This window comes from Alternaria hordeiaustralica, assembly GCF_023758085.1.
Source record: "Alternaria hordeiaustralica strain BMP 2776 chromosome Unknown scaffold_14, whole genome shotgun sequence".
NCBI lineage: Eukaryota > Fungi > Ascomycota > Dothideomycetes > Pleosporales > Pleosporaceae > Alternaria > Alternaria hordeiaustralica.
Genome location: NW_026056786.1, coordinates 708,586 through 824,211, shown reverse-complemented (window position 1 = coordinate 824,211; position 115,626 = coordinate 708,586). Strand labels below are relative to the sequence as shown.

Genomic DNA, 115,626 nt, shown 5'->3' with positions numbered 1-115,626 from the left:
AGTAGTAGAGTAGTATTAGGCACGTTAGTTATAATAGTATTAGTTTAGCTAACACTAGCGCTAGTCTTAGCTTTAATTAAGAGCGTAGTCTTAGGTAGAGTAGGTAGAGTAGGTTTAGCTAATAGCTATTTAGGCGCACGCAAAGGTTAGAACAATAGCGTAGTATTATTACTAGTACTCTTAGTTATAGGCTAAGCAGTAATAGTAGTAGAATTATCTATAGCCTTAGACTTAATAGTTATTTTATTAGTAGAAGTTAGCTTAGAAAGCGCAAGCGCGCGCGTAGTAATAGTAGCAGCTTACTTAGCTATAGTAGGCTTAAGAGTAGGTATAGTAGTAGAGATAGTAGAGCTATTATTAGCCTTAGATATAATAGCTAGCTTAGCAGCAAGCTCTTAAGTGTAGAGAGTAGATATAGTAACTAGTATAATATCTGTAGTAGCTAACTTGCCCTTAGAGCGCTTAGGTAAAGCTATAGTAGAGAAAGAAAGTTAAGGTAGAGTAGAGTAGAAGAAGAGAAGAAGATAGAGAGAGAATAGTAGAAGGCTACGCGCGTAAAGGTAGAGTTAAGAGTAGTAATTACTATACGCAAGAAGAAAAGTTACAATATTATTATTTTAATAGCCTAGTTACTAAGCGCTAAAGAGCTCTTAGGTAAAAAAGTAGAGCAACTAGTGTATAGATTCTAATAGTAGTGTAGTATATGCAAACCTTCTAAAATATCTCTATAGATACACTAGTAATGCACTAGAGATAATAGAATATCTATTAGAGAAAAGGCTAATATTATAGAGGGTTAAGCGCTAGACAGGTAAGCGCTATAGAAAAGTAAAGATTAAATCTAAAAAAGACATAGATCTAAGCCTAAGAGATTATTAGCTACTAATATTAAAAGTAATTAAGACAAGGTTTAGAATATACTAGAGAAATAGAGAAAGAGGCTACAGGCTAGTAGAAGAGATTAAATTAAAATAAAAAGAGTAATAAAGAGAGATATACTAGAATAGAAATAGCCTAAAGAGATTTTATATTTAGATTTCTAGGCAGAAGTTTAGCGTATAGTATATTTAGATTAAGTAGATAGAATCTAGCAATATAATAGGTAGAAGAGAATGTCTAAGAGCTATTCTCTTATTTGTGCTTAAGAAGAAGAGAAGGCCTTCTTTTTAAGTGTAGAAGAGATGTAGTAGTAAAACTAGTAATATAATAATAAGCTAAATAGCTATTAGGCTTAAGAGTTAGTGCGCTAGGCAAAGCTAGGTCTAAACAGCGTTTAGACAAGAACAACAACTATATAGATACAATACAATTAACTATATTAAGCACCTATTCTAATAGAGATACTTCTAATCTCTCTACTATAATAGTAATAAGTATAATTTAAATCTAAAGGTAAAAAAAATAGTAACTTTATATATAAGAAATCGCCTACCTAGTAGTTAAGCTAGGTATCTTAGTTAAGAGCTAGAGATTACTAGACTAGTAAAGAACTAATATACTAAATAGTAGTACTATATTAGGCTATTATTAATAGAGAATACCTAGATTTAAAGCTCTATATAGTATGTAAGTATAAGAAGCTAGTAGAAATATAGAGTTATAATAAGTAGAGACACTATATTAATAGCTATAACACTAGCTTTACTAGTATAGTAATATAGTATATAGGTGTAAGAGGTAGGTAATTAATAAAAAGTAAGAAGTAAAAAGTAATAAGTAATAAGTAATAAATATACTATTTTTTAAGACTATAATCTTACTTATAGCTATTAAGACTTTAGTCTATAGTAATTTTATACTATATAATACTTTCTATATTAATAATAATAGTAGTAACTACTTTAAAATATCTACTCTTAACTCTCTTCTATTTAGCCTTCTATTTAGTACTTTACGCGCTATACTTTTAGTACTACTACTATAGTTTATTACATAGTAGTAATAGTAGTACTAGTAGTAGAATAAGCTCTACTAGAGTAAGTTAAGGTCTAGTATAGTTAAAGAGCGTAGGTAAGCATAGCACTACTATAGAGTTAGTAACTATATACTAATAGTAATATAGCCTACCTTAAGACTATACTTAGTATACTTAGTATCTAGTAGCTATACTACTATTAATAATTACGCTTACGCCTACGCCTATACCTATTATTTCTACTTCTACCTCTTCTACGCCTTTAGCGTATAATAATAATAATAATAATAATAAGAAGATAGATATTACACTAAGCTAGATAGAGATTTTAGTTACTTTTATATATAACGTTATATAGTAGTAGTAAGAGTATAGTAGATAGGTAATAATAGATATAGAATAGCTTACTCTTTTCTCTTCTTTATAAGGTATAAGTAAGTAGTGTCTTTATAGTACTACTACTATAATATATAAATATTTACTAGCCTTAGAGCGTTAGCTTCTATATTCTATTCTAGCTATTTAGAGTACTACTAAGAGAAATAACCTAGGTATTAGGTTAGAGCAGGCGTTATAGGTTAGAGTTTAAATACTAGCTATAGTAAGAGAGTAGAGTTTAGTTAGTTAGAATTAAAGTTATTACTATATACTTCTCTTTATATATATTGCTATATACTTATATAGGTAGTAACACTAGTTCTAGTAGTCTATATCTTCTTACTAGTAGACTTACGCTATAAGTAGTATATCTACACTAAAATCTATCTCTTATAGCGTTAACGCTTTATATAGTATAGTTATATTACTTATAATATAAGTATAAGAGGTAGATTTATAAGTAGAAAAGGCTAGTAAGAGTGTATTATAAGTAAGAGATTATCTAGACTAGTTATAGCTTATTTAGATTATATAGAGAAAGATTATATTAAAAGTTAATATAAGATATAGCTATAAGGTTATCTATATCTATTTATAAGGCTACTTTATAGAGGTCTAGTCTAGCTAATAGCTTACTAGATTAAAGAGTAAAAGTAGAGAAGAGAAAGAGAAACTTATAGCTAGTTAAGAAAGAGTATAAGATAATTAACTTCTATAGTAATAATAAAAAAAAAAAGAAGCTTATAGCTAGTTAAGAAAGAGTATAAGATTATTAACTTAATTAGTAATAATAAAGAGTAGAAGCCTATTACTAATTACTAGTGTATAGTTAAAAATAAATAGATACTAGTAAAATTACTTAGAAAGTAGAAGCTATAAGTAGATTAGAGGCTAAATAATATTTCTATAGCTAGAAAGTCTATAGTAGTATTAAAGAGAGTATAAGTAGAGTTAGATTTATAAGTAGCGCTTACGTTACCTTAATAGACTCTAGAGTAGTAGATAAAGTTAAGGCTAGAAGAGTTTTAATAGCCTTAGAGAGAGTAGAGAACGCTAACTTAGTACTTTATAGATACTTAGTATAACTTAGAAAGTTACTACTAGAAAGTCTAAATAATATATTACTAGTAAACTTTCTAGTATTAAAGCTATAGTTAAAGTTAGAAGCAACGTTGTTACTCTAGAAAAGAACTCTAGTAATAATAAGCTTCTTCTCTAGCGTTAAAGCTATAGTTAAAGTTAGAAGTAATATTATTACTCTAGAGAAGAACTCTAGTAATAATAAGCTTCTTCTCTAGTGTTAAAGCTATAGTTAAATTTAAGAGTAATGTTATTACTAGAGTTTTTAATAGATAGTAGAGAGAGGTTATATATATACTTAATAATAAAGTACTTAATCTAGTAGGTATTCTAGCGCTAGAGAGTTAGTTAGAGTTAAAGTACTATTATTAAAAAGGTAGTTAGAGATAAACTTAGAGCTAGAGCTATCTTCTACGCCTAAGACTACTACTACTCTCTACTTCTCTTACTATAAGTATTATAGTATCTTATCTCTAACTAAATAGTTAGTCTATATAACTTAATTACTATACCTACTAGAAGTATCTTCTTAAGTAGCTATAGACTTAAAAGACGCCTAAAGGCTTATAACTAGTGTACTTAATAATAGCTTTATATAGTTTATAGTTATTCTTAGAATACTACTTATAGTAAATATATATAGTAAGGTTAATAATTATAAAAGAGTTAGTAATAAAGAAAAGATAGTTAATAATAGCTTTAGTAGCGCAGTGTATAGGCTTAAGAGGCCTAGAGGCTTATAGCTAGTGTTATTAATAATAATAACTATAAGAGAGTTAGTAATAAAAGAGAAGTAGTTAATAATAGCTTTAGTAGCGCTAGTGTTAAGAAGATAGTAAAAAGTATTATAACTAGTAACTTAATTACAGCCTATAAAGAGAGGCCTAGATATTAAAAAGAGTAAAGACCTTAATACTATTACTAGTATACTCTAGCTTATTAGACTTATCTCTAACTATAATAGTTAGATTATCTATAAAGGCGCGTTCTTACTATACTTTTTTAGAGAGCTAGAGTACTTTAGCTTATTAGGCTTATCTCTAACTATAGTAGTTAGATTATCTATAAAGGCGTATTCTTACTACGCTTTTCTAAAGAGCTAAAGTGCTCTAGCTTATTAGACTTATCTCTAACTATAGTAGTTAGGTTACTTATAAAAGACGTATTCTTACTATACTCTCTTAGAGAGCTAGAGTACTCTAGCTTATTAAGCTTATCTCTAACTATAGTAGTTAGGTTACTTATAAAAGGCGCGTTCTTACTATACTTTTCTAGAGAACTAAGGTTAGAGATAATATCTATAGTAGAGAGCTAAACACTAGTATTATTACGCTAGCGCTATAGATTAGTAAGGTTATTAAATATTATAACTTACTTACGCTAGGTCTTATAACGTAGATAAGCTCTTCTATATAGCTTAAAGATATACTATATATATTATATAGCTACGCTATATTTATAGAGGTTATTTTTCTTCTTAAAGTTAATATACTCTTTAAGTATCTTCTTCTACTTAGTGTAAGAGAGTTAGCAAGAAGCTTAAACTAGCTAGAGATATACTAAGTAAACTTAGAATTAGCCTTAAAGTTATTATTATTAGTAGTAATAAACGCTACGTAATTAGCTATATTTAAATCTAGTTAGAAGTATTACTAGTACTACTATTATATCTTGTGTAGAGTAACGTTATTAAGTAGACGCCTAGTAAATAGAAAAGTAACTAGTATAGCTATATAGTTTTTATTTATATATTAAGTTACGTAGTTATACTTTATTAAATATACTTAGAGTAAGTAGCTTAATAGTTAAAGTCTTTTATATAGAAGTACCTAGCTATAGAAAAGAAAAGATCTACTAGCTAGCTAGTATAGCGCCTACTAAGCCTACTAGTAGAAAATAGAAAGTATTTCTATAGAGAGAGATCTAGGTTTAAGTTATAGTTTATCTATTTTTTTCTATTTTTTTTTATTCTATAGCTAGAACGCAAAACTTCTTAAAACTTATAAGCTAACTAGTAATATTTTATAAACTCTTTAAAACTTATAAGCTAACTAGTAATATTCTATAAACTTCTTAAAACTTATAGACTAACTAGTAATATTCTATAAACTTCTTAAGACTTATAAACTAATTATCTAGTAGTTCTTATAGAGGTTATAGATAAGAGATTTACACTTTTAGTAGTAACTACTATATTAATTTAGTAATTAGCGTGTAGGTAAAGCGTCTATAAAGCTAGAGCTAAAGAAGGTAGCGCTATATATACTTAATAATAAGGTATCTAGTTAGTTAGATATAGCTTTATCTTAGTGCTTTAGTTACTTAGGTAGTTAGTTAGCTATAATAGCGTATTAGTAAGGCGTCTATAAAGCTAGAGCTAAAGAAGATAGTACTATATATACTTAATAATAAAGTGTCTAGTTAGTTAGATATAGCCTTATCTTAGTACTCTAGTTACTTAGGTAGTTAGTTAGCTATAATAGTAATATATAGTCTTCTAGCCTTCTCTAGCTCTATAAGTAATATTCTTACTCTAATAGCGTAAAGTAGAAAAAAATAGCGCACTAGCCTAAGATAGTAGACTACTAGAAAAAAGAGGTAGAAAAAAAATAGTAAGTAATAGTAAGAATAGAGACATGTGCGCTATACCTCTAGTAATATTATCTACTCTTCTAGTAATGTTATAGAATAGTTCTAGTTTAACTAAAAGAGAGGTATATTTAGTAGCTAACGTAGTAGGCTTCTACTTAATAGAGTTTCTTTAGTAGCTAACATAATAGACTTCTACGTAATAGAGGTTTCTTTAGTAGCTAATATAATAAGCTTCTACTAATAAATAGTTATTTAGTAGCTAATAATATTTATATAGGCTAAATAAGTTAAAATAAATTAAGTATAACTTCTTATTCTCTTATATACCTAGAATAATTAGTAATACTAGTAATCTTATAAAAACTTCTAAACTAATTCTTTTTAATAAGTGTAACACTAGTAATCTTATAGAAAGTTCTAAGCTAATTACGCTAGTAAGACTTATATATAGCCTCTACTAGCCTTAATATTAATTCTACCTTAACGTAGTCTTAACTACATAGTAAGTAGATAGTAACTTTATTAATACTATAAACTTATATATACTACTATATATTTCTATAAACTTCTATAAACTTATAGAGTATATTATATATAGCTACACTAACTAGAGGCTTATATAAAATTAAGCTAATTAATACTAGTTAATAGATATTTATTAGTAGTAGTATCTACTTAGCTATTATAGCTGCTATAAGTAAGGTTAGCGTACTTACTAATATTAATAAACCTATTATAACTATTACTAGGTATTACTACTAATATACTATAAGGTAGAGATATTAGAGTATAAATATACTAAGTATTAAAAGTATTAACGTTAGCCTTAAGACTATTTATACTATTCTATTAGATATCTACAGAATTATATATTCTACTACTAGCGTTAATAGAAGCGTAATAGCTAGTATACTTATCTAAGAATAGGTTCTAACTAAGAAAGAATATATTATAAATAGCCTTATTACTTATATACTTGCCTAATATAGATTCTCTATACTAACACTTAAGTTTAGTATAAAGTTTACCTAGATACGCGTTACAAAGAGCTTACTACTAGAATATAATATTAAAGTTATATATAGAGTTCTTTTAGTTATAGAGGTTAAGCTTATAACTATAGTTAAGGTACTTAAGGTATAAATTAATAGCTTTAAAGGTAAACTACTACCTATACTAGTTTATAAGACTTAATAATAATATTAACTACTAAAGAATAGGCGTATTTATAAAGAATAGATACTATTAATAATATAATATTTCTCTACTATAGTTATACTACTTTACTCTTAAGAATATAATAATAAGAGAATCTACTAAGCGCTGTAGTATACTAATATTACTATACTTAACTATATAGTATAGTATTAAGAATAGCTTAACTTTCTATAGAAGCTAATATATAGTATAGAAGTTAATGTCTAGGCTAGAAGACATCTAAGCTAATAAAGTAAAGGTAGTAGATTAGATATTTTTAATAAGCTCTATAAATTATAGCACTAATAGATAGAATATAGTATTTCTAACTATCTTACGCTAGAGATTCTACTTAGTATTAACTAGTAGTAGTCTATAGTCTCTTATAGCTACGTAAAAGAGTGCTTTAACTTATAAAGTAAACTTCTAAGTAATAACTAGCTTTATTAAGTAGTACTTTACGTTATTTCTAGTACTATATAAATAGTTCTAACGCGTTATATTAGTAATAAGAGAGTATATAGTATAAAAACTAGAATTAGCTACCTAATAGGTATAGATAATAGTAGCTAATAAGTTTATCTAGACGTAGAACTAAGTAGAAAGTAGTTAAATCTACTACTATCTATTATATAGTAGCTCTACGCAACGCTACTTCTATAAAGTAGACTATATATAGTTAGTAGTAAGCTAGTCTCTATAATATAATATAAGGTAATAAGTAAAGTTATTAACTTTATCTAGCTTATTAGTAGCCTTTAAACCTAACTAGCGTAAGAATATATCTTTATATATAGTATACGTGCTCTTAATAGTACTCTTATTCTATAGAATACTAGTAAATTACTAGTACTAAGTAATATAAGGTAGTAGCTATTTAATAATAGAAAAAGCTAAATAGAAAGAGTTACTATTATAATTAAATACTACCTTTATACTCTTTAGATATAAGCGTTAGACTATATTAGTAATAAGTAAGCTAAATATATAACGCCTAATATTGTTAACTCTAGTTAACGCTAGACTAGTTATAATATTATAGAGAGAAAGAGGTATAGATAGATTATATATATCTTAGATAAGTCTATTAGTAGGTAACTTATTATATATAATAAAAGCTATATTAGTAAAAGCTTAATAGCTTACTATATAACTAGTATTCTTGTATTATTTATAATTTATAAAGTTAATGTTATTATATATAATAACTATATAGAGATTGTATACCTACACCTATAATTAACTCTACTACTAGAGTTAATAAATAATATATAAATAGAAGGTTCTAGAAGATTATAGAAGTTTTAATAATATTATAGAAGTTTATATACTAGAAGTAGTTATATAAAAAGAGTGCTTTACTTATATAAGTTAACTAATCTTATCTATTTTACTATTAATATAATAGTATATATAGTATATACTAAAGCTAGTAAGAATCTTAATAATATATTAGTGTACGCTAGATCTCTATAAATAGAGACTAATATAGGTAGGTAGTATATTTAACTTCTTTTTTGCGCAAAAGAAGTACACTATACTAGTAATAAAGTAGAGTTACTACTATAGCGCCTTATAGTTTTTTAAAGTTCTCTCTTACTTTTTATTTTCTAAATAGTAAAGAATAAACGCGTACTAGATAGATACGCGTTTCTTAATAGCTTATATAGTAGTATAGTAATTAACTACGTTAATACTTATACTAGCTTTAAATATACTAAATACTTTCTCTTTTATAAGTTATAATAACTTATACTTATAAGCTAATAGTATATTCTTACTATAAATACTATAGTCTAACTATAGAGTATACACTACTTTAAGTAGTATTTATTATTATCTCTTATAACTACTAGCTCTTATACTATTTATTATATACTACTTTATTATTTATATATAGATAAAGTTTTAGAATAACTATTTATATTATTAAAGAATCTTAACTACTTAAGTTAACTTACGCTGTATAGATACTTACTATATATATAGGCGCTAGGTATAATAAGTTTATTTACTAGTATTATTTTTTATTATAGTCTCTTTAGTAGTATTTATTAACTTATTATTACTACGCTTATTATAGGCTTTATTTTACTTATACCTTAGATATAGCGTAGGCGTATATATTTAACTAAGATATTATAAGCTTAGAGACTAGAGAAAGAATAGTAGTAATAATATAAGTATTAATAGAGAAAGTAATACGTAAGTAGGTAAACTAGATATAGTAATAATAGATATTTTAAATATAGTTAAAAGAGTATAGTAAGCGCTATTAAATAGTGTATCTAATATAATAAAGTAATATTATAATATAGATAAAGTATAGAGTTAAAGTAATAATAGTATATTATTATAATACTAAAATTTATATTACTAATATTAGCGCTATTTTTTCTTAGATACTTTATAGAAATTTGCGTTTAAGCCTACTTATTAGTTTAGAAGTTTTATAGTATTTAATACTTTTATTTCTTAGGCTATAATTAGCTTAGTAGCTTTAAAAAGTTTTTAGCGCTACGCTAGCGCGTTAGCGCAGCGCTAGCGTAAGAGTTAAACGCACAGAATCTTAGAGGAGCGTATAATTTATGAGATAACGCGAGGCATCCCTGCCTGCCTTACCTCTTTCCATCTACAGTCATCGCAGCTTCATCTCCAAACGCCACGTCTACGATGCGCGATACCTACACGGATGTTGCCTCATCATGCCGTTCACTCTGATCGTCGACGAGCTCGGCTCGCGGCCCCGAGAATCCTCGTTCACAGCTTTTCAGCCCCTACGATAGCCTGAGACTATCTGCATTGCTCACCCCAGTCTCTCAGCAGTACTGCGTCCTACTATTTGTGAACACGGTGCGCCCTGCAGTCGTCGATCTACCGCGATACTTCGGGAACGGATGACAGTCTGTCTGCACCTAGCGACCTCCCTGGATGGAGTCTAAGACCTCAACGGACGTCGGCACTTCAGTCTGGTGCGGTCGGTTTCTCAGATCTTCTCCGTTTCTTACTGGAAGTCGGTCCTTCGGAGCTACTTTTCCTCTTCTCTCCAGACATGGCTTCACCGGCAATCGAAGTATTGGCCGCCTTCCCAGGATCGACAGCTGATTTGGACGTTTTCGGCCGGGCTTTGAAGAAATAAGCAATCGACTTCTTGCCTCCGCGTGGCGAAACTCTGACAAGCGGAACGGGGTTGACTGTATCTTTGTTATCGTTCGCATCTGGTGCCTTTTCCGGTGGTCGCGAAAACATGATACCATTCGAGGGCTTCCAAAGATTGACTTCCGGGCCATCGTCTTCTCTGGCTCTCGATTCTGGGGTGGGCCCCGAGTCTGACTTCAGCTTCTTGTTGGCGTCTTTCGACAGGTCTCTTGATGCATCAGTGTCTACAGAACTTTCCGTACGACCTGCCGAACTGGCCGAGCTCAACCGATCCGGACTGTCTTCGACAATAACCTGCTGCGGTAATGGATCCGCAGTAGTCAACGTACGCCAAGCTCTTATACGGCTGACGAGCTTGTGTTGATCGTCTCCGGTGGCCCTGCGGTTCACAGCATCTTTCTCCATGATGATACCGGTATCACAGCTCTGCAGATCGATAGACTCTACGAAGTCAATGCAATTCTTGGGAATTCCGAGTTTGCGAGCTTGCTCATGAGCAGCTAGGTAGTCGGTTCTGGCGGCCTGCAAGCTTTTCTTGTCAAGTATCACGTCTCTGAGAAATCCCTTGTTGAACTCTTCCCGGATGCTGTTGGAGGACCTCGAACCATTTGAGTTTTGTACGGCCTTGAGGTACCTGGCTCCTTCTCGATCGTAATTATGGCAATAGTTCTCGCATCGATCCCGGGCCCGGATAAGATCTTTATGACGACGTGAAAGTCTCGCTAGAGCACTGAGAACTTCACTACGCGGATCAACAAGTTTTCTCTTGTCAAAGGGCGTCTCTATTTCTGCTCGATGAGCACTAGGCCGGTCATTGCGCTGTTCCGGCCTCTCTTTCCCAACCTCCCGTTGGCTTATTCGGCCTGCCATCTCCTCCCGATTATCCTGGTTCTGGCGAGATAAGCTTCGGGTTCTTTGCCTCGGTAATGCTCGGGCTATCTTTCGTAGAGGCATATGTGCATCTGCCCACACTTGCTTGAACAACTTCTCTACGTCCAGCCAGCGAGCTTTCATTTCAAAATCATTACCGCTCCACTGACCCTCTATTAGCCTGATCGTTCCTTGGGCGCTATTCCGAGCCTCGAGTGCGCGTCGACGATGTGATTCCAAATCTCTGTACTCAGCCTGGTCCTCATCTTCAACTTGTCCTTCCCTTCTCAAATTGGCAAGGCGCCTTTCGATTCTAGCCACAGCTTCGGTGTGATCGACTTCTAATATCTTGGCTCGCTCATGTCGCTCCTGCCCTGCCAAGTAGGTCTTATGCCATATTTCAGCGAATTGAAGCGCGCGTTCTAGCGACGTTGCAAGCTCAGGTGACAATCGGATAGCCAATTTCGATTCTTCCCCCTCTTTGATCGGTATAATAGCGGCGGGTCTACTGGAAATGAGTCTCTCTGGGTCATAATCACCTTTTAGCTGCCAGGGGCTTGCCTCAGCTTGAAGTGGTGAGGCGTTGTCACCAGTTTGGGGTCTTCCAGCAGCGCTTGATGATGGTTCGCTACCTCTGGCTTTCGAACTCACACTCGTGTTGCTATCGCCTCCATATCTGAGACCTGCTCTCCGTGGGGTTGAAGCAGTTGGGTTGCGACGTACCCGCGATTCGTCACTATTGTAATAGTGATTGGTTATGTTATAGACGTTCATATTGCGTCTGGACTTGTATATATCGCCCTTTTCCCTCCTTCTGGCGGGATGGAAGTCGGCGGTTGAGTTTTTCTTTCGGCCATGACGCGAACTGGTCCTAGCCATGACTAACGTAACGTCTGTGTTTAATGATTGAGTGGCTGGGGCGATCTTTTGAGACACCTAAAGGCTTATTACGAGGGGCAGGTGTCAAGATGACAGTGGGGTGAGGCTTGCTAACATATTTACAGACAACACTGGACTTGCCGAACGAACAAAGGGCCGTTCCTTTGTTCAATTCTCCAAAATTGTCCACGTAGCCGGGACCACTAACAGAGCCATTGTTACAAGTTCAGTCATGACGATGCTTGGCTATGATGTACTTAACTGTTGACTTCAGGAAGTGGTTGCTTTCACGGTAGTCTGTGAATAGAGATGCCCCACGAAATACGGGCGCATCGAGATATATGGTCTGCCATGGAGACCTCGGTCCATATCGCGATGTAATCTTACGTATCAATTGACATATTAAGCAGGGTCTTCTCATCGAGTTCATGTCGTCCTGCACGCGTACGCTAGCTGGATCTTTCTCTGCCTGTCCGCTAGCGTGGAGCGAGCCTTTCGGGTCGTAAGTGGTCGTGCACCCACTCATAGACTCTGCACGCATCAACGCCCAAGATCAATTGCAAACTGCTAACGGAAGCTTCTCGGCGCGGACACTGCGTCTCCGGAGCGATGCTCAGTGGTAAGTAGATCACTTCGCTGTAAGCGGCTGTTGCTTTGTTCACATGCTGATGTCCGTGTTGGCGTAGACGAACCGCATCAGTCAGGAGCTATGGCTGACTCCGCTGGTTCTGGTATCTCGCATGTCGCGGATAGTCCCAAACGCGACGCCTTACGGCAGCCCGCACAGCCACGGCAGCAAGATCGCGAGGCACTGTCGACTCCGAACGAAACTCCATCGATCAGTTCATCACGCGACATTCCCGATTCGGCAAGGAAAACAGTAGGCGTCGTGGATTCCACCGGAGCTACTGGCGCGCGGCCTGCGGCTTCCACGAAATGGACGAACGACCAACTTTTCTACGACGACGAAGGCGGAGATATCGGGCTGCCATACGACGAAGATGCTGGTCTGATTAGCAGTGATCTCGTTAATACATATAGCGACAACGATACATTCGCGTATATGACTAACGACACGAAAGCTGCATATAGGGCAGCCACGAAGACGGAACCACGTTCCTACGTGGTGGAGGATTACATGTGGGAGGTCAACCCCCCAATGTCTGCACGAAATCGTCGAAACGTTCGCCCTGGGGACATCATCTTGGCACCCGACCCACAACAAGCATACAATCCACGAACCGCAAGTGGTGTACCGACACACGAAGGCCTGGTGTCTAACAAGCTTCGTCCCATGACCGTCATGAAAACTCACGAAGACGATGACAATTTACCAGAATCTGCGACTTGTCTACGCCATTATACGTACCAAAAGAAAGGTCCCTCTAATTTGATGTCAGTATCTGAACTCAACAAGCTATTCAAATTACTCGAACGAGGTAGTTACGAGGAAACAAGTCTCACCGGGAACCGGCCTGTCTATGGATCGTTGTTCGATAGTACCATCGATCCTCAAGCTTACATCCATGGTGGCCAGTTGGTGCTAGTACGTCTGACAAACAAAGTTCGCATCATTGGCGAAATCAATATTCCCGATTGGGCGAGGCTAGACATCTTCTCCAAACAGCAAGGTGAGCGCTCAGTAGACGCAGTATATGCCCAATACCCGAAACTACGTGAGCAGGCTGAACAGAAGGTCCGCGAGACTTCCATTCGCGCTCGCGAGCTTCAGGGTGATCATCACAACACTCGAGCTGCTCACAGCCGGGAAAGCACTGAAGGTATGAACATAATACTCCACCAGAAAGCCATCAGCGACGGGCTATGTGTAAGCTGTACTAACTCTTGTTATCTACAGATACCGATCGATGGGATTATACGTCATCAACTGACAGGCACCGTCGCCATGATACTCGAAGTCGATCTCCCTCCCCATATCGACATCCGTCCAACCGCCCAGAGTACACAACACGCATGCGATCGCCACGTCGAGACCCTCGCGACGAACAGAACTGGGAGGCCAGGCAAGACAATCGTTATGAGAGCTCTCGTGAACGCTCGAACTACCATATCCAGGGACCTGCAGTCACTGATCCCTATCTCCAGTCGCAGGGAAACACCACACTCGCAACTTCTAGACAAGGTACAACCAGCCGCCAGAGTCGTAGTCGAGATTCAGACCGTGTAGACCGGACCGGGGCTTTGAATCGAGGCCACGGGACCCGCGAACTGAACGTGGGGATGGACGAGATCGGCGTTCGCGAAAGGAGAAGAGGCGCAAAGGTAGTCGTCGGCGCTAGGGAAATGGTTTGCAAGGAAAACCGAAGCGGCCGTAAAGAGGCTTTGATGATGGGTACAACATGCTGACGATTTGATGGACACGATCTGACTAGTTAATTTTGATGCGAGATATGGGTGTTTCATTGGTATACGCTCCACTACGGAGTGTTGGCGCGAAATATGGGGCTTTTCACGGGCATGTGGCTCAATGTTCAGCGATAGTCTGAGCATCTTGTGTTTGACGGAGTATCTGGCAGATTTGCGATACATCATGATAAAAATGGGAACAACGAAATTCATTGTCTGTACATCTGCAACGAGGCTAAGCCTACCGAGACGTCTTCTTCTACCTAGTTATGCTCTCGTTCCTTGGGAAGTAGCTACCACTACTACATCGATCAAGGTATCGCATACTTGAACCAGGACCTTCCTAATCCCAGAAACGCTCCACAATATCTTTAGGCAGTGCGCCAATTCTCTCCTTCGTCTCATACACCTTGATATCGTCACTTCCCATCGCTACTAAAACTGCGGACTGATGCTCAGTATCCTCCCTGACGGTCTTCCGCAACAGCTGGAGTAGTGTCACAACCTTTTGCAACACCTCTTGGTTGCCCTTCTCCCACTTCTCGAAACCCTTGAAGCTGTCTGACTTGCTTCCAGCTTGGGTAACTTCCTTTATCCGGATATCCTTTTGCCTATATGTTCCGTCAAATTGGGCGTTATGCTTCCCGCCGAGACAGCAAGTAGGAGTTCTGCCAAACCACATCTGATCAATAGGGCGTGAACTTGCATTGCTCTTCAGCTCCAGGATCTGGTGTTGAGGCACCACCTTGCCATGGACAAGGACGGCCGTCTTCTGTGGGCCTTCATGTTGAATGGTTCCGACCGCGTGCTTACCAGGAGCAAACGTAGGAAGAGTACTCGGTGGCGCATCGGGGTCTCGCGGCGACTCGATAGTGGGATCGTATGCGTCGGCCTCATGGCGTACGACCATGGTGAGGCTACCAAGCTTGTATTTGATGAAGCGATGGTGGCCTGTTGCGCCGTCGATCTCGGATTCTGTGAGGGCGCTTTCGAAGTTACGACCGTAGGTATTGGTAGCGGACCTGACCTTTGCGTTGCGCACTTTCCTTCCGATGAAAAGAGTGTTCTTCTCGAAGTCGAGATCAAGATGAAACGCTTGGAAGGAAGCGTTTTTGACGCACTTCATCAGATTCAACATTGTAGTGCGGTTGGTCACGACATCCACGTCGTTGAAGCGGATATCAGGGTTCATCGTCGCGATGGCCTGAAAAGCGGGCTCGTATTGTTGTTGCGGAGCGCGTTCCGCATGTTCGTCGCTAAAATGGTGGCCAGAGTCGGGCGCAATCTTCAGAGGGAAGTCTTGAGGGGTTGGCCTTTTGAACACTGGCGGCGACCCAGGGACAGAGATCGTGGACTTTGCTTCGTCCATGAAGCTGTAGCTGCAGAGAAGTGCGTACCCCTCAGTCGAGGAAACGTCCTCTGAGCTGGGATAGATATCCTCGTAGGTGCCCTGCCATACAATCTTGTCTGCGTTGACGTTGGCGTACATGTGGGAGTACCATTCTTCGCCCTTGGGCTTCGAAAATGTCTTCAGGTTTAAGTCTATATATACGCGTTTGCCGCTAGTCCTGTCGATAAAGTGCGTTCCATGGACTGATGATGTAGAATACACGGGCGTTGAAGAAGCTCGAGGGCGTCCAAACGCAGCTGGCCGAGCGGCAGTGTCCATATCTGTGAGAAAAGCGCATTGGTCCATTTCTCGGGTGGGGGTCGATTGGAGTAGTTGGGTGAGTAGGTGGCTCACTCGCTGGATTATGAGAGACTAGGTAGATCACAAGATTTCTTGTAGTATATAAAGACCATGAGCGAGAACTTAGCGCCCAGGCACCAGAAAAGTTGAGTGGCCATCGCGTTGGCACGGACACATCCACCTGGGCAGTGAATGCAAGACTCATACGGAAGCTTCCTGGTGGGACCAGCCGGCAGGAAGAGCGCAAGAGCCCCATAATATGTACACCAGATGACCAAGCGATTGCGACAACTGTCGTGGCTGTACGTCAGCAAGCGATTAGACTTGATATCATTGTGAAGTACTCAAGGATGTTGCAATAAATAACCCGGAGATGTCTGAACGCGTGCCCAAAGCACCACTGCAGTCTTGAGTGACAGGTGGATAGTCTAATTTTGATCCCTATGATCTCCGCTTAGAGGTCTTGAAGAAGTCCGTGACCGGGCGTCGCTCATGTTTGGCAACTGTCTCATGCCCTTCGTGGCGGCTAACTATAAGAGAGCGCTCTGGAACACCTTGTCGTCGTAATCTCCTGGCAGATTGATTCTCTCCAGATGGCGAAACAGATACTATTTTGTTGTTTCGAGTGTACATGCGATGTCGTGAAACTGCGGGGCGGTTTTGGACGAGATGTGGACTCCTAGCCTTGCCATCTTTATTCATTGTGCCAGCACCATTCATTCTCCGTGTCTTTTTGCTTCGTTTACGTTTAATAAGTGGGTCTTCTTGCTCCGAGTGAGGACTACCTGGTGCCTTGCTTTTGCTTTCCCACGGCTGTAATTCTTCTTCAATTCCTCTTTCCTCGGCTGGGTACAGAGGCGTTTCAGATGGAGAGCGGTTAATGTTCTGGCGTCTCCAAGCCTCCAGCGCGTTCATGGGCACTTCTTTCATAAACATCGCATCTTCCTCGTCCAACAAGAGTGTTTCGTTGCTTCTCAACTCATCACCACAACCTATATCTAGCTCTGCATCGGGAATTCCTCCACGCCAGGCTCGACCTAAGGCCCCCTCGTAAGCATTTCTGGCGTCTACAAACTTCATTCTTTCATCTTGTAACATGTCCAGAAATGCTGGTTTTACAAAGTGGTCCCTGAAATCGGCAGCTACACCATCCTCCTATGGTGCCCAGCTCATGTAGTGGTGACACATGTGCTCAAACCGAGCAGACGCCTTTCGCAAGGCGTCGGCAGACTCTTTTACGTCATCACGAAGATGACGAAGGCTTTTGGGTGGCTCACAGTCGATTCGTCGGGTTATACCTCTCTCGTCTCCTTTGGGAAGTCTTGTTTCATCGGTTGAATCAGACTCTATAACACCCGCTCGCAGCCAGGCTGGTAGCAGTGACGCTCCGACGTCCTCCCATGCGTCTCTGCAAGCTTGCTCAGCCAAGTTGCAATCTCCCCATAACTGAGTTTCTGCATCTAACAGTCGATTTAGATCTACGCGAGTAAGATAAGCTCGGGTAACAAGCGTTCTCCGTTCCTCAAATTGCTCTGGTGTAGGTGCACTCGATAATGCTTCCATCGCTGTATCGAACTTCGCCAGTTCTTCGTCAGATCGTTGCGCATCCTTCACCGCTCGCGCCTTCTTCTCTCCTGTATCAGCTCCATTCTCATCGATTTTTGTCCAAAGACCTTTATAGTGGCGTTCTGCGCGAAATGCTCTACTGATGCACTCGCCTAACTCTTGCGACACTGTGATTGCGGGCGTGACATTCTTGCCATCGTTAATGGATACCAGGTGATATTTGCTCGAGGGAAACAGCCTGGCTATATCTCGTTCGCCCTTTGTCGACCAATCCCGGACGGCGAAAATTGTACCGGTTTCTACTGCTCCCTTCCCGCGTTCCTTCGCAGCATCATTTCCACCGCACCCTGTAGCTCTTGCGTCTAGTTCATCACGTAATATGTTGTCTCTCGAACTGGGACGGAAAGCTTCGCCGGGACTCGTAGTGACTGCTTGATGAACTTGCTGAGCTGGCACAGTTGTCGAAAGTCTACCACCCTGCGTACCAATATCTCCGTATGAGTGCTGGCTCGCTCCAGATTGATGCCTTCTTGTGCCAGTGCCAGTTGCGGTATCATGGTAATGATGATGATGCGTATTGTAGATGATGATGTCATGTTTTGCGACATAGCTGTGGATTTGCTCGCCAGTTGGAATGGGCTGTTCAGATGCGGCTGACGTACGGTTCTCCATGCCGCATGTATACCCTGCCACTCGATGAAGTAAAACCCACGACAAATCTCCTCCAGTGTCGCGGGTTCTAGACATGTAGCCAACAAGGGCTGGATACATGGCCCGACACAAACACACAATACTGCTCTTGATGTCTTTGTCCGCTCAATCCTCTTTGTCTATGTAAGCATAGTGACGCCACTTTGACACCAAGCCTGCGAAGAAGCCTACGTCAATTAGGCTTCCTCAGTCTGTTAAGCAAGTAGTTTGAGATGCGACGGCTTTACATATCTTATCTATTGCATAGCGGAGTTAATCATCCCAGGGCTAGATTCTGTGTCTGTGCATGGGACAACACCGCAACCACGTCGGCGCAGTAGATCCCCAAGTGCAGAGCTTCATCCATTTCGTGAGCGCGATGACCGTCATGGAGGTAGTGACCAGCCACGCTACCAACCTCGCACCTATGAGGACGAGCGTACCATACGTGCGCAAGGAGGGCACTGGCCAGACAGCCGTGACAGAGGGGAGCGTCACACGGTACGGGAGTCAAGATATGGCGAACGGGACCATTGATCTGACCGTGATACGGACCCTATGCCTCTAAACAGATACTATGCGGACAGTGAGGACCGTAGAAGCGATCGCCGGTATGATCCGCCGGATGATAGGGAACAAGGACGTGGCGCAGGCCTGGCGCTTGGGGACGTGGTACACAGATGGGTGGAGGCCGGGGAGGAAGAGGAGGAGGAGAAAGAGGGGGATGAGCTCACTACCGCCAATACGTCGTAAAGGACTTGGCATGTGCATGTGTCATCAAAAACGAGTAGATACATGAGATACGCGTCGAATTGCGCGACGGACTTCTTGGGTCGTCCGAATGTCAAAAACGTAAAACTACACCTTCTCGATTTTGTATTGTCCTCATGTACTGGGGTAACAAAGCGGCTTTGGATGAAGGCGTTGCACTGAGATGGAGCACGAACAAAGGACGGCGGCGCGACGCGTCATAGATTGAAGAACGCGCTATGCTCAAAACGGGATGATACTGCCCAGACCTCGACGCAACCTCTCAAAGCACTCCAGGGCTATGAGCCGACCTGGATACATCCATCTCTGGAGCATTGCAACAGTTCTATAGCGATGGCTATGGACATTTCGTATAGTTTGCTGAGTTCCTGAGACATTGTGGTGTTGGAGGCTGACGCGCTCTGGAGCTTTACCGTGTAAAGCTAAGCTGCGGCGCTTGGGCCACATCCTATGGTTACTGCTGTGAACTCGGGAGCTCATGGGCGCCAACCGTCAAGCCAACCTTGGAACACTCCAGCTTTTGCCGCATCCCATCTCCAACCAGCCGCATCTATGCAGAACAGAAATGTCTACATCCGTGTCTGCTAAATCTCAGCATGGACAGCGTTATGAGTATTGCTCGTCCCAACCGCAGCCCCTAATGCAGGCATCACATTCGGAAAGCGTGTTTGTCACGAGGTACCATCACAAGAGACCCGCACGTTGACACTTTATGCTAATAAATAAACAGATCACATTAGGTATCGCTCGTGTACGCCACGAGGTGCCTATTGAACCAAGTCAACAGCTGTCTCGTAAACGCCTTCGCAGAGCATCGTTACCTATTCACGTTCAACTCGGATACCCCGACGCACGCGTCCCATTCGCTCGCCGAACGCCCATGAATGATATCAGCCTCTTCGATACATCCCGATACCCCCCCTACCACCCTTGTGGTGTCTTTGCAATATGATGCCAGCGGCTTCTCCTTCTCGTCCTCCAGCATCCTGCTCGATGAACGATTTGTTACCACGACGCTTACTACTAAGAGCACTTGCTGCGAGTCCCGACTTGTTCTTCGTCGCTGTCACTGAACATAGCGAAGACGGAGCGCTACGATGGCCTGACGCTGTGACAATTTCATGACCACATGGACATTCCCACCCCGGATCGGGCGGTTGTAATTGCGATGAGCATGCTCAACAATCACCGCCTCGAACCTTGTTACCCCACTCATCAATGCGTCTCCGCTTGCGTCCGTAGGCGCGCTCGCTGTCGGTGATGAGTATGTCGCGGTTGCTGAGCAAGTAATCCTGATTTCTCTTCTTAGAAGTTGGGGGCGGCTCGATGTTGTACTTCGCCATGTATTCCTCAAGATCCATCTTCCACTTCCAACCCGTCTCCTCGTTGTCCTTCTTTTCTCGCGGCTCCACCACGACCGCCTCCTCTACCGCGGCCCTTTTACGTTTTGATGACGTCTTGGCCACCTTCGCGGGATCTCCGGCGATTGCATCCGTCAGAACAGGTTGATGGTGTCTCTCTATCTTGTCGCCGTAGTCTGCCTTCTCAATGATCATGCGCGTCGCGTTGCTCATGCTTGACCCAAGCCCGCCCCTAGTTCTCTCTTCTGCCAGTCTTGTCGTTACTCCGTCGGACTGAGAGTGTGCGGCCGACACATCAGTCGTATTTGCACTGTTGTTGATGCGTTCAATCGCATCATGTCCACTGGCAATAATGCTCTGGTCTTTATTCTCTGCTGGTGTCTGAAAAGCTCTGTCGACGGAGGTGCCGATGTCGCTTCGTTGCGCCCTGCTACCTAAGCCTTTCTCGGGGTGTATAGGTGTCAAATCAAGACCCGTTCTTTCGGGTGTTTCTTTCCGGTCTTCCGTGTGCGACGCAGGGTTTCGCTCAACCATGGATTCCAGTGAGCGCTTTGGAGTCTGCGAGCACAAGGGCGAAGTTTCCCTTGTCGCCTCCGCTAGAGATGCTTGACCACCTGCACCGAAAAGGATTCCATTCGGGGTGAGATTACTACCTCCGTTCGTTTTCCGCTGGTTGTCTTTCATGGCAGCTTCGCCTTCTGCTCTTTGTCCTACTAGGCCGGGCCCATTCGCTTGCTGGCTAGTCGGCTCACTGGCACGACTTAGAGTCCTCTGGACGTCGGTGAGAATCTGTTCGATCTTCTGTATTGAAGTAGGCGTTTCCTCTGGGGCACAAAGAGCTGGCGGGGCCATCGTGGACTCAACTCTGATGGCAGAAAGCTCGCCTGGGGGCATCTTGGGAGCTGTAGCTGCGGCCACATCCAGGTCATCCGCCGCGAACTGTCCCGGCCCATGCGCCTTGGCCTGCCTTTCCAGCTCGGCTTCGTCCTTCCCAGCAGGCTGCTCTGGTCCATAGACACCAGCGGCAACACCAGCATGCCATCTCTCAATGTGACCACGGTCGAGCTGTTTTATCGACACTTGGTCCCACAAGTCTATGTCGTATGCAATGGTGGGGTCATCATCGTCCTCAGGATCATAAATCGTGACATCAGCAGCTCGAGCTTCTTCCATCACTTTGACATATGCCTTCTCAGCTTCGTCGAGGCCACGGATAAGAGGGCGCCAACCTTCAAGCCAGTGTCGAGAGAACTCTGCTTGGAAGTCGACGACTGGGCGGTTCACTTGCTGACTGATGTATTGTTCTAGCATGCGCCTGTATTCTTTGCGATGGTCCTCATGCTTCTCGTGGGCTGCTTGCCATGCACGTCGTTTAGACCGCTCTTTCATCTCGATTCGTGCGCGTGTGAGCTCACGGTGGTTGCGTGTTGGTGCTGGTGCGGTTTTCAAACAGCTTCTGTCCGTCTTAGGTACCGAGAGCGGCCATTGGGCATGATTGGGGTTGAGTGATGGTTGGTTGGGCTTCTCAGGATTGATCTTCCAAGGCGGCTGGATCTTTCCCTCTGACTCTGGCAGAAGATTGGATCTCGTAAGGATATCTTCCTCCATGGCCTCTGTTTGTCGCACAAGATCAAGCCATATATGTCTGAAGTTTTGCAAGTATTCAGGCAAATAATCTCGCTGAGCTTTCAGATCATCCTGCACTTGGCAAGCGGTTCTGATATCTGCTGAAAGTGCCCGAACTTCCAGCATTTCGTCTTGAGTGGGTTTTCGGCCGTTCCGTTTAACAACTGCAAGCATCTCCACAAGCTTCTCTTGCTGCTCACCTTCGAGCTCCTTGAGACGACTTTCTTCATTTGACAAGTCCTCCGCGCGTTGAGCCACTGCGTCGGTCAAAGCGCGCAAATGACGGCCTGCTTCGACCTTCTCCTTCATCCTTTCAGCGAATTCATACGACAGCTTCAAGCAAAGACCGCCCTTGTCCCCATTGCTGCACTCTCGCTGGAATATCCGCGGGGCCCCTCGTGTGTACAGGTCTTCAGAGTTCAGCCCGTCTGGAGACTCCCAGTTATCGACTACAGAATCTGCTCTCATAACCGCGCCGACTGGGGAGCCTTTCGAAAGCTCTGAAGGATTTTCAGAATTGTGTTCACTCGTCTCGATTTCGCGTCGAATGAGATTCGGTACCGACGCAGAACTGTCGCGGGCGCGTGTATCGCCTTCTAGTTCCCGGGGATCTGCCTTTGAGCACTCACCGCCGTTAGCCAGAGACGAGGCTGCCGTCGTGCCAATTGGCAATGTTGATATGGGTGCGGCCATGTCTCCGTATGTCGATGGTCCTGGCGCTGTTTGTGCAGCGACTTCGTTCACAGGTAGCTCACTGTATAGGCTGGAAAGTATTGCCACGTATCGAATTTGGCCAACGCTCGTGTGTAGGAAGCTGCAACAAAGGTAGGATGCCGTGCGTGGTCGCAGTTTGTCCGCACGTATCAGTGACGACTGTGCGGTACTAGCGGGCTCTAGCTTACTGGCCTCACTATTACTCTACGTATTTGTTCCAATTTTCTTATTCGCTGTCGCGCCAAGAGACCGGTGTCTTTGTCTGGACTTTGCAACTGTCGCCGTAGTTCCTATTGTTGCGTGTATAGATCGTCTTTTCAGATTCAAACGGATGTCGGCCTCACCAGCTTGCGATACGATCTCTAGGTCTCATTCACGTCCGCTTTCTTGGAGTGAAGGAATGTCATGAGTACACATATTCTCGTCAGTGGGGGATTGTCATCCAGACCCAGCAGATTTGCGATACTCACAATGACCATCCGGGCTTTGTTGCCGTTTCATTACGGCTCTGCGAGGCATAGTGAATGCTCTACTCGTCTCCCAATTGGGCTTAAGCCGCAAACGCTCTGCTGAGTGTTTCCTAATCGGTCTAGTAAGCATTCTCGTGATCTGTGAGCCTACCCGTGGTTACTCTCCAATTGATCTGACAGCTTCCTCCAGAGTCACGCAAGCTCCCCCACAGCACCGCCATCCAAACGACACCTCCACAACGCGCAAGCTTGAACTTGCAGTACGATCCATCGTCGCTGACTGCGGTCATTGCGGTCGCGGCTGATATATCATTACTGCAAGACAAGGCGCTTCCCGACCCCGCCGTGTCCTACACAAACGCCATCAACCATCGAATATCGGGCCTACATCATGGCGAACAAGTCTGGAACTTCCAGTGGTATTATACTCGACCCTTTATCGAGCGACAAACAAGCTGACCTGCAAGCCGACCGTGTCTCTCCACGACCCGTCGCAGTCTCTCCACAAGCCTCGCGCGTTAACGCCGACAACTCCCCCTCTTCAAAACTAGCAGCTTCGAGTAATATCACCATCAATTTCTCCGGTACTAATACAGCCAACGGCGTTCAGGCAAGCGTCGATGTTGACCAGAAGAACACTGTTCGCAGCTCGTCATCAGAACCGCCTCATACTGGTATGTTTACCGTGGACCAGACTCCTCGATAGTCTGTCCTATTCCTATCGGCTTACGTGTCCGGTCGTAGCTTTACATCAACTAACGCCGTGAAGGTCCGTATGCCAAGATCAATGTTGCAACGTCTGAATCCACTCGGCCTTCGGACAGACGTGTCGACACAGTCGCCGAGCGGGATCATTCCAGCGCCGTTGCGTCAGCCAACAACGACACCGCGCAAGAAGCACGTCATCCTTCGCAAAAGACTTCTCGATCATTGTCTTCCACTTCAGGATCGAGCGCTCAATCTCTCACAGAGAACAACGATTGTTATCGGCCTGATTACCCTCCCCGATCTGATGGATGGGTCCCAGTTGACCTGCCTCAAAACCCTCCGCTTCCCGACAGGCATGAGAGGCTTAGGTACGAGGTCAATCACTTTTTATCAAGAGCTGGTCAAAATAGCTGGGAATCGATGCTTCAGCAAGTGAACTCAGACGAAGTCATCGTGGGTGTCACACCAGTTACGGATCGAATGAATCGTCCAGCTAGACCGCGTGATCGCAAAGAGTACGAAGTTGGTCAGGTACGCTGGACATACATCGTCGAGACTAGTTCTGATCCCGGCCTGATCAACAACGGCGGTGATCAGGCAATCCGGACTAGCGAGGGCCTGATGCTAGGAAAATGGCGCCCCACAGTGGTCGTTCGTGTAGACAAACAATACTGTGTAGTCGCAGAGCTGGGTCGTCGACGTCGCCAGTATCTTGACGGACTCTCACTGAGTGACCTTCTGGGCCGCTGTGGCGTCGCTCTGGACCTCAACTACAGCCACGACTACGATACTCTTTCCGAAGATCATCTCTTGTTCCGCTCTGTCGCAAAACCGCTCGAAATTGGTGGCTACGAGGATGACGACTTCCAACTATCAGGGTGGAGTGTAGTACAGCCAGGTCGTCTCCATACCCTAGGATTCGACGACCATTCCCTTCCATGCGGCTGGCTAAAGGCGGAATCGACAGAGCAGTTGTTGGCAATGCAGGCACAGATGTCTAGATTGCGAGCGATTGTAGAATCGCGATACGACCGAAAATTCCTGCGAGCGCCGCTTCCCTCCAGGCTGACTCCAGAGCAGCGAACAGCGCTATCACACATCAAGGATGAATATCGACGACTACTTTCTCCTCCCGCCCAGGCAACTAGTACCTCCTCGGGACAGACATCAAACCAACAAGATGATCTCGAAGAGTTTGAAGCGCTGGTGGAGGGCAACCGTCGCGCTATCGAGGCAGCTAACGCACCACCTCTGGTGGCTAGTGAGCCTGTTGAGTCCATATTCTCCATCCCCGACAATGGCCGCGGCGTATCACCCTCTTCAATAATACAGAAAGCGAAATCTGTTTCTCATGCAAACTGGAAGTCTGCAGCAGCAGCTGTTTGCCAGAAGGAGGATATGCTTTACCAGGCGAAAGAGGAGTATGAGACGGTCGAAGCTGATCGGTGGTCAACTACTGGCGAGCGGAGGAACCTAAAGCGCAAGCGGGACGATGTCGAGATGGAACTTGAAATTGCACAAGTTCGTGAAATGAGCTACAAGAAGCTTCACAGGGACGTCAGAAGTTTCCAGGCGAGCCAGTACCGTGGCCAGGACAAGGAGATAAAGTTGTGCAACACTCTGACAAGCGCATTTTCGAGGGCCCAGCTAGAGACTCGCAGGGCCAAGAACCGTCTTGATCAACGTCGGCGCACTCCACTCCCTTAGCAGCGATGCTTACACTGGCCGCATCGCATACGTATCTTGGAAATATTGGCTGTATATCCGCTACATTCTCGGTTCCGCTGTATCCTATGTCCCAGTATTTACTGCGATTTCAGGGCTTCATCACGCACTCGGAGGATTTGACACATTTTCCATTCGGTCTGGTCGGCTTTCATGAATTCACACCCCTAAAGGGTCGGTTTCGTTTCTTTTCTTCAGTGTTTAGCAAAGCTTTGAGTTAATGGGTGGCGCTCGGCTTGCTATCTTCGTCTATTGTCCCGAGACTTTGGACGCACTGCATATTACACACGGCTTACGTTAGAGTTCACGTCTCTAGCATATCATAAATTTCCAGCGAATGAAAAAGGTGTGCATAACTGTAAGGTAGTGCGATGAAGCATTTACCACACATGAAACTCGTACTTGAAGCTTGATAGCTCATGCAGTGACCCGTCTATGCCTTGGATTAGTCCACTGTACTTTCTGCACAGTCGTATAGCCGCTGACGAACTTGCGTATCTTCACTGTGGCCATCGTATTTTACCCCTTCGTCATAACACCACCACCGTTGGTTCCAATGACCTGACCGGTAACCCATCCAGCCTCAGGCATACACAGTAACCCAACAACCCCAGCGACCTCCTCCAGATACGCCGGTCTCCCACCTAGGTCCTTTGCCGCCGCAATCGTCTCCTCCGAATCGATACCTTCTCTCGTCGCAGCCAAAGGTGCCATATAGTTGAGCGACCATGCCCTCTCCAACATCTCCTTTGGGAGGCTCGTATACATGCCAGTCGCGATCGCACCCGGATTGATGGAGTTGACTGTGCAGCGTTCGGCGAGCTCACGGGCCCAGACACGTGTCATTGCTTCAAGAGCGCCTTTGGTGCCAGCGTAGCAAGACTGCCACCAGAATCCCATCGAGGTTGTGATACTGGATACGTTGATCACACGACCGGATCTGTCGTTCGGTAGATACGGCAGTGCAGCCTGTAAGACGAAGAGTGGAGCGCGCGCATTTAGGTTGAAGGTGGCTTCGAAGTCGGACATTGCGACTGAGCCCATCGGCGCTGGATTGACGACTGCCGCATTGTTTACAAGTATGTCGATCTGGAACTTGTTGTTGTCGCTAAAAGCCGATTTCGCCGCATCGATGAGTTGGTCCGGGCCGTCGGGTGTAGTAACATCAACTTTTGCTACTAGAGTCTTGATAGAGTGATTGGCTTCTAGCTCTTCACCTAAAGCGGTTGCATTGTCTGTTGAAGATTCCGAAGTGTAGTTGATGACGATGTTCGCTCCCTTGGAAGCCAGATGGCGTGCCAGAGCAGCCCCAAGGCCTTTTGAAGCTCAATCAGCGTCTTCTCTTCATTGGGGTCACGGAATGGAGGGACATACATACCGCGGGATGCACCAGTGATGATTGCTAACTTGTTCTCCAAAGGTCTCGTCATGGCCGATGTTGGTGCTAGATTGAGACAGCACAGTCGCCGCCTAGTTGCCCACTCTAGTCGAACGTAACCTACTTGATTTTTATGCCCGCGTGTATGCCAACGAATCTTGCATTGACACCAATAGTTTGGCGAATACTCCATCCCGGGTGCTGCATGTGATAATGATCCTTCGCGTAGGCGGAAGAACATGGGTATGTCCCGCGGGTGGGGATAGGCTTGGCTAGATCGGCGGAGAAGAAGGGATACATGCAACTGGCCCGCCTCACCTTCTTGATACTTTGGTTTTCGAACTGTGTGCTGCTATGTCTTCTGCGATCTGAGCAACCTTTCACGTCCTTACAGCCCCCTCTGGTCGAACTTGTATATCATTTCATTTTGACTGGTCCTCCCATCGAAGCATCCATCATGAGGCTGCAAAACCGAGTCGCGATAGTAACGGGCTCGTCCCAAGGTATCGGGCGGGAGATCTGTCATCAGTTCTTCGTTGAAGGAGCCTTGCTCGTGTGCGCTGATCTTAGACCTGTTGGAAAGGGCGAAGACACTGCTACACACGAATGGATCATCGGCAAAGGCGGGCGGGCCGTTTTCGTTGAGACCGATGTCAGTGTAGCCGCCAGCTGGGAGGCACTCGTTGCGCGAGCAGCAGAGATATATGGTCGACTTGATATGTAAGTATCCATCCAGCTATCATGTATACCATCAAGTAGGAGAAGTGACTGATATCGTTGCCCTAAAAGAGTGGTCAATAACGCAGGCATCTGCACAGAGGCCAGCAACCCACAACCCATCGATCAAGTCGATGAAGATATGTTTGACGCTCACATGCGCATCAACGCACGAGGAGTCTTCCTTGGCTGCAAATACGCCGTTCGTCAGTTCAAGGCACAAGCGCCACAGCCCAATGGTATGCGCGGCTGGATCGTAAATCTCGCTTCGATGGTATCCAACATCGGTATGCAGGGCCTCAGTAAGTTATTCCACGCGAAAACATACGATGATTTTGCTTTTGGCGTTGGGCTTACACGTTCCAGCTGGGTATACGGCGTCCAAGGGTGCTGTGGCTGCGATGACGCGAACCATTGCGCTGGATGTTGCGAAAGAAGGTATAGTCGCTAACTGCATTGCTCCTGGATGTAAGTCGCCCTTTTCAGTATCGCATGGACTACTCTAATGTCTTTCGCCAGTTTCGCAAACTGCAATGCTCGAGGATGCGCTTGGTGGGGCCTTGTCGTCCGCAGCGGACGCGGTCAAAGCCTCTATTCCTCGCGGCAAATTTGGTCACCCCCACGACCATGCGAGAGCTGCGGTTTATCTCGCTAGCGATGATGCGCAGTGGGTAACTGGACAGGTGTTGAACGTTGATGGTGGCTTGACAGCACAATGAGTCTTGCAAAATTTGCTGTGCATCGGGTCGCACGTCCAATCAGGTGGTCCTTCAGAGAGCCCGCAGGTACTGCCTCCGGAAACGTCTGGACTTCTTGTTAGCCCTCCGAATTGAAGTCTGTCTAGAACATAAGAGCTCTCGCATATACTGTAGCTCCATACCGGTTGTAGTTGTGCCTGCATGGCATGCAATGTGCCGGCAGCGGGCGAATTTCAAGGATACCGCGCCACAGCCCGTTTGGGGGGCGTCCTTCCGCCTTCCCCGCCCGGGGCAGGTATCTGTGCGTCAGGCTTCCCCCTCAAGCTTCCCTCCCATTATTGACCAGCTACTGTCTTCCCTACCCTCTTCTCATCTAGTCACTCGTGTTGCCATCAAAGATTCTCTCGGTTCGTTGACCTCCCGTAGCACATGCCCCATCCTTTGCGGGCGTGGCAAGCGACGTGGGGCCGACAGCGACGCATGGACTCGGAAATATCACGACCATGCCGCATCCTCGCATGTCACATGCGCAAAGCGCGGTCCATTGGTAGCACTGACTGCTCGACCTGTCACATTTACATCAGGCCTCGTCGTTAGACTTGGATGTCGCTGCAAGGCGCTACTTTGGGAGTAGGATGCAACCTCGGCAGGATCATCGCCTCAGCATGAGGGATTACCAAGATTCAGAGGCAAGATCTTGTCTCAGGTTCCGAAGAGGATGTGCGTGAAGCTCAAGATGGTAGCAGTATTGTTCATCTTCCTGGACATCTCTCGTCAAGGGATCCATGAAAGGGGACACTCACGAAGCACGGGTGCTTTCCTACTGTCAGCACATAAAGTAGTCATGGGGAAGGAGAGGAGACTTCATCGAGCATTATGCCTAGTCCTACCTCCCCCTCGCTGGCATTGGCCGTCCTTGTTTTGCTTCCTTTCGATATCATCACTTGAGCGCTTCGCTTTCATGTCCGACTTTCTAGGAAAGCATGGGGTCCGGATGACTGGTCTATGGTAGCTGCAATTGTACGAACATGTCAAGGTCTACCAATATCACATTTGCTTACATAGAACAGCCACTTTTCATCATCTCAACGATGGGTATGCTTGGAATCGCCTTCACAGGAGGTGGAAAGAGGGACGACGAACTTACAGTCAACGAGAAGCAGACCGCTATGTTTGTAAGTTAAGCAGTGTATCAACAAGGTTAATCATGCTCACTATATACAGTGGTGGTCAGTTCTGCCATGTCACAGACTGCAAGCTCGACAGTAATTGACCTCACACAGGTTCATCATGCAAACCATGTTCTGCCTTGCCGCCATCCCCGTCAAATGGGCCATTTGCTTCACCTTACTCCGCATCGCCAATGGGAAAAAGGCATATGAGTGGTCAATATATGCGATTATGGCGGCGGTTGCGTGTGTTATGGCCTCGACGACTATATACGAGTTCTTCCATTGCACACCAATTGCAATGAACTGGAAGGCTGTGGAAGGAGGCACCTGCAAGGCGCAAAGCAACATTACTGGATTCAGCTTTGCGCTCTCTGCGGTTTCAATCTTCTCGGATTGGTTTTGCGCAATCATGTGAGTCTTACCGAAGTATTTGCTTGTGTCTTGACTGATCGTGGCATAGTCCCATTCCACTCCTTTGGAACGTCCAGATCGATCTCCGCGTCAAGATCTCCATCATCGCCCTCCTCGGCCTCGGTATATTCGCATCAACAGCAGCCATCGTTCGCCTCACCGTAACACTCAACCTCAGCGCAACAACAGACTTCCTCTACTACGCTATGCCTGTAGCTGCATGGGCGCATGCTGAGCTTGGGCTTGGCGTTGTCCTCGCAAACCTTTCGGCCTTGCGTCCCCTTCTCGAGAAGATGCTCGACCTTGGATCGACATTGCGCAGCAGCAAGAAGCGTACCGGCGATCAGGCGTCTGGCGATGCATACATGGAGCTTGAGGAGGGTATCGGCAGTAAAAAGAGGACAATGTTGTCGAAGAGGCTGAGCGGGCGAACAGGACTCAAGGCAGCTGTTGGTGTTGGAGAAGATCCGGATGGTACCTCATCTCTAGGTGACGATGATAGGTCTACGCGCAACATTATGAGCCGACACGGGCCGCATAACATACAGATAGACCATGAGTATGAGGTCAGCTATGAGAAAACGAAAGGCCATTGAATAAGACTGACGGCTGGACACATGCAATGAGGCAGAGAAAATTCAGAGCGGATGATTGAGCGTCCAGTGCGTGATGAGCCGTAGCACATGGTCATACACGATAGCATATAAAGAATAGCTACCTCTCATCGATGAATTCTTGCGTCCTTCGCCAGTCTGTCAAAATCATAGATCAATAGCACTTGGATCTAGAGCTCATGGATCGGCGCACAAGAGACCCCTGTCGCTGATGCATGGCTGATTAGCCACGCCAGCGGCTAGTATCAATATCCCAACAGTCACGAAACGACATGCAGTGTACCCTGGCTTAGAACACATGTGAAAGCCCTTACATGTTTTGCCCATTACTCGACAGATGCTACAGTTACCGATCCGAGCGTTGAGCACAACCTCAAAGCTTGTAAGAGGCGAAGCCATTCTTGTGGACAACTTCCATGGACGATCTCCTTCGCTGAGAACGGAAGTCCCTTGGAATGGGCTTGTGTGCTAAGGCCACTGCGCTTGCGGGTCAACGTTCCTGGAACGGTGCTGCATGCGCTACTGCATGTCTGGGACTTTTGGCGATCAAGATATCGACTGTGCGTGAGGGGAAGCTATGGCAGTCTAAGGCAAGCTCATAGCTATGCTGATCTGGACACTAACCTGTTTTTGTACAGCTCTTGGTTTTAGATACACTGACAGTCATTTTCATTTCCATCTTAACATCCCACGCCTTCTTCTCTCACCCCAAGGCAGTATCCTCGTTGAACAAGATGTCTCACCTTGACAGCAACAGTACTCCACCAGACACCTTGTCCGAGAAGCACATTCCAGGACCCGGCACATCTCCCACTTCCCTCAATCCTGAAGAAGCGGACCGACTACGATCCAAGGCCCTTTCGACTGATGTCTCCAAGCTACAAAATGGTTACTTCTTCAGTGCAAGGATCGTTGGCTCATTCTCTGGAACTGGAATCGTCGTACTTGCGACGTATTTCCAGTTCCAAGCCTTAGCTGCTGCGATATCTTCCGTCAACGCAGACATCGGGCCAAGCGCCAACGTTGCCCTCGTCAGTACAGTATGGACCGTGTCGCAGCCTATCTCCCTCTTGCTGTTTGGTCGACTCAGCGATCGCTTTGGGCGCCGCAACTTTGCCTTGGGTTCCTGCGTGCTTGCGATCATTGGTGGCATCGTCGCGGCCACAGCGCAGTCTATCGAGACGTTGATTGGAGCCGAAGTTATTATGGGCATCGCGTCTGGAGTGCCAGCAGCGTATCCACTCCTAGCGGGCGAGCTCGTAAGTAACAGGTACAAATATGTTGGTACTGCTCTAGTCGTCGTGCCAAATGTGATTGCGACCGGCTTTGGGGCATACATTGGTCTGCGATTGGTTCAGGTAGCTGATTGGCGATGGATCTTCTACATATACATTATGATGATGGGTGAGTCGGCATATCTTGCGGCGCCTTGACATGCTAACGACCATCAGTTCCCGGCGCTGTCTTGTGGTTTTTCTTCTACCATCCGCCTTCTTATACCCAGCTTCACGGCAAGAAGTCCAGCAAGATCACCGAACTCAAGAAGGTCGACTGGACAGGGGTCGCCCTTTTGGTAGCTGGTCTGGCTCTTTTCCTACTTGGCATCTCTTGGGGCGGTCCTGCACAGCCGTGGTCATCTCCAAGAATCCTCGGTCTTTTGCTCTCGGGTGCAGTGGCCATTATCGCGTTTATCCTCTACGAGGTCTTCCTAACGCCGGTACAACCGATCGTTCCGATGCGCTTCTTCCGCGACATACGTGGGTTCACCTGTCTGGAAGTCATTTCAGCGACTTACGGTGTCATCAATATCGCGCTTTTCGTTATGTGGCCACAACAGGTTGTCTATATCTTTGGTTCCACTGTTAGTTCCTGGGAGGAGACCGCATGGCTTTCAACAACAGCTGCATTCGGCCTTTGGGGCGGGATAGTCATTCTCGGTCCTCTTATGTCGTGGATTGGCCACATCAGATACCAGATCTTGGTCTCTTCGATCTGGATGACCGCTTTCCTTGGTGCAATGGCCAGCATCACGGTGGAAAACAAAGCTCGTGCGATTGCCTTTTCGTTTCTGGCGGGTTGGACCATTGGGTGGGGCGAGGTCATCGCAGCGATTGTCGTACAGTATGTAGTCTCAGACCAAGACCTCGGTGTTGCGTTCTGTAAGTCTTCCGTTTACAATCTCGCCAAAGTGTCATTGCTGACCGGCGATAGCTGTGATCTCGGCATCCCGCACTATCTTCGGTTCCATCTTCACGGCCGCATTCATCGCAGTGTATACGAACAAAGTGCCGGGCTACCTTGCATCGATAGTACCGCAACGCGTTTTAGCAGATGGACTACCGGAAAGCTCCTTGAGTGCGCTAATGGCAGCTGCCGCGACCGCCAACCAAACAGCTCTTCTAGAAATCGATGGCATGACACCGGAACTGCTTCGCACCACCAACATAGCTATCAGCGATGCTTACTCCGAATCGTATGCTTACGTATACTACTTCGCTGTCGCTATCGGGGTGCTTGCAATCGGCGCGTCACTGTGTATGCGCGATTTCGATGGCTATCTTACTGGCCATGTATCGAGGCAGCTGTACCGCAAGAGAGACACCAGCACTGACCCATTGGAAGCTACCACACAGGTAGCTGGTCAAGGCTCGGTCGACGACAGCGACGGTGCCACGAAGGCCTGATGTGGTCTCTAGATATGATGGCCTGGATTTGGAGAAGATATTTGGGATGCGCAAGCTGAGAGCGCCCGGTTTCATGCATTTGGAAGCCTTTGCGTGTCGCTCTTCACCTCGCGGACATCCCGCGATTGCGATTCGGCCAAGGAGTGAACAATTGGTTTACGCAGAAACGTAGTATAAAACAGCTGTAGCCACGGTGGAAGTAGTATCGATATTAATAAATGCTCGTACAACGCGCAAGGCGTGATGCAAATGCGCTCGTGAGATCGCGAGGTTTGGCACTCCTTTCCCTCCAAGGGCGCGCCAAGCCGCTAACTGTTCTGAGCTTAGTTGTGTCATGCCATCAATTGATGACGTGATCGAGATTGCACAGATCGCGCTCATCCGCACCATCACCATCTTCGCACACGTGGAACTGGGTGAAACGTGCATACATTCGAATATTCATTAATAGGTCTATAGTGATTCCTATCCAACGGGTTGTTGTATCCTGCGTGTCCAGTCGTCGATCCGTCGCCGTTTCTTCCCCTCAGCGCAGTCGCTGAAGCTCCAGTACGGCTCCGTGCGCCAGGACTTACTTTTCGATGCCGGCTTCAGCACAGAGTCTTGTATTTCTGATATCTCTCTGCGGGGCTCAACGACGGCACTCGGCATGAGGTCTTCTCCTGAGCTCGAGACGTCGTCATATCCCTCTGCTGCCCGTTTCCACTTCTCTGCCATGTGCAGTAGGTACCCCAAAGGCCGCAGGTTGGGTTTGGAGCTCGCGTCAATAGCATTGATCCATTCCTGGACGGCTTCTTGGTCAAGACATTGCTTCTTGACTGCTGCGTATTCCTCAAGATCGTATGGGAAGTTTGGTTCCCTGTCATCGTCCGAGCCTATGATGGAGACTGCTGCTTCTGCTGCAGCTACCAACTGAGCTTCATGGGCCGCTTCTGCACGTGTCACCGCTTCAGCAAGCTTGCTTCCGGCGCGCACATAGTCGCGGCTGAACTCTTCCTCTATGAGGCGGCCGGGTGCATCCGGTCGGTCGGCAGCAGCAGCAACGCGTGCCGCGAGAAGTCCTCGTCGGAAAGTGTTACGATGTTCGTCGTGTTGTCTTTGAGCCTCGTGCTTCTCTCTCCGAGCTTTGGCCTCTCTCACGATAGCAATGGCCTGACCAACGCTCAACTCTTCCACATTTGCTGCTATCGTCGTGGCTTCATTCTTGCCAGGCAGAAGCTTAGAATCCTTATTTTCATCGAAGCGTGACACGATGGGAGGCTTACTCGCCACCCTCATTCCTTCAACCCTCTGCGCGACGGGAGGAGCACTCACCGCCTTATCATCCTCAAACAGCCCGCACCGGACAAAGATATCCTGCAAATTCTCCTCTACTACCATTGCAACACCTTCCCATGCTTTACGGGCAAGTTCGATGTCCCGCAATAGAGTTTTCTTTTTCTGGTCAATCCTTTCCATCTTTTGATTTATCTCATGCGCTTCTCGGTGCAAGCGCTCAGCCGTAGGACTTTCATGCGGAGTCGGCGTTCGGCCTCCACTGAGCTTCGGCAATCCTTGCAAACGATGCTCGACGGACTTTTGCGACAGCCTGCTCATTCTCAATTCCTGGTCCAGTTTCGGTATGGATATGTCTTTTTCGCGCCGGTATTTGAGGCCGGTTGAGATCTGGTTTTGGATCATCGTTCCCAGCTTGTATGGAACCTTCATCAACATTACAGGCGGGCTGCTGTCCACCTGGTCAGTCTTAGCTCTCTTCAAGATGAACATCTCGGCAGCTTCGTTGGCGCACAGATGCTCGATGTCTACCATGCTCTCCATGATCGCACTTTCTGGGCCTTCCAGAGGTGAACCTCGGATAGAATTGTCATGCGTTCCTGTATCGTTGTTAGCCATTGGAATGTTCAACTTCCGACGTCTTTCATACCTTTTTCCAACGACGAAGACAATTTTCTCCGGCTTTGATATATATCTGGAGGCGGTTCTCCGGTCGTTCTTCTTTTCTTTGTTCGCATGTTTTGTGTGACGCCTTTGCTGCCCTGCTTAGCTGCACATCTTTCGCTATTATCGCCATTATTGTCGTCGTCACATTCGAGCGCTCGTTTTCTGGTCTTTTCAGTCTCATCTGCTTCATACTGAGGGACTTCTTCGAAGTAATCTTTAATGTTGGCCATGATGGAGGGGCTACGTCTGAGGCGAAGGGAAGACTAGGTGTTTGAGACTGTAGATGTAAGCGAGAACAATGCACTCCTTTGTACAGTTTTACATTGTGGTTAAAGCTTGTCTTATATACTTGAGTCCTAGGTCTCTAGTGTCTTGCGGCTTCGCTTCTGTAAGTGGCGAGTAGATACTGTCTCAACACATCATGCCGCGGGTCAACATCAACAAAAGGACTCGAGCATTGGAACGGTTTTCGATGACATTAGGCGACTAATTACCTTTCGGTCCATTACGTTGCCGATGTGTCCGCCACCCTATTCACTCAGTGAATGGCATGTGTTGGTTCGCTATGCAGCGAGTAGCAATATGATTGCAGCGACGTTGCACGTTCACAGAGCACGATCGGCTTCACTGAGCCAAAATATGTGCATCGCAATGTTCACGGACCATTGCATGAAACTATAAATGTGAAAATACTTGCGGTGTTACCCACGAAGAACCCCCCTGCATCCACACCGATCATACCCGTAACTACAACCCAATTCAACCACGGAAGTCGTTTTCGGATCTTCACGGCTTTAGCATCTGAACACGCATATTGACGACAGATATGGCAAGAACAAACGCGGGGCCTCGGCCTAGTAGGGGCAGACGCGCTACCTGGTCACCTTATGCCAGACGTGCCCGTAGCGAAGCCGACATGGATAGACTGTTATGGCGAGCAATACCTCCTGGCTTCGATGGTCCAATCATTGACGAATTCCCCGGTGAGCGGATTGAGGCGGTCTATCTTGTTAAAGCTTCGAACACCAAGCACTTTCGGCTCCTCTCACAAGCGGAGATTGACCGGCTCGAGCTAGGTGACTTGTTTCGAGCCATAGTACACGAAGCAACCACATCTCCTCGTGAAATTGGAGAAAAAGGAATGACACCCACCATCTTTGGCCAAGCGGTACCCAAAGATCGATTTTTTGTCCTCGTAAAGAAACACCGAAAGCACGGGGTGTTCATACCTGTGACATCCCGAGAGTTGCAGGGGCTAGAAGGTCTTGGTGAGGCAGAACGATATGCTTACATCGGTTTTCGAAAGGAAGGGGAGGTCTTTGACCGCAATAAGCTTACTGAAAAAGACCCCCAGTACCTAGCTAAGTGGGATCCGCTTATGCTTGCCGAAGGGGACTTAGATCCCTTCTCGTTTGCGAACCTCTCTTACCCAACGTCATTGTATTGGTCCAGCAACCTCCTGCGTGCAGGCTGCCTGACGAACCTCAGTACACAGCGGGTGCTTGAGCTGTTCGAAGAGATCGACCAGGTCACTCCAGAACAAGATCTTTCATCTGGAATGGAAGAACTGAAGGATCAAGAAAATGCGTTTACATTCCAGCTTCATGAGTCCACTGCTAGCGGCGAAGAGGATCCAGACCGGCCAAAAGGTACTGCAGATGAGCAAATCGCCGCCTACAGCGCACGACATCGTGACGTCGAATCTGTTTTGAAACCTCTGAAAGAAGTCGAAGATAAGATGTTCCAGGCCGTGGACGATAGCACCATCAACGCCGCCAAGGCAGAGAACAACGTGCGAAGAAAACGGTTCGAGTACCACAACGCGCTTCAAGCTGGTGACATCGGTACACTTGCACTAGAGTTGTACCAAAAGGAGATCGAAGAAGCCAGGATCGATCGTGACGAGAAGCAGAAGATCAAGGATGATATGGTGGCATTAGCCGAGGAGATGGAGCAGAAGCCCGAACTGAGGCCTCGTATCCCGGCTGGAGCAGAAATCACGGAGGGGCGGATGACTATCATTAATGACGCTATGCGATCGCTTCAGGACCGTATGGATAGCATTTCTAAGCAGATGTAAGTTGACTGGGTCGACCTACACGCATGGATAGGCATTGCAGCATGTCTTTACAGCGCATGATATAATATGTTCCTCAGTTCTTCATTAACTCGCCCCTTCGATACAGTAACGCCGTGAACTAAACATCACTCTAAGCTATGCATCATGGGCCAAAAAATGTATGATGTGATCTTGAAATGAACAAAATATGGTATTGGGTATTATCGCACCAAACAACTAACTCCAAAGCGCCTCGCTACTATGCCATCGCAAGTACTCATACACGCGTCAAGTTCGCTCCCTCAAAAGCATCGTACCAGCCCTTCATTTCCCACCGCCTCGTCAACAGCCATTGCTTCGTCTTGGCATTCTCATAAATATACGGTTGTTTCCACCACTTCTCGTGGACGCTGACCAGCCCCTTGGCGATATCCACGTCGTTCGGACAACGGATGTTCCAAGTGTATGCGATCTCCCGCCACGGCATCGGCCCGTCCCAACGATGTGCGAAGTTCATGAGGTTTTGTTCGGGGTATCGGGGGTCGAAGGAGTTGGGCGTGTTGAGGAGCTCTTTGTAGTAGTTGAATGCGTCGAGCGAGGGTGCGAGGATGAAGAAGCCTGCGTTCATCTTGCCGGCCTTCTTCAGGCCGGTGCCGTGACCGGGTGGGAAGGAATGGGTCGAGTCCCAAACTTCGGAGTTGGATGCGAGGAGGTAGGTGGAGGGTAGGTTCGTTTCGTTCGTGGGCTTGGTGGCAAGGAGCTGGGCGCCTGGGTCGTCGAACACGCCGTCGAGGTTCTTGAGCAGCATCGAGTCGCCGTCCATCACCAGAATGCGGTCGTACTGTGTCATTTCCCAGACGCGTAGTTTCGTCATAACGTCGTCCCATCGGTGCAGCTCAGCGTGGACCCAGCTGTCATTCTCGGTGTGCAGGAATTCGACGGCGTGGACGATGGCACCATCCTTCGCTAGGCGGTCGCGCCGGGCCTGCGAGACGCTGGGTGTGACCATGACGACGACATCGTGCTTCGTGCGAGTCTCCTCTTTGTGTACGAGCTGCCAGACGAGAATGCGGATAGCTTGGAAGTACTTGTCCTCCTCCAGATCATCGCCCGCATCAACGGTTCCGGAGAGAAACGTGACGTATGCTAGTCTCTCCTCTCTGTCGAGGGTAATGTTGGCGTTGACATAGGGCGGTGGTTGCGGGATTGGCTCCTTCTTTTCTTCTGATTTGGCGGCGCTGTCGCTTTTGTGACTTTTAAACTCCGGAATAGAAATGTGATCGAACGCGCGCGTTTCCACGGCGAGAAAAACAAATGTCGACACGATGACAAACGTCCCCAGCGCAATCCGGATCCATCGAGGGCTGGCAAAGATATTCCAAGAGCCGGAGGGCTTCATCCAGTTGGGCTTCGACCCAGACATGGACGCCATGGTGCTGGAGCAAGAGAACGACTGAACACAAGCTTACCGGCAGGCAGCGACGCCCGCCGTATTTCAACCTCATCCCTTTCCACGCCGGTCCCGTAAGCCCAGCCGCATCCGGTTGGACAGCATATTATGCGAGGGGGCAAACCCGTCGAAAGGTAGGCAGCCTACCATGAGTCGCGGACACCCCGGCATATCTTGCGCTGTCCAGACCCTTGCGAACGCTGACAGGCTTGACAAGCAAAGCTTGGCGAGAATGCGATAGTTTGATTAGCTGCTAAGCATGCAGCGGAGATGATCGCCCCCGCCCCCTTGTCGGCGCAGTAAGACCAGCTCAGCCCTGTACGTCTGGGGACTTGCCCGTCGAGTATCGTGAACATAACGGGCCGAACGCTGACCTAACCAAGACTGCACAAGCAGAGTAGCCTCGGTGCAATGCGCAAATACTTCCTCCTTGGATGCGCCCTTGGACGCCTTGTATAACCGTCCGAAAATGAAGAAATTGATGCGAGGCTCGTATCGCGTTTGATCTTTCGCTCGTTTGCCCAGAATAGCCGGGCTAGCAGCACTCGCGCCACGCCTACTTAGGTACAATCCGCTATTTCGGGGCGCCTAACGACGCCAAATTAAAAACGCAAAGCTTACGGTCTGGAAACTTACAGCAAGACATGCTGTCGCAGTAACAGAAAACTTCTCATGCGCAGTCCGATCGTTCTTCGGAATGTTTCGATCAAACCTTGGAACTATCCGGCACCGACGGAACCATAGTACAGGTACACGAGCAAACTAATCTGGTAGGAACACAGGCATGTGCATGCCTAGAAGGAGCAACGTTTAATAAGATTGTCCGCATTTCTTTCCTGAAAAGTCTGACGGGATCGTCGGTGTAGGGCCGTTGCAGCCAGAGTACCCAAGACGGTGCTTTCGGCCAGATTTCGCCTGTGTCGCGCCGTGCTGCGGTAATGAACCTGGTCAATCTTCTAATCCGCTGGTAAGATTGCTGAATAATCGGTGGAATACCGTTGGGGATTCTAGTGTAGGAGTATACTAAGCGCATCGTAACGGCAGCGCACCGCTTCAACGCCATATCGCGGCGGGTGTATGATTGCACAGATATCCGGGTATCGTTTCGTCCCCTCCCATGCCTCACAAGAACGGTGTATGATCTCGCCTTGACCATTGATGGACGGCGCAGCCACGTCGGTTACGCAAGCTACACGTTGTAGAGGTACGCCTGACCGGCGTTCACGCGGTATGCAGAAGCTTTCCAAGCCCTTGGGAAGAGTGCATCTATGATGCACTCGTCGAGCATTCCCTCTATTTGAACGGCTTCCGCATAACGCTACTTCCTGATGGTCTTGAGCTCTTCAATCGAGGTCATTCCACAGCTGTCGCGGGTATCCGTACCGGGTCTCACTCAACGAGGTAAGACTTTGCGTATGATGCAACGCGGCAGAAGCAAACATTGTACCTCAATGGAGCTCAACCGCCGTGGTCGTCGCATCTAGATTGGGGGGGCGCAATTCCCTGGCGTTCTTGGACACCCCGAAGTCAAACATCAAACGTGTTTCTTCCCCCATTGTGAGCCCCTCCGTTGAGGTTGAGGCGAGGTAGTAGCCCCATCGCTCATCATAGCGGCATCCGATTGTTCGCCTTACACTTACATTTGACTGCAGCCAATGAGACGCAGATGCATGCGTGTGACGTGGTATATCGCCGGGTCCGCGGAGCTGTATGATGTAGTCAATACAAAGCTGCAGGCCTAGGAAGATAAGGAGGCGAAGCAACCCCAAATCCTTTCGGACGAAGTGCAGGATGCAGGCTAGGTACTCAAACACAGCACGTGTTTCAGCTTGATCGCAACATGCAACCCAACTCGTCAGCCTGGATTTTACCGTCATTCGTGGAATCGTATGAGATCAGTGGAGGCTGTGTACCTGTCGTCGTCGGCAAGGCGCCTGCATGCCAAGGCCTCGCCTAGCTTCCCGCCTTCCTTCGAATCTGCCCAGGTGGCTGGACTCAAGACTTGGGCACAACAGCCTTAGCGGCCTCAGCAAAACGCGCCCTGAGAGATGCCCACGGCCAGTCGCTCTGCCATGAATTTCGCAATCGCAGCGTAAACACTGGAATGCTGGAAAACATCCAGACCAACAGCGTGCGTCGACGTCGCACCTTCCCCTCGACTCTATTTCGGCAGTTATGGGTCTCGCGTATCGACAGACACGAGCACGACCAACAGAATGCTTATTCATCCCTCGCCCCACGATGTCACGTGCAAGGAGGTCAAATGCAGTCCTACCAACTTCCTAAAAGAGAAAGAGCCTACAACTACTTCGGAGGACTTCGAGCCACTTAAAGCTGAAGAGATGAAGTGAATAGATGACGACATAGGTCTATCGCTTTCCGATAATCCACGTCCTTCACCTCGTTCAAGCTTGAACCTATTGCCATCAAAGATGGACACTCACAATCTATTCAAGTATCAAGGAATACTGCTAGACGCCAGTCGACGGGAAATCCGGTTATTACATCTCCACCCGTCAAGCACTGGGCGCATAACAGCATCACTGAGCGTGAAGGATCTCGCAAGTGCGGCTGGCACTTTTGCATGCGTCTCTTATGTATGGGGTGATCCCAACAAGACGGTACCGATCGATATAGACGGCCGGGAAGTACAGATTACGACGAACCTCTTCGACTTCCTCTGTCACATCAGAGCCTCAAGCGAGACCCTCACACTCTGGGCGGATGCCATATGCATAAACCAAGCCGACCTGAACGAGAAATCGCAACAGGTGGCCATGATGGGGGACATCTATTCCAGATGTTCCGTCGTGCACATTTGGCTTGGTACAATATCAGATTCTTTACCACCAGGAACAGCCCCTTTCGCCTGGATCGAGCATATGGCAGAAGGAAAGCACTGGCACACTCTTCCCGGCATTCTTGATGAGCAAGATGGAAAGCCTAGCGAAGAGTTCACCAACGACCGAATCGCCTTCGATCTCATGATAAGCAGCCCATGGTGGCAGCGATCTTGGACCGTCCAAGAAGTCATCCTACCCAAATCCACCATCCTCTGGTACGGGACCTACCATACGACCTGGAACAGCTTCGCACAAGCGATCCGAAACCAAGACACGCGAGTCAGTTACTGCTGCCTACCTGAGACTCTAGAAACAAAGAAACATTGGCTTAAGATCAAAGTCATTGATGCTTTCATGTACGAGCATGAGACGATCAATTGGTTCCGAGAGTATTACCACGGCAGCATTGCCACTATACCTGGTCATACATCCACTATCGACGGAGTGATGCCATTCAAAGAAACGCTACTCTCCTTCTCGAAGCGACAGTGTCATGACCCCCGCGACAAAGTCTTTTCCTTCCTAGCGCTAGCACCACCGCGGATGTTCGACAACTACAAACCGGACTACACGGAACCCTTAGCGGAGACCTGGACGGATGTATACCGACTGATGCTAGATCACACTGCTGATGTTTCAGCTGTTCTGCAAGGCAATGGGTTTGGGCCGAATGGCAACGGCAGACCATCTTGGGTTCGCGATCTTGCTAGTATGCCCACCGACCCCATGTATGAGCGCCACAGGCTTAGCCTTGCCGGAATGTACCAATGCAGTGGAGAATCAGTGGGCACATTCATCTCAACCGACAACGGTGAGCTGCATGTCAAAGCACGGGAAGCAGATGTCATTCGTCATGTGAGCACACCACACACTCTTAAATCTGGTCCGAGGGCGATGATGGCCAACATGAGACATTGGCACCAACTGGCCATGCAAGTGCTATCCTGCACCAACGAAGCGATCATCCGAAAGCCTTTCCAACGCACACTATGCGCAACGCTGCACTCGATGAAAGAAGGTTCCTCATGGCGCCGCAGTACAGATGAGGATCTGCCTAGTCTCCAAGACTGGCAAGAGTTTCTGGATTCGGAGCCTGACGTCTTTCCGTTTCACTCAACGTATCTGTCGCCGGTTATAGTGGCCGCGGAGGATCGCTGCTTTTACATCACGGACAAGGGGAACATGGGATTGGCTTATCCTGGTGTAAGGCCTGGGGATGAGGTTTGCGCTTTGATGGGGATGCGAGTGCCGGTTGTATTGCGGAAGGCAGAGGGAGAGCACGATGATAGGAATGCTTATCATTTCATCGGAGACTGCTTTCTACTCGATCACATGGATGGGGAGATCATGCGGAATGAGGAGGAGATTAGGGAGGTTGTTCTTGTCTGACATCGCCACGATTCACAACACGAGAGAGCGTAAAAGACTTAACAAGATGAACTACTGGGCTTAGAGACGGAGCGCGTCCCATTCCACGTGAACTATGGAGCTCGCTACGAAACATTGAACACCTGACTACCAGAGACATGTGTCCAACCCACTTGCTGACCAATCTTAGAATCGTAGTTGTTGAACGTCGCATTCCTGTTATCCTGTTTCCGATGTCAGTGTTGGCCCGATGTTCGCATTGGCATGAAGTTACTCGCCTCTGACTGCAAAGTCTCGATAACAGCTCGGTTGAGTTCCTTGTCTTGCAATGCCGCAATCTCTTTCAATGCACGGAGACAGTCTCTGGAGCTGATCTCCGACACTTCTGTTCTGCACAGTCTACGCTGTTCTTCGCATGCTGCGGGGAACAATTGCACGAGATCGCTGACGAGATCCGTGATATCTTCGATCAACCTCTTGAAATGCTTCTCTTCGTAAAGTGCCCACTGCACCTTTTGCCGTAACGGTGTACTATTCTGGCGTTTGATGGATAGAGAGCGCATTCTTTCGTGTAGCAATTGACCTACAGGCTCCATGTCTGTGGCTGAGTCTAAAGTCGCAAGGTTCCACTCGACTTCTCCTGCCCGGTTTTTGTACTTAGTCGAAATACCCTCAGCGTTTGCGAACAGATCCAGTATCTGTGACAGTACTCTTTCGGCTGCGGCTACATCTCCCGGCGGTCCTGTTGCTAGCCTGACATTGTGAGCGTTGCTGAAGTCGCTGTCCAAACCAACAGATTCGCCCCAACGCGAAAGTCGCAGTCTTGCATTATCCAGCTTGAGTAGGCTAGTTTGGAAATTAGTGCCGAAAGCACGTCCAAGTCGGATGTATTCGAAGCAGTCTATGGCGTTGTTGAAGGTGCTTGCAAGGGCCACGATCCCAAATGCAAGACCAGCTGGTTCCATGGTGAGAGTCAGCGAAAAGACGAGGATGCTGATATAAGAAGAAAGCCCACGAAAGGAATGTTTGATAGATCGCGATAATGCGGGAACGCTCGCGTTTTCGTTGTTGCTCACGCGGAAGGCTGAACCGCTGCGTGTGGCGCCATCGGCTGCATGAGCCTTCAGCCGTCCAGAAGTCTGCCTCGCAGAATCTCTCTGTGGCTGCCTCAGTCCTGCCATGCGCACAATACTTTCCCTAAGCCGACATCCGTTGCCCTATCCCCTTGCACTGCCTTGCTTCTCCTGTGACATGTCGCACATCTTCGCCCTTGCTACTTAGCAGCCATGGATCCACATACACCCGCTCAGCCTTGCAGCTTCAATAACGACGGTGGGAGGCTTGCCATCCAAACGGGGGCGTATCATAACCATGGCCAAACAGTTGTGAAGTATGCGCACTGCTTCGGGATGGAAGATAAGTCCAGGGTTGCTGACGGAGGAACAGTCAAACCTCGGCCGACAAGCTCAAGCGATTGCCGCACGCCGTCGAGGCGCCGTTCAACGCGTACATCAGGCAGCACGAGCCTTTCTGCCTCCCCTCGACACGAACCGCCCTCTTAGAAGCGATATACGATTGGACAGATGCACAAGACGAACGATGTTTGTACTGGTTGAGTGGACTCGCTGGTACGGGAAAGTCGACAATCGCGCGGACTGTGGCTCGCAGGCTCAACGATCAAAGACGCCTAGGGGCCAGCTTCTTCTTCTCCAAAGGCGGCGGCGATGTTAGTCATGCGGGCAAATTCGTAACCAGCATCGCCGTCCAGCTTGCGAGTCATGTCCCAGGAATACATCAGCATTTAGCTGATGTACTTAAGAAGTTCCCTAATATCTCGAGTCTTTCGTTGCGCGACCAGTGGCGCCACCTTGTCCTTGACTTTTCATTTGCACCAGCCCTTACAATCGACGCCAGTTCTGTCATCCTAGTTGTTGATGCGCTGGACGAGTGCGATAACGGCGACGACATCGGAAGAATCATTGAGCTGTTGGCTGAAGCTCGGGACCTGGACGGACTACGACTCCGAATACTTGTAACGAGCAGACCTGAAGTACCGATTCGACATGGTTTTGAGTCTTTTGACCACATGTCGAGCACGCTGCTCCAGCGCTACGTGCTACATCGCATAGCGCCCAACATAGTCAATGCTGACATAGCGCTCTTCCTGAGCCACAATCTAAAGACTATCGGTAAACAACAATACCTAACTGCGAATTGGCCCGGTGCTAGGGTCATTGCAACGATGACAGAGAAGGCCAGTGGTCTTTTCGTCTGGGCGGCGACAGCGTGTAGATTCATCCAAAAAGGAAGACGATTTGCGGAGCGGAGATTGAAGTCGATCATGAAGGATGATGACCGTCCGATGGAGCCCGAAAAACATCTCGACAACTTATACCTTACCGTTCTGCGAGACTCACTCTCTCCTGAATACACCGCAGAAGAGAAAGAAGATCATTGCAAGATGCTGAGACTCGTGCTCGGAACCCTGACAGTCCTGCATGTACCTCTCAGTGTGCAAGCGCTGGGTGAGCTGCTGGGCGTGGGCAGAGAAGGCATCGAACGGATCGTCCAAGACTTGCATGCAATCCTTGATCTGCCGGAAGATGAGAATCGAACAGTCCGCCTTCATCATCCCTCCTTACGTGACTTTCTTCTCGATCGAAATCGATGCACGGATATCAACTTTTGTGTAGACGAAGCACAAGCGCATAGTGTTGTAACGTCCAAGTGTGTTGAGCTAATGACACGCTTTTCCCAAGACAATCAAGACATACACGCAGAGATCAAGTTTAGCTGTTCGCCTTCCGGGATTTTACTTTCACATTCTCTGGGGCTGTGGTACGCGTGTCTACACTGGTATTTTCACTTCGACAAAAGCGAGATTGAGCTTGCTAAGAATACTCAAGGTCTCGTCATCCGTGAGGAGTATCCTTTCAATTGGCTAGCACGATGTGCTGCAATACGTCCGTGGGGAAGGATAGATTCAATCAAGGCCTACGGAGATCTGTACGCCAAACTCGAACTTGTATTAAAGAAAGTTGAAGCATAATGCTTACGGTACGCATCGGTACTCCATTTATTTTTCTTTCTCCGCAGGTTTTAGCTCTTTCTATGCTTTTGGACAAGTTCTTAGAGCAACAAACTTCACATCTTAGTTTTAACCACTGAATCTCTAAGGAGTTACATTCAGCTTCAATTCTTGAATGGGTTATTGAGGAGATCTGCCGCGTTGTGGGCGCAGTTCAGCGCGCTAATACATTTACCAACAAATACAAGGGCGAAGTTTCATTCTTCTATCTCTCCCTCTGAAAGATGGCAGCAGCACATAATTGTAGTGTAACTTGAGTTATTAAGCTAAGATTTCAGAATGAATTGTGATCGCAATCCACTAAACCTGAGTCTCACACTCGACAGGTAGTTGGACACGTAGCTGTACCAACGAGCTCTGGGCGTCGTTGCGAGTAGCTAAGGGGGAGTATCATCTCAGTTAAAGATTTTATAACATTTTGATATCCAGACTAGCTGAGAAGATATGTGCCCAACCACCGGTGGATGGCAGTAGGGTATCGTAGACCAAAAAAAAAACAAATACTCAAACAAAACAAGACAAAGCTCGCAAAAAAGCGCAACACACAGACCAGACAAACTGTCGCCCAAAGTGATAAAGATATGCCTCCGACTCCCCCATCCTAGTCCCACCACATTATGCATATAAACCGTCGTTCGTAATCCACCTATCTCCTCGCATCACTCTCCCTCCGATTACTAGGCGCAATACTGCTTCCTCTCCTCATGCGATCACTAGGCGCAATGCTACTCGCCGCAATACTAACAACATCGCTCATGCTATCCTGATCGCGCTGGTAACTATACTGCATGCCCGAGTCAGGGCCTTTGAAGCCGTTGTCCCAAGCCGAGATGCGCGAAAGAAGCCTACACACCCAAATTAAAACGATTCTTCTTGCACAGCAGCGAGATACGCAATGTGCGATGTGGATGTAGATGTATGTGTGCCCTTACCGATCGTCTGGCGGACCGTAGTATTCTTCTGGGATGAGCTCGTAGTCGCCCTCGACGGGGAGGTAGAAGGCGGATACGGCGATGGCGACGGAGGTGAGGAAGAGGATGGTCCAGCTGGCGGTGCAGAGGGTCCAGGAGAGGTCGAGATGCCAGCCGGACCAGAAGCGCTCGTCGTGGTCGAAGAGGAAGGCCTGGGCGTGTGACTGTTAGCATGCTTTGCTTCTGCGATGGGCATGGGACCCTGCAGAAGCAGGGAAAACGCGGGGAAAGACACGTACCACTATGGCCATGCCGGCGCACTGGACGATGGCGCTGAAGGAGAGGACGCCAACGGCTACCTGCCAGCCCGCGGCGCGGCGCTGGACTCCGCCTGAGATGATGACGATGAAGGAGACGATGGCGCAGAGCTCGACGACGACGCCGAAGGAGGTCAGGAAACCGACTGTCCGCCACATGTTGCAGAAGGACGGGTCCTTTGTGCAGTCACTCATCTTGGGGAAGGGGACACAGGTGCCCGTGACGGCGGAGCAGCGACTGTGGAGGCCGTACGAGTATTCGCGCTTGCCGTCGGGGCTGTAGCTGACCCATCGCGGCATCGAGATACTGGCGATGGTCATGATGGTGCCTGCGCAGTCAGTCAGTCTCATTTTCCTTTGTAGCGGCATTATCATCGTCTCTTACAGGCCAGTGTGAGGATGAGGCCCACGCCATATACAATTCTTCGCGTCATGGTGGATGTGTAATTACTGTCTCAGCGGGTGGTGAGAAGTTTCGCCTCGAGACTTTTGTCGAATCGAGACGGTGGCGCAAAGGGAGGAGTTGCGGGGTTTATGATGCGGCGGGATGCGCGATTAGGTGTGAGGCGTGCAGTTGCAGCGTGCGTGCGTGCAGGACGGAGAGGCTCTAACTCTAGGCGGCGGTTGAGTACAAAGGGTGGGTTGGCAGGCGCGACCGAGCGAATAGATAAACAGTCGCCAGGTGACTGAGAGCAGGCGCAGGTGCGGGGAGGACGGATTCAGCCGGGGCTACACGGGGTCAGAGCGACACCATGATATGGGTGCGAGTTGGCTGATGGGTGGGTGTGAAAAACGCTGCTCTCCCGTCTGGAATCGCGCTAGGAGGGGGAGGATCGTGGTATGGCGAGGCGTGTGCTCCATGACGACAGGGGCGCTTGGACGCCTTTCCCCACGCGCCCCTAGCTTCACTTCACCGCTAGGACTTTTCCTCGACACCACCTACTGATAGCGCATAGCGCGTTGTGGGTATAGCCAGTGTCACGGTGTTCACATTCTCATTTCACGTATATACGTTATACGACATGTCCCCTTCACCAAGCGAGCGCGAAGGATTCATCGCTTCGGATGGCGCAAACACTGCATCGCATTTCGGAAAAGCGGTGTCAAATCCCATGTTGAGCTTTGCGCCATGCTCCGATCGCCGATCATGTCGTGATGGACATGGCATGATCCTAGGCTCTGCTACTTCCTTGAAACTTAAACTTTTGTCAAGTCTTGTGAACTTCCCAGTATCCTCCGACTCCAAGTCTTTGCGTGTCACAGGTACGAGGCATTTTTGGATGGGATGATGGATTGGCAGTTGCATACACTGATAAGGATCTGGTCACGCACACCAGCCACACCACCGATCAGCGTCAGCCCACCGGTATGCGAACTGTAGCAAACACGTGGGGCAGATGCGATATTGCAATGGTAAATCGCAGTACCGGCTGGATGCGAGTACAGCAATGGCCATTTGAGATTTGCCTCACCGCTTTAAGCCTCACGATTGATGTCGCTATACAGCTATTCTTGCTAGGCTAGGGAGGCCTCGGTGATAAGAGGCGCTGAGCTAGGTAGTAGGCAAGGACCTAGTGGATGCACTCCGCACTGCAGCATCATGCAGCTACCATATTGGCCTGCATCTGTCATTGGACGATTAGTGCTGCAACGGCGCATGCCTCGCACGGAGGAGAGAGCGAATTGATAACGACGCACGTCGTTGAAGGCTATTGGACCAACTGCCCGTCTAAGGATGGCATGTCCAGCCTGCAAGCTTACAATGGAGCTTTGAAAGTATACATATAGTACAGAGGACATATTCCTCGAATGGGTAGTGGTCTAGAAGACAACGTTCTCGGGGTTGCGCTCAGGCTGTGTCCTCGGCTTCTGCAGCATCTCGTAGCAGAGTATCGACGCCGCAACGCTGACATTCAAACTGTCGACTCCGACCTCGTTGGCCTCGCGGCCATGGGGGATTCCGACCTTGTATCTCGCCAGGTTGACCAGACTGGTCTTCAATCCAGTGCCCTCAGCACCCATCATGAGGATTGTGGGGTGCTCGGCAACTGGGCTGTGGTCGGCGGGAAGACGTTTCCTGCCCTGCGAAATAGTGTAAACTACTTTGTTGGATCCAGGCTCGGGTGCGTCTTCGGTTGAAGAGAGACTTGGGGGCGCAGGCGGAATGGCGTCGCTCGCGTAGATGCACCACCCTGCACCCGCGCTCTTTTTTAGGAAGTCGGTTGGGTCTCCGACCTTGAACAGCGGAATGGCTTCAGCGGCACCGGCCGAGGCCTTGACCGCGATGTGGCTCCAGTTTGCGGTATGGTGGGTCGGCGTGATGATGGCGTCCGCACCCAGGACATAGGCTGAGCGTGCAATAGCCCCAAGATTGCCTTCATCGACCTGTCTTTGTTAGCTATCATCTTATAGACGGTATTGTTGTATTTACTACTCCGTCCACGTAGAGGATCAGTGGGTGTCTCCACCCTCCCGACTTGTACGAGTACGGCTCTTGCTTGCCGTTGACGAGCACGTCTTCAGCGCTTTGGCTATCAAGTGTGACCCTGAAGCTCTCATCCTCAAGAGAAGCCGTCTTCAGCTCGGTAATGGGAGGGACGGGCAGAGGTGATGCCTCGAGAATCACCCCGTTGTGTGGTCGACCACTACTTGCTTTGTCCAGAGCGCGCATATACTCATCTCCAACTTCTTGTGTGATTGGGAATAGCTTGTGCGATCTGATCCGAGATATGAGGCCTTCTCTACTCGCACCTCGTGAGTGTACATAGAGGTTGTAGAATTTACGCCGGTTCGCCTTGATCGCAGCTACCACGCTCCCATACCCGTATACGAACTCTGAAGCGGCAGTCGTGTAAGGGAGTGACTCTGGTCCTCGGACGGAAGGTTTTTGTGTCTCCGTGCTACTTCTCGTCGCGGAATCGGGATCAGAAGACTCTCGGCCATGGCGTTCTCTTCTGGCGCCCTTCGAATCCGGTCTTTGAGAGAATCGCGGTTCGAAAGAACGATCGTTTTCATCCCGAGCTCGCGGACTGTATGATGTGGCATCATCACCCCTTTGGGAGGATCGAGCTTCAGTGACACCTTCGTCAGCTACATCGCGAGTGCGGGGCGTGTATGAAGGCGCCCTGTCGTCCCTCCAGTTTCTCTCAGGTCTCTGTTTCCGTGAGTCGTTGCGATCATTTGTCCTATGTTTCCGTAAGTCGCTGCGATCATTTGTCATACGCGGCCGGGGCCTATCGCCATCATCATAGCGTCGGAAAGTTCTTTGTGGGTGTATATCCCCGTTTCGTCTCCCCTCTGGATCCAGCCTGTGCGGAGATCGTTTTTTCTCGCCATACTGTCTCTCATATTCTTTTTGTGCCTCGCTGGGGCGGTGCGAGCCCTGCTCGACTCCCGTTCCGCGCGCATCTCTTCCAAAGCTGCTTTGTCGCTCTCGTTGAAACCCGCCTTGTCGTTCTCTTCCCAGATCACTTGATCGTTCTCTTCCAAAACCACTCGATCGATCTCTTCCAAAGCCGCTCGGTCGCTCTTCCTTGAACCGACTCGGCGCATCGTCATCGCGGGGTATACGTCCGAATCTGCTACTGCGAGGTGCTACAGTCGAGCGATCACCGAATCTTGGTTCTGGATCGTCACGAGGAGGACCAAATTTCTCGAACCGTGCCTCACGGCGAGTCACACGGCGATTCTTCACCGGTTCATCTCTTTCGTCGTTGCGGTCGTTTCGTGTCCGCGGTCGGAAGGGTCGATCTGGTCCACCCTGCCTGCCCCTCTCGATGGCGGCAGTAATTGATTTGTAGCGGAGGAAGGTGCGTGGGGTGACCAATTGGCGTGATCGCAGTAGCGTGCTACTAGTTAGGCAAGAATAAACCATAACAAGGTCAATTTGGCAGTCGTGGTGGAATTCGAGACTTAACTTGTAACCAGCGCTTTTGCGCTGCGACAAAAAGTTCCTGATTGCCAAGCCAGGCGTTCGCACTAAGACGACAAGCGCGGGACGCGAAGTCACGCGTCTGGCGTTTGGGCGCTATCATCGTTCACCGAGACGCGACGGAAACCACGGTACAGCAGCGCGCCTGCATCCCCATTCCCCACTCATCCCGCATTTCAAAGCTGTACATTGTATCTGCCAAGGATATCGAACCTTGTCCTAATTGATTTCTGCACCCCTCGACCGAGTCGGGCCCATCAGATGCTGTCGACATAGATCCCTTGCCAAAAGAGCCGTCCCGCAATCACGCACCACACTAGACGAACGCATCGCAGACCGCAAGATGAGTAGCGACGAAGATGGCGCGGCGCTTATGGCGGCGTTCAAGAAGAAGCCGCCACCAGGGCCCAAGGCAAACGCGGCCCTGAGTACTCCCCGCCCCGCGCCTACAAGGGAAGCGTCTGATTCCCCCGCTACAATGTCAATGCCAGACGATATGGACGAAGAGTTCACTATGCATATCGATACCCCTCCTCGCAAGCGGCGGGCGGTATGCGTTCGAATACCCTCAGCGAAAGTCAAGAAGACGGAGTACAGGTACTATGAACCTCAAGATGAAGTGGAGAAGATCCTGCGCGAGTTCTCTGGGAAGAAGGGCGAGATGGTTTACGAGGTCAGGCTGTCAGGTGACCGCGTCAAACAGGTGAGTGATTATATCTTGGATGTCTCAAATTCCCTTACTATCACCGGTAAAGGCAGCCCTCGCGCCGGGTGCAGTTGGTCCCGCTATATGAGCACCACCTCTGCTTGGAGTCCTTCTTCTCTACAACTATCTACTCGAAGTATCTTACTAAGTGTCTATAGATTACCTTCGAAGAGCTCCTCGAACTCAACGGTGGCCCAGAGGCACTACAAACCTTCCAACCCGACGACGATCCAAACGCGACCGGTAGCGACGACGACATGAGACTTCGTAATCGCGCAGGCAAGGCTGATCACGAGGGCTTTGTGGATATCTCGAACTTCCCCATCTCTTCTTCCGAAGACGACGATCAAGACGAGCTTGCCTCCGATTCACCAGGTCGTCGCAATGGCCGCTCACAAGGCTTGAGGCGCGCAGCCCGACGAGGACGTCCAACAAGAGGTCGCTCAGAGAACAGCGATCTCATTGCGCTCTCCACAAGTGATGAAGACTCCGAAGACGCCGGCAAGAAGCGGAAGGGTCGGCGTCGCAAAGGCGTACAACAACCCACACGACGTTCAACAAGACAGCCGACTCGAACAAACGCCAACGACAACGAAGACGATGACGAAGAATCGGAAGATGGAACCACAGACGAGTCCAGCGCCTCGGATATCCTCCGTTCAGATCTACTACCAGGTCGCAAACGCAAGGGACGTCCTCTGCGTGCTGCAAAGCCTGAGAAGATACCCCGAGCGGGAGTCCGACAATCTGATCGAGCAACACGTGCCACAAACAACATGCAAGAAGCGGGTATCAACGACGTCTATCGATCCGACTCGGCTCCGAAAGTGGCTGCACAGAAGGTCTCAGTCGTCCGAGAAGTGTTTCCGAATCTACCTCGAAGTGACCCTTTTCGTGCGCGACACGCCGGGGGTTGCGAAGTTTGCTTCGATGGCCCCAATGTTGCGCCTCTGGTCTACTGCCAAGGTTGCTCACTGGCTTACCACAAGAACTGCTTGGGCAACCGCTCCACGCGCGATCATCTAGTCACCAAGATTGGAGACGAGGAGTTCGTTCTACAATGCAAGAGGTGCATCAACTTCTACAAGAAGAAAGACGCAACTGCTCCTGATCTATCCAGATGTCAGGATTGCGCTATCTCGGGTCCTTCCTGTCGACCCTTTAGACGTCGCAAAACCACACAGCAGGAAATGAAGGAGCGCGAAGAAAACGACGGCCATGATCCAGTCGTCGACGTACCTTCTGAGCTTGTCAACGATCCCAACAATGTCATGTTCCGCTGCACTAAGTGCTCTCGTGCCTGGCATTACCATCATCTACCACCCATGTCGCAGTACGCTATGGACGTCAATCGCGACGACGAGGAGATGGCAGATGAGCGTTTCCGCGAATACTCTGGCAAATGGCTCTGCAAAGAGTGCGACGAGACTTTCGATCAGAAGGTAGGCGGTATCATCGCTTGGCGCCCGTCGGATGTTGAGACATACCGTCCGGGGACACCATGTGAACTCGTTTGCGAAGACGATAAGCAGTACTTGATCAAGTGGGAGAACGAGTCCTACTTCCGATCTGCATGGCACTCCGGAGCCTGGACTTGGGGTGTCACGGCTGCAGTCCAGCGCAAGGCCTTCTTTAAGCGCGAGGACGGACCGAAAATGCGGACCGAAGACGCCATCCCCGAGGAGTACCTTCGTATCGATATCGTCCTCGATATCAAGTACACGAGCTATGTCGAAGTCCGTAGTGAAGAGATTGACAAAGCTCGTATCAAGGAAGTTGACAAGGCGCTCATCAAGTACAAAGGACTCGGCTACGAAGATACAGTATGGGAGAGCGTACCAACCCCAGAAGACGGTGACAGGTGGCTTGACTTTGTCACTGCTTACAACGACTGGGTGGCCGGCCGCTACGTCAAGATTCCCAAGCAAGGACCACTCAAAGGACGCATTGAAAAGGCTCGCAGCACATCATTCGCCAAACTTGAGCGAGAGAAACAGCCTGATAACCTTGTTGGTGGTGAGCTGATGAAGTATCAGCTGGAGGGTCTCAACTGGCTTTACTACAAGTGGTACGACCAGAAGAACGCCATCCTCGCCGACGAGATGGGTCTCGGAAAGACGATTCAAGTCATTGCCTTTATGGCGACCCTCATCCAAGAGCACAACTGCTTCCCCTTCCTGATTGTAGTCCCCAACTCGACATGTGCCAATTGGCGACGAGAGATCAAGCAGTGGGCGCCGTCTCTTCGCGTGGTGGCTTACTTCGGGTCCGCCAAAGCTCGTGAGATGGCCTACCAGTACGAGATGTATCCCGAGAAGACAAAAGACTTGCGATGCCACATCGTCGTAACCTCCTACGACGCTGCCGCCGATGACAACTGCAGGAGGTTCTTCAGGGGTGTTAGCTGGGCAGGTCTCGTCGTTGACGAAGGCCAGCGCTTGAAGAACGACAAGTCCCAGTTGTATACAGCTCTCACAGCAGTTCGCGCGCCGTTCCGTCTTTTGTTGACTGGTACGCCGCTGCAGAATAACGCCCGTGAGCTCTTCAACTTGCTGCACTTCCTCGACGACACCATCGATGCTGCCGCGCTTGAGGAGCAGTACGCTGAGATGACAGCGGACAATATCCGAGAGCTTCATGACCAGATCCGGCCCTTCATTCTGCGACGTACTAAGGCCAAGGTCCTGACTTTCCTGCCGCCTTTGGGTCAGATCATTCTCCCCATCTCCATGAGCCATCTGCAGAAGCAAGTTTACAAGTCTATCTTGTCCAAGAGCCCGGAACTACTCAAAGCTCTCTTCACCTCCGACAAGCAGCTGAAGCAGCAGGAACGTGCCAACTTGAGCAATATTCTTATGCAGCTACGTAAGTGTCTTTGCCATCCGTTCGTCTATAGCAGGGAGATTGAAGAGCGAAGCGAAGTCGCCGCTGTCTCTCATCGCAATCTCGTCGAGGCTTCTGCCAAGCTCTCTCTTCTCGAGACCTTGCTTCCGAAGCTTCAGGAACGCGGTCATCGCGTGCTCATCTTCAGTCAGTTCCTCGACATGCTCAACATCATCGAAGACTTTTTGGACGGTATGCAGCTCCCGTACCAGCGCTTAGACGGTACCATGGGCTCTCTCGAGAAGCAGAAGCGCATCGACCAGTTCAACGCACCCGACTCGCCGCTATTCGCCTTCCTTCTATCCACACGTGCTGGTGGTGTAGGCATCAATCTTGCAACCGCTGACACCGTCATCATACTCGATCCTGATTGGAATCCTCATCAAGATCTTCAAGCCATTGCTCGAGCTCATCGTATCGGTCAGAAGAAGAAGGTGCTGTGTCTTCAGCTGGCTACTCGAGCGTCTGTAGAAGAGAAGATCATGCAAATGGGTAAGAAGAAGATGGCCCTTGACAAGGTCGTTGTTCAGGATCTGGACCGAGATGATCCCGAGGACGAGGACGTCGAGTCGATACTCAAGCATGGCGCGGCGGAACTCTTCAAAGACGACGATGCCGACCACGACATCCGGTACGACGATGCCTCCATCGACAAGCTACTCGATCGTAGCCAGATCGAGAATACAAAGACTGGTGACGATGACTCCGCGGAATCTCAGTTTGGCTTTGCCCGTATCTGGGTCAACGAGAAAGGCGCATTACAAGACGATTTCGACACGGTAGACGAGGAGGTTGCTCCAGATCCGGGTGTCTGGGACAAGATCTTGAAGGAACGACAAGCCGCCGCAGCCGCTGAAGCACTTGCAAAGGCGGAGGCTATGGGTCGAGGACGGCGGGCTAAACAAGTACGCAATGTCTTATCCTCCATTACTATAATTACTAACATCGTGCAGACTGTCGATTACGTGATAGATCCAAAAGATGCCGATGCAGCATCCGCCGCGGGAGACGATCGACGCGAGGAATCCGCATTACCGCCTTCACCAATCAAAAAGCCGAGCAGGAAGCGCAAAGCCAAGACAGGTTCCGAAAGCGATACTGACTTCCAGGCCGAGTCTGAAGACGAAAGCGAGCCTGAGCCTGGTCATGAGGACGTTGATGCCGCCAAGGAGCTGGGTCACGTTCGCCATCGCAGTACAACAAACAACGCCAGCTCTTCGCTGTACAAGCAGAATGGCGCAGGTGCGTCTCAAGTTCCTTCGTCAAAGTCCCCCACTGCACCTGTTCCTGTACAAACTACGCCTAAGAAGGGTGGTGTAAGAGCTGTCAGGTCGCCATTGAAGCCGGTAAAGATTGTGCCACCCAAAGGTGGTACTCGAATGAGACTTGAGCTCTCGACACATCTGAGCAGTGATGGTCGGAGTCATCCAGCCACTTCCTCAGACCAGGCGTCGTCACCCCATCCACCAGCCGCCTTCATCGACCTCTCCACACCACCACCAGAGTCATCGCCACAAGCCCCAAAGACTAACGAAGTGACAGTCAAACCCTTCGAGCGCGCCACCATCCCCATCCGTAACCCCCTCGAACCAACCTACGGCTCCTTCGGCAACCGCATTTGCCCCGCCTGCCACAAGAACCACCCTCAAGGCGCCTGCGAACTCAAAGCCGCCGGCGTCGAACATTGCAACCTCTGCGGCCTAGCCCATTTCGGCCACTCGCGCACCTGCCCACACATCAAATCCGAAACCCAAGTCCGGGAGATGCTCGAGGCGCTTAAGAACTCGCCCGAAAAGAAAGAACTCGTCGATGCGGCGATGAAGTATCTTCGTGGTGTCAAGGGCACGCTCGTACAGCAGAAGAAGAGGGATAGGGAGAAGGCGGCGCTGGCTAAGGGCCAGCCTGTTCCCCCACCTACTTACTCTGGTATGGGTCGTCCGCCTAAGAACGCGTATAACAGGCCGCCGGGTAGTATGAGTGGGAGTGTGAATGGTGCAGGTTCTGGCGCTGGTTCTGGCTCGGGTTCTGTGGGCCCGCCTATGTCTATGTCTGGAGGTTCTTCGAATGATCCGTCTCGTTCTTACGCCCAGTTCGCGCCTCAGGCACAGATGGAAGGGGTGTATGGTGGTGCGAATGGTGTTATGCAGCAAGCACAACGTATGGCTCAGCAGCAGCAGATGGTTCAACAGCTGCAAGGTCAAGGATATGACGATCAGCAGGTTGAGAATGCGCTGAGGGGCTTCTTGTTCCAGGGCTAGAGGCTGGGTGCGTCTTGAGAGACAGGGCCGGAAAAGGCGTTTTGGCATGGCAAGGTAGTTTGGCGTATGGAAATCATGCATGGGGTTTATGCTTGGTTTTTGAGGGATTGGAGCATGTTTGCTAGTCACATCGATACCCCGTAATGAACGTCAGAACGTCGTTCATACATCAAAATTATACGGTATTAGACATGTGTCGCTTGCCAACAATTTGTGCTTATCATACAGATCTCCATATGCAATACCACAATCATGAGTGTGAATCCCTCTACAATTGCCCACTCTCTTACTCCTCCTGAGTAGGCGGGTTCTCGCTCCAAACCCTAGGCATCGTTGTCAAGGCTGGACACCAGAGTGCCAGTCCTCGTCACAAGCTCTCCTTCCTCAGCGCCAGCGATAGTATCATGAGCATGTACAACGTCTCCCTCCTCGCCTTCCTCATAACCCTCCTCCCCCAGTCCCTCTCCCTCCTCCTCATCCCCCTCCCCAAGCGTCTCCCTCAAACTCTCAACCCAAGCATCATACTCGCCGACATCCTGCGTCCCCGCCCCAGCACCTAACACCTTCCCCCTCTGCTTCCCCTGCTCTTCCTTAGCAATCAACGCCTTCTCCAGAACCCCAATCTTAACCTCGTCTCCATCGCCTCCCAATGAACCCCCATCCCAACCCCCCTTCTCATCACTAACCAACCCGTTCCGCCAACAAAACGCCAACCACTGCCGCCAATGCTGATTTTGCTCCAAGACCTCAACGTTACCAATAACGAACAGCGCTTCTTTTGCTCGCGTGAGCGCGACATTCATCTTCCTACCTCCACCCACGATACCCAAGCCGGCCTTTTCGTCTTTAGCCAAAAACCTCTTCCGTGCTCGTGTTGTACATAGCACAACGACCCGTTTCTCGAGACCTTGGAAAGCTTCCAAGGGACCGATGTTGACGTCCCACAGTCCTGCGCCTCTGCCATACTCGGATGAACGGATCATTGAACGCAGGAGTTTGACTTGCGCGGCGAAGGGCGACATGATGCATATGTCTGATTGCTTGACGGAGGAATAGCGGTGGAGGGTTTGGACGATGTTGCAGGCGATGCGCGCTTCGGAGATGTTGTACCAGCCGCCGTTGTCACGTTCGATTTCGTCGAGGCCGGTGTGCGGGATGAAGAGGACGGGCCACTTGCGGCCGCGCCAGAGATCGGATTGTTGGAGTGGGGTGGTTGATAGAGGAGCCTCTGGGATCAGGGTATTGTTGTAGAAGAGAGCGCTTGGTACGCTGAGGATGGCAGGGTGGGAACGGTAGTTTCGGACTAGTAATGTGAATGGTGGGTATGTGATCGGTAACATTGATCGCTTCAGTACTGGTGAGCCGGATGATGGCTTGATCTTTGAGCGCGAGAGAGGGTGGTTCTCGTATAGCGGTCGTTGAAAAAGCCGGGCGAACAAGGACCTGCGTACGAGAAGGTTACGGGATGCAATTCGTGGCCCCAGCTGCTTTTCATCTCCTGCCATCACTACGCGTGGTTGGGTCGACGTGGTCGGATACGTGAATGGTGGGCATACAACGCTAATGGCAGGCAAAACGTCTAGTTCAGTAGCTTGAGCTGCCTCGTCTATAAGTAAGGCGCTCCAATGTAGCTTCGGATTGGGGATTTGGTCGTCTGGGTTGAAAGCTGATGACATATTCCTTTGTATAGTCCAGAGATCGTTGTTGGTCAATCTTGCGTCTGCCAGTATCGCCGCGTCTTGACAAGAGGTTACTACGATGTTGAAAGCCATGAGCTCCCGGAATGGTGGTAGACAGAACATGTCGTTCTCGATATGGCAGTACTGCAATAGCTCCCGTGGTACCTCGTTATCGGCCCTTCCTGGTCGGTTAAGTCGAAATAGCTCCTTTCGTGCGAGATATTCCTTGAGCCTGAGTGCCAGTGTATCCGCCGCTGCCTCTGATGGAGCGCATATTAGCATGTGTGCGACATCTGTAGTGTTTAACAGTTGCATTGCCGTCTCCACAAGCGTCTTTGTCTTTCCCGTGCCTGTTAAGGTTGAGATAACAAGTTAGTGTATGTCGTAGATGCGATTCGTACAGTTGTTCCCTTACCTGGCGGTCCACTGATCAAGTAAGGCACAGTCCCATATATGTTAGTACATATGTCGTTGACAGCATGCGCTTGTTCGTAGTTGACAGCGCGATCGAAAAGCTTGCGATGGGGAACTTTGCGCAGTGTAGTTTGAACTTCGCCATGAGTTTCATCGGGAAACAGGATTCTGAGACTCCAATCGTTATGAGAATCGTGGGATGCGACTCTCGTGGCGTCGGCGTTAAGTGTGGCATATTTGACACCAGGCGATTCGCCAAAATGATTTAGCCTGTCGTTCGAGGATGGGTAGCCATATGTCCGTGGGGAGAAGCCGACGAGTCTCAGCTCGGAGCTGAGGTGTGCCAAAGCTTTTCGCCGGCTTTGGAGGATGTTGAACTTCAGTGGAATGATGACATTAGCGAACATGCGCATGGGCGATACCGGTGGACATAGGCCATCTGCTTTGATATAGACTGTTTCTTGCGCACGGTTGACACCGAAGACTGCGGCATTGTGCTGTACGCCTGTCCAGGGCCTGAAGGCTATTGAAGGAGATCCCATGTATCCGAATTGGTAATCATCCACATAGTTTGGCATCAACGTTAAGGCCCCTGTTTCGTTAACATACAGTTGACGTATCTGAAGCACATCGCCCATTTCAATGTGTGGGTTATCTTCTCTTAGTCCTGGAACTAGCAGGCACCACAAGTCTCCCATTGGATGGTATTGCCAGAGCGGGACTTGATACATCGCGTATGATTCGTTTTCTTTCTCCTTCGCTACACGCTCTATGGCGGCCGATATGTCGAAGTGTTGCAGATAGGTGGACTCATTGAGCGACGTAGGAAAATCCGCTGCTGATCTGACTGTGTGATCTTCAGTTTCCGCGTAGGGTGGCGGTATAAAGCTTGTTCCGGTGAATGTATGTACGTAATTCTCAAAGTCGATCCAATGTCTAGGTCTTGTGTTGATGATGGTAGCCACTTCGGTGTTGATTGCTTGAAGACCTGGCGGAATGAAAGGCGCGGCGTATACATCATAATCCCATGCAATGTCAGCTGGGTCACTCTCGGAGGTATCATTGTTCCGGGAAGTTTCTGGTATACCTTGGTCCGTCGGTGAGACTTGCTGCTCTTTTGGCCTGAAAGCGATATTAGGAACGGCTACAAGCTTTGATATGTCCTTTTCCATGGTTTTACCGTGCTTATGTTGACCTGTGTTCACACCGGAAGTGTTATGCGGCCAGGTAGTTGCTTGGGGCATGGCGCTAGGGATTGTCGTAATGCTTTATGAAGTGCAAGCGGCAGTATTCACCAGGCGCGACTGCCAGACCTTTTGAGCCACGCCGTTCCCCAGACTGGCTGTATTGGGAAAGCTGAATGATGTCCTGGGTCAAACTTGGTATCATGGAAGATTTCCGCCAGAGATGCGAGAAGTTACTGCTATTGCGAACGAGCACTTCGTCGCAATATAAAGATCCCGAGAGGTAGGTTGAACCAGGAGCTGGCCTCCAGTGCTAGAGTACCCTAATATTCCAACAGAGATGAAGAATAGTATCTGGTGTACAAAAGGGGACAGGTTATTCCAAACATTAGACTCCGTGGATCACCCTTTTGGAAATGTGATGAACTGCGAGCGTTCGTTTGGCTGGAACGCGGGTGTTAGGAGGCTGAGGAATGAGGAAGCAAGCCGCATCAAACAGCGCTGATAGATATATTGTGATGTATACTTTCAAGAGATGGATTCAAATCGCGTCAATATCGGGCGTCGTTGTGGCAAGAGGTCTGGTGTTGTAGGTGTAATGTCGCGTAGCAGGCGTGGCAATCGGCCCTGCTTAGCGCCGCGCTAAGGCTCCGACCCAAACGCGTACCTACGTACGCGCTCCAGTCCATCTTCCAGCCACCCACGACGACTGGAGAGACAATGTCTATCATTTATTGTACGGTATCACATGTCGCTATCATATCAGCAGCATGGGAGCGTGTATCTTTTGTTATAAGATCGCTGATCAAACGCAGAGCGTTGTCTCGACGCGACTAGACGCGCTATCACAATTACGACAGCCCTACAGATAATCGTAAGATTTGCGTACACTACGCGAAAATTGTGACAGAAGCATGCGTTGTTCGGCTGGAGAATCGCATGTGTCATACATGTATCCACCCGTATGTTGTGCTGCATTGCTGCTATCGAGATCGATCTTGCTGCACTTCCCCGCAATACGTCATGATCCGAGGTTGTACAGGTGGACATCAATTTGTCGAACATGCCCCATCAGGAGAATAACATCTATCTTACTGTTGTGCGACCGAGCATCATCCTTTCTATTTCCCATCACATTTCCTCTACACTGCTTCATCCAACATGTCCAATCAGCAGCTGGTCGAAAGCAAAGGCATCTTCCACGGCCTACCTGTATACCCCTCGTCATTGAAAGGACTTACAGCCATTATAACCGGCGCAAATGGTATCTCTGGTAACTACATGCTGCGTGTGCTAGCGCAGGATCCCGAGCGATGGACGAAGATCTACTGTTTGTCAAGGCGACCACCCGCGATTCCAGATGGACTACCGAAGAATGCCGAGCACATACCTCTCGACTTTCTACAGGACTCAGAAGATATCGCGAAAGTGTTGAAGGATAAGGGTGTCAAGGCTGACTACGTCTTCTTCTACTCGTACGTTCAAGTCAAGCCGAAGGAGGGTGGTGGCTTGTGGAGCGACGCCGAGGAGATGTGCAAGGTGAACAGTACGTAATAGTTGATCTATAACTTCCCATTTTACGAAACTGACCTACCGCAGCCGCCCTTCTCAAGAACTTCTGTGAAGCTCTCCTCATAGCCAACATCAAGCCAAAGCGCATCATGCTCCAGACCGGCGCGAAGAACTACGGTATCCACCTCGGCCCTGCAGCTACTCCCCAGGAAGAAACAGCACCACGCGTCACTCTGGAACCCAACTTCTACTACCCCCAAGAAGACTTCCTCTGGGACTTTTGCAAAAAGCAGGGTATCGATTGGAACGTATGCATGCCAGCGGGCATCCTCGGCGCTGTGCCAGACGCCGCAATGAATCTTGTTTTTCCGCTGGGCGTCTACGCAAGTGTACAGAAACACCTAGGCGAGAAGCTCGAGTTCCCAACTGACCTGCAAGCATGGGAGGCGAACAGATGCATGTCGAGCAGCAAGATGAATGCGTATATGGAGCAATGGGCTGTGCTTGACGATGGGGCGAAGAACGAAAAGTTCAATACTATGGACGGTACGACCTTTACGTGGGGTAATTTCTGGCCAAAGTACGCGGGTTGGTATGGCATTGGCTATGAGACTCCCAGCCTGGACGACAGTGCCTACACGGTCATTACCACAAAGCACGATCCGCCTCCGCGAGGTTTTGGGCCACCAGCAAAGCTCCGCGTGCGGTTCACGCTGACGGATTGGGCAAAGCAAGAGAAGGTACAAAACGCATGGGAGGAGATCATTTCTAAACATGGTCTCAAGGTAGACAAGCTTCAAAATATGGATATCGACCGCATCTTTGGCTTTACGGACGGAGGACTAATGGGCTCTTCTCTGGATCTCACGATGAACAAGGCGCGGAAGATGGGATGGCATGGATTTGTCGATTCGAACGACGCTATTAGGGAGGTGCTTGGAGAGTTTGCAACCCTCAAGATGATTCCTGCTCTGGGCGCGTAGTCTGCGGAGCTCATATTAATTTCTCCTTAGGAAGAATAGTCTACGAAACACACGCATTTACGAACTTCGCGTTTCCAGACCTACTATACAGTACATGGACAAATAGACACCGAATACTGCATCACCGTCCGTTGAGTGAGTCATACTAAAACTGAGTGATGACTATGTATACCCTACGATGAAAGAGTTGTTTTGGCCCTGCTCTGTAGCACAATCAAAACAACCGAAAGAAATGCGTCCAGACATACCCCATCCGGAATGACCAGCGAGAAAGATTGCCCATAGAGGATGCTCCTGCGCTGATATCACAGTCGACATACCTTTCCAACATGGCTTTCGGTTTCGATTTTGACACCAGTTCGAGGTGTGAACGTTGTACACCGACTGGGTTACAGTTCTGTCATGCCCAGGACACTGCTTTGAAGCTTCTAAGCTGACGATAATCGTTTGGATGATCGAAAGCACTGAAACTATCCCAACAGAATCGCCATTGATACGACCGCAGAATGCTATGTCATGTAGCGGTAGTCTCGCCGGCTTTTCCAGGCTGAGGTAGAGAAGCCTATCAGCTGGACGAGTGACGGCGGGGCCAAAGTGGCATTCGCCGCCGCCGGTGTTCACAAGGGGAAAGCTTGACTCAGTGTCTGGAACGTTTGAACCGGAAGATGCAGCCTCAACGGACAGTCCGTACATTACGGTATTATCTTGAGTGTGAACCGAGCCTTGGGAGCGGACAACTGCGTTTGCCCAAAACTGGTCGAGACAACGAATACCGATTGCCTTTTCGGTAGGAGCCATTTCAAAAAATAGGCTCGGCAACACTGCGTACGCACCAGTCCTCCAGCCGATGACGCGTCGTATGTCGACATCTGCTTCTTGATCCACCCAATCTGGGCTTGACGCTGCATGGACCACGGCTAAAATTTGTACGGCTTTCCACAATGGAAATCCAAGACTGCTTGGTTGGGACTCATGACCTGGATGCAGGCCATTATCGATGATTGAGCTCATTGATGCTATCCAATCTGGTGTATCAAGAGCAATGTTCATGGAGTGGCGCAGGCTCTCAAAGTCTTCTGGGGCTAATCTGCTGGCAACCGATATGACAATAGAAGCTGAAATGATGCGAAAGTTGATCAACGCAGGTGGAAAGCCTGTTTCCCATCCAATACTCGAGCGCTGCTTTTGATCCAGGATGATGACCCAGTCCTCGGAGCCCGCGATCTTCTCGTAACAAGGCGCTAGCCATTCCGCTGCTGTTGGGAAATGGAAAGCGGCAAGCCGTATCGCAGAAGGAGTGGCTGCGAATTTCGGTTTCTTCCAGACTGGACAAGCTTGTACCTGACCCATGTTGGTAGAATGACTGCTTTTAACAAACCCGCTCTTCCATACGAAACTCAAGTGATCCTGGATGTATTGATAGACGTCCTCGAAACGAGACTGCAGAACTTCCGGGATGAGACCTGACTGTGTTTCCAATGTTGTACAGAACAGTGCTCCCACAGTATTATTTCTGTAGTGATGGATTTGCTGACCGTTTGGAAGCTCATCGTCACTCAGCCTCAACTTATCAGTTTCCACGTGTCCACCTAAGACGAGGACCAGCTCTTTGTCACCCAATGGTTGCTCTCCTTCCCCATCCCATGTTCTCACCTCACCGATGTTATAGCCTACAGCTCTCAGGAGTGTAGCAACACGAGTGACGAGGCTGCTGCGCGTCAGATACGCTTCCCGGTCTCGAGACGCGATCCACACCAAGAGCCCACCAACCAGCCCAATCTCAGATCCATCGTCGGCATGTATGAGGTGGCGCAGTTTTTTTCGATCGCCCGTAGGGACACCGAGGGTCTCGATCGCCGTGACGAATCGTTGCGGTAGGCCTCTGGCTGCGCCTTCGTTGAGTATTCTTCGGAGATTCTCCACCAGCTGGCCGTGTATCCCATCCCGCATCAACCCCTCTTTAAAAAGGGCAGGACCTAGGCATTTCATGAAAAGCTCTATTGCGGTCGGTCCTCCACATTCGTGAGCCAAAGCACAGATCGTAAGGCCAATGAGCTGCGTTACCCGGTCGCCGTCGAACGACTCTTCAATTTTCTCACCACCTACGTAAAATTGGCCATTACAGGTGAAGACCAATCCAGAGAGTGGCGATAATTGCAACTTGACATCAAAAATCTCCATCCACTCAACTTTCAACGGATCCTTGCGGAACTCCAGCAGGGTTTTCACCCCGTGCAAGCCTTTCAGGAAGCCCCAGGCTGAGTAGGCCGCTGAAACAGTCGCGAGCATGTCGGCAGGGCCAACCTGAACGTTTTGTAGCGATGCATCAGTCGATTTGGCGGCCCTGAAGACGAGAGTCATGGCAAATGGTAGTCGGGTGTTTCAAAATGATGGAGCCTAGGCTGAAGGTTGATGTAACAATCGTTGAAAGTAGCTTTCTCGACTGAGGCAGGTCTCTTATCAATGTGTCATTAGCCGAGTCTGCCTTATTCCAGAGGGCTTGACCCTACGGGCCTATAGGAAGAATACAAGCTGTAGGATGACAATCGGCTCACCACCAATAGATGCAGGTCAGAACCAGGGCAGAAAAAAGAAGCCTACAAACGTCATGTCATGGCGCAGCCGGTGAACAGCACAGTAGCGCAAGGGCTGCAATTTCTTGGATGGGTCCTCGTATCCAGATATAAAGAGCACGTGTGTTCGAGCGTGTGCTCTATCTTCCAAAGCCCCCGGCTGCGCAAAACGCGATAGACAGCTTCGTGATTGGCTAGACGTTTTTGTCGGCTTATGTTTCTAGTCAAGACGTAAACTCTTCCAGATGTCTCATGCGCGCAAGGTGTGTGAGAATACAAGGGCCGTCAACAGCTTTATGCTTGTGCTGGATTTTGGAAGTCCGGTCTGAATGCATCAATAGAGAGATCTCTTCTGCTGGACATGTGCTGTCGACTCAAACGTTGTGATTTTACAGGTCGAGTGAACTTATCGGGTCTCCGCTGGCGAATTTCAGGTACCGACAACCATTCATAGGGTATGACCTACTCTTAGAGATACTCAGCTTCGACATCTGCAAAATTCCCCTATATATAGGTGCGTGAGGAACGTGATAGCCGTAAAGATAGAACGACTAGGTCGTCGCAGATGTGGCAAGTGAAAGAAGCGGACCTCGCCCTTGACTCCTGACGCTAAGGCACCCGCGCTAGCACACGCGGAGCAGGAGCCCCGCCCCACGTCGCGGAATGGCTTGCTGTCAACGCGTTTTCCTCGGAAACAACTTGCTAATTGTTTGCGGATATGGGAATATCCTAAGTCGCTTCGAGATTTGACTCGCAATCGCAGTGGGTTATTCGCCATTGGTATCCCTTGCCCGAAGCAATTGGCTGACTTCCCCGTCAAGGCACCGACGCGTTCGCCATCAACGCCGACGACGCGCTACCATCAAGATGCTAGCGGATGGGAAGATCGACTCGCTAGATACGCACCTGGAGCAGTTTAAACTCAATGATCAGGCCAGGCAAAATGATCTAACAGTAGGTCAATACCGAGATGTCCTCACTATCTAGGTAATCCGCATTTCGCTAACCCCGCTTAGAACCTCCTTAGAGAGTATGGCCAACTACTCGATGAATACAAAGACCTAAAGAGAGCCTATGAACAGAAAGGCAAGGGCACTATCGCTGCGCCTCCGGGTATACCTATACCAACCATAGCTGCGCCAACAACGGCTCGTAACCCATATGTGTTGGTCTTGATAGACGGCAACAACTACATCGTCAGTATCATCCCAACGATCAAGTTTCGCGCTAACAGATTCCAGTTTAACGATGAATTTATTCGCGACAAAGAAGAGGGCGGAATGCGCGCTGCTCGTATGCTCAACGACGCCATAGAAAAGTACCTGCAACAAAGCGTTCCACAGGCCCGATCCGCTCGCATACATGTCAAGATCTACGCAGACTTGACCAATCTATCTAAGCAACTCGCAAGATCTAAACTCGTCGGTTTGGAAAAGCGATCGCTGTCTCCTTTCTCCGCTGCATTCACCCGAGCCATCAGCCTCTTCGACTTCGTTGATGCTCTAGACGAAGAAGGCGCCAAATTCAAGATCAGGGAACAGTTCAAGATTGCCTCCGAAGACTCAGCGTGCAGCCATATCTTGTACGCCGCTTGCCACGATCCGGCTTATCTATCTCAACTCGTACCCTTCAGTGGTGTACGTGACAAGATTACGCTTGTCCAAGGCGCTGGATGGAACTCGGAGTTCCACCAGTTCAACTTGAACGTCACGCAATTTCCGACTGTCTTTAGATGGTCGGAACTTCCCGTCACTGTGCCCAACCCGAAAGGCGGTCCATCCACAGCACCCAAACAAAAGGCACTAGCCGCAGTACAGAAACCAATACTCACTTCCGGAACACCAACTCCGCGCAAAGAATCATGGAGACGAGACGACTCATTCAGCATGAGCGACTCCGCCTTCGGCGACCTCTCTCCGGTAGAATCCAACAGTTTCTTCGACCAAGAACGCGTAGGCTGGGAAGACCGCTCAGCATACACCCAAACAGCCAAAAAAGGCTCTTCGAAACCGGAAAACAACTCGCAGCTATGCAAATACTTCCAAAAAGGAAACTGCCGCTTCGGCAACAAATGCAACTTCCTCCACATCCCTAAGGACCTCTCCAATACAAACGGACCCAGTTCTACGCAACCACCAAGAGGGCCCACAGGAGCGCCATACCCCTCTCTGCCCCTTTCATCCCAATCTTCACAACGAAACAACCCGGATACCACACCGCTATCCGCCCTCCTCCCCGCCGCCCCAATCCCCGGCTTCATCACCCTAAACACCTCGCACCAACGCCTCGACCCCCACCTCCCCATGCCTTTACCCTCCGCCTGGAAAACCTACAATGCGCGCTTCGCCAAAGCAAAACCCTGCAACACATTCCACCTGCAACAGCGCTGCACCACGCCAAACTGTCCTTTCGATCACAGCGAACTAGAACCCGAGGCGAGGCAAGTGCTGGAGTATGTGGTGAAGTGTAATCCTTGTCCGAGGAAAGGGGCGTGTAGACGGGGGGATTGCTTTTATGGACATCATTGTCAGAGGGAGGGGTGTAGTGAGGGGGAGGGGTGGGGCGTTAAGAAGTGTCGGTTTAAGAGGGAGATGCATTACGTTGAGAGTGATTTAAGGGTGGGAAGTTTGGTGCCTGCTGGGGAGGATGTGGGTGGGAGTGGGAATGGAGTGGGGATGAGCGGGTTGGAGGTTGGTGATGGGGAGGATTTTATGTGGTAGGGTGGATAGATTGGGGGGATGGAGGTGGGAGTTTGAAAGAATGGCGATGTATGGTAACTTATCACATATACGTCGCAGAGCGCTTTACGACTTTCCAGCTGTAGGATCAGGTCTGGCAATGGGAAGGTCTTGAAGCATCTAAGGAGCAACTGCATTTATGACATATGACCGAACCTTTACTATCATTCTATCTAATACATGCTGCCGTAATAATACCCTTGTTGCCATGTAAGCTCATCCCAAGCAACCTTCCCACCCCGTCTGTAAACTACCTTGAAGAGTGGGTATCATCCCCATAAACACCATACAGGAAATACAAACAAGAAACAGAAAAGCGCATCCAACAAGACCGAAGTCTGGAAGAAACTACAAAACATTACACAAAGAATACAACATACATTACTGAAAACCGCCTTACTTCTCAGCTGTAGGCGCCTCAACAGCCCTACTCGTCCCATCCACCTCCACAATCTCAATTTGCCTGCCCCTCCCCATCCCCGGCCACTCTCCACCCGAGCCACGCTGCTGCCACACCTTATCGACCTCGCTACTTGGGCTCCCTGGTGACGACAAGCCCTGCGAGGAGAAGCCCGGAGAAGGAAAGCCCATGGCGTTATACTCGACCATACCCCTGGACTCTCTTTGATGAAAAGCACCAGTAGAGCGGGCGGTATTTCGTGCTTCGGTCCTACGCCGCCGCCAAGCGAGAAAGACGACGAAACCGATGAAAGAGAGGAAGAGACATGCGCCGATGGTACCGCCTACGATAGCGCCTAGACTGGGTTTCGAAGAGCTGGAAGAAGAGGCGGAATCAGACTGGGATGTAGGCGAGCTGACTGGTTCCTTGGTGACAGTCGCATAGACTGTTTCTTTTTCTGGGGCGCTGCTCGAGAGACTCATACCCAGGCTGTGGTATGCGGTGCTGGTGAAGCCGCTGGCTGCGCAGCCGTGTTGCGTGAGGACAATTCTGTCGTAGATGACGTGGTATGCGTAACAGGCTGGTGCAGAGCTTTCTGTGCATTTCAAGATGAAGGCGTTCGTTGAGCAGGCGGCGTCTGTGCAGGAGGCTGATAAGGCGGTGGACGGGATGCATGTTGTGGCTAGGTTGCAGTCGGTCGTTCGGGATGAAGGGCAGCAGCCGAGTGCGCCGAAGACCTTGTTTGAAGAGCATTCATCTGTTGGGTTGGGGCAGGTTATTGCGCTGACTGTGAGATATTAGTGAGGTTTAGAACTAGATGGAGGATGAGATTACCTGAGATGCCAGAGCCAGAGACATATCCACAAGTATTAGCTCCGCCGTCCTGCCGTCTGGAGAGATCGAACGGTAACTGTGGAGCTGCCGTAGGTGCTGGACTCCAACCATCCATCGATGGAGTATACTGTGTAGCCTCAGGTAACGAAAACGCAGCCGCATATACCATGGTCGATCCTAACAAGGCAAGAAGAAGAAGTGTAACCGCCATCTCGATTCCATGTGCGCAGCTCTTTAACTAAGTAAACAAGTCAACCTCGAACCAGGTAATCAAGTATGACGACGGCCAGACACCAGAAAACGTCGTGCACGTCGAGTAGTATGAGGTGCAAAGGCGAAGATCGCTACGCAATGCAGCAGACTATAAGAAGCCCACAACATCTTACGCGGCTGAGTGCATGTGGGAGGGAACCCAGCACCCTAGCAACACATGTTGCGGCAGGGTAAGCTCCAGAGCTTCCCTAGCTGTAGAAATCGGGCCATGGCCCTGGCGATCCAATCGAAAGCGGTTTCGTCTGGCGATGATGCGGGCGAGCTGGGGTAGCTTCAGGTAAGGCGTCACATTACACCCTTCACCTCTTCGCACATCAGGCCAATCACGCCTTGCATTTTCCGCCCTGGACAAGACGTGTACGCGGTGGGCCAGTGAGGGGGTTGGGCAAGGTCTGGTGTGCGGCCGGATGGAGGTTGGTGTAGGATCAGGTCGGCTTGGGGCGCAGCAGCGCATTGGTAGGCGGGCTGGTGGGGTGTAGAGTGAGTGGGTCTAAGCCTGCATGTGGCGTTGGGCGAAAGAAGGTAAATATAGCCCAAGTGAGCACGATGCACAGCATAATTATGCGGGATGACGAGCGGGGTATAATACTGCAGTAATCCCTTAGTTCGATGTCTTTATCTATTGGGCGATGAGATGGAGAGTTGACCTTCAGGCCTGCGATGAAACATACAAAGGTGTATTGCACGTGGATGCACGTGGGGGATTACATGCACTGCCTTTTTCGGCAGATTGTGGTCCTCAAGATGGCTCGCTGTTGCATCATTGAGTGGTAGTCGGTCTGGGAAATGAAGCCAACAGACAAAGCAGAGCGGTCGTACGCGAAGGGTCGTCCTGCGGTTAGGCTAAGACATCTGACGGCCAAGGCCAGGTCGTGGTCTGAGGCCTCCCTTGCGTGAGCTTTGATGCGTACGTAATGGCTCTGATAGATGTTCGTTTTGGATTCAAGATAGCATGCCCGACTCTTCCTAGATTCGTCTATATACAACGATGGTAACCATAACGCCTGTCGATGAATCCATCGACTTGAACTCCCCCATGATGCTGTTTCGTACGGGTGGCCGTCGTAAGGGTATACATAATGTACAAAGGAATGCGTGTGCGGTCTAGTCCCGCTTGTGGGGGCCGACGATCTTGGGGTACATTCTTGAGAGGTGGTAATTGATGTTGTTCTTCTTCTGGTTGGGGTTTCGCTATGAAAGGTTAGACGTGTCTGTGAGTGGATAGGAGGTGAACGTACTGGTGCATCCATGCATTGCCGTAGTTTCTGTTCAAGCTGTGCGCAGCCTTGCACACTGTAGCCGGAAGATGCCCAGCATCCTGTAGCCATGTCAGCCCAGATTCGTGGTGGCTTCCCCATTGCATTCCACACAGCGTTGCGCCTTCCTTCGATATATTCCAATCTTTTCACATACCCAGAACTGATGACATTGCTCCTAAGCATGGGTTCGCCTCTGGCTTGTTCGGTCGGCGGACGCGGAGTTTTGGCAGTGGTGGGAGGGGTCGGTGCGTGGCCGACTGGACGGCGGTGCCTGAGGGCTTCGGTACCATCTTGTAGATGCGGTTCGGGAGACGAATGCGACTTGGATGCGACGTGAGTGCTGGTGCTGTACGAATTGCGAGAGGCGATGGCGTCGTCGTCGTCGACTCGGTGGATTCAAAAGTTTCCGCCGCGGCAATCTCCTTAGCGTGCCTGCCCCATCCTAATCCCTGTCCGGCTTTGTTTACGATCGCACCTTCCTAGCGACGGAGGCCAACACAGACGACACCCTCGTCACGACCATACTAACGAGCCTACGACACAGTTCCCATGTTTGCGCGCCATTGATCTATTCATTACAGTAATAATACACGCCCGACGTCATGGTTTTCACTCCGCGCAAGCGCGCCGCGCCCACAGCAACCTTCGACAACACCTGGAACGAGACCAATGCGGCATTCCTCGACCCAAATGCGCTGCCAGTCTCCAAAATACCGCGAGGATGGGAGAGGAAACAAGAAGTAAAGAGGGTGGGCGAAGGAAAGGAGAAGAAGATCTGGCGCAGATTCAATCTCAGGTCGCGTGCCGACGACACACCACAAGAAGCAGAAGACGAGGACGAACGAGACGCGCGTTCAAGACCGGTAAAGAGGCGGCAGCACATGAGCCCAAAGGCGATGGAGAAATCAACGAGCAAGCTTGGCGGCAAAAAGCGCGCGTTCAAGGCGACGCGCTGGGACCGCAGGAAGAGCGTTCTGCCAAGTACGTTACCGACGCGCATGGCTGAGACATTCGCTGACTATGTACAGGGAAGAGAGCGACTCAGACCGAAGACCCCGCGATCGGCGCAAACGACGAAGTCGATAGTGAAGAGGAGGGAGATAGTGCTCAAACCCTGGAACGCGAGGATAGCATCAACGAGACAGACACGAACATAATCGAACAGACAGAATCACTAGGAGTTATATCTTCCACATACGAAGAGACGTCGACTTTCACTTTCGCCGTGGACGCGCCGACGGCCGAAGCTACCGATACCGAGATCATAGACGCAGACGACCAAGAACAAGAAGAGGCAGAATCCACACAGGACGCGACGCTCGCGAAACTATTCCGTTCGCCACTGAGGGAGCAGTCGAACATCCCGACCGCATCGCCGGAGAAGGTCGAATATCCAGAGCTTCCTCTGAGCGACAACTTGGAAGCAGAGGCGGAGACGGCTATGACCGAGGTTGTATCCACCGAGATGGTCGGCAATGTCGCAGAGGAGACAAATCAAGGGGAAACAATCTCCATGCGCGGAGGACCCCGAGAGAATGTTGAGATCCCAGACCAGGTTGTCAAGCAACAAGACGAGACCATGCGTGAAGAGGCGGACCCGGTTCCAGACACACCAGAGCCGGTGACACAGCTTCAGTACCCAGCGTTGCCGTTGGAAGATACTACGACTTCGCCGCTACCAGCGCTCGACGAAGACGTGAGCGAGGAAGACGAGGAAGATGTTGAGTTATCTGAGGTTGAGCTAGGAACATCGACAGATGCAGTTCGGAAAGAAGATACACTCCACTCCTCTGAAGCGGTCGACCGTGAAGACGAGTTTACGGAAGCTTCTTTGCAGCTGAACATATTGCGGGATTATCAAGCAGCGCTTCAAGAGCACAGTCTTGCGCTTACAGCGATTCAGTCAGAGCCCAACGAGCTTGAGCAAGAAGAGATGGATGATGATATGCGGCCTGAGGAGGAACCAGCCTCTCCTGAAGCTCTTCAGTCACCTGCCCAGGACCTTGCCATGGCCGACGCGCCTGCCTCAGCATCTATAGACATCGCCGATGGATTGACATTCTCGTTCACACCCAGCAAACCACAGTCGCCCGCCCCACGCAGACTACACTCGCCTCCGCCTCCACCACGTCCTGAATCCGGACCTGACGATGTCACAATGACGGTCGCTATCGATGATGACACCGCCATGCTCAAGGACTTCCTCACGCGTGCTGCCGCAAGCAAGGCTGAGAAGGCCGCAGTCACTACACACAAGAGAGAATCTCTACAGAACCGACGAGACTCAGATATCATCAAACATGCCCTAGCCTCACCCCGCAAGGTGCTTGAAGAGAAGGACCCCAACTCACCCACGAAGCAGCACACCGAATTGACGCTGGATCTGTCGCAAACGCTCACACTAGCCAAACCAGATGAAAAGCTCCCATCACCTAACCCCGGCGCGACAGAAACCGAAACCGCGGAAGAGAAGAGCGAACAAGGATCAAGACGTTCTGCACGAGCAAAGAAGACAAGGCTACCTACTCCCGCATCAATCGGCCCAGCACCAGCACCCAAAATCAACATCCGCCGTGCCGACGGAAATGAAGTCGTCGTACTCAAGAAGGACGACGCCAAAGTACTCGCCGACATGACACGCAACAACACGCGCAAGAACAAACAGGGTGCTTTCTGCGTCACCGTCCGACTAATGAAGCTCGCCATGGACTACTCCAGCCTCCCTCCCCTCGACGACTCCACCAAAGAACTCGTCGTCGGCAAAAACGTACGCTGGGACGAAACACTAGCATACTACCAAGAGAACCCCGAGACCCTCGCCAACGCCTTAGCAGACGCAGAGTCTCTAGCCACTCCAGACGAACTCGGCATGTCGGACTGCACCCCCGAGCCCAAGAAGAAGAAAGAAAAGACCAGCAAGAACTCCACGCCAAAGATACGCAGAGTACGCGGACTGGGCACATCGAATGGTACGCCTGGGAAGGGATTGCTGGCACCTGCTAGTCTCCTCCCTGAAGCAGTTCAAGAAGAAAAGGCCGCGACGCAGGAGAAGCAATCGTCTAAGCCAAAATCGACCAAAGTCAAGAAGATGGTCGTTGCCTCCTCCACTTCTTCTACCACCTCCACGGCTACTTCCACCTCTACCCCAACATCAACATCAACATCCCTAAACAGCAGTCTCTCCTCCAGCACAACAGACACTAAACTTCCTTCTCTCGACGTCGCACCCGTAGGCGTCCAACGCAAGAGCCGGCTTGCGGCACCGAAAAAGGTGGTTTTGCCACAGACACCTTCTTCCTCCAAGGCTGGTGACAAGGAGAATGTGAGTAGAGTGGGGATGGGTGATGCGACGCCTAAGAAGGGTTTGATGACGCCCAAGGTGGTTATCCCGGCGAGTGCGACGGCAGGTGTGGGTATGGGAATGGGAGTGGAAAGTGGGCTGCCAAGACGGAGGGGCCGGAAATATTAGCTTGAGTGTTGAAAACGGTGTGATGTTTTTGGGTTCATCTTTGGGATGCTTTATACCATTTTGCTCTTTTGAGTTGTTTATGCATCTATGGTGTTTTTAGCGGTGGCGTTTGGTGGGCATGGGCATTTACACTGCGTCATTACTAGCATAATGCACGCTCGACATCAATCCAATCACAAGATCCATCCTGATATCATTCTCCTGAGACATGATCACATACTCGTAAGTCGATTGCTTTTCTCTCTACCCTAAAACTCCTTAAACCCACTCCCCATCCACCACCCAACCATCCCCATCTAAACATTCAACTCACTAACCTTAGCCCCCTCAATATACCCCTGATACCTCTTCAACTTCCCCTCAAGCACACCCCCCTTCCCACAAAACTTCTCCACAATCTCCTCGCTCCTACCCGTATACAACTTACTATCCAGCATACCATCCAACTCGCCCCAAATCGGCTTAAAGAACTCCGTGCTACGGATCCTATCCACCAAATCATTGCTCTTACCCTCATTCTTGACCTGCGCACCAGCCTGGTGCGACAGCACGCGGATCTGCTCGTGGGCTTCTTGGCGCGACTCACCCTTGGCGACGAGGCGCATGATGATGGATTCGGTGATCATGAAGGGCAGTTCTTCCTGCACGCGCGCGTCGACGCGCTTGGGGTATACGACGAGGCCGGATGTTACGTTGTCGAGGGAAAGCAGGATGGCGTCGGCGAGGAGGAACATCTCTGGGATATCCATGCGCCGGATTGCGGAGTCGTCGAGGGAGCGCTCCATCCATTGGTCGGAGAGCGTGTTGGCGAAGGAGGCGGGCTTGGACATGAGTTCGCGGGATAAGGCGTAGATGCGCTCGGAGCGCATGGGGTTGCGCTTGTATGCCATGGCCGAGGAGCCGATTTGGTCTTTTTCGAACGGCTCTTCGAGCTCTTTCCACGCGGCTAGGTGCCGGATGTCGCCGGTGATTTTCTGGGCGGACGCACCGAGCCCGCAGATGGCGTTGGCGATTAGGAGGTCGACTTTGCGGGTGTAGGTTTGCGTCGAGATGGCGTAGCAGGATGGGAAACCGGCTTTTTTGCAGAGCAGCTCGTTGAGCTGGTCGCACTTTTTGCTGTCGCCGTTGAAGATCTCGAGGAAGGAGGCTTGCGTGCCGGTTGTTCCTTGGGCGCCTCGGAATTGGAGTGTTTCGCGGACGAGCTCGATGGCTTCGAGGTCGAAGAGGAGGTCTTGCGCCCATTGCGCTGCGCGCTTGCCTACGGTGATGAGTTGAGCGGGTTGAAGATGGGTGTAGGCGAGCGTGGGCTCGCTCTTCCATTGCAGGGCGAAGGCTGAGAGGTTGGAAATGACCTTTGCGAGTTTGGGGAGGAGGAGATCCAGTCCGTCGCGCATGAGGATTAGTTCTGCGTTGTCGGTTACGTAGCAGCTTGTTGCCTGTGGGATATCAGTTTGAGTCATCTTCAGTTTCACCCGCACAAAAACATACGCCGTAATGGATAATACCAGCAGCAGCCGGAGCAACCTGACCAAAAGCGTGCACATGCGCCATAACATCGTGTCTCCTCTTCTTTTCCTCGACCTTGGCAACACCGAAATCATCGTCCGTAACAGTCAGATGCTCCCTCATCTGAGAAAGCGCATCATCAGTGATACTCTGAATACCAAGCTCTTTCTCCGATTCCGCGAGGAACAACCACAGCTTGCGCCATATCGAGTGCCGACTGCGCTGCGAGAAGAGTTGCGACATCTCCGGCGAGCAGTACCGGCCGGTGAGAGACGTCTGGTACGCATCGAAGATGGTGGCACCAGATTGCGCCTTCATAGTCGATATGCGAGACTGGATATCGAGGGAAGCGTCTTGAGCGGCCATGATTGCGCGTGTGTATGAGGGGAGGGTGTGAGTGAGAGTGTGATGTGGTGGTCGATGACTTTAACGGTTCGTTTGTGGATTAGCCCGATAGTCTTCCGAATTCGGTATCAACGTTTGCTCTTCAACGTTCCCTGTAGTAATTCGCAACACGTATGCTAGCACTACAATCAAAGGGCTATAGAGCTGGACTGCAGAGGTATCGTGAGGTCAAATTCCAAACGGTGATTCACAACGTCGTGGGCCACCCTTTTTCTATCCCAACAAACCAATGACGTCCTCACGTGTAGCCAAAAAGTTTTGGTCCCTCGCTAAACCCCACATTTAGCTACTATCGCACCTTTGCAAACGCACGTCAATGGTCGATTGTCATCCTACTGTCGGAACCTGAGATAGGCCGATCGACAAGAAAATGGCGATTTGGAGTAGCAGAAATTTTCCCGCGCGCGTTGTTGGGGTTCTGGGCGGGTTTGAGGCTCCTTGTAGCGATCTTTTGCTACAAGGCATCTCCGAATTGCTTCACTCAGACATGTACTTCAAGCCCTCGGCGGTTGATTCCCCGGTCGTATTCATTTGGATGACCAAATATTCCCCCACGCAAGTGACATGTCAAGTTCAGACGTGTTCAACGGCATGGCTAGAGTCTAGACCTTGGTATCTCATGATGCGCTTACTCCACAAAACTATATCCACCAAGAGCCGTAACCCGTTCATGCGGTTCATGCGGCTCTGCCCAAATACGAACTCCACATTTGTTTCCGTCTCCGCGGGCTCACAGCGCCGGTCCCTTCCATACGTCGCGGTTGATTTTGAACAGGTTGCTCTGCTTGTGTGGGAGGCTGATCTCGCGCTCCTTGTAGAAGCCAGCTTCTTGGAGGTAGTTTGCCAATCTACAAAGTTAGCAATGCACTTCGTATGGAGCATTGGAGACTCACTTCTCGTTATCGACCCTCGGCTCCAGCATGACCCTCTCCGTCCGATTGTCCGCGAGCCAACAGTAGTGCACTAATGCACTTAACCAGATCTTGACCCTATGCGCTCCCCTGAACTCCTGCTCACCCACCAAGCAGTGGAAGCCCCGGTCGTAATCACTGACGATGGGCAGGTATTTTCCAAGGTTGTCCTCCTTGACCCAGTATAACTCAAAGTAGCCGAACGGCTTCCCATCCCAGCATCCCATGACCGGGAACGAGTTCTTCGATTGTAGGCCGTTCTTGAGGAACTGCTCCTGATGGGACTGCGGACCCGCCTCGCCCCAGAAATGCGACACGCGGGGATCGTTCATCCACTTGTGTAGATATTCCGGATCCGACATGCCGTTTGGACTGGGCGCATGGCTGGAGACCGGGCCCTGGTGTCGAAGCGCTTTCGAAGAGATGGAAGCTACTCGGAAAGACAGATATTGGCCAACGCTGGGTATGTACCTCGTGTATAGTATCTCACCCTGCCGAGGTGGCTTCGGTCGTATCGGGTGTCGCGTATTGTTCGTGAAGACGTATTGCGCAGGAGGCGGTGGATAGAACGTGGGTAGATGCGAGCTCGAGTGGAAGGGGCCTGGCGCAGTCGGTGACCACAAGCCTGGTGAGACCTGGTCGAGCTGATGCTCCTGCTTCGCATCAGATCCAAGCGCGGGAGACGATGGTCGCGAGGGATACGGCGAGCCTGACGGAAAGGGTGAGTTGGTATTGGCTAATGGCGAGAGAGTGAAGAGGTATATTCTGGGATCGAGCTGCCAGAAGGTCCTCCGACTGACAAACATGCGCGTCCAGCCTTCAGGAGACGACTCCTCTTGCGCACACCCGACGGTCGAATCTTCGCTGGCGATGAGTCCCATGCGCTCCAACTTGGGCAGCACGACCTTGCCCTTGAACACGCCCTCCCTGTTGATGTTTATGCGCCATTCGCCCTTTGGCTTTCCTGCATCCGCAGTGTTCTTAGAGATCGCATTCGTGACCTGGAGCGTCGGTTCGGGTTGGTGAAAGTACCAGTACAGTGTCGCCCACAGCATCATCGCGATCTGGCGGGTTGGCGAGGCAGCAGGCTTGAACTCGCTACTGCTGGGGTTCGATATGGACGATATGTAGAGGTGGTCTCCATTCAGGGTCGGCTTCTTGAAGCGATGCACATGGCGTGGTGGGAACAGCTCCTCCTCACCCTGCTGCTGTTGTTCCTGTTCGTCGGTAGGGGGCTCATCTTCGGAATTGAGCACAATGGTCCAGCCAGGCGGGAACGGCGAATGCGTGTGAACATCGCTCGACTTGAAGAAGAGGCCGCCAAACACGGGCGTGACGGTAAGGTTTTGGCCGTTGGGCAGATGGACGACATTGACTGGCGCCATGATGACGTTGGCGGGGTAGCTCGATGATGTTAGAAGAAAGATGGAGCGCGAAGCACGATCGTAATGGTAATGTTCCAAATGCAGGGCAACCCTCAATCACCTCACATGGGGTGAGATCTATAGTACTTGGATCAAGCGTCTCTTTTTTGCGGCACGCGATTGTCAAAAACTGCACAGCTGTCACCCACGTCTTGATTGACTAGTTTCTGTCTGAGAACGCCCGCGCGGGGCTTTCGCGGGGCATTAGCATATACTGGAGCTTCTTGTTCTACCTGAGATACTCTCACATGAGAATGCACATGTCCTGATACAGATGCTGCCTACATCATGCGAACGTAAGGCGACATGCAAGCGTCATCATTGGCCGGGGAGCGCATGGCCGTGAGGGAGTGGAGGAGCTCTGAGCTCGGCGGTCGGCATGTTCGCATATGACGAAATGGGCAGTTAATAAATCCGAAGCTTCCCCAGAGTTCCACGACCTCTCAACACCACAGCTCCAACAACAACACACCATACACTCAATTGAACGCACCACATCAGTTGAAGCCATCATGAATACCGCACTCCTCCGCACATCCGCCCTGCGCTCCGCAGCCCGAGCTGCAGCTCCCACCACGTCTCGCGCCGGCCTCGCAGGCACGACATTCGTTCGCGGCAAGGCCACGCTGCCCGACCTCCCATGTACGAGCCCATCCCACCAGAAAGACGCATCAGTGCCAGCTACTAACAACCCCCAGACGACTATGGCGCGCTCGAACCCTCCATCTCGGGCAAGATAATGGAGCTCCACCACAAGAACCACCACAACACCTACGTAACCTCCTTCAACAACTTCAGCGAGCAAATCGCCGAAGCCAAGCAAAAAGAAGACATCAAGGCGCAAATCGCCCTGCAGCCCTTGATCAACTTCCACGGCGGCGGCCACATCAACCACAGCCTTTTCTGGGAGAACCTCGCGCCTGCCAACCAGGGCGGCGGCGAGCCCCCGTCTGGTGCCCTGTCTGCTGCTATCAACAACAGCTACGGCAGCCTCGACGCGTTCAAGGAGAAGTTCAACACGGCGCTTGCGGGCATTCAGGGAAGCGGTTGGGCGTGGTTGGTGCAGGATACCCAGACGGGTGCTATTCAGATTAGGACGTATGCGAACCAGGATCCGGTTGTGGGGCAGTTCCGTCCTATTTTGGGTGTTGATGCTTGGGAGCATGCTTACTAGTAAGTCTACCATGGGGGTTTGATGAAGAGCTTTTTACTAACGATATCTAGCCTCGACTACCAAAACCGCAAGGCCGAGTACTTCAAGGCTATCTGGAACGTCATCAACTGGAAGGCCGCTGAGAAGCGCTTCCAGTAGATCCGATGCCTCTTCGGCAGGACAAGGTTCCTAACTCGCCGTTGACATGGAGGGGATCAAACACAATTGATCTTCATAGTCTGTATAGTGTAGTAATGCAAGCGAATGGATTAATGCAAAATTACAAATCGTATATCATTCGTCATCCCATATATATACCCTCGAAATTACCTACTTGCTATGCTAAACATATTTAGACCGCTGATAATGCAGATATTGCCAACACGCCCTTCTAACGCTATACGATGCGATCCCAAAGAACTGCCAGATGCCAAATACCAACCATACACGCTACACCAAACCATACCCCCAAGCAAACCCACCCACTACGCGCAAAGACAAAACTAATGCCTAACCCCCTGCATCCACCGATCAATCTGATCCCTCTGCCTCGGATCCATGGGCGGCTCCATCAACGCCCCATGCATCATCCCATTCATACCCATCGGCATCTGCATGCCATTCATACCCATCCCGCCCATCTGCATACCCCCCATTTGCACACCGTTCATCTGCATGCCACCCATCTGCATCGGCATCTGCATACCCATTCCGTTCATCTGTATGCCCATGCCATTCATCTGCGATCCCATACCCATCATGCCGCCCTGTCGCATCATGCCCGGCTGCTGCATGCCCATCTGCATGGGCATACCCATCATGGACTGGTGTTGTCCCATGCCGTTCATCATGCCGGGCATTTGCATGCCCATCATACCCTGTTGAGGCGGCACGGCGCTCATTCTTTGCTGGTTGGCCATCATCATGGGGTTCTGAGCGTTCTTGTAGGCTTGGATCTTCTGGCCGAGCGGGATGTCGTCGTCGTCTTTTTGGTTGTTGGTCATGTTCTTCAGAAGTGGGTCCATGGAGCCGTAGGAGGTGGCGCGCATAGTTGCGGTGAGACGTTGCTGCTTTTTGCGCCCTTGGTCTAGCTCGTTTTGGTGCAGGAGGCTGCCTTGGGGGAGGTGCGAGACGAGGGCTTCGTTGGAGACTTTGCGCGCTTGGTTGTGCGGGTCGATGGGGTTGGCGGAGAGGATGTCGGCGAGACTGCTGGAGGAACGGAGATTGGGTCGGTGGCCGGATTGGGGGGCTTGTTCGCCTCGTAAGGCGGCTTCGGCTTGCAGGCGGGCGCGACGTTGGCCGAGGGTCTCTTCTTCCTCTTCGTCGTCGGCAGCGGGAGGGGGTGCTGGGGGAGTGTCTTTGGATTGCTCCTGGCCTTCTGGAACACCGAACTTGCTCATCATCTCAGAGGCGAAGTCATCGCTGACTGTGCTCTTGCGCACATCGCCGAGTGCTGATTCACGCTGTTGCTTCTCCTTGATGCGGCGCATACGGTCAGCCAGCGTCTCGCCAGGCTCCTCATCCGAGTCCGGTTCCGGCGTTGTGATGGTAGGAAGGTTGAGCTGGCTTGATGAGGCTCCAAGATACTGTGTGCGTCGTTGATTCGGGTCAATGCCGAGTAGCCTGGTGCGACGGCTACTGAGGGGTTCGCGGTCTTCCAACTCTCGCTGCTCGATAAGACCCATGCTCTTTTGACGCATTTGCTGCTGCTGTTGAGGTCTGTAGAGAACACCAAGTGGTACGTCGTCATCCGAGTCTTCTTCCGGCGGAGCTTCCCAGGCAAGGTTTACTTTTTTGCGGATTCGTCGTTGCTTCTCGGCTTCGGCCACGTCGTTCATCTGGAGCAGGGTCTGTCTACCGTCAATCAACCCCTGCTCCATCAGTGTCACATAGTTCATCTTCCGACCCTGCTGTTTCGCCTTGCGTAACTGAAGCTCAGCGAGAAGAGTGGTCGGCGCGCCGTATTGTGGTTCTGGCTCCCCTTCCTCTTCGCTCGATTCTTCTTCTTCTTCTCCTTCTTCATAATGGTCTTCGGTGTGTTCTTCAAATGAAGGTCGAATAGCATCGGGATCACGTCCATCCGGTCCTCGTGCGTCCTCATCACGCTCCTCTAATTGGTCACCGAGGCTCATCCTGCTCTCGCTTGCTTTGACAAGTAGTAGATTCATATCAGCCGAGCTGTTTCGTTTCTTCAACTTCTTCAGGCGCTCGCCCTTTGCGTTGTGGTCAGTATCCAGTATGTTGAACGAGCTGCGTCTTCGCGTCTCTGCCAGTGTCGGTGGCATCTCCGGTAGTTTGGAACTCCTGCGCTTGCGTTCCGCACCGTACACCTCGTCGCCGACATGTCCAGCAAATGGATGATCAGTGAATGCAGACACAGGAGCATGTGCAGAAGCGTCCAGGATGCTTTCGAGCGTATCCTCTGCAGACTCTCTCTTGACCGCAAACTCCTGAGTGGGGGCAGCTCGGTTGTCAAAGTAGGCGCTTGCTCGTAATTGCGGTGGGAGCGCCATGAGACTCTGCCGGCTCTTCCTGTTGTTAGGCTTCGGGTCTGCCAGATTATCACCAAGCAATGGCATGGATTTCCTATGCTCGTTTTGCATGGAATCCAACAATCGTGATCGACGATTGGCTTGCTGACTCATATTAGGCAATTGTGACAGGCGCTTGGGTAGGTTCAGCATCTTCGGTACGGGAGCCGGGTAGAAGACCATGCTATCGTCTGGCGGCGGTGCGCCTATTGAGTGAACGCTCGGATTGGATTTCATCATGTAGGAATGATTCGAGGAATGTCGGCTGTGGCTGTGGTGAGATGGTTCGGGTTCCTCCTCCACAGTATCTGGACAGTGGACGCCATCGAAGTCATGCCATAGTGTACGTGCTTGGTGTGTAGTGTCGGTCGATGCTGCTGTCGGCGGTCGGTCTACGAAATCGCGGTAGTCTGGATATTGGTTCTGCAATTCCTCGTCGGGCTCCGGGCGTCTAGGTGGGGTGCCTATATGGATACTGTTACGTAGCTCTTCTGGCAGACCATTCGCGACTTCATCGAATATGCGTGTAAAGGACGAGACCTTCCGTTGGGGCGGCGAAGCAGAGTCGCGCTCTTCATTGTGTTCCTCCTCGACCTCCTCCGGGTGTACAATCTGTCCGAGACGCGATGCCTTTGATTCCGAGCGCTGGCGCTGGACCGAAGTCGAGGGTTTGGACCAGTTGCCTGTCCCTGAGCGCAGAGACCCTGCAGGAGAGGTTATGTAACCGCCCGGAGAGTATCCGCCCCATCGTGCATTTCCGTTGAGGTCTACGATTGAATTGGTGTGGGAGCCTATCGAAACGCCGCGACTTCGGGTGCTGGCCTGTCTCGTAGGCTCGAGGTCGGTCGTCTGTAGTGACGATCGCCGGCTGTCAGTCAGCTTGAGTTCCGAGTATGTCTTCCGAATCTCCTCCTGCAGGTCCGAGCCAGACTCGCTCATGCGTTCGGCATGTTCTTCCAGGCGTTCGATGTTGCCGACATATGCCCCTTGCAGCGATTGGAGATCAGGGACCGGATGACGGAGGTCGCGGTCAGTCTTGGGGGAAGTCATCACAAAGACAGGCAGTAGAGGGCCGCCGCAGAGGTGAGAGAGTCTCTACTTGACTGCGGTGCGACTCTGGTAAAGGAGACTTTTGGTGTGATTGTTGCACCGAACCGGACATGGGTGGAGGGTGATCGACCCCGATCCTTTCCAAGAATAGCACCCAGCACGTTACGGCAGGAGCGACCCAGACCTAACGGTTCTTGGCGCTGTCACCCAGAACTCGCGACTGAACATCATTTTGCGACAACTCTCCCACCTCGCCCACGGTCCATCCACGACGAATCACGTGGCGCGCATGTCTGCCTGATTCACTCCCGTATATTGCGACATCTACTACCATATCGAACCCACGACCAGACTCATCGCGCGCACCGAACAGCTGCCGGCTGCCAATAATACCCTCGTATTCGAATATTTACACATACGAACACCTCCACCATGGACGAAGGTGGCAAGCGCAAACACAGCTTTCGCCAGCAACCCAACAAGCGGGCAAAGGCTGAGGATGGCTCAGCGCTCAAGTCTGGCTTCGGTGCCAAGATGCTGGCGAAGATGGGATACAAGGGCGAGGGTGGTCTGGGAAAAGAAGGCGCTGGTATCTCAGAGCCTATCCAGGTGGTGAACCGAGGCACCAAGGGCGGTATCGGTAGCGTCGCAGAAAAGAGCGAACAGCAACGGCGCGAGGAGCGGCGCAAGGCCGAAGAAAACGGCGAGAAGTATGTCGACACGTCAGAAGAGGAGCGCGAGGAGAAGAAAAAGAGGAAGGCAAAGGCTCGTGGCGAGACGCGATCCGCAGCTCCGCGACCGAAGAAGACCGTCTTCGAACTCGAACAAGCTGGCATGCATGTGCCGCTTGCGCTACAATCCATTATCGACGCGACAACCGGCGCATCGACCCCTACTTCAGGCGTGTCGCTCCGCGGTCCTGACATTGTTCCATTCGAGAACTCCCTACAAGCGCGCGTACGGAGAGATCTGAACAGCTTCTCGGAGGCATTCGAACAGCTGCAAGTAGAGTCGCAAGCCATCCCTCCTCAGGAATACGCGCTGCAGAAGGAACTGGAAACGCTCGAAAAGCAGATGGACGAGCTGGAGGACCTACAAGCACGGATAGAGTCACTGCGTACTGGTACTTTTGACGTTATCTGCGAAGGCCTCAAGAGCCTGCGCGCGGCTTACCCGTCCAAGCCACTACACCGTGAATCTATTGCCGTTATACATCCCCACTTCTCCAAGGCGATCGCTTCCTGGGAGCCACTCGAGGGTGCGTTGGAAGGCGTGGCGGCCGCCTTTTCTGAAATGGCGAACATCATACAGCCCCGGAGTCGGAGGGTTGCGTCCCAGGCCTACACCCACCCCTCTGAAGCACTGGTTAGTCGCACCGCAATCGACGAAGAAGACACGATAAAACGCGGCACCACATCGTCATATGAGTCCATGATGCTCAAATACTGGCTACCTAGAGTAAGCTCAGCCATAACACAATGGGACGTCAAGAACCCACAACCTATGGTGCACCTGCTAGAAGTTTGGAAGCCAGTCCTCCCACCCTTCATCGCGAAGAGGGTGCTTGAACAGGTGACTACAAAACTCTCCACGTCTGTCCACGAGTGGAACCCGCGAAAGTTCAAGAAGAGCCCACACACATGGGTTGTCGAGTGGCTGCCCTTCCTTAGACCAGCTGACTTGGACCCCAAAGGATCGGGTCTGGTCGCCGAGATCAAGCGCAAGATCCGACATGCGCTGCAGTCTATCGATCTCTCCAAAGGCCCATTACCAGGGATGGAGCAATGGAGAAGGGTCTTTGGAAAGGCAGAGTTTGATCATCTACTCACCTCCCATCTGGTACCTCGTTTGTCGGCCTTCCTACGAGACAGCTTTGAGATCAACCCCGCTGAACAAGATCTCGCGCCACTTGAGGCTGTGTTCGCCTGGAAGGGACTGATATCGAATGAGGTTATTGGAGAGCTTCTGAAAGCACAGTTCTTCCCCAAGTTCCTGGAAATTATCCACCAATGGCTCACGAGCCCGGAGGTGGTCTTTGAGGAAGTCCAGACGTGGCTTACCTGGTGGAGGACTGAAATCTTGCAGGACGACATCAACAATCTGCCTTCAGTCGCCTCGTCATGGAACGAGGCATACTCACTCATCAACACGGCATTGGATCTTGGAGATGCGAGACTGACAGATCTGCCCGCGCCCCACGTGGAAAGCACGGGAGCCTCTCCAGAGGTGTCTCAGTTCTCCAAATCGGTCAACCAACAAGCATCCCGTCCTACACCGCAAGTCGACGAGCCGACTTTCAAGGATATTGTAGAGGAGTTCTGCGCCGAAGAGAACCTCCTTCTCCTTCCTCTCCGCGAAGCCCACGACCAGACCGGTCTACCCCTGTTCCGTGTCACAGCAAGCGCGACGGGACGCGGAGGCGCAGTGGCGTATCTCAAAGGCGACATCCTCTGGGTGCAAAACAAGAAAGACAAGAGTCTCTGGGAGCCTACCGGTCTGGACGCAAAGCTCATAGCCAAGGCAGAGGGCAAGTGATGCCTCCCGCTTCAAACTGCGTATTTCACACCACCTCGGTGCTCGGTCCTGGCAGGCACAGGGTAAGCTCCCATTGCCTCTCCTGGGCAGATGTTTTTGTTAGCCATTCGCTAATCCGGCATCGGTACGATGCTTCCTTAGGTAGTGATAGTGACGACGACTCGCAGTCAGTCGAGGCTATAATAAAGCCACGTTATCTCTCCACCAGCGTCTGTTCGTAAGCATAGCAAGGCATACCAAAGTGCCGAAAGTGTTGCATGAATCGTGAACGAAAGAGGAGTACGGCCAATGCGAACGGCTGTCACAGCATCGGGGGGTGATGCGGGCGTTTTAATCGGTCCTTGCTGCAAGCCTAGTCTGTGACTTTCGTTGCATTCGCCCATCACGGGCATTAAGCCACGAGGCCGCGTAGAATTATTCACTTCAGGTGACGAGTCGGACTGCGAGGGAGATATCTGATCCTGGATGTCGCCAATATAGTGGCTCCGTGATGGCGAGTGATTACTAGTGTGATAGGGTGACTGTGCGCTGATTCGCATATGTAGGTATAGTCGGGCGCTTAGAATAGTTTTCCGTGGCCAATGGGAATAGCGGATCGAGTGCGCATTTTCTGGCGTGCAGGGGCTGCCTTCCATGCATGCTGACCGTCGTGAGTGGGTGGGGGAGACGGAGGGAGGATGGTGGAGGTCAAAGGAGGTCTAACCTCTGCTGCATTAATTGTACCCCAGTATTAAGTACTCTGTGTTGATTCTTGCGCATAGCACTTCAGTAGAGAGCTTGCTTTCCTATGGGTTGTAGCCAATAGAAAGCTTCAAGACATAAGTGGGGACGTGGCATTAGAATAGCCCTAGGTAGTTCTCCATCGCCAATGGGAAACGCAGAACGGGTGCGCATTTCTTGGTCTTGCAGGGGACGCCTTTCATGCATGCGGACCGTCTCCCGTTGACTGTGCCCCGAGCTGGCAGGCGATCGCGCATGTCCGGGAGGTTGGTGTTGGTAGTCTCGAGTACTGTGCGCTCGAGCGTTGCGGCACGGGTAAACATGTTTCTAGAGGTTTTCTTCACCACAACGACGACAACTCCACTGCACAACAGTAGCGCATATCACCGCATAGACTCGATGCTTATAGCTGAAGCCTCGAATGTCGAGATTTATCATCGGCACATCCCATCTCGCTCTAGCTTTAACGAAGCGACCCCGCCTCAGCGGCTGAGAGACAGCATCCACTGGACGCCCCAATGTAGCTCAAGAACTAGGCCGGCCAATCAGACGGCGCATGCACCTTCCCAAGCCATCACACCCAGTCGCTCTTTCCTTGCATCCGACCACTTGCAGACCGCCGATCAAAGTACTTACCCGCTGCCCATCCCTCTTCATATCACCATGTCGCCTGCTGTTACACTCTGCATTTCACCCGGTTCCTCTCAGTCGGGATAGCGGGCACTCATTCATGTGCAATTGCGGCCCTAGATCGACATTGCACCCTGGACGACCTGGACGAAGCAGCAAGCAAGCTCGAAAGTTAGACCGCCCACATCTGATTGTCACATTATTCCTCTTTTCTCTGTTATATATTTCCAGTCCCCCCTCGACCTGAGGGCGCGGCTTACGATGCTCGTCGGAGCGCTTCCTCCGGCACTCATCTCACTGCTTCTTGTTGCAACGCGTGTTTCTGCTGCGCCTTACGACTTTCTCGATAACTATCGCGACCCCACGCCGGCGGCTGACGAGGGGCCTCCTGCTTCATACCAGGCTGTCCGAGACAAGAACGTGCTGCCGTACGAGATTTGCGGTGTTGTTGGCGGTTACGTCTTTACAGTACTTATCTGGGGGGTTCTTCTCCTCACTGTTGGTAGAAAGATGAGACGGAAGGCTCTCGACCCGCCCAAGCAATTGGAGCTGGAACTCCAGGATAAACCGACTCTACCGGCTCTTCGCACAGCTGGACTCACATCGCCACCGCTATCCGCGCGGTCGTTTTTCGGGAAGTTCAAGAGAAACAGGAATGACTCTGCTGTTAGCAATCCACAGAGCCCTGTTGTTCAGTCACCAAGCTCGTTCGACCAGAAGGTTCTTGATGCCCACCGGGGTCAAGATCAAGCAGACATGGAGCGTCTCTACGCCGCCGTCATGGACTTCGACGAGCGCAAGCACTCCTCCAAAGTCAGTGTAGAAGAAACGGAGCCCATCCCCCGACCCACGGAGCGACGACGCCCCTCAAACATCAGCATCGCGCGCCCAGAATCCCACAGCAGCGAAACCCCAATCTCGCCCGTAAAAGCCATCTACCCACCAAACTACAGTGTCCAGCAACCCGCTCCCCCCACCCAAAGCACCCACCTCCGCGCCGACGCCCACCTACCCCCAAGCCCCCGCAGCATCCTCTCCAAGCGTTCCCAAAACTCCAACACCAACTCCACCGGCAGCAAAAACGCGCGCTTCAACCTCAAGAACCTGCGCATCTCAGGCCCGATTGCAAAGTACCCAGGCGCAGACTCCGACGACGAAGCGCGGACACCGCTCTCCCCGCGCTTCTACGCCAATCCCGGTGTCCCCCCTTCGCCGCCTACGCAGACGAACTCGCCAACCTCGCCGGAACAATACACAGAAGAAGCACTGGACAGCGTACAACCGCTCCCCCGTCCCGCACCGCAACGCCTCGGTCTCGGTCCACCACCAACATCAACACCGTTATCCCAACCCCCCTCCACCACCCGCCAACACCCCCCCAAACCCCTCACCTCCCAAGCCACCTCCCTCCCCCTCCGCAGTTTCGCCTCCCCGCTCGCAAGCCCCGGCATCCAAACCACAGTCCTAGACCGCCGCGTCGAGGCCCTCGCTCTCGGCACCCCGAAAACAGGTGTGCCCTTTACGCCATACAGCCCGTACATGCCGTTTACACCCATCACCCCCGTAACCCCGCATTTGACGACAAGGAAAGAAAGGAAGATGGAGAAGAAGGAGGGGAGGAAGTTTGGGAGTAGGAAGCCACGGGTGGAGGAGGAGCTTGTGCAGAGTCCGAAGGAGATTTTTGGGGATGGGTGGTAGATAGGATGGGGAAAGGGATGGAGCGAGGGAAGGGGGAGGGAGGAGGGGAGGGATGGGTTGCATTTGCATCTGTTTTAGCGATTTTCCTTTCTTTACTGAGACACGCCGCCGGTTGGCTGGTTGATGATGATGTGCGCGGCATGCAAAATTCTTTTCTGCGTTTATATTTACGACGTGTATTTTATCTGGAGGAAGGAAGGGTTAGCATCGAAACGTATATATTGAGATGAATACTTTCACAACCAGCATATTGTACTTGCGAATTCACGCATCACCTTCACAACCCAAACTGACATAAGACAGGTGTGCAAAGAACAACTGGTCAACAAAACCAGCAACTCATGCATTAAAAAGCCACTTTGTATAACCCCTTTCCACGCCAAAGTAAATGGCCCAATGTAGTTCTCCGTTCTCCTCCGCTTCCACAGCTTTCCCCCCCCCCTACTCTCCTTCTTCCCTCCTCTTCCCTCAAACGATCAATAAATACAGACACACGAGAAAGTTGCGACGCCGACAAACAACTATGCCCAATCTAACGCGTCTGAGCCAGAACCCTATACACTGAAAAGAAGAAGACTAGTAAAAAGAACCATCGGGGTGTATAGCGGATAACATGCCACCAATCTTGCTATTTCTGTAATGTAGAAAAGGCCCAAGCCTCGGCCCCCCAAATGCCAATATAGACTGAGCCAACGGATATTGCTTGTGATAGATCTTCTGCGGGATGCCGTACCTTATGATTTTCAAGTTGAACAAAGGAGATGTGAGTCTGGTATGGGGACTGGGTAGTTTGAACACAAGGAAAGCAAGAGACGCCTGGAACGCCGTACGCTGGAGGGATAAGCAGCACTTGATCTTCTCGGTAAAAGCAGTCGAGCGGGATGATAGTACGACAAGTGATATCGCGGGTATTGGCATTTCTCGAGAGTAGTACCCATAGTAAACCGTACCGATACGTTACTAATGTGACACTTTTACTTCTCTCTCAAAAGTTTGCCAAACCATTCTTGGAATGACGTTTGCTAAAGCGCTTCCTGCCCTTGATCGAGTCAGTCTCGGCGTTATCTTTGCGAAGGTGGCCGCCGCCCCCATGCCGCGAGGCGGGTATGTTGACGCCCTCGAGGGCGGAGTCTCCTCCCAACGTACTGGTCGGGGTGGTGTGGTTTGAAACGAGCTCGTTCAGACCTACGTCGGCTGAGTACGAGTTGGTCATGGTTTGCGCGAACGCGTAGTCGCGTGCTTGTTCGATGCTGTCGAGCCATTCTTGGCTTGAGTACTTGCTGCCGTCGGGGTCGCTTGTCGTACTCTTGGGGTCTTCGAAGACGTATTGCTTCTCTTTCTGGGAGGGGTGTTAGTGGTGGTTGGGTTGGGTTGGGAGTGGGGGTGGCGTACTGTTTCTACGAGCCAAGCAGTGAGGCCTTTGGAGTCTTGGAATGATCTCCATGCGCAGCCTGCGGAGAGCAGGGATACCTCTTCCTTCAGCTTCTTGTCATTCGTGCCTGCTGCGCACATCAGTACGCGTGCATTCGACGTTATCATGACGAGCCGTTGGCGCTTCTTGACCGTATTGCCGCCGAAGAAGCGCGAGAACTTCTTGGGCTGCTCCACAGGCTCTTCTTTTCCTCCTACAACATGGCCCGCTGGGTGTTGCGTCACAAACATGTTTCCCAGCTTCAATATCCGCTCGTCTCGCTTCGTGAGGACCGGTGACCAGTCGATGTCTAGTTGGGAGGGAGGGGGTAGTTCGGTGATGAGGCGCGGCTTCGGTCGTGCCTGGGTTTGGGTGGATGCCGCTACTGATGGCGTTGATGGGCCTGGACGTGTTATTGGCGTTTCCTGAGGCGTAGAAGGGTTCCTACCATTCAGTTTGATGGGCTCCTGTGCGGGCGGACTGTAGGCCTTCAACCGCGGAGCCTTCTGCTTCCACAGGCCCTTGCCCCATTGTATGCCTTCAAAGAAGGGGTGGTTCTTGATGTGCTCCATGGGTAACCGCGTCAACGGATCCAGCACCAACAGGCGCTCCACCAGGTCCTTTGCCAGCGGAGGGAAGCCATCTGGAAATGTGTATTCTAGACCAACAATCTTCTGGAAGGTCATGTATTCGTTCGCGGCCTTGAACGGTGGTCGACCGGCGAGTAATTGGTAGATGATGCATCCGAAAGCCCACAGGTCGCTGGCTTTGCATGCATTCTTGTCTGTGAGGAGTTCGGGCGAGACGTATTCGGCTGTTCCGACGAAGGACTGCGCGCGATCCATCTGCACGCTTTCCAGCGGATCGCCGGTTGTTGAGCTAACGCCGTTGTGTTTTTGCTCGAGTATCTTTGCTGTTCCAAAATCAGTAATCTTGACGTGCATCGCATCGTCGAGCAGGACGTTCTCCGGTTTCAAGTCGCGATGTATGACGCCCTTGTTGTGCATGTAGTCGATGGAGTCCAGTATTTGCGCGCCGTAGAAGCGTGTGCACTCGACGTCGAATGTGCCCATCTTCTTGAGAAAGCCCAGCAGCTCTCCGCCCGCTGCCAGATCCAGCACAAAGTATAGCGATCGCTCGTCCTGGAAGGTGTAGTAGAGTCGGACTATGCCGGGATGCTCCGTCAGTCGGTTGAGGGTGTCTTTTTCGATGTTCACGTATTTGACCTTCTTCTCCTTGATGATGTGGCGCTTGTCGAGCACCTTGATCGCGTACTCGCGCAATGTCTGGCGGTCCGTGGCAGCCAGTACTGTGCTGTAGGAGCCCTCGCCCAGTGTCCTGCCAAAGTTGAAGTCCTTGACGCCCTTCTTCACGACACGCGTTATCGGCCGTCCGTTCTGGTCGAGGTCCTGGCGGGTGCTTACAGCCGCGCCCTTCTCCTTCCACTCCTCGCTGCTCGATAGCGGCCCGCCTTCTACGCTGTAGGGTGAACTGGATAATTGTGAGACGCCGGCATCCATGGGTATCCGCCGCGAGCTTCTCCGGGGCGGCATGGGGCCGTTCATGGCGGACATCTGGGCTGACTGGCGGTACGGGTCTCTCCTGCTGGCTTCTCTGACGGGCATGGCGCCGGGCGCAACCCGCGAGCTCGCCGTCCGCCGGATATCGCCAGCCATTGCGTCGTCGTTGTATCGGTAGGTGCCCGGGGCGGTGGTGGACGAGGTGGAGAGGTTGGGGTGCTGGTACATGCTGGTGGAGACGGGGCGCTCTCGCATGGGCTGCGACGTCGGGGCGGCGCTGCGCTGCTGCTGGAGCAGTGGGCCGGCGGCATACGGGGGATACGCGGGCTGCTGGTGCTGGGCCTGGTGCTGCAGGGGCATCGACTGGCGGTGGGAGAGGCGCGGCGAGTGCGAGTGCGTCGACGACGTCTCGGCCAGGGGCGAGGGGAAGGCGGCCGGGGAGCCCGAGGGCGAGCTCTGGTAGGCATTGGCGGCGGGCTGGAGCGACGAGTTGGCGGGCTCCTCTTCTATGTACGAGTGGGCGTACGTGGGGTCTGGCTGCGGCTGTTGGGCGACGGCATGGTCGTGGTCGGGCGCGTCGTGGTGCTGCGTGGGCGGCGGCGAGTCGTCCTCGTCCGGGTTGGCGATGCGCAGTCCGCCGAGCGTCTGCGACAGACTCAGGTCGCCATTCATCGTGGCGGCCACGGGGCAGCGCCTTGTCTGGCAACGGCGGTAAACGAGAAGAGCGAGTGAGGTCGCAGCAGTAGCTCAGGCACCACCCGCGGCGCGTCAAAGTAGCCTCTTTTAGCGTGCGGAATACGAGCGTGCAGCGGAGGCATGGCAGGGGCCCAGCGGCCAGGGCAGTGGGCAGATAACGACGAAGGCCTCGCGGTGAGGATGCGATACAGGGCGCCCGTCGTGATGCTCCGCTGCCACCGTTGGTGATGCCATGCTCGGCGACTCGCTGACGAACGCCGACCCACCGACACGGACACTCGAGTCGGCGATACACTACACCACTACCACGACATCACGAGAAACGCGCCTTCTGCAGAAATATTGAACACGCGTAGTAACGCACGCAGTAATACCTCACTCTAACATCTCATGCACCACATGACGTTCACCTCGTGGCTCACCTGGGCACTTACATCACCAGTATCTCACCAGTACAAGTCTGGTAGCGATGCATCTTCACGGCAGTCAACGCGTAAGGTGCATTGACGTCCATCATGTCGGACGGGAAGGCGCTGCTATGCGCGCCGTCATCACCACTGCTACTGCAACGGCGCTTCCTAGATAACAGCAAGAGAGCAAGAGTTAGAATCGGAAATCACCATGGCTCCAGGTAGGTAGGCTTCTTTGTATACTCGCCGGTACAGGCACCTCATCTGCACACCCTCTTTTGGACCCATATCCCTTCAGCTTCACCCCCGTCGTTCGCTTCCCAGTTGGTAAACATGTTACGTCTCAGACCATCAGAACTCACCCTGACGCCCGACGATGTCGAGGAGACCTTTCGTCGCATAGCCATCAGGCAAACCTCCAGAGCGACCACAAACCTGACTTCTCGCCCTACAGGACAACCCGGACGGCCCATACTCAGACGTGGCGCTCAGAGATCGACTCGAGATGCCATCACTGCCCTGGGGTCCATTCCCATACTGCAGCCCCAACAAGCAACATTCTCTTCTGTGGAAGAGGAAGAGGAGACAGAGCATACGTCCAGTCAGGAAGCAACGCTATCAACAGATCGTGACGATACCGAAGGGACTACTTCGTCCAGTCACGAGAGAGAAACCGAGCCGCCGCAGTCTCCAGCGTCGCCAACATGGTCACTGCCCTCTCCGGTCTCTCCACCCCGACGCACAATGCATCTTCCATTCCGATTCGGACGAAGCCGTCGAACTTCCACTACTCAATCTCCGCCGGATGCAGTCGTGGCAGTATCTCGTACGCCAACAAGAGCACCAATCGGACATGCCAGAATGGGCTCAACTGGCACAAGCAGCATAGGTGATACAAGCAACAACTCCACGTTATCTCCATCTGGTGGGTCTACCGAAAGTACTTCTGGATTGCGAGGCGGCGGAGATCGGATACGCGATATGGCTCAAGATACGCCTCATGCTCCGTCACCCCTACACCAGATGCAGAGACTAAGTTCGCCCGCATACCAACAGCCATCCGGGGACCCTACCAAGTCGCCGGTCAGCCCGCGCCTACACAATCCTACACTCTATCTCGAGGGCTACGTCCATGATACCCCGAATAGTACCACGTATCATTTCCGGGAAAGCGATAAGTATCGTTTTTGGAGCATTGCACCGCACAGTGAACCACGGCGAGGTAGCGATCGTCAGCCTTCCGCCGCGCGAAGCTCCTCTACAGGGGCCGCCATGAGATCCCGTGTTGCAAGTCAAGCTCAGACCCCCCCGGACCAATTCTTTGAAGACGTCTTCCGTACATTGCCAGCGGTCGAGCCTCCAACCAGACAATTTGCTAGGTCTTCCACCGTAACTCATGGGGAAGACTACCATTCTACTGCATCGGATATTTTCCATACTTCCGGTGGCTCGCTCCAGCCAGAACAAGCAGGCCCAAGGTCAAGGCACTTTAGTAGCGACGCTTCAGCTGCCAGTGCGCAATTCTCTTACTACGGCTCGCTTGCCTCTAGTACGAGGTTCCCCAGCAGCGAGGCATCGTTGGGACGTGACTTATCCCGCGTTCAGCTTGATGGAGCGGCCGCCTCGAACGAAAGCCAATGCCACTACTCACCTGATAACCCCTTCGCTGCCCAACTGCGTGCAATTTCAGGTAGCTCGGCTTATTCCTCGTCAAGCAGGGCTGGCTCTGGTCCCCACGGGCTCTCGCCGCTCCCTTCAATGCCTTATAATCGCACCGAAGCTGGTCACCCGGTGCCCCGCAGCTACACAGGTGGCTATATTGACGCCACTACAGCGGTGGTACAAGATCTCGAGTCGCCTCTTGATCCCTATGCGCAGCACTATCAGCAACAGCTACGAGCTCAAGCTGCTCGAGAAGAAGCTCTTCAACAGCATGCTTTCCGCCAGCAGGCTATGCTAAATCAGCGCTTTCCTCCTCAGTCCCGTACAGAAAGTTTCCAAACCCGTCGTTCGAGCCATGGGCAGGGTAGCCAGCCACGCCCCCCACCTCAAATTCCAAATGGTGTCAGGATGCCCTTCCCCCATCAGCCTCAGCAACAATCACTGCGACCTCTGCAGTACCCGTCCGAACGTACTGCCACGATGCAGAGCTCGCAATTTGGTGGCAGAGGTGGAAGAGTTGATCACCGGTCCGGTGAAAACGACCCCGCCTCGCCGTCAACAAGTCGGGATCTGATTGCGCATCACGGCAGAGTGCAGGCGCAGAGGGCAGCATTTGAGCGTTTGCATAACCCTCGGTCAACGCAGGTCGAGACTGCTATGAACACATCTCGACGTAGCTTGCCGCAGACGACGGTTCCTCACGATAGATCCAATCAGCCCCGCGACTATGCGCAACCACCGTTTACAGCCATGGGGATGCCTCACCGTAATGAGGAGCGTTCGAGTACTCCCAATATCCCGCGGCATGCAGCACAAGGAATGCATGATCGTCAGGTAGTTCCAAACGGAACCCGCCAATTCTTCGGCGAACTTCCTCAACGTGTACCCACTCAATCGTACCGCCCCCTCCCTGGCGCCCGCCACCTCCACCCAACTCGTGACAGCCCTCTCACAGCTCTCGCTCTGGACCATGGCAGTGGCACGACTAGTAGACGCTCGCGCTCGCCGCTCATTCGGGCCCGTACGCATAGGCGCATACCTCCAGAGCAGCGCGACCAAGAGAACGATGGGGATAGGTCGTTGATGCGGAGGGAAGAGGAGAATGTCAATGCGCGCTATGGAGAAGAAGATCAGCGGGGCGCGAGGATGGATGAGACGCCTCCTAGGATTGGGCGGGTGGAGAGGAGAATGTTGGATTAGGTCATATGTGGGCTTTCTTATCGGGTGGTGTGGGTGGAAAGTGGTATGGTACGGAGCTGTTTGAATACGCTAGGTCATCATTTGTAGATGGATATGCCGTTGAACACGTGCCGACTGGATACGCACAGGCAGATTCTGAGTATAAAAACTGCCCTTTGGCGTCTTCTCTTCTGTTCATTCAAACTTCCACATTCAAATTCTTTTTTTCCAAAAACAGAATATGAGTGGATGATGGCGCCTGCCTCCCTTTCCAAAAAAAACAAAAGCCGCCACTGTATGTGCGAGTCACCAAAAATCCTTCTCTCAATGCTAAATGTTCCCTCCTTCGTCTGCCAATACCAAAAACAATCGCCAGAAATGGTCATGGCGTCGTCTCCGCCTGGCTTCTCTCAAAATCCAGTCCGGAAAGAAACATGACCTCGCAGCAGTCTCGTCATCTCAACCTACGACGCGCTCCCGAAATATAAAAGCCTCTACTGAGCCATCGCCTTCCTGCCTCCTCAACCGACTTCCAAGAATTTCTTCGCAAAAATAAACGACGTCCTTGATCATGGTTTCGGCCTTCCTGTCTCGAAAAAAAGCTGACGACGATGTTGCATGTGCGAGTCGCCAGAAACGGTTGCAGTACTCTCGGATGTGCTTCCGGTCTCTGGAAAATGACAGTCTATGTTCACATGGGAAGGGCCTTGTTTTTCCTCCTTTCTAAAAGCATCAACCGATGAGTACATGTTCGCGGAGCTTGTGCGCCGCGGCCTCAAAACATCACAGCACGTATGCATGCTACGGACACTGGACATATGAAGCCTACGACTCAACTCGACCTCTCTTCCTTCCACCTACATCCCACGAAAAGACCTTTCGGAAACCAAAATTGAAGAGAACCATGACTATCGAGTTTGTGCCTGCGTCTCTCTCAAAAACAGAACGAACATTATGATGGGGGCAGTCAAAAAAGAATCGACGAACCATTCGATGTGTTTCCTCCTCCGCCCCGGTCCAAAACACACGAAACGATAACGGATGCTGCTTCTTCTGGTTCAACTTCTCATCTCGCGATGAACCCCGAAAGAAAGAACCACTTCACTCATGTGGCTGCGCGCCTGCTGCTGGAGTATAAAATGCGGTCGAGATCGAGTAATCCTTCTGTACTTTACACCACGGTACCATCTTCCAAAACACTTGCAGCATCACCTATGTGTGCTGCTCTTTCTCCGAAAAAGCGAACGCGAAAAGCGCATGAGAAGTGTGCGCCGGAGATCGAAAAAAAAAGTCACGAGAAGAACGCATGTGCTGTCTGCTTCGCCGTCGCATTACGCCGATAACAGTGGTCAAATGCTACATCACTATTCAGCATACAACCGCTTTTGGCGGCTTCTTCATGCCGGTGTGGAACAATGCTAGTGGGGTATAAAATCATCCTCTCGGTTCCTGGCTACCTACTTCTTATCCTTCACTTTCCGGGTTTATTGTCCAAAACTATGAAACGCCTTCCCGATGATCTCCTCCTCCTTTTTTCAAAAACATTCACAATCACAAGCATGGTTGTGTCCTCCTCTTCGAAAGCCTCGCTCAAAAGCGGCCGCACACTACTGCATGCGACTCTCCGCTGCCCACCTTCGACAAGAATCGACTATGGAACCTTCCCATGCTGTTGGACGACCTCTGGCTCTTACAAATACCTCGCGATGGTCGACCCTTCTTCCTCCAACATCCTCGACAACTCTTTCTCTCAAAAATTTGTTGTGGCCTTATGATGGTCTTTCTGGCACCTTCTGGCACCTCCTCCTCCAAAACCGCAAGAGTATAATCTTATGTCGCGCCTCGTCGAAACGACAACTCAAAATACCCAAGTACCACCCAATGTCCAGAATGGCAACATCATGCTGTTCCAAAACGTTCGCCGGACTCTTTCATGGAACCGCAGGTGCAAGGCAGCGTGTATAAAAGCTCCTCGTGAGCTCTTCTCGGCTTTGAGTCTTCATCCTCACATTCGTTGTGTACACTTCCAAAATCTCCAAAAAGCTCTTGGATGTTCGTTCCTCTTCTCGAAAATGCGCCACTTTGATGTTATGGCTGCCTGCCTTCTCCAAAACTACATGACTCGCAACAAATGATTGCCTTCTTTCAAAATACAGCATACGTTTACGCCATGGCTGCCTGCCTTCTCCAAAAACGCCTCCTGATCATATTAATGAAGGTGTTCTCTCAAAAGTCACATATGTGATAGACATGTCCACCTCCGGGAGTGAATGTCTCAGTTACTTCGGCGCAGTAGAGTTGGTCTACTCCGTCTCCACATTCGATTTGTTCAAAATACAGTCTGACTCTGCTATGTTTTCTCCTCTCCGCTGAAAGAAACATTCATTACTGAAATGGCTGTGTTCTCTTCAAATAGACAGCTAAAAGGATAATGATCTGCGCCGGTACCATGGATACCTCAATCACTTTGACGCAGTACACCCTCACTCCCCATTCCTGAGCTTGATCTGTTCAAATCAAAATCAAAAGGCCGCATGGTCTCGGCAGCTCTCCCAAAAACTTCTACTGCCATGCCATGGCTGTCTTCTCGAAACCAGACAAGAACACTAAGATGATCTGCATCAGTATCTCGGGCATGCTATACGCCTTCGACTCTTCTTCCTCGAAAGTCTCTTCGCCATTTTGCGGTCATTCCAAAAGGTTTGCTAACCAACCTCATGGTCGCTTCTCGTCTCTAAACTTCCCGAAAAGATGGACATGGCTGCTTTCTCCGGAAAAGAAAGACCTTTTACTTCATAAGGCCAGACCATCTCCTCCATACTCTCTCAAAAGCAAAATCGAGTAAGACGTATAACGTTTTCTGGAGTATAAATACCTCACTTCTCCAAAGCAGCTCAACCAACCTTCTCTCCTAGTCCTACCTTCGATCTTTCCAAAAAACCCAGAGGATACGTGGGATGGTCTGTGCTGTTCCTTCAAAAAACATCCGAGTGCGCTCTATGGCTGTGCTTCTCAAAATTCGATTCGGAATATGACATGACCTGCTTCGGCATTGCGAAAATATTACACACTTCCCGCTCTTCTTCCCTGAACGTTGCACCCGCCACTACGATGTGTACCTGGGTATGCTTGAAAAGATCCGAAGAAGCAAACTCATGACCTCTGGCCTTCCGTAAATTGAAAGTGCACAAGAACATAGCCTTCCTTTCAAAAAGCTCGACTAGTCCCATCGCATGTCGCGGTCCGGCCCCGCAGGTATAAAAGTCATCTTTATTGACCTGGTTTCTACTCTATATTCTTCCTCCCATTCTGGAGTCCAAAAGACAGGATGGTCCAATACATGGAGTTCGTCGCTTCCAAAAGGGCGAGTGAGGCTTTCCATGCGTTCGTTTCTCGGAAAAGCTGTACTCACCGTTCAGAACACTTCACGGCTACTACCATGCGACTCCGGCGAGCAGTCGGAATGGCGGGGTCAACCATCTGATCTGATGCAGTACTATAAGACATTCAAGTACAACGGGATGGTCGTCCTCCTCAAATTCTTCCTTCGCTAGCTTTATGCTCCGGCTGAGCGTTGTGAGTATAAAAACCCCAAGGAACGGACTCAGCTGCTGCTCTCCATCCTTCATTCTACACTAGAAACATTTCCAAAAATCACGATCGATCCAGATCATGGAGTTTTTCGGTCTTCAAAAACTTCAAGGGCACTTACCATGGTCTCGTCTTTCCAAAACTAGAAGATGAGAAACGAATGGGCACGTTCAGCGTCGGCAGTGTGTTCAACACTTAACACTCACACTCGCCTTCTTGAATTTCTCAAGTTAAAATAAAGTTCAGATCTTATCGAAATCACAACGCGATGCATTATTGTTGTTCTCCAAAAGCCAGACTCCACACATACCGCTTTCACCTCTATGGCCAAACATACTGAGCATTACGAAATGTGGAGTCGCGGATATGAAGCCATCCTACATCAACATAGGTTCTCTCGTCTCTATCCTACTACCTACTCCAAAATTCGTGAAGAACCGGGTCATGGCTTTGTGGACTCTGCTGTTCTTTCAAACAAGGATACAACCGGCGAATGACCTTTCTCTTCCAAAACACTCGACTCAGGGTACGTGATCTGTGTCGGCAGTGTGTTCAAACTCACGCCCGAGATCTTTGTCTGGAGTCTCTCATCTCCGAATAAATTCTGGAAATTATCCAAAAAGCAGACGCCATACAGTTATGCCGTTCTCTCGAGGCCAGACTCCACACATATCGCTCCGTCTTCTAAAATGAAGTACCACTCTCACATGCGCTCCGAAGGCGCGGGTATAAGATCTACCTCCCAATCTCCCTTCTTCCTCTCTTCATCCGCACACTTGTTGTGTGATTTACCAAAAGTTGACCGGCTACCCTGCATGGTTCTGCCTTCTCTAAAAAAATCAAAGATGTTCTACTAATGCCTTCCTTCTTGTTGGCAAACACAAAGCCGCTGCTCGCTTTCCACAAAATATGTTTTACTATCGTTATGGGCGTCGCTCAAACTGAATCACAAAGACTCTCATGGATTTGAGAACGACGAAAGTCGAGCAGCTTTTCGTCATGGCTGTTCTGCACAATTTGGACCACTCTAGGATACCTGAAAAATGCAAGATTGGTGGAGCTATGTTCGTTGCTGGTGCCGAAAGCGTCGTCAGCAGACGGCATGTTTGCGTCGCTCGTAGACGTACAAAAATCCATGGAGCGCATTTATGGCCTCCTGTCAGGTCGTCCGAGACAAACACATGAAGCTGCAGTGTGGTTTGAAATGGAGATTTACTTCGAAAGCTCTTATGTCTCCCCACAGGGCTCCGAGAATGCATAAATACACCTATCGTTCACTACCTCCTTCTTCACTTCACTCAATACCTTTATTGTATTTACAACAAAAACAACACATCCGACCAGCCATGTTTCCTGGTTCTTCTTCCAAAATTTCTTGAAGATGGAGCCATGTGTCGAGCGAGTCGTGTTGCCAAATACTCAAACAAAAAACTTGATGACCTCCGCGATGCACTCTTCCGCTTTCGTCTTCGAAACACGCTTTCGTCGTACGCATGTCTGCGTCGCGAGACCATCTGCGCTCTAGGATGGGACTATAAATCGTGCTTCTCACGGTCATGGTCTCTTCTCTCATAATTACTTCACTTCGCGACAGTTTTCCAAAAAGGGATCAAGACAGACACATGTCTGAGCTGTTCTGCGTGAATTGAAAAGAACATGGGCATTGCGCATGTCTCGTCTGCCGTCCTCTGGCGGGATGGCTTCACATACTGTCAAAGTTCGATCACGATTCTGCGATGCGATTGCCGGTCGAGAAGTTCCATGGCAAGTTGTCACGGGTAGCATCGAGCCGATAAACACATAAAATCACATTTGCACCCATTCATGCCGACGCTTCCTCCACCCTATCTTATCTTCATTCTTCCGAAAAACCAAGAACTATCCTTCCATGACTTGCTTCTCCCGGCAGTTACTTCTAAGTCTCATCCACGCACGTCATATCCTACGCACAGTCACAGTCTCACGTCCACCCACCCTACGAAACCGTCAAAAGCAATATCCACCACGTCTTCGAAACAGCGTCATAGATGCCACGTGCCATACTACGCTACGCCGCTTCTTCAAAAAACGAATTGAGCGTAGTGCGATACAGCCTGACCCGAGTTCGAGATGCAACTCCGAAGTGGATGTAAGTGGAAGGGGTGGACCGTGATATCATACGTGGTGACACGTCACATGTTTTTGAGGATGGACTGCAGAGACAATAGTACGAATACTGCATGTGCGGGGTGCCGCGGTGGTGAGGGTCCGCGGAAGGGTCATGTCGGTGCGTGGCGTGGAGGGTCAGATGATGTTTGCATGTATTGTGAGGTGTGTTGGTGGATGTCGGCGGATGTTGGTGGACTGCGCCTCTATTGCATCGTGAGCATCGGTGCTAGCCGGTGGGCTTCGCGTTCTCGCCATCGCTACGAGCCATGAGCCATCGGATGCGCGTCGCCAAGCCTTCATCACGAAGCGGTCGCCTCTCCATACGTGTTGAGCTGTCGCCGATTGTCTATGAGACGGCTCCCGGGTTTGACGTCGGCACTGCGGGGTCCGACATCGAGGCAAAGAAGACAGCGCGACGAGACGAGACGAGACGACGAGAAGGAAGACTCATATCTGCGGCAAGATCAGTCGTGTAAAGATCAAATCCAATGACGTTCTTTTGGGGGCCGCCTGTCTTCTTGTGGCCCAGCGACAACAGCTACATGCTGAAACTGCGAAGCGCTGAGGGACAGCCAGCCCGGGCCGTCGCAACGCTCGCAACCGCCAGCCCTCAAACAGCAACAAGCAGATCTCCCGCCAGTCTTACACAAGCAAATTGCGCAAGCAAACCGCATACCGGGACATCTTCCAACGGTTGCGACAAGCTCCGATGCTGCCATTTTTGGTATTGGGGTGACACAAGCGCTTCTACGTGGGCGGCTCGCACGAACCCGGCCTCGATATAGCAGCCGCGGGGAATTGGGCGACTAGTACAGAGCCTCATCTGGCGCTTCGGCTAGGTAACCTTTTCGAGGCGCGTGGGATGCAGGGATGCGGATTCGATATTGATGAGGTTCAGCGTGAGGGGTTACATGACCACGTCGCGGATCGCTTAGACGGAGGACCTGACATAGGCAGGTGGTGGAGGAAGCGATGCTATCCAGTAGTCGACGTGCAGCGACTTGTCTTAGCTGGCTGCGACCTTCTAGAACCGGCGACGACGATGGTGGAAGCGTGATTGGCGAGGTGCGCGAGGCGGTGCAGCGGCTGTTGAGGTGGTCTCGAAACTGCGAGGCCGCGACATTGATTGGTACGCTTTAGTTGCATGAAGGTGCAGTCCGGGTGGCATGAGTGCCAGTCCCGGCCGGCAGGCATGCTTGAATACCGCGTGTGCGCTGGAGCAGGGCAGCAGAAGACGAACATGGCGTTGGTCGTGCTCGCTGTCATCCGTCGTCGCCCAAAGAGGCTGGTAGCATCTGGGATGGAAACAGGTGTGTTGAAACAAAGATGACTTGTTTGCAGTGCGCGCTGCCCAATGGGCGCAGACTAGATCCCTGCGCATGACGGCGATCCATGGATCGTGGTGGAGAAATCCGAGCTCCGTCCACCGTCTGGCCGAGTGGAGTTGCGATAGACACGCTGTCATGCGACTGACAGATGGCAGGGAGTAGTCACCTTGGAAATCTATGCCGTGGTATGCCGTCGAGGCAAGAGGGATGGCATACGACGGCACGGCAATGCAGCAGTATAGTGGCGGCTGAGCCACAGTCTACTCCATACTGCGAGCATCTCCTACGGCTACGGCCGAATTACACGCATGCAACGCGTGTTCGTGAGGCAAAATGCTTTTCTGCCCAAGAGGCCAACCAAGAGTAAGCTGGGCTCGAAGAGGCTGGGTTGTAGTGCATTCCGCCCACAAATTCGTCACCGTCTGCTGGCATTCTGCTCGGGAGATATATGGGAGCAGGTGTGCTGCTACTGCGTGGTCGCATGCTATTCATCAACCGTAGTGCTCTGGCTCCACCTAACCCGACTCACCGCCTCAATATCTGTCTCCCAACCCGGCAACGTGACCCAGCTACGAGGCCAGCAGACCCTCTAGTTCCGGCCAGCCTTCCACAAGCACCGTGATTGTCGCAGTACATAGCGGTCGCTGCTGCCGCAAACTCGAGGCCTGCAGTGCAGCAAACGTCGTGTCTGTACCAAGCCAGTATTTCGCGCACTCCACTCCAACACCTCGACTCCAACCTGCATCCATCTAAAACATACTCGACCGCCTTCGAAACGCGATTCGCATCACGGCTCTATTGGCTGTCAATTTCGCACGCCTAGAGGGCCCTGCGCTGCGTGCAAACCATTGGCTTGGACTTGAAACAGCCTATTCCTGGGGTCCTGCACCTCACCACTCGCAATCTTCCAGGCACCCCAAACGGGCCAAACAGCCGCTGGCCTGAGTCCGGCGTGGCGCGCTACGTAGCTGTTTCCTGTGCGTGAGCTCCATCCATTGGATCCCACACGCAGCCGCCGAACCACCACCCCAAAGGATCCGACCCTCGACTTGGAAACGCATCGCTACCCGCTCAAGGGGCCTGCGAAATAAGTATCACGCCGCCTGCCGTCGATACTTCTTCCTCACAGTCAGTCACCGGCTTCACTTCTCCATCCTCCCTTCTTTCCTCCTGTCATCCTAGCGGTGCAGGTGCCATTCTCCACACTCCGGCAGTGATTCGCGCTCCACCACCGACTTTCCCTCCGACTTCCCAGACTGGCAGCGCCATCTCCCGTAAAATTTCAATCGCTTTGCACCTTCCGACTGGACTCGGACTCTTCACCTTCACCTTAATAATTGTTGCCTTGCCTATTCTGCCGGCTCAACCTCGTCGTCAGCCACGCAGCCTCGGACTCCCGCTTACCATCGTTCAGACCGGAATTCCGACTACGCCTCACTACAGGGCATACACGGCATCCACATACAGTTCGACATTCACTTAAGACTTCACATCACCTTCGGGACTACTACCCCATCAACATCATGCCTTACTCACCAAACCTCGCCGCCGAGAACGCGGCTGCCCTGGACCACTTCATCCAGCTCCCGGTGTCACATGACATGATCTCGTACCTTGCACAGAAGGCCACCCAAGTCATCCGCTGCGAACCCTCAATCAACAAGAACCTCCCTCCCACACCACCAGCGTCGCCTCCTCAGCATGCTGCCTCCAACATCCGCGAGCCTGCTCTGCCATCAGTAGAGGAGTTCATCACATCCATCGTCGAGAGGTCACATGTCCAGACTGCCACCCTCATGACTTCGCTCGTCTACCTCAGCAGGTTACGGTCGCGCCTTCCTCCCGTTGCCAAGGGCATGCGATGCACCGTCCACCGCATCTTCCTCGCCTCCCTCATCCTTGCGGCTAAGAACCTCAACGACTCCTCGCCCAAGAACAAGCACTGGGCCAGGTACAGCGCTGTTCGCGGCTACGAGAACTTTGGCTTCTCCCTCACCGAGGTCAACCTCATGGAGAAGCAGCTTCTGTTCCTCCTTGACTGGGATCTCCGCATCAGCACTGAGGACCTCCACTACCACCTCGAGCCTTTCCTAGCGCCCATCCGTGTCTGGCAATCCCGCCAGGCCGAGAAGGCAAGGCTCGCAGAGAAGGAGAAGGAGCTTGCCCGCCAACAATACCAGCTGACCGCCGAGAACCTCTCGCGCTCAGTTCACCCATATGCATCGCAATCCTCCCTGTCTTCATATGCTCCTCGCTCCCAGAGGGGACCACGCTACATCCCATCCTCTCGCGCACCATCGCGCACCCCATCTCTATCACCACCCACCCGGAGCTCCTCGGTCTCCACCTCTTCCGAATCACCCGTCAGCCTTCACGACGAGCCTTCAGAAGCGATCCTCCAGCGCTACGACGCAGACCAGGGCGCCAACGTTGTATATATCAATGGCCCTCACTCGTACGTCCCCAAGCAGCAACACGCACTCCCGCTGTACGACACCCAGCCCTCGAAGAAGGTCAAGACCTCAGCGGGCGGTATCTTCAGCAGGATGTTCGGCCAGACCGGCGCCTACGCCGGCCGCCAGACTACCTATTAATGCTATTCGCTACCCCACCACCCTCGCTTCAACAGCCTAACGACTTTCCTTATTGTTCCCCAATGACATGATCTGATGAAAAGATGCTCACTGGATGGACATCTCTTCGCCCATCTCGTCATCTCTTCTTGCATTGGCCGGCGTTATAACACAATCTCAGCATTTGCATAGCACAGCATTGTACCGGCGTTGGGATATCACTCAAATCGGAATCTTGAATCGCATCTATATTGCGATTCTCGGCGCGACCGCCTCATAGTAGTTTAGCTCTTTTATAGCTTTCTCACAGCCCACAAATAACTATATACCGCGGGTCTCTGACTTGTCAGATACTCGGCGAGTAATGGGAAAAAGGAAAAATAAAACATTTTGTTCAAAACACAATTCTTCCGTCTCGTGTTGTTTCCGTCTCCGTCTCGGAAAGTATATTCTTGGCAACGGGCGTTCTCCCTCTGTCAGTGTGATTGAATGACTCTCCCTCCCGTGTATCCCTTCGCGGTTCGCAATTTCCGTAAATTGGGGTCTGACATGCGCGCTAGTGTGTGGGACGGGTATCTTATCTAGCTAGTGCGGACGGATTTCACTTACAGATAGGTCCATGGTTTGGTGGCGCACGCGCTTTCTTGACGCGATTCATCAATACGCGACTTTGTCCAATATTTCTCGCATCGCATGATGTTTCTCATGCCGCATTCAAACGGGGCGATCTAATCGCTGTGCGGTAATTCGCGCGATGCAAAAGTTGAGCGAGACGGCATACAGGCAGCACAATACTCAACTAGGCATAAAATCTTGTATCTATACACCCATCTTCAACAGCTATTTACAACACTATGCTAGACCTATATAACTATTCTTCTAACCTCTGCAGTAGCGTTAGACTATATAATAATAACTACTAGTATTTCTATCTATATTACTTTTTATTAGCAAACTAACAATTCTACAGTATAAGCTAGTCTAAAAAGAGTAAGGTCTATTACTAGTACACAAAAAGATGTATTTCTAAAAAGGTTAAAATTCTATAGAGGTATAGGCTTTAAGTAAGCTAAGGCTTAGGTTCTTAGCGCTACTATCTCTAGCGTAGTTAAAGCTTTTAAAATTTAGAGTAGTAAGGTAACTATTCTATAAATACTAACGTCTACCTATACTATAGTAGAGAGAATTATAATATAATTATATATTCTTAATAGCTTATAACTAACTAAGCTATAAATTACAAAGTAATAAAATACTAAAATTTTAGCTTATAAAATTATGCTCTTATATATATACTTTTTATCTTCTACCTTTATTTTTATTTTATAGCTTATAGTAAAATTAGAGATTTAAAAACTTATTAAAAATATAAATAGTAGCTTAAATCTAATACTAAAAGCTATACTAATTAAATAAGCTCTTAACTATATTCTTACTATATCTCTTCTATAAGTTTTTTTAGCGTTAGTAAGTTTACTTAAAGCTAATCTTATTACTAGTTATATTATCTTACTTACTAAACTTAATTAAGCCTCTTATTATTACTATATTAATTATTTTTTTCTTAAACGCGTTACTATTACTCTATAAGTCTCTTTAAGATTATTATTCTAGAAGCTATTATAAAAGCTATTATAAACTACTATATTTATACTATACTAAATACTATTATAAGCGCTCTAAAGAGCTACTTTACTAGTACTTTAGAGCTATACGCTAGGCTTATTAATATTTCTATTACTTTTATTTCTATTATTTTTATTTCTAATATTTCTATTTCTATTATCTCTATTATCTTTATTATATATATAGCTAGCGCAAGACTTTTTATTATTTTCTTTTTTAGCCTTACTTTTAAGAAGCTTATTAGTAAGATATATAAGCTTTTTAGTAGTTATAGTTTCTTACCTATAAAAAAGAAGAACTAGAAAGACTATTCTATTAAAGACTATTCTATTAATAATCTTACTAATAAAATACTACTAATTATTTACTATATTATTATCTATAACTAGATATATAAAGTAAAAAGAATAATAAATCTACCTCTCTCTCTAGCTCTATAAAAAGCTATACTTTTATAAAAAAATACTTTAGCTAGAATACTTTATAAAAGTAAAAAGAGCTAAAATAGTAAGAATATAGTATTTATAAGTTACCTTATATAGTAAGATACTATTTATTAGATAGTAGCTATAATAGACTACTATAACTTCTATTAAGACCTAGAGAAATAGTTATTATATTATAGTTATTAAAGAATAGATACTATAAGGCCTAGTAAGTACTAGTATTCTTATTACTACTATATTATATAGTTCTTAACTACTACGTAAACTTAGAAGTATATTAATATATATAGTTATAGTCTATATAAGTATTAGTGCTAATAGTAATATACACTAAATATCTTAAAATCTTAAAATCTTTTAGCTATTCTAAGATAGCCTAGAAGCTAGGCGTCTTTTAATATCTTTTTACTAAATAGAGTCTATAAAATTAGACACAAAGTACTACTATCTATATTACACGCTATATATAAAGTATAAAATCTTCTTTATTTATAAGATACTCTTCTTCTTTTAAAAGTAAGTATAAAAATCTTTATATATAGAACTTATTAGCTTTTTTTTATTTTTTTATATAACTTTTAAAGTAGTAAACTACTTTTCTACTAATACTTTTTTTTTAATATTTAGATTACTATACTTTAAGTATATATTTAAAGTAATAATAATAATAGTAAGTATATTAGTAGGCTTTATAAATACTTTTACTCTACTATTATATATAACTAAATATATATTTATAAAGTTATAAAAAACTTACTTTTTATAAAAGTAAGTAACTTAGTTATAGCTTAAAGTTATATAAAAGTTAGAAATTTAAACTAAAAAATTAAATAGCGTATTAAAGATAGTATATTATTTTAAGACCTAATTTATAAAACTATAAAAAGTATTATTTACTAAGTTAATAAAAGTAAATTTTAATAAAAAAAGCGTATCTAAGTTTAAAAGCTAAATATAAGAGTCTTTAGAATTATATAAAACTTAATATTTACTTTTAGTAAAAGTATTTATTTTATAGTAATAGCTTTAAAAAGTAAAAAGTTATAAAAAGTTTTAATAAAGTATAAATATAAAGAATAGTAGTAAATATATAAAATATACTAACTTATATATAAAAATATATAGTATTTTTACTTTATAATCTATTTTAATAGTTCTTTAACTAATAAGCTATAGTTATTATAGACTAGCCTTAAAGTGTAGCTATAATAAGCGTTAGTAAAGATATTATATTTTTTAGAGAAAGAGCTTATAGTAAGCCTTACTCTATATACTAAGCTAAGGCTTAGGCAAAGCCTAAGCCTATTACATACTCTCTACAGTACTTATAAAATTCTATGTAATTTACTATTATAAGCTAAAAAATGCCTTATATAAAACTAATATTTAAGAATAAAGCTAAGTATTCTTATCTATAGTAGTAGAGAAGAGGTACTATATAACTTTTATAGCTTAAGTAGTAATAATAAAATATAAAAAATAGCTACTATAATAGATTCTTTACGCAAATACTCTATAAGTAGAATAGGCGCGTAGTAACACTACTATAGCTAGTGCTAAAAAACTCTATAGTCTATAGCGCACGCGCTATAGTAGCTATACGTATAAGTTATAGTAGTAGAGCGTATAGCTAGTGCACCTATATTACTAAAACTTAGTTAACTAAGTAGGTCTATATAAAAATCTTTTAGGTTATATATAATAATACGCTACTATATATATACTACTATAACGTACTTACGCAACTTTTACTACGCTACTTTACTTATACCTTAACTACTCTAATTATACTTTATATTAGTGCTGTACTATTACTATAGCGTATATAATAGTACTTAATAGTAGTTTTAGCTTAGCCTTAGGTAGAAGCTCTTTTAGTTACTCTCTAAGTAATTCTTTTAGTAACTCTATATTAGGCTATAGAGCTAATAGTAGAATTATATATAAGAAATAGGCTATTAATAGATTTAAAGTAGATAGTAATAGTAATAAGAAGAATCTTATTCTAGTAGAGATAGATATTAACGTACTATGTCTCTCTTATATTAAGTTTACTAGAAATTATAAAACTATCTAGCGCTGCTTATATAGTAGAGGTAAGTTTTAGATCTAGAAGTTTACTATTATAGTACTACTAATACACTATTTAGAGATTACTTATTAAATCTACTTATATAAGAAGCTCTACTATAAGCGTATTAATAACTTTCTTACTACTAATAAAGAGCTTTAAGTTTTTTTTTATTACTAGTTTAAACTAGTGTATTATAGTATTAATAATAACTTCTCTTATATTATAATAGCTAGTACTATTAGCACTAGCGTAGAGCTAAGAAAGAGCTAGAGAGCTATCTTTACGTCTATCTTTAACTACTTAGCTAGAGTATTCTTTAAGCTTCTTAAGATAGTTTAGACTTAGAGCTTTATTATAACTCTAGTACTCTTTTGCGCTACTAAGCGTTATAATAACTAAAGTAGTAGTAGTATAGAAGTCTAGCTAGCTCTATTAATATCTTTTTATAGTTATAGTAGCAACGCTATAGCTTTAGTTAATACTATTATACGTAATATAAGTAAGATAATAGCGTAAATATTAGTAGTTTAGTAGGTCTAGAGTAATACTATTACTAACCTCTCTAATATTATAGTAAGTGCTATTATAGTAAACTTCTAGCTTTACTTACTAACTTAAACTTTACTAGACTACTAGTACTACTAGCTAGTAGCGCTTTCTTAAGGCTCTCTTTTTATCTTTATTAAGGTTCTATAATTATTACTATTTATATTTACTATACTACTACTTTTACTCTTATACTCTACTACGCTATAACTATTTCTAAAACTACTATATAGGTAGTAGCTCTAGCTTATACTATAGCTTACGCTAAAGTTACTATAAATATTACTATAGCTACTCTAGCTCTCTTATACACTACTTCTATAATAGCTTATATAGTAGCTATTATAGTTACTCTAGGTCTAGGTTTTATTTACTATCTTCTTTAGAAAGGCGCTACTAACGCAACTAGTTAGGCCTATTATAGTAGTATTAGAAAACTTAGTTAAAATAGAATTCTTAGTAAGTAAAGCTATAAGGTTCTTACTTATAGAATATAGCGTAATCTTAGATTATAACTCTAGAATCTAGTCTAGTACTATTTTATTTTTGTGCTAGTTCTTTATGTAAACCTTAGTTTACTTCTCTATTCTTTATTATAGGTAAAGTTTAGCGCTCTTATAGTACTAGTAATAAAGAAAGCTTTTCTCTTTAAATTTATATTATGCTATTATAATATTATATACTTTTATACTTTGCTTTAAACTATACTAGTGCTACTATATCTAGAAAATTCTTTAAAGAATACTATAATAGGTTAGTATAGCTAACTTATTTTACTAGTACTTAACACTTACTATAACTCTACGCGCTTTTAGCTTATAGAATTTTCTCTACTCTAAATTTTTATAGCGCTAGGTTAGTTTCTTCTAATTCTAAAGCAGGCTCTAGCTAGAAATTAGCCTATACCTAGCTAGAGAGTAAGTCTTTAGTAGCCTTTTCTACTAGATCTATATAAATAGTTTTATAAAGGTTGCTAAAGAGGTCTAATATAACTATAAGTAGTATAGGCATAGTAACTACTATATACTTAATCTATAGCTAGTTAAGTTTACTACTTAGCTTATTTATCTTAATATTATATATTAAGAACTATATCTTATTACTAGGTTAGAAACGTTCTATAGAATATTAGCTATAATTAGTTACTTTCTACTAGCACTACTATTAAAACGTAATAGCTATTTATACTAACTTAGCTTTATTACGTAGATGTTCTAGAAACTTTATAGTAGAACTACTTAGAAATATATCTACTTTGCTAGAAACTAGTATCTTCTATAATAGATCTACTATATAGCTATTTAGAAGTAGATTTAGGCTTATACTTATAACTAAGAAGTCTCTATTATTTAGCGCTAATTAATACGTAAGAAGATAAGTAGGCTAGTTAATCTACTTAAAGTTTACTATTATATAAAGTACTACCTAAACTTTTTAGTTTACGCGCTCTATTCTACTATTAGTCTAGAGGTAATACGTAGTAGATAGAAGCTAGTTAATATCTATAAGCTAGTAGAAAGTCTTCTAAAAGCTATTTAACTAGTTAGAACTCTAGTCTATAATAATAGTAGTTAGAAAACTATAGAAACACTACTAGGTATTATAAAAAACGCGCGCGTAATACTCTATAGCTATTAATATTATAGCCTCTAACTATATATACTTTAATAGTTAGTTTATTATTACTAATAAGTACTATAGTAAGTTAGAAGACTTCTAAGAGAGCTTAGTTATAAAATCTATAAAAATCTACGTCTAATATTATATAGTAACTAGTATTAGCTATAAAAGGCTTTAACGCTTCTTTCTTAAAATATATACACTATAGTAGTAGTAGTTATAGACGTATTACGCTATATTAGCTAATATACTATTTTAATAATAGTTATAGTATAGTAGCTAAAATATAGTATTCTTTTTAGAGTACTCTACTAGACTACTTTTATACGTACGCTAGATAACTATAGTAGTTAAGGGCTTCTATAAAGATAGCTATATAATACTACACTAGAGAAGTGCACTATATATACTTACTATATAGTTACTAACCTACTAGTTAGTATACGCCTTAGTAGAGAACTTCTAGAATCTATCTAGCGTAGCCTATAGTCTAGATACGTAACTATAGTTCTATATAATAGCTTTATTCTATAACTATTATATATACGTATTTATAAAGAAAAGACACTTTTTAGATAAATATATATTACTAGTATATTCTAATAATATAAGCGCTATAATATTAATAGAGTATATAACTACTACCTTATTAGAGCTCTTCTAAGACTAATTCTATAGATATTAGCTTAGCGTGTTAGACTGCGCGCAAAGGCGCTTAGGCCTAAACTTAAGATTATAGTAGAACTAAGATAATAACTCTACTTATCTACTTTAGCGCTTACTAAGATTATATAAGCTTATAAAGTACTTTAAGTTCTTATAGTCTATAAATATAGTAAATAGATAAAAAATACTTTATAGCTTACTACTCTAGGCCTTTAGGTACTATACTACTATAAGAAGCTTCTTATTATAAATAGTATAGTTCTACTACTCTACTATTAGAGTAGTAGAGTAGTACGCTATAAGGTAAAGAACGCTATTAATATACTATAATAAGCACCTACTAAAAGCTACTTCTAAGTAGTTGTATTTAATAATAGTATTTTAGAATAGATTCTACTAGACTAATATTAGCTTTATAATAAAGTATGCCTTAAAGCGTTTAAACGCCTTATACTTAGTAGAACTCTACTTAAATAGAATATTTTAACTAGTAAGGTAATATAAAAGTACTACTACTTTAGAGAATCTCTTAATAAAGTTCTAGTAAAAATTTATAAAACTTAGAAAACTCTAGATATCTATTATAGTGCGTAGAGGCTTCTAATTCTAGACTACTTTTAGTTTATTAGAGTCTAGATAGATTACCTTCTCTATCTAAACTATATAGCTAAGATAGTATACTTTCTTTATTATAAATACGCTTTTCTCTAAGTTTAAATTTAGACTAGTAACTTAAAGTAGTAAAAGTACTTAGCGTGTCTTTACTATATAATTAGTATGTAATCTATCTATAAATATTAGTACGTTATCTAAATATATAGTTAAATATTACTCTAAAGTCTTAGAGAGCGTACTATTAATATACTATTAAAAGGTAGTAAAGGCGCTAGTAAGTCTAAATAGATAGATAAGCTACTTAAAGAAACTAAAATAGGTATAGAACACTATTAGGTTCTTATTCTCTTTAGCTATATAGAGTTTATAGAATATAGCTTATATATTAACTTTTATAAACTACTACGCCTAGAATATTATACATAGAGTTTTCTTAATTAGTAGAAGTAGATAGTAGTTAGACTAGGTAATCTTATTTAATAAGTAGTAATCTACGTAGAAGTACTATCTACCTAACGCCTTCTTAACTAGAAGTATAGATACGCCTATAGTAGAGAAGCTAGTATAGATCTAGCTCTTATCTATAAGCTCTATAAGCTACTACTATAGCTCTAATAGTTAATTATATAATATAGAGTAAAAAGAGCTCTAAGAGAGCGTAGGTAAGCTTCTATTAGACTACCTAGCTAACTTAATATAATAGTCTATAGCGCCTCTATAAGAAAGTAACTTTAAGATCTTAGATTTATTAAAAAGGTTCTAAAAGTCTACTAGCTTACTAGAGAGCTCTATTATAATAGACTTTTTAAATAGTATAGAGATAGATATAATAGAGCGTAGTATATTAATAGTAAGAGTAAGTTTATAAAGATTTATTACCTATAACACTTACGCTACATTTCTATTATTCTCTACGTTTTATATAAATATAGATACTATAGATACTACTATAGGTCTAAGCTCTAAAAAGAATAGGCGCGTAGTAGTTTTCTTTATAATTATACTTTCTACTACTCTAACGTAAAGTTTACTTTAGAGTATATTAAGAATAATACCTTTATAGCGTATTTATAGCTTTTTTAAAATAATATTATAAGTAAGCTCTAGAATAATATAAGCTACTAGCTATAACGTCTAACTATCTAGATTATATATTATAGCTATAAGTCTAGAAATATTAGTCTTCTCTAAAAACTCTACAGCCTAGTAAAAAGTCTAAGAAGAAATTATAATATAATTAGCTTATAGCTATAAGGCTACTACCTTACTAATAGTACTATAGTACTTATACTCTAAGTCTACTAAAGCCTACACTACTTTAACGCTATCTAGTAGTAGTAGAACTAAAAATAGACTCTTATTTATAAACTACTAGATTTTATAGATATTATTAGTAAGAAGGTTACTTATAGACTTCTCTACTAAGTTAGCGCTTACTTACCTCTAGTCTAGACTTAGACTAAAGGCTACTAGTTTTCTAAAATACTATGTCTCTCTTCTATTATAGTATATCTAATCTCTACTACCTATAGTATAGTTACGTTAGTATAGCTTTAGTAAAGATATCTTTACTTACTATAGTAAGTATAGGCCTTTAAAGCGCGCCTAGCATTAAAAATATTCTAGAGAATCTAGTTAGCGTAGATACTACTTACGCTACGCTCTATAAAGGTACTAGAAGTTTTTATAGCGTCTATATTTACTATCTAGATATTACTATTATAGTTATAAGCTAAAGGCACTAAGAGAGTAAAGTTATAATATAAACTCTTTACCTTAGTAGTCTTAATATCTACTATAATAGTTTTATACTTCTAGATAGCGCTATTAAAGTCTAAACACTAAACGTCTTAGTTAAGAGTAACTACCTATATATACTTATTAAGCGCCTAGCGTAGTCTAGTAAGCTTTTAGTTACTACTCTAGCTAAGCCTATCTACCTACGTAAAAAGCTAGCTAAAGTAAATAAAAAAGTTAGTAAAGCTCTACTTTTTACTTTATTATAAGTAATCTAACTATACTTAGACGCGCTTCTAGAAGTACTAGTTACTATAATAGAACTTAAGATACTCTAGAAAGGTAATAGAGTTCTAATAGTTCTACTTACTAAGCTTATAGAATAAAGTAACTTTGCGCTATACTATAATTAAGAAAAACTACTAAATATAAATAAACTAGGCCTTTATATCTTTAATAAACTTCTAGTTTATATTTAATCTATATTCTATTATAATACGCTATAAATAAAAGTATATTCTATTACTAGTAAATAGCTTCTCTAGAGGTAAGGCCTTATAGTAGAAAGTAAAGACTACTATAGTAGTAGAAGAACTTAAAAGTAGTAGTACTATAGCTACTAAGAAGAATAGCGTAGGCACTAATAAGATTATAGTTATAGTAATAGATAGTAATATTATAGAGCTAGGCATAAAGCGTATTAAGATAAT

At 48.6% G+C, this 115,626-nt stretch overlaps 26 protein-coding genes across 26 annotated transcripts; 13 read left to right on the top strand and 13 right to left on the bottom strand.

The window, feature by feature from the left end:
* Positions 1-14,780: 14,780 nt before the first annotated feature.
* Positions 14,781-15,926, bottom strand: J4E84_007077 (uncharacterized protein; the record flags this gene model as incomplete). The annotated part of the gene is made up of 1 exon (XM_049389663.1): positions 14,781-15,926. One exon carries the CDS (start codon positions 15,924-15,926, stop codon positions 14,781-14,783), a length of 1,146 nt encoding a protein of 381 aa, XP_049242856.1.
* Positions 15,927-20,332: 4,406 nt separating this feature from the next.
* On the bottom strand, positions 20,333-22,834 carry J4E84_007076 (uncharacterized protein; the record flags this gene model as incomplete). The annotated part of the gene is made up of 1 exon (XM_049389662.1): positions 20,333-22,834. The coding sequence occupies one exon, from the start codon at positions 22,832-22,834 to the stop codon at positions 20,333-20,335; it is 2,502 nt and encodes an 833-aa protein (XP_049242855.1).
* An 882-nt stretch (positions 22,835-23,716) lies between these two features.
* Positions 23,717-25,740, top strand: J4E84_007075 (uncharacterized protein; the record flags this gene model as incomplete). The annotated part of the gene is made up of 2 exons (XM_049389661.1): positions 23,717-23,999; positions 24,095-25,740. 2 exons carry the CDS (start codon positions 23,717-23,719, stop codon positions 25,738-25,740), a joined length of 1,929 nt encoding a protein of 642 aa, XP_049242854.1.
* A 537-nt stretch (positions 25,741-26,277) lies between these two features.
* On the bottom strand, positions 26,278-27,188 carry J4E84_007074 (uncharacterized protein; the record flags this gene model as incomplete). The annotated part of the gene is made up of 2 exons (XM_049389660.1): positions 26,278-27,074; positions 27,137-27,188. The coding sequence occupies 2 exons, from the start codon at positions 27,186-27,188 to the stop codon at positions 26,278-26,280; spliced, it is 849 nt and encodes a 282-aa protein (XP_049242853.1).
* Positions 27,189-29,642: 2,454 nt separating this feature from the next.
* Positions 29,643-30,730, top strand: J4E84_007073 (uncharacterized protein; the record flags this gene model as incomplete). The annotated part of the gene is made up of 3 exons (XM_049389659.1): positions 29,643-29,646; positions 29,715-29,722; positions 30,212-30,730. 3 exons carry the CDS (start codon positions 29,643-29,645, stop codon positions 30,728-30,730), a joined length of 531 nt encoding a protein of 176 aa, XP_049242852.1.
* Positions 30,731-31,482: 752 nt separating this feature from the next.
* Positions 31,483-33,432, top strand: J4E84_007072 (uncharacterized protein; the record flags this gene model as incomplete). The annotated part of the gene is made up of 3 exons (XM_049389658.1): positions 31,483-32,152; positions 32,200-32,907; positions 32,960-33,432. The coding sequence occupies 3 exons, from the start codon at positions 31,483-31,485 to the stop codon at positions 33,430-33,432; spliced, it is 1,851 nt and encodes a 616-aa protein (XP_049242851.1).
* Positions 33,433-33,897: 465 nt separating this feature from the next.
* Positions 33,898-35,603, bottom strand: J4E84_007071 (uncharacterized protein; the record flags this gene model as incomplete). Its single annotated transcript, XM_049389657.1, has 2 exons — positions 33,898-35,282; positions 35,519-35,603. 2 exons carry the CDS (start codon positions 35,601-35,603, stop codon positions 33,898-33,900), a joined length of 1,470 nt encoding a protein of 489 aa, XP_049242850.1.
* A 1,374-nt stretch (positions 35,604-36,977) lies between these two features.
* On the top strand, positions 36,978-37,453 carry J4E84_007070 (uncharacterized protein; the record flags this gene model as incomplete). Its single annotated transcript, XM_049389656.1, has 2 exons — positions 36,978-36,981; positions 37,032-37,453. The coding sequence occupies 2 exons, from the start codon at positions 36,978-36,980 to the stop codon at positions 37,451-37,453; spliced, it is 426 nt and encodes a 141-aa protein (XP_049242849.1).
* A 256-nt stretch (positions 37,454-37,709) lies between these two features.
* On the bottom strand, positions 37,710-38,864 carry J4E84_007069 (uncharacterized protein; the record flags this gene model as incomplete). The annotated part of the gene is made up of 2 exons (XM_049389655.1): positions 37,710-38,796; positions 38,860-38,864. The coding sequence occupies 2 exons, from the start codon at positions 38,862-38,864 to the stop codon at positions 37,710-37,712; spliced, it is 1,092 nt and encodes a 363-aa protein (XP_049242848.1).
* Positions 38,865-41,314: 2,450 nt separating this feature from the next.
* J4E84_007068 (uncharacterized protein) lies at positions 41,315-43,114 on the top strand (the record flags this gene model as incomplete). The annotated part of the gene is made up of 1 exon (XM_049389654.1): positions 41,315-43,114. One exon carries the CDS (start codon positions 41,315-41,317, stop codon positions 43,112-43,114), a length of 1,800 nt encoding a protein of 599 aa, XP_049242847.1.
* Positions 43,115-43,329: 215 nt separating this feature from the next.
* J4E84_007067 (uncharacterized protein) lies at positions 43,330-43,689 on the bottom strand (the record flags this gene model as incomplete). Its single annotated transcript, XM_049389653.1, has 2 exons — positions 43,330-43,629; positions 43,681-43,689. The coding sequence occupies 2 exons, from the start codon at positions 43,687-43,689 to the stop codon at positions 43,330-43,332; spliced, it is 309 nt and encodes a 102-aa protein (XP_049242846.1).
* Positions 43,690-46,827: 3,138 nt separating this feature from the next.
* J4E84_007066 (uncharacterized protein) lies at positions 46,828-47,730 on the bottom strand (the record flags this gene model as incomplete). Its single annotated transcript, XM_049389652.1, has 3 exons — positions 46,828-47,026; positions 47,114-47,304; positions 47,392-47,730. 3 exons carry the CDS (start codon positions 47,728-47,730, stop codon positions 46,828-46,830), a joined length of 729 nt encoding a protein of 242 aa, XP_049242845.1.
* Positions 47,731-49,230: 1,500 nt separating this feature from the next.
* On the bottom strand, positions 49,231-49,754 carry J4E84_007065 (uncharacterized protein; the record flags this gene model as incomplete). The annotated part of the gene is made up of 2 exons (XM_049389651.1): positions 49,231-49,683; positions 49,746-49,754. The coding sequence occupies 2 exons, from the start codon at positions 49,752-49,754 to the stop codon at positions 49,231-49,233; spliced, it is 462 nt and encodes a 153-aa protein (XP_049242844.1).
* A 1,929-nt stretch (positions 49,755-51,683) lies between these two features.
* Positions 51,684-57,187, top strand: J4E84_007064 (uncharacterized protein; the record flags this gene model as incomplete). Its single annotated transcript, XM_049389650.1, has 3 exons — positions 51,684-52,043; positions 52,205-55,834; positions 55,883-57,187. The coding sequence occupies 3 exons, from the start codon at positions 51,684-51,686 to the stop codon at positions 57,185-57,187; spliced, it is 5,295 nt and encodes a 1,764-aa protein (XP_049242843.1).
* A 323-nt stretch (positions 57,188-57,510) lies between these two features.
* J4E84_007063 (uncharacterized protein) lies at positions 57,511-59,425 on the bottom strand (the record flags this gene model as incomplete). Its single annotated transcript, XM_049389649.1, has 2 exons — positions 57,511-59,098; positions 59,418-59,425. The coding sequence occupies 2 exons, from the start codon at positions 59,423-59,425 to the stop codon at positions 57,511-57,513; spliced, it is 1,596 nt and encodes a 531-aa protein (XP_049242842.1).
* Positions 59,426-61,625: 2,200 nt separating this feature from the next.
* Positions 61,626-62,959, top strand: J4E84_007062 (uncharacterized protein; the record flags this gene model as incomplete). The annotated part of the gene is made up of 2 exons (XM_049389648.1): positions 61,626-62,010; positions 62,064-62,959. The coding sequence occupies 2 exons, from the start codon at positions 61,626-61,628 to the stop codon at positions 62,957-62,959; spliced, it is 1,281 nt and encodes a 426-aa protein (XP_049242841.1).
* A 3,734-nt stretch (positions 62,960-66,693) lies between these two features.
* Positions 66,694-68,252, top strand: J4E84_007061 (uncharacterized protein; the record flags this gene model as incomplete). Its single annotated transcript, XM_049389647.1, is given in 2 exon segments — positions 66,694-66,697; positions 66,712-68,252. 2 exon segments carry the CDS (start codon positions 66,694-66,696, stop codon positions 68,250-68,252), a joined length of 1,545 nt encoding a protein of 514 aa, XP_049242840.1.
* Positions 68,253-71,638: 3,386 nt separating this feature from the next.
* On the top strand, positions 71,639-74,505 carry J4E84_007060 (uncharacterized protein; the record flags this gene model as incomplete). The annotated part of the gene is made up of 2 exons (XM_049389646.1): positions 71,639-72,017; positions 72,065-74,505. The coding sequence occupies 2 exons, from the start codon at positions 71,639-71,641 to the stop codon at positions 74,503-74,505; spliced, it is 2,820 nt and encodes a 939-aa protein (XP_049242839.1).
* A 296-nt stretch (positions 74,506-74,801) lies between these two features.
* J4E84_007059 (uncharacterized protein) lies at positions 74,802-76,377 on the bottom strand (the record flags this gene model as incomplete). The annotated part of the gene is made up of 2 exons (XM_049389645.1): positions 74,802-75,941; positions 75,994-76,377. 2 exons carry the CDS (start codon positions 76,375-76,377, stop codon positions 74,802-74,804), a joined length of 1,524 nt encoding a protein of 507 aa, XP_049242838.1.
* Positions 76,378-77,146: 769 nt separating this feature from the next.
* J4E84_007058 (uncharacterized protein) lies at positions 77,147-78,712 on the bottom strand (the record flags this gene model as incomplete). Its single annotated transcript, XM_049389644.1, has 2 exons — positions 77,147-77,264; positions 77,310-78,712. The coding sequence occupies 2 exons, from the start codon at positions 78,710-78,712 to the stop codon at positions 77,147-77,149; spliced, it is 1,521 nt and encodes a 506-aa protein (XP_049242837.1).
* Positions 78,713-79,263: 551 nt separating this feature from the next.
* On the top strand, positions 79,264-79,925 carry J4E84_007057 (uncharacterized protein; the record flags this gene model as incomplete). The annotated part of the gene is made up of 2 exons (XM_049389643.1): positions 79,264-79,393; positions 79,450-79,925. 2 exons carry the CDS (start codon positions 79,264-79,266, stop codon positions 79,923-79,925), a joined length of 606 nt encoding a protein of 201 aa, XP_049242836.1.
* A 482-nt stretch (positions 79,926-80,407) lies between these two features.
* On the bottom strand, positions 80,408-83,485 carry J4E84_007056 (uncharacterized protein; the record flags this gene model as incomplete). Its single annotated transcript, XM_049389642.1, has 1 exon — positions 80,408-83,485. The coding sequence occupies one exon, from the start codon at positions 83,483-83,485 to the stop codon at positions 80,408-80,410; it is 3,078 nt and encodes a 1,025-aa protein (XP_049242835.1).
* Positions 83,486-83,917: 432 nt separating this feature from the next.
* On the top strand, positions 83,918-86,020 carry J4E84_007055 (uncharacterized protein; the record flags this gene model as incomplete). The annotated part of the gene is made up of 1 exon (XM_049389641.1): positions 83,918-86,020. The coding sequence occupies one exon, from the start codon at positions 83,918-83,920 to the stop codon at positions 86,018-86,020; it is 2,103 nt and encodes a 700-aa protein (XP_049242834.1).
* Positions 86,021-87,631: 1,611 nt separating this feature from the next.
* Positions 87,632-89,068, top strand: J4E84_007054 (uncharacterized protein; the record flags this gene model as incomplete). Its single annotated transcript, XM_049389640.1, has 2 exons — positions 87,632-87,637; positions 87,773-89,068. The coding sequence occupies 2 exons, from the start codon at positions 87,632-87,634 to the stop codon at positions 89,066-89,068; spliced, it is 1,302 nt and encodes a 433-aa protein (XP_049242833.1).
* Positions 89,069-90,277: 1,209 nt separating this feature from the next.
* J4E84_007053 (uncharacterized protein) lies at positions 90,278-92,559 on the bottom strand (the record flags this gene model as incomplete). The annotated part of the gene is made up of 3 exons (XM_049389639.1): positions 90,278-92,476; positions 92,526-92,532; positions 92,555-92,559. The coding sequence occupies 3 exons, from the start codon at positions 92,557-92,559 to the stop codon at positions 90,278-90,280; spliced, it is 2,211 nt and encodes a 736-aa protein (XP_049242832.1).
* Positions 92,560-104,536: 11,977 nt separating this feature from the next.
* J4E84_007052 (uncharacterized protein) lies at positions 104,537-105,607 on the top strand (the record flags this gene model as incomplete). The annotated part of the gene is made up of 1 exon (XM_049389638.1): positions 104,537-105,607. The coding sequence occupies one exon, from the start codon at positions 104,537-104,539 to the stop codon at positions 105,605-105,607; it is 1,071 nt and encodes a 356-aa protein (XP_049242831.1).
* Between the last annotated feature and the right edge of the window lie 10,019 nt (positions 105,608-115,626).